Source organism: Muscardinus avellanarius (genome assembly GCF_963383645.1).
Source record: "Muscardinus avellanarius genome assembly, chromosome: 9".
Lineage (NCBI taxonomy): Eukaryota > Metazoa > Chordata > Mammalia > Rodentia > Gliridae > Muscardinus > Muscardinus avellanarius.
Window position 1 is genome coordinate 1,168,744 of NC_137795.1, and position 121,896 is coordinate 1,290,639.

At 41.6% G+C, this 121,896-nt stretch overlaps 1 protein-coding gene across 1 annotated transcript; it reads left to right on the top strand.

Moving 5' to 3' along the window:
* Nucleotides 1-63,281: 63,281 nt before the first annotated feature.
* TBX20 (T-box transcription factor 20) lies at nt 63,282-112,778 on the top strand (the record flags this gene model as incomplete). Its single annotated transcript, XM_080701984.1, has 8 exons — nt 63,282-63,408; nt 66,794-67,052; nt 67,829-67,993; nt 72,135-72,243; nt 74,894-75,052; nt 86,083-86,159; nt 111,162-111,274; nt 112,438-112,778. The coding sequence occupies 8 exons, from the start codon at nt 63,282-63,284 to the stop codon at nt 112,776-112,778; spliced, it is 1,350 nt and encodes a 449-aa protein (XP_080558110.1).
* Between the last annotated feature and the right edge of the window lie 9,118 nt (nt 112,779-121,896).

Genomic DNA, 121,896 nt, shown 5'->3' on the forward strand with positions numbered 1-121,896 from the left:
GGTGCAATACCAATGTGTTATATATTTAAATTTAATTATCAAGTGAATCATGCAAATAATGTATGACTTTGAAGGAACACAGAGACAGAAATGAATCTGAGACCATATGATCAAGGAAGGTTTTACCCAAACACACAAAACACAGCACTTTGGGGTTTCATAAAGTACTAACACTTTAAATAAAATGAGTCTACATTAATTTGACAGTTCTGAATTTTGTCAAATAATAATTCAAAAGAAAAAACCTTTAACTTACTTTTACTACTGTTTGCTAAAAAGAAAGTACATAACCCTCAACATGTGATTTTTAGAATAAGAGAGAGTTCAGTAAATTGACTAAATTAAACTTTGTGAAGAATTCATAATGTTTTTCTCATTTTTCCCCAGATTGAGGAAATTGCCCAGCCAAGGGTGGGACAGAAGGGTGGGAGGTGGGGAGTGGGGCTCCAGTCCTGGCTCTTCACCTGGCACCTGTGTGACCCTGGGGATGACACTCAGGTCTCTCTGTATGCATCTGTCCTTCTCCAAAGCTGCTTCCAACACAGTGGGGAAGATCAGATGTGACTATGTAAGAGATTGTTGGCCCACTGCTCTTTCAATGTGATGGATTATTGAGAAGTGGTTGACTCTTGCTGGGACTGAATGGGTAGCTCAGATTTGGACACTCAAAGGGCAGGCTGGAGTAGGTTCACCTAAACTTCCTGCATCTGAGGACACACTCCGCTGGGAGCAGAAACTCCAGGAGAAGGAAGTGACAACCAGAACCGGAAATCTTCAATGTGGCAGGATGTCAGGGGAAAGGCTTTGACCTTTATCCTAACAACAATAGGAACCATTAAATGAGGGGAACATTGAGGAAAGGAAAATGACAAAAGCAGCTTTCATGTCAATATAATGTCTTTTTAAATGAATAAAGAGACACTTGGATTTTTTTATGATGATTACTTGGGACTTGGTTCACATAATCTCACAGTTGACTGAACACTCCCCTTTGACCTCTCCCTCTTCTGGGACCAACTCAGGTTTAATTGAAGCTTTTGTCTCTATCTCTACCTTTGACAGCTAGGAGATTAGCAAGGGTTTGGCTAATTAGCGTTTAACTGTCCCACTAATGTTCCTGTGGGTTTGTCGATCACAATCTAGCTTAAAATGGATTTAAAGCTTTCCAAATCTGAAAAAAAGGATGCTGTGTCAGAGCTGATTCAATTTCTGGAAAGGAGTTAGCAAGAATAAAATCTGCCTTTAAGATTTCTATAGTCACATTCCACAACAAAACGATATTTTGAATTGGAAACATGCCACAGTCTTCTTTAGATGCAGAAGCTATGGAATGAGAGAAGTGAACTGAAGGGTTTCCCTGGAGACCTGAGTTCAACACAGATCTCTGTTTAAAGTAGCCCACCAGTGACAGCTTCCCATACACATCCCAGGTGGCATAAGAGGCCAATAGGAGATAAGTCTCAATATGTCACAGTGAATTCTTGAAGTTTACTAAAAGGTATATTCAACTTGATTGCCTACTTTTATTCATTTAGGCAGCTGGTCATTATATATATATGTAAAGTATATATGTACACAGAATATACATATACATACACACACACACACACACACACACACACACACACACACACACACATATATATATATATATATATATATATTCAGGAATCTTTGAAAAGGACATGGCATACGTCTGCTGGATGCTGAAGGATGAATAAAAGTTTCCCAGTAGAAATTCCCAGAAGGTAAGAGGATTCTAGACAGAGGAAGCAGCATTTTCAAAATGTAAAATGAAATTACAAGACTTGACAGAGGCAATAGCTAGGTCATGGGTATTTTATGTGCCATGTTTAGGAACATTGATTTTCATTCTACTAGAGCAATATGTGTTAAAGTTGATACTTAAGTAATCTTACCTAATCTTAAATATCTGAACTTTCTGAAGCTTAGGTACCAATCCTAAACAGGTCCAATCAAATGTCAAAGTGCTAGTGCAGTGTCTCACATAGAGGAGCTGCTTGCATCCTATTGCATACACATGTATCTTAAACTAAATAGGTGTTTCTATTTCTTCCACATAAAAAAGTCCAGACACAAGTACAGGGCTGAGGTTCTGATTCAGCCTTCAGGGACACAGTCTCTACTATTCCAGAATACTGATTCAATTTCAGGATATCCTCGTGTCCAAGGTAGTTGTTAAGTCTATTCATGTTCTCAGCAGCAAGAAGAAGGACAGAAGAGAGGACCTCCCAGTGAGATCACCTCTAACCTCTAAGCAGCATGCTAGAGGCACACGGCCCTTCCACTTTTGTTCTACCAGCTCTCACATGGCCATGATTTCCTTAGAAAGTCTGGAATATGGAATCTTCCAGAGGGCCACATTTCTGTACCAAAACAAACCAGGGCTTCCTACTAAGAAAGGAGAAGATGGACATAGGGTGGCCATTTAAAGTCACTGCCGCAGCGCTCAACCAATGTTGGCTTTATTTCATCTTTTAAGAGATCAGTAGAATTTGGAAAGGAAAAATGACTTTTGAAGTCCAAACACACGTAAGCTCACCCCCCAGATCTGTTATTCACTACTACATAAACCTGGGCAAGTCACTTTAAATTCCCTGAGCTTCAGGCTCACCATCTATACAGTGAAGACAATGACGATCTCTCATGGTCTAGAATATCCCACACATGAAAGGAGCTCAATACCCTGAAGTCTTCCCACCCTTTTCCAACCAGGAGAAGCTCTGGGCATCTGATACAAATCCAGCTTGTCAGTGAGCTGTGCTCTGTTGCCCTTGAGAGAGAACACAAGTCAGGATCTTAAGAGGAAGCCAAACCGAAGTCAGAGGGGCAGTGTGAGCTGGGAGTGTAGGTCAAAGGTAGAACACACCCCTGGACTCAACCCAAAGGGGGAGGGGGAGACAGGAGAGAGAATGAAAATGAATTGCAAGTGCCTCAGGTTAAGAATCAGGGATGCAATGTCCTCCAGTGTGAGGGGACACTGAACTTAAAATATACTAAAAGGGAACTGGTAAGTGCCAGATTATATTAAGTGAAGCTCAGACCCTCTGTGAAATGGTCTTGATATTAGATAAAACTGTTAGGTAAGTGAGCTGCCCAGCATAAGCTTTCTGGAAGAGGGCTGAGGGACCCCCACACAAGCATCTCACCACCATTGTCCTGATCCCAATCACCTGCCTCAGTTGGGCCTGTCTAGGATTGGTACCCAAGTTTCAGAAAGTTCCGGTATTTAATTTAAGATTAGATATGATTAGTTAAGTATCAACTTTAACACATATTACTCTAATAGAATGAAAATCAGTGTTCCTAAACATGGCACATAAAATATCCATGACCTAGCTATTGCCTCTGTCAAGTCTTGTAATTTCATTTTACATTTTGAAAATGCTGCTTCCTCTGTCTAGAATCCTCTGACCTCCTGGGAATTTCTTTTGGGAAACTTTCATTCATCCTTCAGCATTGACCACCCCACCACCACTACTACCATTTCCTCTACTCCTAATGCTATCTAGGGCCTGCTGAATCTTGAAGAAGTCTGCAAATGACATGGAAAATAAGATCATTTCAGAAACATACTGTCCCTATTATTTCACTGCAAGGAACACACACACACTGAATTGAATTTAAAGGGAAGTTTATGGAAGAAATATCCAGGATCAGAACAGACTTTCAGGGGCCTTCGTGACTGTGAGGCTGGACCATGTCAGGTGGGGCCAGTGCAGTGCCCCTTCTCGTCTCTGCTTCTCTGCCACCCACTCCATTTCCTGCCTCTCAGGTTCGCTGACCTTCCTACTCACTCCTGACCTGTGAGCTTTTCCTTAACCCCAAGTCCATTCAGTATTTCATTGCCATGGTGATGACTCAGGCTCTGACTCCACAAGACTTTCAAATTCAAATGGTCACCTCTTAAAAGTATGATTTCCAAACCTCTTATTTAAATTCTAGAGGCTTAAAATCTTCTTAGCTTAAGAATTGGCTTGCCTGCGACAAATGTCAACTCCTCATCTAATCTACTGGGCAGAGCAGAGCAGGGTCACACAGCTACTCTTTACTCCTAAACTCTTTATATGGATAAAGAAAAGCAAGCTCAAGACTTAAAGTTATAGTAGCATATCTAGGATGTGTTCACCACCAGCACACCCAATCACAATCACCAGGAATATTACCATCACCAACATTGCAGCCACTGCTGCCACCATGACTTTCCTCATGACTAAAACTACCACACCATGACTGCTACTACAGCAACCAATACTCCATCACCTCCATCACCACCTTCATCATCATAACAACACCAGCAGTAATCACAATTGCTCTCACTTCTCTGCACCACAATTGCCCTGACCCCAATCACCTGCCACCTATGACCATCACACTACCACTACTACCACTCTCTCCACCCCTAAAACCACCCATATTCTCACCACCATTACCATCACCACTATTATCAGCAACATCTCTATCATCATCCTAACTATCAGTATTATCATGACCATCTCTACCACCACCACTTCTGTCACCATCACTGTCTCTATTATTATTACACCATCACAGCTCCTCCATGATTACCACCACTATCCCAAATACCAACAACACCCCCATCAGTACTGCCACTGCCACCATGATCACCTCCACTATATCACCTCACCTCCACCTAATTATTACCACTCTCATCACGACAGCCACCTCCTTCAGCACCACCATCCCCATTATTACCATCACCACCTCTATCATTACTATCACCAGCCTCCTCCATAATTACTACCACTATCACCACTACTACAACCACCAATATCAACTACCTCTATCAATATCATCACCACCACCAAAATCATCCCCAGTATTTGAGCTCATTCCCTCGACAATTTTCACCAATTTCACCATTATTACCACCACTATCATCATCACTGTTTCCACCATTACCTCCATCACCACTATCACCATCACCCTATCACAATTTGCACAGTTACAAATACTATTACTTCTACTACCTGTAAAAATATAAGCTGAAAAGCAAGATTTCTACTGTGGACAAACTCATCTTGAAGACAGAAGAGGCAGAAGTAGAATGAGTGCCTATGAATTTTTCAGCGTCATTGTCACTCCTTCATATTCAATCAGTCTTTAAGTGCTACCAATTCTTATTTCTAATTTTTCTACCTCTCCTCCTACTTTTTCATTCCTATTTCCATCCTCTTCATTTCACAAATGGATGGTTATGACTATTTCCTCACTGGCCCTTTGCCTCCAGTCTATCATCCTTTCAAAGCATTTTCATGTCTTGCCAAATGAATCTTTCTACAATATTGATTTCACTGCTCTTTTTTTGTTGTTCTGCTCAAAATCCCCTAGCCAAACTTCCACCAATCTCCCCAACCCCCAGAACTAAAAGCCCTAGATCCTAATTCTTTCCTAAGCTTTATTTCCTATGACTTTCCTTCTGGAACTTGGGAATCCTGCTAAGCTGGATTGAGCATGATCACACCTTGCTTCACTGTGACCCAAACACATCCTTCATCTGCTCTGTATTCTATAATCATCTATGTCTACACAAATTCTACTTATTTTTCACACTGGGCTTAAAACAAGTATCATTTATAGAATTGAAAGGATCCCTTTTAAGCACATCAGGAGACTTGGCTTCATGATGATGGACAAAGTCACAATGTTTGAATCTCCATCTCTGTGATCATAATGCAATGCAGACATAAACCTATAACAGCCAAGAAAAATAGGAGGCTCACTGTAACAGTCTGGATTTAGAATGTCCCCCTAGCCTTCATGGAAACAAAGTAGCAATGCTGGAAGCAAGGCTTGGTTGCTAAGGAGGGATCCCTGAGGACGTGGCCTGGGAGATTATATATGATCTCTCCTGTCCTTGCTATCTCTATGTTTCCAGGGTCTGTGATGAAAGAGCAGAGCCTATACTCTTTCTTTTTCTGTCTCCCACACTCTCTCCCTCTATCTCTCTTTCCTTCCTGCTACCATGGCCTGAGCTCCATAGACTCAGTCGCACATGGACTGAACTCTGAGATCTCCAAAAAGTGTGAGCAAGTAAATCTTTCTTCCTCTAAATTATGCGTCAGTCATTTTGGATTACAGTGCAGACAGCACTGACCGAGACAGAAATTGGTATCAGAGGAGTGGGATCACTGCTATTTCTGACCGTGTGTTTTATGAGTCTTTGGAACTCATTTGTGAGAGAAAGTTGGAATGGCCAGAATGTAGCTAGAAAGGCAGACAGTAGAAATCGCGTTCAAGAGGTTTCAGAGGACAAGGAGGACTCCATTGGAAAATGGTGGACAGACCAAATGTGGTACATTCTGGCAGAGAATATATTATCATTGTGCCCATGTCCTAAAACTTTGTGTGAGGCTGAATTTAAACAGGATAGACCAATCAAACGAGTGGAGCAAACCTCAAAACAGCAAAATACACAAATTGGGTTGTGGATAATGATGTCTGCATTCAGAAAATTGTACACTGAATTTTAGGAGCAGAAGCTAGAACAGAAAGACTTCATAGATTTTCAGTTTGGCCAGAAAGGCATGTACAAAATTGTGGCCCAGAGAGATTATGTTCTTGAACAAATAAGGTGGATGAGAGAAAAAAGAAAGTGACAGCCATTATGGAGGTAAAGCCAGCAATGGCCACATAGAGACAGTGTTAGCAGTGGCCTGGATAGAGGTGGGCTCAGTGATGAACCAGAGGGAGGTAGGTCCAGCAGCCATAATGGAAGTGAGCCCAGCAGCAGTGACTGAAGAATGCATAACTACCTTTCTTGCTATCAGTCAATCTTGGTGCTCATGTAATGGTGGCTTTGCTAGATCAATGGGGTGATGAATTCTTCCCCCTAGATTTTAAATGAAGGCCTAGAAATCCAGGCAATGTGTATCAGAATTAGCATCTCTGCAAGCAGGCACAAGTGGGGCAATTTATGAAACTGTGATGGGAAAACCAAAATTTCAATGAAACCCCCTAAGATTTAGGGGTGCCAGAGACATGGAAAGACTACAAGTTTCAAGGCATAGAGACAAACTAGAAGAGCTAATAAGCCACCCATTGCAATCAACCAGGCCATACAGGTGAGGTCACCAAGGACCCTTGGAAGGTTCCAGGAAGGTGGCAACCAAGGGAAGCAGCACATATCAGTTCTGCTGACACTCAGTCTCTATTGCCCTGAAAACAGCTTTCTGACAAAAGAAGGAAAACAGCATAAATTTCAAAAGAGCACAACAAGTAAAAGGTGGCAGAAAAAAAGCTAGAAGGATATCAGAGAGCAGAAAAGGCCCCCGCCCGCCTCCAATGGCTGTGGCTGTGGGCACTGCAGTGGCACCATCTTGCCTCACTGCACCGGACCGCCAGACACAAGAGAAAAAAACCAATGACTAGAAACAAAGTAAGTGGATCATCAGAATTGTAAGCCATCAGTTCCTCCTGTGCAAACACCAGATATGACTTGCAGCAGTGGTGACAAGCTCACCGTGACTCCAGAGATCCAGAGCGGTGGTCAACAACATCGTAAGTGAACCTGTCATTCCCAGGAAGGAATGCACAGTATGGTACCTGCAGGGACTCACAAAGCTGCATTAAACTAGTTTGGTCTGATACTTGGTGGGTCAACCCGGTGAAGGTGAGAGTGGAGTCTGCTGTTGGACAAGGGAGAAACCCTGGCTTAGCATTGGGGAAAAACGTGGAGGGAGACGTACACTTAACATGAGATCCAGCCCCACTGATACCAGCCATCTGCATAGACCAAGGGAGACTCAGAGAACCAGGCATGCAACAGGAAAGGTACCAGTGGCACTAGGAGTCTGCACAGAAAGAGTCTGCAGAGGACTAGTCTGCTGAATATCTGTATATTTGTAAGGTTGAATTATTTTGTTTTTTTTATGTGCATGTGTGTATATGCTTGTTTGCTTGCTCTCTTCTCCACCCCTTTTACAAGCCTCTTCCCTTGTACATACCTACTCTCTTCTTTCCATTTCTTTGCTTTCTTTTCTTTTCTCTTCTTTGTCTTGTATTAAATCCACTTCATATCAATCTCCTAAATACTAAATACACTGGTTACTAGAATCCTATTACATATTTACTATCTCTAATCTCTACTATACACTATCTTGCCAAACTCATACTCTCATTCCATGCAATCCTATCTGTGGCTTTACCCTATTCTTGCATTTATGACCTCACTTTTCTTCTTACTCAACCTTCACCTTTAAATACAACAAAAGTTGTCCTTGGATATACTAGCTGACACAGACTGAGAGAAATCTACCAAAAGCAACAGATACAAACTTCTGAAATCATGAGAAGGAGGAATAACAAGGAAGTAATGAGCTCCCACAACCCCACAATAACAAAACCTGACAACACAGAATTGCAGAGATCACTAGAAAGATAAGTCAGAAATTTGACAGTATAAATAATACAGGATTTCTGAAAATAATTTAGATTGAGCCTGAAAGAAATAAAGGATACAATTATTGTAGTGAAGGCATCAATATAAATTAGAAACAATAGATTAGACCACATGGAAGATGACCACTCCAAAAATGAACATATAGTATATAATTTTAAAAAATTTGTTAGCATAAATTGGATATCAAGGAGATATGGGCCCATCTTAAAATAGCTAAGCTAAGAATAATAGGCATAGAAGAGGGAGTAGAAGGTGAAACCAAAGGGATCAACAATATTTTCAAAGAAGTACTATCAGAAAATTTAAAACATAGTGAAAGAGATTGATACACAAGTCAGAAAACTTATAGAACCCCCTTTAGACACAATCAGAGAAAAGGTTCACCATGCCACATAATAGTCAAACTGACCAATTTAAGAGAGAATCGTAAAGGCAACAAAAACAAAAGACAAAGTGATATTCAGAGGCAAACCCATTAGAGTCACTCCAGACTTTCCAAACCAAATCATGAAAGTCAGAAGTGCCTGGAGTAACATATCCAAACTCTGAAAGAAAACAACTTGCAGCTCCAAATTTCCTACCTAGCAAAACTATTTCTCGAATTTGATGGGGAAATAAAACTCTTTCATGACAAGCAGAAACGGAAAGAATTTATGTCTTCCAAACCAGCATTAGAGAAAATGCTCAAAGAGATTAACTGCAAAGAAGAAATAAGCAATACATGCCAGAACTAGAGAAAGAATAATTTTCATCAAGCAAATAACAAAGCAAAGAAGAATACTACCTCAAACAGAAGTTTAAACTAAAAATGTTAGGATTTAAAAATCATTGCTCAGTAATCACGCTGAACCAAAATGGCCTCAACTCCCCAATAAAAAAGATATCAGGTGGCAAAATTGGTTGAGAACTAGGAACTACCTGTCTGCAACTGCAAGAAACACGCCTTACAGGTAAAGATAGTCACAAACTATCTTTACTGAAAAATAAAGGTAACAGGTTGAAGCAAGGTAATCCATGCCAACATAACTTGAAGACAAGCAGAAGTAGCAACTATGATATCAGACAAGTTAGACTTCAAGCCCAAGCTTATTAGAAGAGACAAACCAGGTCATTTTTTTTTACTGGTAAAAGTAACAATCCAGTAAAAGGAAATAGCAATACTCAACATTGATTCTCCAAACATAGGTGCAGCTACTTTCATAAAACAAACTGTGATGTTAAGTCACACATATATCCCAATACAATAATATGGGGAGGCTTCAATACCTCTCTCACACAGACCAATCTCCTAGACCAATCTTCTAGAGAATAGATTAGCAAAGATACCTCAGACCTAAAGAACACAATGAACCAAATGGACCTATTAGACACATGTAGAATATTCCATCCAACTACAGCAGAGTTTACATTTTTCTCAGCTGCTCATGGAACTTTCTCCAAAATAGATCGCATCCTGGGCCACAAAGCATTAGAAAATTTAAAAAATGTGACATACTCTATGTCTTTTCAGACCACAGTTGAATAAAACTAGAAATCAACCATAAGAAGACTCAGAAAAAAAACACATACAAACCTGTGGAGGCTAAACACCACGCTACTAAATGAATAATGGATCATAGAAGAAGAAGGGGTTAAATCAAGAGATTCCTAGACACAAATAAAAAGAGAGATACATGGGAGAAAATGTTTGTCAACTCTTCCTCCAATAAAGGACTAAGATTTAGAATATATAGAGAACTCAAGAAACTCAGCACTAAAAAATTATTCGATAAAAATGGTCAAATGAACCAAATAGAAACTTCATAAAACTAGAAAACACAGAGGATACCAGTGGGACTCCAGATAATGGAGGGGAAATATCAGGAAAGTTTGAATGGAAAGATAGGAGAGGAGGAAGGCTGATCTTGATTAATGAGGGTCTACATTTGAATATGTGTAAAATTATGAATATGACATGGTTAACCTGGACAACCATTGGTGGGAGGGGGGAAGGGAAAACAGGGGCAGGGGGGGAAAGGGCACCAAATACAGTTTAAATGTATACCATTTATGTTCAATAAAAAATTTATTTTAAAAAAAACTTCATAAAAGAAGAAATTTAAATGACCAGTAAATGTATGAAAAATGCTCAACATCATTAGCATCAGAGAAATGCAAATAAAAATCAAACTACCCTGAGATTTCACCTAACTCCTACTAGAATGGCAATCATTCAAAATACAAAGAACAACAAATGCTGGTGAGGATGTGGAGAAGTGGGAACTCTAATACATTGTTGGTGAGATTGAGTTAGTGTAATCACTTTGGAAAACAGTGTGGAGGATCCTCAGAATAATGAGAATGAACCTAACATATAATCCAGCTATACCACTTCTGGGTATCTACCTAAAAGAAATGAAACCAAACCACCAAACTAAAGCATGTGCATCTATCTATGTTCATAGTCATACAATTCACAATTGCCAAACTATGGAACCAGCCAAAATATCCATCAACAGATGAATGGCTTACAAAACTATAGGATATGTACACGATGAAATTTTACTCAGCCATAAATAAGAACATAATTACATCATTTACAGGGAAATGGATGGGACTGGAGAACATTATACCAAGTGAGATTAGTTAGTCACAAAAAGTAAGAAGAAATTGGATGCTCTCCCTAATATGTGGAAGCTGGGGAGAAAATGGGTCATAGGAGGAGCTCTAGACAAAGAAGGAGAATGTATAGATGAGCGATTCAGGTGACCTAGCTGAGGGGGATGGGAGGGGAAGAGGGAAATTCCCTAATGTACATGATGTACATTCACAAACATGTCGATGTAAATCACTGTCAAACATGAGAAGAAGAGAAGGGGGAGAGAATGGGAAGAGAATTGGGGAAGGGCTAAATGAGTGATGTGTGCATGTATGCCTCTACCATTTTGTGTCCCATTAAGATGTATAACTACAATGTACCAATAAGCAAAAAGTTTTTAAGACCCTTTGGAGATCACATCTTACCACCATGTTCCTCAGATACCAGAAGTAGAGCTGCAGGATCAAACGTTTGCCCTGTTATATTCCAGTATTATTTTGGCTCCATGTCTTCTTTGTATGGTTCTATTCTTTTCTTCTAGAATGAAAATGTTTACTCAGTTCCATTGTACATTAGATATATATATATAATCTTTGCTTTATGTTTTTGCAGGGGCTCATAGCCAAGAGTTTAGCTTGAGTTTCAGAGAAGACTTTGGACTTTGGGACTTTGAGTGATGCTGAGATTGTTAAGATTATGGAAACTCTTGGAGATGGACAAAAAAAAAATTGGATGCTCTCCCTAATTTGTGGAAGCAGGGAGAAAAGTGAAGTGGTAATGAGATATGAGGGTCCAGGGGTAGATTATAATGATTTGTATTTAGAATGTTCCCCTAGCTTTCACGGAAATAAGGTTGCAAGGTTGGATGTGAGGCTTGGTTGCTAAGGAGGTTTCACTGGAGGTGTAGCCTTGGGTATTATATATGACTTCTCCTCCCCCTGACACCTCTCTCTCTCTCTCTCTCTCTCTCTCTCTCTCTCTCTCTCTCTCTCTCTCTCTCTCTCTCTCTCTCCTCGCCCCCTCTTTCCTGCTTCCATGTCCTGAGCTCTGTCACATGGACTGTGTCACATGAACCTGTGTCACATGGACTGAAATCTGAGATTTCCAAAAACAGTGAGCAAAAAAATCTTCCTTATTTTAAGTAGTATGGTCGTTTATTTTTTATTATAGCAGCAAGAATTCTGTCCAAGACAAGAGATTTCAACAATTTTCCAGACAACAGAACATAAATGTAGGAACATAAATGTAGAAGCATCCATGGTTTAGAGCAGACTACGTCTACTCTTGCACACACCCATGGGGCAAGAGTTTTTCCCTAGTAAAAACACAGGGCATTTCTTTTTTCTTTTGAACCTAGGGGCATTTTATCTCTGAGGTACATGCTCAGCCTTAAAACTCCACTGGAGAGCAGTTTCCAGTCTCCTGCAACACCCCATTGGAGCACCTCCCGAGCACTGGAATTCAAAGCTCTGGCACCACTAGTCCACAGCCCCAGACCTGAAGGGAAGGCTAAATCTCCCCTGGTCCTGGGAATGTAATTACCATTAAGGTTGAAAAACGAGGGCGATGAACAGTAGTGGCAGATTTCTTCCAAGTTTATGTAAACAGTGGCTGCAGGGAGACGCTGGAACTTGGAAATCAAAGCATCCCTGTCACATCAGGGCTTTAAATCGCTAAGCAACTCCTTGAAGATCATCGGCCTCTGTGAACACAAGCAGCTGATAAAAGGCCCCTATAAGCTCTCTTCTTATCTGCTCTCACAAGCACAGGCTGTACCAGAGCTGCATCGTAGGGAACCCAGCCACCCCATGGTATTTGGGCAGTGCCTTAAGCCACAAACTGGGACTGGTGTCTAGTGTCTTTCGGCAGGTGTGCTGGGCTCAGGAAGGACCTGGCTGTGGGCTTCTCCCAGGAGGAATCATCTTCCTTCCTTTCATTCCCTCTCGGGCCACATTTATTACATCTGACCCAATGTACTCCCGGGGATGCCAAAAAGAAACAAGAGAACTGAGAGCCACTTGTACAGAGTGAAGACAAAGAGAGGGACCAGGTCCGGTCCTCCAGAATAGGAGAACAAAGCAACCGCTTGGGCCAAAAGGTCTTCCTAGAGTTGGGCTGGAGCAGCCAGTTGACAGCAGATGGAGTGTTTTGTTTAAATAGTAAATAGGGAAGAAGTGAGTCCATTAGGGGCCGGACACCTGATTTGGTGACTTAGTTCTCTGGCATTGCTATTGACTATTAATGTTAAGCCATGAAGACACACAGGAAAAGGATAAATAGTTCCTTATCTCCAGCCAGCAAGCACCCTGTGACCATTTATCATGTAGATAGTTCAACCGAGTGATTTTAGTCCATTAATCCAATTTTCTCTTAATGAGAGGCCTTTTAAGACAGTAACCACCAGTGTAAAGTGCCTAGCACAGTGACAAGCCATCACACTCCAGTGAGAAGTGCTGGTTTCTGCTTAGCACCTGTCCTGGGTTCCTTTGGTGTGGATGGATGAGGACTCCTGATTCACCAGGGCTCAAAGGAAGGCAGCCCAACAAGTACCAGGGTCAGATGAAGGGTTCCACTGCAGCTACTGGGTAGGTTGTAACGTTGAAATTGAGTTGGGGGTCACAAAGGAGGCAAAATTCAGCAAAGGAGTGTGATAACAGCCCCCTTTTATTAAATTGTCTGTCACTCCTAGTCAAGGTCTATAGACAGATATTGGGGTGGGGGGTGCTATCGGTCAGCAGAATCTAGCCACAGAGAAGACGTGAGGGTATTTATGTAGCCAGGGTCTTGGGGTGGGGCTAGTAAGGTGGGAGAATAATGGTCCTCTTGTGACATCTGGAGCCTGCACCCCCATCTCTGGTTTTGACTTCCGGGCTTCCACCTTCTTTTGCAGCTGCAGGGTCCCACGGGGGAAGGGAGGGACCTGACCTATCATAGGAATTATTAGAGCAGTTACTAAAGTTAATCTTTATTTTTATAGTAGCACTGGGAATTAAACCCAGGAGTGTTCTACCTACAAGCTACACTCCCAGACCTTTTTATTATTTATTTATTTTTTAATTTTGAAACAGAATATTGCTAGGTTGCTGAGAATCTCACTAAGTTGCTGAGACTGGTCTTGAACCTGTGATCCTCCTGTCTCAGCCACCCAAGCACTAGAAGTTCAGACATATACCACAATTCCTGACTTTAATCTTGGACATTCCTAAAAATAAGAAAAAGCAAAAGTCATAAACAATGTCTTCACAATGGTATGCTATCTTTAATTCCCAATGGAAAAAAATTTAAAGTTCTGATTGAGCCACTAGAGCAGAACACGTATACAACATTAGGTCTGGTCATGAGTGTGAGATTATAACTTAATAGATTTGTTCCATTTTTGCACAGTAATATCCATCCTTGACCTTGAGGTATTTAAAATCAAGTGAAGTATCTCAGCTGGGTCTTCTTCCTCAATTTTTAAGCATTACATAAAAACATACCAATTATGTAGATTATAAATATCCTTAAGCAAAGCAATTATTCTAATTTAACCTGACAAATTACATAAAAGTGATGATGATTATAAAAACAGTTTGACAAATCAGTGAGACCCTGTTTCAAAATAAAGAATAAAAAAAAAATAGGACTGGGATGTAGCTTGGAGTTAGAATGCCCTTGGGTTCAATCCCCAGTAGTGTAAAAAAAAAAAAAAAAACAGTTTGGACCGTTTTGTTTGTTTGTCGGGTTTTTTTTTTATTGTACTGGAGATGGAACCCAGGGGCATTCTACCCTTGAACTACACTCCCAGCCCTTTTTATTTTTTTTATTTTGAAACAGGGGCTGGCCAAATTGTTGAGACTAGCCTTGAACCTGTGACCCTCCCGTCCCAACTTCCCAACCAAGTACTGAGATTACAGGGGTACCACATACCCCCACGCCCAGCATGTTTTGTGCATTCATATCAGCCAGACACAGACTCCTTTGTTCATCCACTGGTTTATTCCCCCTTTGTTCCAGGAACTGTTCCAGATCTTGGATGCAGAGGTAAGACTCCAGTCTTAATCCCTTGCCCCCCACATCACACATGCAAGTCTGTGGGCGCATCCACATGTAAGATCCAGTAGTAAAAAGGCAGAAATTCATATAAAAACGGAACCACACTACCATTCTGATAAATAGCTTAGCAGAGATCTGTGCAGGTGTTCTGAGATCACAGGGGAGGGAATGTCAACCCACTCAGTCAAGGAAGCTTTACAGCAGAGGCACCCTTTCCGCTGGCCCTGAAAACAGCCGATCTCTTTATGTGTCTGACATCCACCCAGGTTTCCAACCAAACGGGCAGGGTCCAGAGGAAAGCTCACTTCTTACTGGCATGAGAATATAAACACAAAAAGAGAAAGAAAATGAGAAGAAAGGAAATCAGAGAAAATATATCGTCATTTAAAAATGTCTGCTAAAGTACCCTAATATTTTCAGCTTCCTTGGGAGTACATTAAAAAGACAAGGAAATTGGATGGAGGGAATGGAGATATATGAGATAAAGCAAATAATTTAAGTGTGTTGTAGACTCTGAGTGAGTATGTGGATGTTTGCTGAACAATTCTGTCAACTTTTCTGTAGGTTTATTTATTTTTACATAATATTATACTGGGGAAAAAATCATCAGGTAGTTTCCCAAATGATATGTGTAGCTTTTTAAAATTTTACTTAACCTTTTATTAGTTGTCCATTGTCATTTTAAAAAGTCTATGAAAAAAATATTTTTAAGGGCACTTATTCTGCTTTTTTTTCCCTAAAAGTCCTCTAGAAAGTAAACTGAGACTTATTTAGAAACATAGGTATTAATCCTTAAGGATCCATGGGCAATAAGAACTCCTGATATTAGAGACTTTACAAACTAAAAGATAATTAAATGATAAACTAGATACTGATTATAGATTTCATTTGATTTGCCTGCAGAACCTTACATGTAGATCAAAAAATAGGCGAAGACAAGCCGGACTTGGTGGCGCACGCTTGTAATCCCCCTGCTTGGGAGGATGAGACAGGAGGATCGCACAGGTTCAAAGCCAGCCTCAGCTACTTAGTGAGGCTCTCGGCAACTTAATGAGATTTGTTTCCAAACAAAATATAAAATGGGTCTGATAGTATAGCTTGGAGGTAGAAAGCCTCTGGGTTCCACCCCCAGTACCACCAAAAAAAAAAAAAAAAGGCGAAGATATCCAGTTTGATAAGCACATGCATTATTTGAAATGACACAAAGTATATAATATAAAAATAAATGTATAACAACCTGGGAAACAAGAAAAGATATCACTGATTGACTGCATATTTTGGGGAATTTCTGGATATTAAAAAACTAGCAAGATCAGATTGATAGAGAAATCAGAATAGAAGAAACTGCCATGCAAAACAGCAGGAGAGGAAAGGGCTGTTTCAGAGAAGAGAGCTCTTCTCGCCAAGAGTTCTTGAATCCCCAAAACTAAAGAATACAAACACAAGGCCTGAATAGACGCTGTTTATTAGACAGTCCTCATGAAAATAAAGTAGAGGATGGCTTGTAGAAGAGCTGGGTCTGCTGTCCCCACCCACCGGGACACATGGCTCCTGGTGTTTACTCTCAGGGCAAAGTCTAGAGAATATACTCCAAGGGCAAGTCCTTCTGCAGATGTGGGGGGTGGGGGACAGAAAAGTAGAACAGAGCTCCAGCACATCCTAGTTGTACACAAGAGACCATACGGGGATGGTTGGTAAGGACAAAAGGTGACTTGACTTTTCCAGGAATTAACTCACAGAAATGTTCTACAAGCAGAGCAAAGTCCTCCTTCCTCTGGCAACCTAAGTAGACTTGCCTCCCTCCTCTCTTCTACAGAGGAGCCTGCCTGTCAGCAGGCCAACCTACAGTCATCCTTCCATTCAGGGAAGAAACCTGTTAGGGAAACAGATATGAGATGTGCAGGGGGGATAAGGGAAATCAGTAGATTTATAAATTTAAACAGGCAAGTAAAGATCATCAGATGTGTGTGAAACACCAAGGCCAACAGAAAGCCAAAATTAACAAGGAAAATAATCTCAAAGGACTTGAGGAAAATGAAAGAGACGAAAAATGGAAGAGAAATTTTAAATTTACTAATTAGCATCCTCAAAACTTTTAGAACATTTCCTTCATAAAAAAATAGAGGACAAGGTACTATTTTTGTTAAATTACAACACAATTGAAGCCGGGTGTGGTGGGGCACGCTTATAATCCCAGCATTTGGGAGGCTGAGGCTGGAGGATCGTGGTTCTCGGACAGCCTCAGTTATTTAGTGACGCCCTTGCAACTCAGTGAGACCCTGTTTCAAAATAAAGAATACAAAATAGGGCAGGGGGTGGTCGAATGCCCTTGGGTTCCATCCCTAGACCCGCAAAAAATAAATAAATTACAAAACAATTGCTCAAAAGGAATACTGAGGTTTTAGTAATAAAATGGACTATTCAAAGGTCAAATTAGAGATCTGGAATATAAAGAAATTTCCCAGAAAGTAGGACATAAACAAATAAATAAGAAATATTTTACTTAGGGGTTGGTTATATTTAGAAGAGTCACTTAATGGAAATCCATTTATGTATCCACATAATAGAAAAGGAAGAAAGAAAAAACAGACTGAAGTAGGAGACACAATACAAGAAATAATAGAGGGTAACTTAATTGAGATGGCTTAAGGTTTGAGACTTCACTATTGACCCCAGAGCAAAAAATAGTAAACACAAATATTTACCTAAACTTATACTAGAGAAAAAGTTTTAACTTGTCTTGAAAATAAAGGAATAAATTATTTACAAAGGAACTAGCATTTGACCAATGTTCAACTTTAGCCTCACAACACAAAATGATAGAATATAATAAAATTATTATGTTCTGTATAAGGTAAAATGAATGCTATTTTGTCAAGGACTCAGAAAAGTTCATCATTTATGTGTCCTTTCTGAAACAAAATATACAAGAAAATTCTCTAGTCAAAATAAAGCAAAATAAACAAAGGAAGATTTGAAAGAAAACATTTGGTGATAAGAAAAGATAACAGCAAAAGAAAAATCATGGCTAAAGGGCTGTAACGTGGTTGTGATCCTGGTGCAATTGTCAGCACATACTGAGGAAATAGAAATAGTCTTGAACTAAAATTAGACATGGCTTTGACTGCACATGAAATTTATGGGGTCAGAGTATAGTAAGCTTAAATATATTATTCCATATATAGCATACTTACATTTCTATAGAAAACTTCATGTATAGTTACTTATGTACCAATAAATCTGAAAGCATAATATTTATTGGCAATTATCCCAACGGCCTGCCACTTTTTTCACTTTAATTTTTACTATTTAGACTTCCATATTAATGGAGTTTTAAAACAAATTTGTGCTGCTTTTATAATTTAAGAAAATAACAAACACATTTCCAAATAAAAATTTCTAAAATAAAAATTTTAAAGATAGTCACTAGAATAATGAAAAACGGTACTCACCAAAGAAGATGTACATATGGCAAATAAGCACATGAACAACAACAAAAAACAAAGTCACATGCAATCTCAGTACTTGGGAAGGTGGGCGGGAGGATGATGGGTTCAAGGCCAGCTTCAGCAACTCAGCAAGTTCCTATTTCAGAATAAAAAAGGGCTGGGACTGGGGATACAGTTTGAGGTAGAACACCTCTGGGTTCTAGTACCAGAGATTGAGAGAAAGAGAGAGAGAGGGAGATATGCACATCATATGTCATTAGGGAAATGCAATGTAAAACAACATTCAGTACCCCCACATACCTATTAGAATGGACAAAACCCAGAACATGGGCAACATCCATTGCTAGTAAGGATGTAGAGCAGCAGAAACTCTTATTACTGGTGAGAGAGCAGAGCGGTACAGCCACTTTTGAATATGGTTTGAGAGTTCCTTACAAAACTAAATATGCTTTTACCATCCAATATATAAATTGTCTTCCTTGGAATTTACCCAAATGAGCTGAAAGCTTATGTTCACACAAAAAACTTGCACATGGATATTTATAGCAGCTTTATTCATAATTGTCAAAACTTGGAAGCCATAAATGGATAAATTAGCCATAGTACATCCAAATAGTGGTATATTATTCAATGCTAAAAAGAAGTGAACTATTAATCTGTTGGGAAAAAAAAAGCTTGTAGGACACTTAAATGCATATTACTAAGTGAAAGAAGTTAATTTGAAAAGGCTACATACTATACTATTCCAACTATGTGATGTTCTGGAAAATACAAAACTTATGAATACAATAAAAAGATAATTAATTGTCAAGGTCTAAGGAGCAGGGAGGAACATATAGGTAGGTCACATAAGATTTGTAGGGCAATGGAATTATTCAGTATGGCAGTACAGTAGTGGATACATATAATTCTATATTTGCAAAAACCCATAGAATGCATAATACCAAGAGTGGACCCTAAAATGAACTATAGACTTCAGGTGACAATTATGCAATAATATTTGCTCATTAATTGTAATGAATGCAAAAATCCTCAACAAAATATTAACAAATCTAGCAATATAAAAATAATAATGCAGAACAACTAAGTGGAGTTCTCCCGAGGAATGCAAGGGTGATTCAGCATGAGAAAACTAATCAATGTGATTCACTATATTAGCAGGCTAAATAAAGAAAACCATGTGACCAGACCAACAGATACAAATAACACACTGAAGAAATTCAACAATTCTTTAAAAAATTTCTCAGCAAAACTGATATATAGAAAAATGTCCTTAACTTGATGCTCTTTAGAGCATCTAAAAATGTCCTACGACTGACATACTTAATGATGAAATGCTGAATACTTTTCCCCAAAAACCAGAAACAAAGAAACAATAACAACTGTTTTTCAGTTCTTGTATAAGATGAATAGTCAGATGTGCCCACAAGAGGAGATGGGGGACAGATTCAGGAAAACAGATTCAGGTTTTACTATATTCTCAGGTCCTAGAGATAGGAGGAATGGTGAGCTAGGCAGAGTCACATGGGGAAGACACCAGGGTGGTCAAGAGGCAGAAGACAAGTGGGAGAGAGAAGGTTGGTTAGGCCAGAACTTTTATTGAGGTTTCTGAGAGGAAGTCAAGGCAAGCAGAACAGTTTAGAGTCGGATAGATACAGTTTGGCTTAAAACCATACAGGTGGCCCTAGTTGCCTGTCACCTGGCCCTAAGATGAGAAAGACAGAAGAATAGTGCCCCCTGATGTGTATGGGCCAGATGAAAGAGGACTGGACTGAACTGACTAGCCTACACGTCAAAGTCATTGTCTGGCTGGGCCCTTTGCTGCGTCTAAGAATTGATTAACAGAAGGGGCAGTAAACCACAAAGGTGTTTGTTTGTCTGTTTGTTTTTGTTTTATAGAAGCTTAAAACATTATAATATACAAAAACATTTTAAATATTTATAATACATCCATTTTCACCATTTTTATTTGTTATAATACTGGAAGTCCTAGCCAGCACAATAAGGCAAGAGAAAGAAATAAAAGGTACACAGATTTTTTAATTTGTCAGGAAGAAATACATATCATTTCCAACTTATGGTGCTTTATTTTACAACTTTTCAACTTTATCATAGTGTAAAAGCATTACACATTCAGTAGAAACTGTATTTTGACTTAGATCTTTCCCAAGCTAGTGATATACCGTACCATATTCATAATGCTGAGCAGTGTCAGTGAGCCACAGCTCCCAGGCAGCCACACATGACTGAGGGTAAACAACCCATCCTGCACAGTGTACGGTATTTAACAGTTTACATTAGAAAGTCTATGTCTCATTATAAAATAATGTTCATGTTAGAGTATTTTACTCAACTGTAGGATAATGTGTTTTTAGGATGTTTATGATAGGTGAAGCTAAGCTATAGTGTTTAGTATGTTAGGTGTATTAAGTGTGTGTGTGTGTGTGTGTGTGTGTGTGTGTGTGTGTGTGTGTGTTGCTAAAGATTGAATGCGGGTTTCATGTATGTTAGGCAAGCATTCTGTAACTGAGCTACATCCCAGCCCTTTTTTTATTATTACTTTTAATTTTGAAACAAAGTCTTGCTAAGTTGCCCAGGCTGTCTTTGAACTTAAAATTCTCCAACCTCAGCTTTCTAAGTAGCTAAGATTACAGGCATACACCACCAGACTCAGCTTAAGTGCATTTTTAAAATTTTTTATTGATGCATTATATTTATATATCATATTAGGGTAAAAATCTTGTGTGCACATATATGTACATGTCACCCATTTAACCCCTACCCAATTCCCACCCCATTCCCTCCCCCTCCCTCCTTCCCCTGCTTGGCCTAGTGATTGACTTCGATATGTTTAAGTACATTGTGTGTTTTAGAGATTTTCCTTCTTCCCCCCTCCTTTCTCCTCCTTTAAGTTGTCTTGTTTGCTCCTCCATAGGATTTCCTTTTTCATCTAGAGTTCCTCCTATGACCCATTTCTCCTTAACTTTCACATATTAGGGAAAGCATCTGATTTCTTATTTTTTGTTACTGACTAATCTTGCTTAGCATAATGTCCTCAAGATCCATCCATTTCCCTGAAAATACCGCAATTTGTATTTTTTTTAATGGCTGAGTAAAATTCCATTGTGTACATATCCCACAGTTTTGTAATCCATTCATCTGTTGATGGACATCATGGCTGGTTCCATAGTTTGGCTATGGTGAATTGTTCAGCTATGAACATAGATACACACGCATTAGTTTGGTAGTTTGGTTTCCTTTCTTTTGGGTAGATACCCAGAAGTGGTATTGCTGGATCAAATGGTAGATTTGTTCCCAAATGGTAGATTTGTTCCCATTCTTCTGAGGATTCTCCATACTGTTTTCCAAAGTGGTTGCAATCCCACCAACAATGTCTTAGAGTTCCCACTTCTCCACATCCTCGCCAGCATTTGTTGTTGTTTGTGTTTTGAATGATGGCCATTCTAGTTGGAGTTAGGTGAAATCTCAGGGTAGTTTTGATTTGCATCTCTCTGATTGCTAAATGCATTTTTTAACTTCTGATAGTTTAAATTTATGATGGATTTATCAGAAAATGATTTCATTGTAAGTCAAGAAGTCCCTATGTAAACCAAGTGTGGTGGCACATGCTTGTAATCTCAGCATTCGGGAAGCTGAGACGGGAGGATCATGGTTCATGGCCAGCCTCAACTACTTGGTGAGGCTTTTTGCAACTCAGTAAGATCCTGTTTCAAAATAAAGAACACAGAATAGGGCTAGAGGAGTAGCTCAGAGGTAGAATGCCCTGAGTTCCATCCCTAATACCGCAAAAAAAAAAAAAAAAGACTAAAAAAAATAGGGATGGGGATGTAGCTCAGAGGTATATTGCTTCTGGGTTCCATCCCCAGTACCACAAAAATAAGTCCCTATGTGTAAATAAAATGATTGCCTATATAGAAAAATCCCAAGGATTCTCTGGCAAAAAGTCCTAGAATTAATAAGTGAGTTCATCAAAATTACAGATATCAAGATCCACGGACAAAAATGAACCACATCTCTATAGAAGTATATATGTGAAATCTAAAATTTAAAAACATAATATTATTTATAAATCACCCCAAAATTAAATTATTAATATAAATCTAACAAAATACATATACTATCTATATGCTGACTATTGCAAAGAGCAGATACAAGAAATCAAATACCTAAATAAATAGACATACCATTTTCATGGATTAAAAGACTCAATATAAAAAGATGTCACTTCTCTCCAGATTGAGCCATAGGTTTAATGTAATTTCTATCAAAATTTCAAATTTCTTATTGTAAAGCAATAAGATAAACTTATAAAAAGTATATGGAAAGGCAAAGGAACTAAAATAATTTTGAGAACAAAAAAATAGAGAGAAATTCTCTTTATAGACTTACTATATAGCTACAGTAATCAACAGTCTCACTCTGAGCATTGTTTTTTAAGGTTATAAAAGATAATATACATTAAGAACTTAGATAAGTGCCTTATACATAGTAAATTCTTACCATGTGTTAGCTATTAATCAATGATTGTACAGCTGTGTAAGTGACATTTGATGCATATAAAATAAAATGTTTACGGTCATACATATAATCAGATTTAGAGACAAAATTTGAGCTAAAGTCCCCACTGATTCTAAATCTAAGGCCATTTACCACCTACTATAAAAATTACCAAAAAGAAATTACCATTCTGAAGGACGCTCCAACCTTCCCACTCACTGAACCGTATTCATCCATGGATAACAGAACTCCAAGATCTCTTCAGAATATCCCAAATTTACAAATATTGGAGTCAATTTTTTTTATCCCAATTGGCCTGACTATACAAGCTTTTTATTTTTATTAGTGTTTTTCCTTGCCAAGAAGTCAATCTAATAGTTATCCTTGACTCTTTCAATAATGGGCCTCTGATATGTATTTAAAAATACAAAAATTTCATTCTGCAAAACATAAAATGTCTTGTCCCTTCCCAGACATGATTCATCACAAGTATTATTATCCCAACAAGCCCATGATCGATAGGAACATCTTCATTTGTGTGTAGATGACGCCCGTCTTCCCGGGCTAGTGCTTTCTCTCACTCCTACACCTGCAGAGACTAAAAGAGATTAAATGGACCTGCTCAATACATCCCATGAAATATTGATTAAAGGTCTAGTTGAAATAAGTGTATTAATGTAGACTTAAAGCACTCAAGTGAGGAAGAACACCCCAAGGGGAAATGTTTCTACCAAGCAAGTGAGACAAAAATTGGATACTTTGAGAATGGTGAGAATGTTCCTGGGTGCACATATCCTTTTTGCAATCTCACGTGGCAAAGCAAGACTTTTAGCAAATGATCCCAGTGATAAAAGCCTGGCCCGTGGAGGGAGGGCCAAGGTGGGAGAGGGGAGACGTTAAAAACGAAATGTACGGAAGGCAAGCAAAGACATTATAAATTATTTCTCATCAAACTCATTCAAAATCATGGCACATTTTTACTCTTCCCTTTTATTTGATCACCTTCCCATTTCTACCCAATACAGATAGAAATGAGCCACTGTTTCCTGAGGGAAAAAAATCAGAAGGGAAAATATTCTCCACAGCTTTGGAGGGGCCACAAGGACTTAAACTCACTACCTATATTGGTTTCTTGGCTCATCATCTCATACTTTGCTTTTCCCTGTGTTTGGGAAATAAATTTAATCCCTTTTTGGAATCTGGGGCAGGGGGGGCATTCATATTTTTTAGAAAATTGCAATAGTTTAGATCCTGAATGTCCCCTCCTAAAGTCTTGGCTCCCAGCCCCTGGTGCTACTGGGAGGTGGTGGAACCTTCAGCCAGTGGGAATTAGTGGTGGTGAGTTAGGTCATGAGGGGGCTGTCCTTGAGGGGGACATTGGGACCCTAGCCCCTTCCTCTTTCTTTTTCCTGTCACCGTGAGGTCAACAGGCCTTCTCCACCATGTACTATCACCATGAGGTACTGTGCTGCCAAAGGCCTATAGGAACAGGGCCAACCAACCACAGACAGAAACCTCTGAAACCACAAGCCAAATTAATCCTCCCTCCTGGTAAATGATAATTTCAGGTATTTTGTCATAGCTCTGTTGCTAGTAATCTGACTATCACAAAAAGTATACATCAAATGGGTGTAAGAGCTGGAAGAAATAGAATGTTTTCAATCCTTTTAATTTAAGATCTACATAGATAAAAAAGATTTTGTATCTAGAGACTGACAGTGTGCTACTAGCAAAGCCCAATCTAGAGCCAAGCTCTTGAACATCTACCAGTGACCCTAGGGAGTGGACAGTATTCTCTCTCCAGTGAGGATTTAGAATGTGTGAGGGCATGTTTGATGGTTACACAATGACCGAGGGATGCTACTGAACTGATGGTCCAGGGCCCTCTTCCCAAGAAGTGTCCTCCCAATGATGCCAACATGGTTTCTATAGAGACCATGCTGGTTTTCTGGGACCATTTTCTCTTGTTACATCCATGAACACAAGGGGCACAGCTATTATGGGCATCTTTATCATCCTGGGGGTTTACAAAGCTCTTCTAATATCTTATTGCCCAAGATCAATTCCCTTTTCTTCTACTTACTGAAGAATGAATTCCCTTCCTCTATGTGCCAGACACAGACTACTTGCAAAGCAGCACCTGTGGCTCAAAATGCAGGGGAGTGAGGCCCGGTGAGCATGGCCCTGGCTTCGTTGGGTGTGTGGTAGTTTTTGTCCTGCCTCTTTTGTTTTCACTTAGAACACATTAGTGCAATTTTATTTTTTATTTCAACCATGACCATGTGACTGTAACATTGAAATTGAGTTGGGGGTCACAACGGAGGCAAAAACCAGCCAAGTTTTTGTGTGAGACCAAGCCTCTTTAATGAGGACCTTTGGGTGAGGTCTGCTAAGCATGGGGGAAGAGACCAATGATCGGGCAGCAGAGTTTTCATCAGCAGAGTCACGCAGCAGAGAGAAAGTGAGGGCATTTATGTAGCCGGGGTCTAGGGGTGGGCTAGCAGCGTGGGAATGCCAGTCCTCTCATGGCATCTGGAGTCGGCCTGGCGATGTCTGGAGTCTTACAACATCTCCGCTTCGGCTTCAGGGGTTCCACCTCCTATCCCCGCTTAGGGGGGAATGGGAGAGACCAAACCTACCAGTGACATTGGCATGGATCCTACATCTTTCAGCAACCCACTAACTCAAAACTTAGAATGAGTTATTTTAGGTACCCAAAACACAGAACACATCCCAAATGAGCAACAGTAATCTCACCATTCCCTCAGAGACCAATAGGTAGGAAGAACACTTTTTTCCATTTGGTTGTTAGTAGTCCTCCCTCCTTTGTCAATGCCCATCTTCATCAGGGTAGAGTCCTTGGGGGACACTGAGTGTTTTGGTTGAGGGAGCATCCGTCCCACTTTATAATTCATGTTCACTTTATCATTCATGTTAAAAGCAATGTCTGAGCCGGGCATGGTGGCACACACTTGCAATCCCAGTATTTGGGAGGCTAAGACAGGAGGATCGCAGGTTCAAAGCCAGCCTCGGCAGCTTAGTGAGGCTAGCAGTAACCTAGTGAGACCCTGTTTCCAAATAAAATATAAAAATAGGTCTGAAGGTGTAGGTCAGAGGGAGAAGGTCCCTGGGTCTCATCCCTGGTAGCACAAAATTTTTTTTAAAAATTAAAAATATAAAATCAATGTCTGCCCATTGTGGGGCAGCTTGCAGTGTTATATAGTCAATACTATAATCTTGCATTCAATAGCTTAGATCTTAGATAGTTATCTTCTACTTGGCATAGGGTGTGGGTCCTATGGAACACTTCTGCTGAAACCTGACTGATATGAAAATGGCTAGATTCTAACAGATGCAAACCAGGCAGATGCCGGTTAAGTAATTATCACCCCCAAAACTCTCTGGAAAGCAAAAAAAAAAAAAAAAACCCAAGAGTGGCTGGGGGAAATTCAATGAAAAGTAAGGATTTGGATGACAAATTAGGGACAAGAATAAGGTATTATTTTAAACTTGAAGTTATAAATAATTGTGTTATTTGTGTCTTACCTCTTAAGAGCAATAAACTCTCAAAGGAAAGGTTTTTAACTAGGCAGAAAAGAAACTCTTTTCTGATATCACTTGAGTTTCTCTAACTCTTCCAAACTCTCCAATAAAGTATCTGTTATACAGCGTATTCAATTTTCATGTCTTTCTCACTTTTTGGAATTCCCACCGCATGCCAGGATACAAAAGAGATCAAATAACAGGAGGTACTCTTATCCATGAAGAGGAAACAACAAGGTACAAGGTGATACAAGCCATATACTGAGGGTACAAAGGGTGCCTTATCAGCTCTAAACATCAACAGGCTATAGAGCCACTGGAATTATGTCACCAGCTTTTCCAATCTGGGGTAGAGGAGAAAAAGTGCTGTCATTCTTCAGAAGGAAATTCTGCTTAGATAACTATCAAAAGGAGAAATAACCCCCTCCCACATCACAGCCCCAACTCAGCAAAGAAGTCTGAGTGTGCATGGCCCAGCCACGGGTCACAGGGACTGCAGAGAAACAGAACACCCCTCAGGGCACCCTGGACAGGAGGGCATCCTGGCCTGGCATTTGTCCTGTTGGGGGAGCAGGTGGATGGAGCTGACCTGGCTGCTCCAGCAGGTCTCCTCTGCCTCCAGCCTCACGAGCTGCGTGTAGATGATACAACTCGCTCAGGAGCCAAAAAGAGAGCTTCAGAGGATCCCATCTGTCTTCTCACTTAGTTTGGTACCACCCAGAGACGCAGCAGGTTCCTACATAGTAGCCCAAACAAACCTTACTCTTTTTTTTCCCCCAGTACTGGATATTGAACCCAGGGGCATTCTACCTCCAAGCTACACCTCCTCAGCCCTATTTTTTTATTCTTTATTTTGAAACAGGGTCTCACTAAGTTACAGAGGGCCTCACTAAGTAGCTGAGGCTGTCTTGAGAAAGGTTTTTTTTTTTTTTTCTTTTGGTGGTACTGGGGTTAGTGGAGGCCCTTCTACCTCCGGGCTACACTCCCAGACCTATTTTTGCATTTTTATTTGGAAACAGGGTCTCCTAAGCCAGCGCGCGCGGCTAGCTTCGAACCTGCGCGATCCTCCTGTCTCAGCCTCCCAAGTACTGGGATTACAAGCGTGCGCCACCACGCCCGGCTCTATTCTTTCTAACAAACATCAAGAATGTAAAATATATTAACAATATACCTTTCCAACGGCATATATAGAACTTCAGAAAATCCACTTTTTTAAGCACAAATGAAATCTTTACAAAAGAAAGGAACATGTACTAAGTCATAGTGTTAGCACATTTCAAATGACTGAAATTATATAAAAAATTGGAAAATACCCATATGTTTGAATATTAAGAAATACAAGCATAAGGCCCAAAGGAAGTAGAGGCCAGTGGTGAAGACAGAACCCTGCTCAGCCTCAGGTGGGTGTATAGTTGGGACACAGCACACACGTGCATTCCACGCTGGCGTGGGCGTGCAACATTTTATAGTGATGGGTTTGTAAAATAAACGGTTGTTCTCCAGACAGCTACTTCTTGAGCTTTTTCTCGCTGGGGAGCTCACCCTTGAAACTCCCCTGCCACCACAGCTGGCCCCTGACCAGGCCTCTGAAAACAATCCTCAATAATCTGTGGACAAGGAAAAAAATCATAAGAAATTAGAAAATAAGTATGCTCAGGTGTGATGGCATACACCTATAATTCCAACTACTTGGGAGGCTAAGGCAAGAGAATCCCAAGTTTGAGGCAACTTAGTAAGACCCTATCTCAAAGTAAAGAAAAATATAAATCGCCAGGCGTGGTGGCACAGGCTTGTAATCCAAATAAATATATAAAATAGGTCTGGGAGTGTAGCCCGGAGGTAGAATGGTTCCATCTCCAGTAACACCAAAAAAAAAAAAAAAAAAAAAGTTAAGGGCTGGGGATGTAGGTTAATAGAGTGCAGAGAGAGAGAGAGAGAGAGAGAGAGAGAGAGAGAGAGAGAGAGAGAGGAATGAAGTATGAATGAAACGCTAACAACAACCCCCCAATTACTTTTAATGCATATGGACTTCGGCCAAAGGAATTTTTAGGAGGGAAAATATTTAGCCCTAAATGAATATAATAGAAAGTAAGAGATAACACTCTTGTTTCTCTTGATCAGTTGATTTTTTTTTTTTTTTTTTTTGGTGGTACTGGGGTTCCTGGAAGCTCCAGGCTACATTCCCAGACCTATTTTTAGATTTTTATTTGAAAACAGGGTCTCCTAAGCCCGCACGCGCGGCTGGCTTCGAACCTGCTCGATCCTCCTGTCTCTGCCTCCCAAGCGCGGGGATTACAAGCGTGCACCACTACGCCCGGCTTGATCAGTTGATTTTTAATCAACTTTATTAGTCTTTTTAAGTACAAACTTTTGGTTCTGTCTAGCCTCTTTATTATGTTTTCTAATTTATTGATTTCTATTATTATCTTTATAAATTTTTCTCTACTTATTTGGGTTTGTTTGTTGTTCTTTTTCTAATTTTTAAATAGATTTGGGATTAGGTAAAGCTACTTCCTTGTCACCCCAAAACTATTCTGTGGTCTCTGAGGAAACCAATTCCAATTCATCCTTTTGGGTACTGAAGGACATGCCAATTGGTTCAACTCAAGTTGAAAGCATTCATGGAGATTTTTACTCTTTCCAAACAGTTTCATTTTTCAAAGAAAATAATATAAAATAAGTGACATGAGAAGACTAAAAGTAGACCATTCTTCATCCCAGGCTGAAAGCATTGTTAATCAGAGAGAAACAACACAGGAAATATCACTAAAATGCCAGATATTCACAACTAAGAAATAGAATTCACCCTTTTCAGCACAGTGAGGCACAGCAATGAGACCAGGACAGTGGGTAGAAGAAGAAACATTCTCTCCATTTTTTCCTGAACATGAATATGAGATGATAGTTGGGCTCACCCATGAATTTATGAAGACAGGCCAGCCAGAGCTTAATATGAGCTCAAAACTCACTCAATAGGCCTGAGTGTTGCGTGGAATATTCTCCTCCTACAAGCTTCTTTATCATTTTCCAAGCTAATGATAAACTATAAAAGAAATTACTTAAAACCCATGAGACTATTTTCCCCAAGCCCACTGAATCACTTCCTTTGACTCCTGAGAAATTTCCAGAGGTGCCTAAACATTGCTAAGCTCTTCCAGGTCTTCTAAGCAATTAAAAATATTTATTTTACATTGGGTAATTGGCCAACTACCCATCAGTTGTACATGAAAGAGTACAACTACTGTGAAGGAAACAACTTGTGAGAATGACAACTCTGTCATTTTGGCTTGGCAACAGAGAAACTTCCCCGAAAGACTTTCAATAAGAGAAACAGTCCTGGGGGATCTGTAACAATAGATAATTTTGCGTAAAGAAACAAATGTCATTTAGATCAAGGACGTATCCTTGAAGACCTTATTTCAGCCCTATCGTTACTAAATCACGTAACCAGCAGTGTGTTAGTCAGGATAGTCTCACTAATGGCTGTAACAAGCAGCCCCTAAACATGATAAAGAAATATTCTATTCTCATGTCCTGCCTTCCATGTGCTCTTTCAAGGAATGCTAGGATTTTTAAAATCTTTTTTGTTTATTTTACTTAAGTTACCACATGCTGGCCTCAAACCTGAGATCTTCCTGTCTCAGCCTCCCTTGTCCTGGGATTATAAGCGTGTGCCACCACACCTGGCTTTCATCTTTTTTACTGCTATCTTCCAGGATTTTCTGAAGTTTCCCACAGATCATCTGACTCAAATGAGTCAGAGTAGAGACTTTCCAGCCAGAGCATGGCCCATGTCATTTTTTCTCGTATCCCAAGGTAGTCCCATAGCTCTAATCTCACCGCAAGTTTAGAAAATGCAGTCTCGTTGGAACCAAGCTCAAAGAAACAAGTCAGAGGATCCCCTAGATAGTCTAGTAGCCAGGAAGTGTGCCACTTAAGCCCTCTGGCACTCAGTTTTACTATATAAAATGAGCTAGTGGAACAAAGGCCTCTCTAAGTTCACACCCAGTTCTCATATTCTGTGATTTCTAGAGAAAAACAGTTGGTTTCAGACTTACCATGGACTGGGAATTTTTTCAATTTTAGTATGAAGCCCTGTCACTTCAGATTCTGAATTTGGATTTTCTCCTGTGCATGATTATGCAGTCTGATCTCTCCCTCAGTGCTGGGAAGCAGCAGAGAACCACAGCTCTGGTCAGACAGGAGATCAGGAGGAGGGACAAGTGACACCCTACAGTGTGCCCCAGGCCTAGAGCTGAGTGTTCTGCCTAGCTAGGTGGATTCGATGAATCGTCAGCTTGCCATATTTTCATCCTACGATGGGTTTATCAGAACACAAAACATCATAATTCAAGGACCATCTGTATCCCTAGATTGGGTTCATACAGCTCTTCTGTATAGTTTAAATATACGTATATTAAAATATATATTATTCTGCTATTATCTGAGACTTATCCTTAATTTCTTGATATGGCATTTGTCTTCACTGCTTTTACTGAGGTTCAAAAATATGAGAGGATACTGCTGATGAAGCCAGCTGAGCTGTCCACAATACATCAGGGGCCTTCCCAGCCCCAACACTCCATGATCCATTTCGTCAAGCTCCTTATTTGACAGAGGAGTGGCCTGAGTCCAGGGATTAAAACTCATGCAGGTGTTTCCACGGACTCAGTAGCAGTAACTGTATATTGAGCTCCACAGTTATCCCTGTGGTTGCAAGAGAAAGTAAAAGGTTAATGATGTTGCTGGACTGTGTGTGTGTGTGTGTGTGTGTGTGTGTGTGTGTGCGTGTGCGTGTTTCTAAAGATCTCCAAAGCTTAATTATCTGTGTGGCTAAGAAACATCACTGAAATGAGCATAAATTAATAATCTGTCACTGATGTATATCGGAATATTACTATCAAGATATGAATGCACATTTAAATCAATAATAAATGAGAAATAAACAGGTTAGCTACCAAATAAATCAGCCCAATGCAATTTCCCCTGATGTCTTACTTTCTTTGTTTTACATTATTAAGATAAGAGATATAGAATATCAGCCCTAATGCTTTTTTCCACTTTATCATCATAATTAACCCAGCTCTATTGTTTACATTTTCTAAAAGTAAATCTGAGAAAAGGTTTGGATAAGATGCCATATTTTTAGTTAGCAAAGTGTGAAAAGAAACAGATGGCTGAGCTTGTTAGTAGATATTAGGTGTGGTGTCTCACAGCTGCATCTGTAACAGTATATCAGAGAAATAATTTGTATACATCTATTTGGTTGAGAGTGGGATTAAGAAAGGAGAATTTGCAAAAATATAACTACTAACATACCTTTCAAAAAACTTTTCATTGACTCATTTTGTAATTTAACCTTAAAATTGCAACTGGTTCCATAATATTTGTTATTGCCACAACTAACATGTATTAACTGAGATTCTTATGACAGAGTTGTTCTTAAAAGTCTCTCTAGAGCGAGCCCTTTTGTGTTAAATTCTATGCATGCATTAGTGAATATTAAAATAGATTAATAATTGACTGACATCACCTCACCTTGAACCAGAGCTGGGCAGTTTGATTACCTAATGGGAACTAAAACATTCTGATAGAATTTGGTGAAAATTCTCATTAGCACAATCAGTTTTAAGTGTTTTCATAAGATATACATCTGATTATAAATCAGCTGAAAGTCGGTAATTATATTAGCTTGAAATGATGAAGATAATTAATGTATCACATTATATCATGACCATGGTAGTGTCCTAAGAGTATGAGGGTCATTTTTATTAATTAATACATTTTATTAAGTTAATAATTAAAAATATAAAATAATATGATTACTCCCACAGAAGCCAAAAAAGGATTCTGTTAAAAATCAGCAACCATTCCTGTTTAAAAACTGTTAAAAACTAAAACTAAAAATTTATTTCTTAGTATATTAAAGGACAGTTTTCTCAGAGCAATACCTAACATCAAATTAGAGGTGAAATTCTCAAGTACATTAAAGCCAAAATCAAGCCAAAGATCTCACTATCATCACTATTATTCAACATTGGCTGATTCATTTTTGCTAAAGAAATAGGTTAAGAAAACAAAAACTCCATTTAAACATTATAAATGCAAAAAGCAAATTCTCAAACAGGATAACATAGACCCAACCAATGCCGTCTTCTTTCCTTTTGTCCCTGGTGATAGAACAACCTTACTGGATCAGTGGTTTAATTTACAAATCTAATCCCTAGTCTCTGAATATTTTTATTTTTAGTTATTTTCTATTTTTAGTTATTCTGAATATTTTCTATTTTTAGTTATTATCATTATCATTGTTATTACTGCAGTACCTGGGATTGAGCCCAGGGCATTACGTATGCCAGGTAAGTGCTCTACCACTAAACTACACCCCAGCCCTTCTTATTTTATTTTGAGGCAGGGTCCTGCTAAGTTGCCCAAGTTCTCCAGGGACTGGCCATCCTCCTGCCTTAGCCTCCAAAGCAGCTGTTATTACAGGTATGTGCCACCACATCTGGCTTTGTGTTTTAAGTCACTTGTTATTTGGCTTGGAAAATAAGAGATAGAGGAGGATGGGTGTGAGTCTCCCAACACAGGTTTTTTAGAACATGAGTCGTGAGTGTGCTGTGAAAACCAAGTCTTGCAGCCAAACAAAGTGAGTTCTACATAAAATGGGGCTTTGTGTTTCCCCTGCAAGACTTCTTAGAACTTAAAATGTACAACCCTGACTTCTAAATATCCAAGAAAGAGTCCAGTGTTCAGTGTTCCCAAATATATCTGGCCAAAGATACCCCTCTGACTCCCCCCCCTTTTTTGGGGGAAGTGTCTCAAAGGGTAGTGGTTTATGAAACGTGTTTTGGGAAAGGCACCTCTGGGCCTATTGCTCATTTCACATATGAGAAAACTCAGGCTGGGAGAAGTGACTTGGCGGAGACCCTTGGGGGAATCAGCGTGACAGGAGGGGGTGCACAGGCTGTCGCTCCCCTGTCCTGTGCTGACTGCTATAGCACCTGCCTCTGTTCAGAGTTCTCCCTGGCGGCTTCCTCTCCACCCACGCCCAGAGGTCAGCGCAGGCTGAAAGAGCAAGGTGCAGCCAAAGCAATAGGCTTACTTTCTCCCAGTCCCAGTGGCTGAAAGCCCAAGAGCAAGGTGCCGTGGGTTGGAGTCTCCTCCTGGGCTCACAGATGGCCACTTTTTGTGGCCCCATGACCACCCCCTGTGTACACCGCTGGCCATGTTCCAGTCTCTTCTTCCATAAGATGCCAGCCATTTTGGAATGAGACCCATCCCTATGACCTCACTTCACCTCAGTTGCCTCTTTGAAGGCTCTACCTCAGATCGTCACACTCTGAGGTACTGGGGGTCAGGGCTTCACATACAAGTGGTGGGGGCAAACGCACCCCATAAGAGGGGCCATTTCTCAGTGTCCTCGGCGCCCTGTGCTGCTTCTCTCTGACACAGCGCACCTCTCGCTGAGTATATGCGATTAGGATATCTATTGTATTAGCTTTTCATCACTGGCCCCCACGTACCTGACATGAATAACTTAAAGACAGAATCTTTTATCTTTGCTCACAGTTTCAGAGGTTCCATTCATTATATCTGGTTCTATTTCTTTGTGCCTAAAGTGGGGCAGAACAGCATGGCAGAAGGTGGGGGGCGGGGGGACTGCTCAACTCCTGGTGGCTGGGAGGGAGGGGGAGAAGAAGAAAGAGAAGAGGGGGAGGAAGGAGCTGAGGACAGCATAAACCCTTCCAGGGCTTGCCCCATAACCTACTTCCTCCAACTAGGTCCCACCTCCCAGTAATCCATCCAGCTACCAATGGATTGAGCCTCCAGATAGATTAATCACTAATGAGTCAGAGCCCTCAAGGTCAAGCCATTGCCTAAAAGCCCCTCTCTGAACCTTGCTGCACTGGAGACTATGCTTTCAACACAGAATTTTGGGGAGACGCTCTGGATCCAAAACGTAGCATCTTCCTACCAAGTGTCCACGAGCACCGTGAGAGCAGGAACTGTGTTGGTACGACTATCAAATAGTTCCGTTCCTAGAATTTGCGAGGTGCTTCATGAACGTTTGTTCAGTGCATGGATTTCGGAGTCAGGTATTCTGACTCCGACATCTATCAAGTCTGTGCTCTATCAGAGCAGCGCGATCCCTGAGGCAAAGAGGCATCATAAGTACCTCCCATGGTTTTGGTGAGAACTCAATAAAATATGTCCTTGGCAAAATGCCTAGCACATAAACAGAGCCATAAATGTTAATTGAATCTGAGGTTGTATACACGTCCAAGATATCTATGAAAAACTAATTAATAATCATGATTTCAAATGCTTAGTAATTAAATTGCATCTTAAAAACAGTAACAATGAGGTATGCTAATCCAAACCATGCAGATGCATAAAGGATTTGCCATCAACGACAATATTCCATAAGTCCATATCTCATGGGTTGAAGCCAATTTGAAGCCAATTTCAAATCTAGTTAATTGGAAGCCTCTTGGCCAAGGATTTGGCTTCCTCCCGGCCAGCCATCCGGGCCCTATGTGATCGCTTCCTAAGCTAAATGATGACTCGTTTACACACTCTTTTGCCTTCTAGGGGACTGCACTGTTGTATCTGCTTGGTCAGAACATCACAAGCTTAGCTGCTGTCGATGACTAAAAGAATTTTTTTAAACTTTGATATTATCCAAGGAAAAGATCCTTCTCTAGTTTTTATCAAAGAAGGGTGAAAAGGGGGCTAAGCTCAGACCACAACAAAAATTTCTCTTTGCCTTAAATGGCAGTTTCCTACTGCCCTAATAATGCTGCACGACAAACACTGGCACTGCTCAGATCTCCTGCTTGAGGAAAAATGGCCCCAGTTGCTACCTTTCTGGATTCATCCCCAAGTTAGAGTGCAGCCATCCTGTGAATGAGCACAGCCAATGTACTAACTCAGTGTGTGTGTGTGTGTGTGTGTGTGTGTGTGTGTGTGTGTGTGTGTGTAATGGAACCCAGGGCCCTGAACTATATCCTCAGCCCCACAGCCAATGTACCAATGCAGACCCACTTCTGTGATACACAGGGCTCCTCGAACAGTGATCTTGGCTCGACCCATCAAGCTGGCTATGACTTCCCTAGAACTGTGCTGCAGTCTGACAGTCTGAGACTCTTCTGCCCAGTCCTCTCTTCCCTCATTCCTTGTTGGAAGTCAGACTCACATCTCAGTCTGACGGTTCTCCCCATCTCTGCCTCCTTCCCTTTATCCAGCACCACTATGTCATCCAGTCCAACTATTGCATATCTAATTCCATCTTGACATCTGCTTCTCAGAGCATCTGAATTAACACACACCCCAGAGGTTAATCATTTAAGGCAATAAACGTTTTTATTCTTTCTGAAACTGTGGGTTGGCTAAGCTGTCCTTCCAATCCAGCCTTCCACTCTGAGTCAGGCTGGGTTGGTGCTGGCGGGGATCACTCAGGTGTCTTAGCAGAACGATGGGTGAACCAGGCACAGCACAATCTCGGGTGGCCTCAGCTGGGAAGCTCCAGCCACTTGTACATGACCTCCAGCTCCTGCACATGGCATTATCACAAGAGACAGCCTCAGAGGGCTCAGCTCCCAAGACCTGGATTTAGAACTGGCATGAAATCATTTCCGGCACATTCAGCCAGTCCACACAAGTCAGAACGCCAGCAGACTCAAAGGCAAGGACACTGATCTTGCCTCCTGATAGCCGAGGAGCTACAAAGCCACAGAACACAGGTGTGGCCACCGGGAGGGGAGCAGCTACGGCCATTCTTGCAACCAGCCTTCCACACCCCGTCTCAACTGAATTGTGGCTGCACACAGGGACTGTGTCTGCTGGGTTACCTTGGCCTTTGGAGAACTGTCCGAGTGGGCTTGTCTGATCATCTTCTCAGGTCTCCTACGCACTTCAATCTCCTCGGCAAAGCTTCCAGCTCATGTGAGCCATGGCGAGTGATAAACACGGCCCTTGGAAGCTGCTCCGGCCTTCATCATGGGGAACTTGAAAAGGTTTAGTCGCACTGCAATGAGTCTCTTTCCAGTCTGTTCCCTGTCACCCCGCATCAGTTTCAGCTCAGAACGCTAAGCGCAAACAGGCCATGTTAGCATTTGAACCCAACCTTGCTTTGCTGAGGAGCAAACTGACAATTAGGACCAGGACCTGCATCAAAAAAGAGCAACCCAGCATGAAGCCTGTCTAATTAGTCATATGAACAGAGTGCTCCCCTCCACTTCCTCAACAGCATACGCTTGTCAGATCTTATAAAGGGGGCTTTGCTCTCTGACATGCACAATTATTGAAAGAGAATTGGGAACAGGTAGCTGTATGTTACTACCATGAGTGTGCTTCTCTGGGCCACAAACTGTTCCTCTAAAAACCATGTTTTAATTCCTTTTTGGCCTCTTGAGTTGTGAAATTACATTTTTAGTTATAGACTTTTTAATTTTAGACTTTGTGAAATTAGCTTTTTAATTTTAGTGCAAACATGCATCTATAAAGAAAACCTAGCACAAGGACCCTTGTCCCAAACCCCAATGCTTTTAATACCTTGTCTCGTGTTAATGGGAAACTAAGCAAAATGAAAGATTCAAGATGAAGGCTGGACACGGGCTGCTGGTCTCGGGGACTGAATTGTTTAGGCTTCTGCACTTTATGATTTCTTTCCCCCTTACAAAGCTGAAGTGCCACTAAAGGTCACTAGGCCTGTCATCAGGAAAGTTTAAGGAAGATATCGGCAGGGCACCTTGAGGAGGCAGCTCTGGGAGAGGCAGAAACAGCCCTCCCCCTTTTGAGGCGTCATTGAGAACCACACCTCGAGGAAGACAAGCCCTGTAGGGCATGCTATCTGTGCTGCCCTGATTCTCACAGTGGGGTGGCCTGGCTTTCACTTATGCACCTGTTTGTTATTCCTGCTAAGGCCCAGCTTTGGGGGCAGGCCAGAGAAAGCTCTGCAGGCAGCTCCTGACCTAAGCACATTGTGACCGCATGATTATGAACATGATCTTAGTCACTGGTCCAACTTGGAGCACATGCCTGTCATGTGTAAAATGCTTCTCTTTACTGTAACAGCAAACACGCTTTTATTTTTCTCACTAAATCGGTAAGTAAAGATATATATGGTGTGTCCCCATCACATGGATAATGAGCGGAAGAACAAAAGCACTACTTCTTTTCTGACCTCCTCGTTTCTCTTTCCTTCTTTCTCTTTAAAGAAACTTGTTTTCATTTATTCTTACAGGCTTCATGGGATAGTTAACTGAGTTATAAACTTTTAACCACCCTTTAAAACCATCTTTGAGAAGCCCTCCTAGGCAACATTCCCACATCTCCCCTATCTCTCCAGCATATAGTATCTTGCTATGACCATTTCCTTTTATGCCCAACTTACCTGCTGGCCCTAGAAGACAGACCTCTGTTGTATCAGCTGTGCAGCTCAGGAAACGTACAGGCCCTCACTATATATTTATGAAAGGAAGAAAGAGAAAGAAATACCACTCCATATATGAGACTTAATTATGCTAAAAAGAACCAGAAATCATACACTCAAAAGCTGATCCATAGCAGTGCCCAATATTAAGTAAATGGTGAGCTACCATGGGCCTACCCAAAGTGGTCATGTGATTTAAGTGCTGAAAGAAAGACTCTCATCAAGTCTTGCAGCAGCAGGACCTTCAGAGCAGCATTAAAATGGAGTACTGAGCCAGGCACTGTGGCGCGCACTTGTAATCCCTGCGCTTGGGAGGCTGAGACAGGAGAATCACACAGGTTTGAAGCCAGTCTCAGCTACTTAGTGAGGCTCTCAGCAACTTAGTGAGACCTTGCTTCCAAATAAAATATAAAATAGGTCTGGGAGTATAGCCTGGAGATAGAAAGCCTCTCAGTTTCATCGCCAGTAACACACACACACACACACACACACACACACACACATACATACATAAAATAAAATAAAATAAAATGGAGCTCTGAGGTATCGGCATGGCTCTTTACATTCCAGCCCTGTGCCTCACCTGGTCTGTGATGGAACTTTTTAAAGATGAGGTTCACACTGCAGCTCCACTTGTTCCCCAGCCACTCAGCCTCTCCTGCATTCCCACAGCCTGGTTTCAGTCCTGGCTACTCTCACAGACTCTTCTCTCAAGGGCCACTAATTACCTCCCTGGTCTCTGCGTCAAAGGAGCCTCTGCTTTTGAAGCATCTTGTGGCCACTGGATACCATCAGCATTGTGAGCCCCTCTCATTCCATCCATGGGGACTTCTAGTTCTCTCCCTCCGAGGGTTCACCACGTCATCTGGCATCCAGATTTTGTTTCTTTGGAACTGCTACTTCTAGGCAGTAATTTACTTTCAAGTACTTTTATATGTGTGCATGTGTGAACTCTTATAATACTGTCATTTAAAGCTACATAGGAGACTTCCGAGGAGATGCCAACCGAGAAAAGCAGCGTTTACAAGTCCTGCTAACAATTGATTTCTATTGCCACAAAATCAGCGCTTTTCATATCCAGAAAACACCATCAGCAGAGAAATAAAAACTGCAAATGCAAGGGACAGAGAAAAAGAAGACTAGAAGAACAACCCGAGACTGGAAAAGAAACCAGCCCACATTGCGGCAGCGAAGCTGCGCCGGCACCATCTTGCCTCGCGGCACCAGGCTCCAGAGAAGAAAGGGACACAGAACAGAGCTCAAAACCAGAAAAGAAATATGCCAGACTCACGGCCGAGGGTGCGGCAGCAGCACTATATTGCCAGCAGCAGTGGCGATTTCACCACATCCACAGCAGCTCCAGATCAGCGCACTCAACAACCCCCCAGGCTCCAAAGAAGAAAGGTAAACAAGGAGCTGAAGTGAGCAGCTGTGGATCATTCCAGTGTAATTCAGCAGTTTTTCAGCACAAAGAACATCTAAAACTCCCAGTGGCCAAGCTCATCACGCCCTCCAGGGACTCAGAATTTGAACTCAAAACCAGAAAAGAAACACAACAACCTCAAGGCCGAGGGTGTGGCAGCAGTGCCATATTGCCAGCAGCGGCGACGAACTGCGCCTGCGACAGCTCCAGATAAGTGCACTCAATAACCATAAGTGTAATTACGGCCCCTAAAGGAGAAATCCCAGTACTACACCACCAGGGACTTGCGCAGCTTTGAAAATCTCCATGGGTATGAGATTTTGCAGTTCAACCCAGTGAAGGAGTAGCGGTGGCAGAGATAACACACCCTAGTCGTAGCTCCCCATGGGAAAGCGCCCAGCCTGGCATACCCACAGTTTCGCGCAGCCTCGATTAACTCCCTGGGTCTGAGACTTTGAGATACAAACCAGTAAAGGAGTAGCAGTGACTGAGATTACCACAGACTCAAGATCCAGAGCACCCTAAGTGAAGTCATAGTGACCCAGGGAAGAACCCAGAGAAGGGACAAACTTCTGAAATCATGGGAAAGAGTAATAATAATGGAGCAATGAACACACACAACATCAGAACCTGATAACACAGAAATTCAGAGATCTCTAGAAGATCAAATCAGTACTATAACTGTAGAAATAACACAGGACCTTTGAAAAGAATTCAGAGAGAGTTTAAAAGAAATAAAGGATGCAATCATTGAAGTAAAGGCCTCAATTCAAAGTATAAACAATCAATTAGACAACATGGAGAATAGAATCTTGCTCCTAGAAGATGATCACTCCAAAAATGAATACAGGGTTTAAAATTAAAAAAAAATCTGACAGCAGGAATCTGACATTGAAGAAATATGGGCCCATTTTAAGAGAGCTAACCTAGAAATAATTGGCATAGAGGAAGGAAAAGAAGGTGAAGCAAAAGGGATTAATAATCTCTTCAAGGAAGTAATAGCAGAAAAATTTTCAAACATAGAGCAAGAGGTTGATACACAGGTCCAGGAAACTTATAGAACTCCCTTTAGACAGGATCAGAGAAAAGGTTCCCCATGCCACATAATTGTCAAAATGACCAATGTGGAAGCCAATGAGAGAATCTTAAAGGCAACAAAAACAAAGGGCCAAGTGACATTCAGAGGCAAACCAATTAGAATCACTCCAGACTTCCCAAACCAAGTCATGAGAGCCAGAAGGGCTTGGAGTAACATATTCCAAACTCTGAAAGAAAACAATTTCAAGCCAAAACATTTCTACCCAGCAAAATTATCTATCAAATTAGATGGGGCAATAAGAAGCTTCCATGACAAACAGAAACTGAAGGAATTTATGTCTTCAAAACCAGTGCTAGAGAAAATACTCAAGGAGATTAACTACAAAGGAGAAATAGGTAATACAGGACAGAACCAACACAACTAGATTTCCATCTAGCAGACAACTAAACAAAGAAGAAGAAATAGTGTCTCAAACAGAAATAAAATCATAACATGTTAGGAATAAAAATTATCTCTCAATAATCACACTGATTGTAAATGGCCTCAATTCTCCAATAAAAAGACATAAAGTGGCAAAATGGATTAAAAACCAGAATCCATCCATCTGCTGCTTACAAGAAACACACCTGACAAGTAAAGATAGGAACAAACTCAAGGTAAAGGGCTGGAACAAAGTATTCCACGCTAACGGAACTCAAAGGCAAGCCGGAGTAGCAACTATGATATCAGACAAGTTAGACTTCAAACCCAAACTTATTAGAAGAGACAAAGAAGGTATAAGGAATAATCCAGCAAAAGGAAATGACAATAATCAACACCTATGCACCAAACATAAGTGCAGCTACTTTCATAAATCAGACTCTTGTGACAGGAAGTCACACATAAATCCCAACACAATAATACTGGGAGACTCAACACACCTCTCACAACATTAGACCAATCCTCCAGACAAAAGGTCAGCAAAGATGCCTCAGAACTAAAGAACACCATTAATCAAATGGAGCTGTTGGACACATATAGAATATTTCACCCAACTACAGTGGAGTTTACATTTTTCTCAGCTGCTCGTGGAACCTTCTCCAAAATAGATCACATCCTGGGACACAAAATAGCACTAGCAAATTCAAAAAACGTTGTATAGTTCCCTGTGTCATTTTAGACCATAATGGAATGAAACTAGAAATCAACTATAAGAAGACCAAAAGAAACAACATAAACATGTGGAGACTGAACACCACACACTTCTGAATGAAGAATGGGTCATAGAAGGTGTCAAAAATAACTTGACAATATAGGGAAGAATTTAGCTCTAGGCTTGTATTTAACTCCAGTGGTTTATATATCTGCCTTTAGAACAGTACTACACTGTTTCAATTATTGTAGCTTTATATGGTTTGAAATCAGAAAATATATATCTTCTAGCTTTGTTCTTTTTCAAGATCATTTTGGGTATCTAGAGTCCATATTCCATATTAGGATAGATTTTTTCTGAAAAATAAATATATAAATATATGATAGTTTCACCTAAAAAATAGAAAAAAAATATTCTCTGGTAAGAAAGAAAGCAAAAAGAAATATTGAAATGTTATCTTTAAGTCATCAAAAGCTTGGTATCAGACAAATGAAACTGTTATGTGAGATTATCATTTTTAATTTTGGATAAATTGCTATAATACTAGATGTCAACCACTAAGCCAAGCATGGGAAGGAGGTATGGGGAAAGAATGGGGTGGGGATCGGGTGGGGGCTGACTGGGTGATGTGTGCATGTATGTCTACAAAAGTTTGTATCCCACTATGATGTATGAATACAGCACACCAATAAAAAAAAATGAAAAAAAAGAATTTTCTAGAAACAAATGAAAATAAAGATACAATATATCAAACCCTCTGGGACACTCTGAAGGCAGTATTAAGAGGAACATTTAAGCCAGGCGTGGTGGCGCAGGCTTGTAATCCCAGCATTCAGGAGGCTGAGACCTGGAGGATCGCAGTTCGCGGACAGTCTCAGCTACTTAGTGAGGATCTCTGCAACTCAGTGAGACCTGGTTTCAAAATAAAGAATAAAAAATAGGGCAGGGGGTATAGCTCGGAGGTCAAATGCCCCTGGGTTCCATCCCCAGACCTGAAAAAAAAAAAGAGGAACATTTATAGAACTGAGTGCTCACATAAGAAAAACATAAAATCTTCAAATAAATAACATAACGACACACCTCAAAGCCCTTGAAGAGCAGAAACAATCAGACCCAAAAACCAGTAGAAGACAGGAAATTATTAAAATTAGAGCAGAAATTAATGAAATAGAAAATAAAAAAAATACAGAAAATCAACAAAACCAAAAGCCGGTTTCTTGAAAAAAAAAATAACAAGCTAGATAAACCACTAGCCAACCTAACTAAAAAAAGAGAGAGAATCAACCAAATTTATGAAGATAAGAGATGAAAAAGAAGACATTAGTACTGAAAGTGTAGAAATCCAGAGGATTATCAGAAACTACTTTGAAAAACTATACTCCAACAAAATGGAAAATCTGGAGGAAATTGACAATATTGTAGATAAATACAACCTTCCTAAACTGAGTCAAGAAGATATAGAACATTTAAACCAATCAATAACAATCAAAGAGATTGAAACAGTATTAAGGAGCTTACCATCAAAAAAAAAAAAGACCAGGACCATATGGTTTCCCAAGTGAATTCTATTGAGCTAACCTCAATACTCCTCAAACTATTTTGTGAAATAGAAAAAAGTGGGACTCTCCCAAATACATTCTATGAAGCCAACATCACACTAATACCCAAACCGAATAAAGACAGTTCAAGGAAGGAAAACTACGGGCCTATATCTCTGATGAACTTGGATGCAAAACTATTAAACAAAATACTAGCAACACGCATTCAAAACCACATCAAGTAAATTAGACACCAGGTAGGGTTCATCCCAGGGATGCAAGGCTGGTTCAACATGTGAAGATCAATCCATGTAATTCATCATATAAACAGAATCAAAGACAAAAATAATCACATCATCATTTCAATAGATGCTGAAAAAGCATTTGATAAAATTCAACATCCATTTATGATAAAAACACTGCAGAGAATTGGAATAGAAGGAACATATCTCAACATTAATAGGGCAATCTACAATAAGCCCACCGCCAACATCATATTAAATGGGGAAAAACTTCAAGAATTCCCCCTAAAAACAGGAACAAGACAAGGATGTCCATTATCACCACGTCTCTTCAATATAGTACTAGAGACTCTAGCCAGAGCAATAAGGTAAGAAAAGGAAATCAAATGAGTACAAATAGGAAAAGAAGAACTCAAACTTTCACTATTTGTAGATGATATTATATTTAGAAAACCCAACAAGCTCAACCAAAGGCTTATAGAACTGATCAACAAATTCAGCAAAGTGTCTGTATAGAAAATCAATCTCAAAAAATCAGACACTTTTCTGTACACCAACCATAAATCCACTACAAAAGAAATTCAGAAAACACTTCCACTCAGGATCTCCCACAAAATAATAAAAATACTTAGGAATAAACTTAACCAAGGAGGTAAAAGATCTCTACAAAGAAAATTATAAAACACTGAAAAAAGAAATCGAAGAAGATCTTAGAAGAAGGAAAGACCTTCCATGTTCATGGATTGGCAGAATAAATATCATTAAAATGGCCATCCTTCCAAAAGTGATCTACAGATTCAATGCAATGCCCATTAAACTACCAAGATCAGTCCTCGCAGAAATAGAAAAATCAGTCCTTAAATTTATTTGTAATAACAAAAAGCCAAGAATAGCCAAAGTAGTTCTCAGCAACAAAAAGCAACTTGACAGACCCAGACTCCAATTTCTGATTAGAGAGGAAAGCAGTCCTATAATAGTTCCCAGACTGCAAAACCTTCTCCTTATCTTCCCCGAGAAAAACTATGGTCATGTAATTAAGTGATGATGCACTCAGAAGAATGGAAAACAGTTATACCAAAAGTGTTCAGAAGTTATAAGACATGGGCTTTGAGTTATGTTAATTTCTAGGAATCCAAAATTTCTCTTGGTCCCCTGGTCAAAGTGAAAGGCTTGTGAAAGTTTAAAGTGATAATTGGAGTTTGGGTCCTACTCAGTCTTAGAATAGTCCTAGTGGGGCTATGCCCCATCCATGCAGTTATTTTTCTAGTGATAGTATAATCAGAGAAGACATACTGCTAGAGAACTGGAAAAATATATTCACTGGCCCCTTGACCTAACATAAGGGCTTCTCTGGTAGGAAGGGCTGGGTCAAAGATCCTGGAACTATCCCTTTCGGCCAAATAGTGTACTGAAAATTGAACCACACACCTGGAGAAGTGCAGAGATGAATGCCAGCATCAAACACTCGAAAGAGCCAGGAATGGGGGTGCAGCCTATCATCTCAGTACTTGGGAGGCCCAGCTCCTGGTTTTTCCAGTCCCCAAAGCTTCTTTTATTATTAATGTGAGTTGCCTCCTTTTCTGTTTGGCTGTTGCGCTCCTTCAGTCTCCATGTTTGGTTCCCATATTAAATTCCCTCTACTGCGCTCTCTGCCATGCACTCTGCTTTCCTGCGTAGAGCCTGGCTAAGCCACGTTGCTCTCGGTGAATTCTCTCTCTCAATGGATGCAGTTACCCCAACTGTGTGCTATGATGATTCACAAGCAACATCAACATCAAAACACATCTCGAGATTCCATGACTCCATATGGACATTTTGCCTCTCAAATCCTCGTTGAGCTAAACTGCTGAGTAAAGAAATGTGTGCCCAGCAGGCTTTCTTGGTCAGGTTCTTTTTATTTCAAAGAATTTATCATCTATATATATTGGAGAAAAACAGCCTTTTTATGTTTTTTTTTTTTAATGAAGAACTGAACCCACTGTGATTTTTGTCTTCTACTGTATTTTTTGTCAATCGAGCCAGTTCTAGTTCAACATAAGAGACAAGGGCTTGCTGGGGATTTCACAGCTGGCTGCCACAGCACCTGTGACTGATTATTGAAAAAAGTCTCCAAACGTTTTTCACATTGTATATAATTTTGTATATCAAGAGAGCAGAGGCTAAGGGGAGAAAGGGAAATGGAGCGTCATTTGATGTTCTAATGAGCACACTGATGTGATAAAGCATCAGTCTTTTTCGACCTTCTAAAATAACTTTTGTTAGAATTTATCATTTTCAAAGGAGAAATTTTATATCCATTATTTTTTGTGTGACTCACGAAATACTGTGAATTTGATCACATTTATATCCTGAAGAAGTCTGGGCAGACATTTACAATGGCTAGGGCTCCCGGCCTGCTGCGTCCTCAGGAGGAGCCAGGAGGACTCCCAGCTTCTTCCGGGTCTCTGACTCCTCATCTGACAGTCTCTTTTTACTACACATGGCTACTTTATCTTTGAAATGTAAACAGATTCCAAATTCATTTGGTTTTTGTTTTAAAACAACATCCCTTGAAGGATCTTCGGTGGTTATTTTTACTGGTGTAAAATCACTAATGTAAAATAAGAATCCTCGTAATTGGCCTCATGGATTCTCTTTCCAAGACAATAGTTAAAGTGGTTATCTTCCTTTTAAGAGGGCCAGTCTGTGTACTTAGCAGATCCACATAATTTATTCTAAGAGGTCTAAGGGGATTTTCATTTTCAGGTTTCTTTTACTCTGCAGCCTTTTAAGCTAAGAGACTAATCATTCTGCATTACAGCGAGCATCAAGTCAAGAATGGGAGGCTTTCTGTACTCACCGCTCACAAACCCTTAGGTTAGTTGTGTGTGTGTGTGTGTGTGTGTGTGTGTGTGTGTGTGTGTATGTGTGTGTTCAGTTTTTTTGTTAGAATATCTTTTTGTCTATCACAATGAGTTGGTTAAATAAGAGTTTAACTATTTGAGGTCCTTCAAGTAGTTCTCTTTTTCAAAATAAAAACTACCATTATCAAGTTTCATCTGCTAGGGCTGGGGGTGTACTTCAGCGGCAGGAGTACTTGCCGAGCATGCATAAAGCCCTGGGTTCAATTCATAAAGAAACAAACAAGCAAGACATGGTGGTGCACGCTCGTAATCTCAGTACTTGGGAGGCTGAGACAGGAAGATCACAGGTTCAAGACTAGCCTCAGCAATTTAGCCAGACCCACAGCAACTTAGTGAGACCCTGTTTCAGAATAAACAATAAGAAAGGACTGCGGATAAAGCTCAGAGATAGAACACTCTTTGAGGGAAATTCCACATTCCCAGTACTACAAAAATAAATAAATAAATAACAAAATTTAAAAAATAGGGCTGAGTGTGTAGCTCAGAGGTAGGATGCTCTTGGGTTTAATCCCCAGTACCACAAAAAAATAAAAGGTGGGAGATGACTGGGAGTGGTGGCACACACCTTCAATCCTAGTACTTTGAAAAGAGAGAAGATCACAGGTTTGATAAATAAAATAGAGCTGGGTTGGGGGGAACGGGCATTAGGAGGCTGAAACAGGAGTATAGCAGGTTCAAGGCCAGCCTCAGCAATTTAGTGAGGCTGTCAACAACTTAGTGAGACTCTGTTTCAAGATAAAAAATAAAACAGGGTTGAAGGTGTAGGTCAGAGGTAGAATGCCCCTGAGTTCAATCCCTAGCAATACAACACTCAGCAATAAAAACAATAATTGATTAATTAATTTCATCTGCCTGATTATCTTTCTTAGGAAAATACGATTCTACTAAATAAAAATTAAAAGTCCACCAATGTCCAATTTGAAACAAGTAGCCTAGGTTAATAACAGAGCTTGTCCAGATGCCCAGCCTCCTGTGCACCTCTGCGTGGAAGGTGCCCCTCTGCTCACCCCTCCCCGCAGTGCATCACCCCTCCCAGTGCTGCAGGAAGCAGGCAGTACTGACAGTCCTGGCTTGCATGACCACGTGCCAAGCTGAATGGCCGGTGTCACACTTCACGTGTCACTCAACTCGAAGGTTCAAAGACTTACTTTGGCTCAAGGTTTCAGAGGCTCAGTCCATGGCTGGCCAGAGGCGAGGCCGAAGTCACCGCCAAGGGAAGGGAAGTGCTGGGCTCAGGGCAGTCAAGAAGCAGACAGAGAAAGAGAAAGGCAGGGGCCAAGAACAAGACGTCGTCCCCAAGGGCATGCTGCCAAGGACCCACTCCCTCCCTCCAACTGTGCTTTTCCACTCCTTCAAGTCATCCATTCAGAAATGAGCACTGCAGTGGATGAATCCTCCAATGAGGTCAGAACCCTCAGGGTCCACTCACTCTAAAACCCCTTACCTTGAGGCATTGCTGCCCTGGGGACCAACTCTTCACCATCTGAGATTTGAGAAAAATTCTACATCAAACCACAATGCTCCACAATGCACCCACTCAGTGAAGGACAAAAGGTTGGGCTTTTAAAGCTGCTCTGCTCCATCTTTCCAGGCTCCCAGGTTATCTGCTTCTGGCTAGAACCAGAACCAGAGTTGATTCACACCGTGTAACCCCCAAAGTCCATCTCTGGTTAAAAAAAAAAAAAAAATTCCATTTTCTTTTCTTGTTTTTTTTTTTTTTTTTTTTGGTTTGTTTCTTTGTTTTGTTTTTGGGGGAGATGCTGGGATCAAACCCAGAGCCTTGCCTGTACTTGGCAAGAAATTTAACCACTGAGCTATATTCACAGCTCTTCCTTTTCTTTTTTAGCTTTTATATTAACAGTGCATATTTTTGGAAAGTTAATTCTTTAGAAGTTTAATAAGGTTGGGGAGAAAAAAAAAAAAACTTCAAGATGGTTGACCATCTGGAAAAGGAAGGAATGGAAGGAGGTGAAATAAAGGATACAATAAAAGGGTTTAATAGAAAGCATTGATTTGCTACTATATAAGGAATAAAGATCCAGTTCTTGATCTTTAAACCTATGTGTACATTAACAGATCTGGCCAGTCATAAATGCACAAATGAACTGAGAAAATGGAGGCAGGGATAGCTTGCTAACAATCCATATGCCTGAATTACTATCTTTGTGTTAAATCCCTGGAGATTAACCAAACTAGAAATAATCCTTCCACCGTAATCATTAGATAGTTAATAGCTTTTTAAAAATATGCTTGTAAGTGGGTCTAGTGGTGCACACCCGGAATCCCAATACTTAGGAGACTGAGACAGGGCGATCCTGTGGTCGCCCTGAGACTGTGAGACTCTCCATCAACTTAGCGAGATTCTGTTTCAAAATAAAATAGGGACAAGGATATAGCTCAGAAGTAAAACACCCGAGCTCAAATCCCAGTACTGTAGTACACACACACATGCGTGCGCGCACGCGCGCGCACACACACACACACACACACACACACACACACACACTTCATGCTCTGCTGAACAAAAAGCCACTAAAATCCCCTCAGCACAAGAATCACCTAGTTGGCTGATACCCAGTCCTCAATTAGTTTGTCATTGAATGTTTGTTAAAGCATCTAGATCAATGGTTCGCAAAAATGGTTAGTTATGCAAATTTCCATCCTCCTGAAAAACTGAAGCTTTTTCAGCAAGTGGAGGTGAGGAGCAAGAGGGGTTATTTTAAAGCTTTTGATATGAGATATTCCTAGAATTAAAGAAAAAAAATCTTCAAATGCAGTCCACAGATCAATGACCCCAGCATCATGTTGAAACTTCCATACCCAGCTTTGCAGAATCATACTATTCTTTCTTCCTTTTTTTTTTTTTTTTTTTTTTTTCTGTGGTGCTGAGGAATGAGCCCAGGGGTATTCTATCTATTCACTATCTCTCCAGCCCTTTTTTTGTTTTGTTTTGTTTTGAAACAGGGTCTAGCTAGGTTACTAATAGTCTCCCTAAGTTACTGAGGTTGGTCTCAAACCTTGATCCTCCTGTTTCAGCCTCCTAAGTACTGGGATTGCAGGCCCGCTGCTACCATGCCTGGCTCATATTAACAGTATCTCCAGGTACTTTGCTTTGTATGCACAGTACCATTCTAGAGTGACAGTAAATTTCTTCTATAAAAGGCCGACTAGTAAATATTTTAGATTCTGTAGGCCATGTGGCCTCTGTCATGACTACTCAGTTCTGCCATAATAGTGCAAAAGCAGTCAATAAGACAGGGTCTGCAAAGTATGGTCTTTGGGCCAAATCGGGCCAATCACTGGTTTGTATTCAGGCTGTTAGTCCAGAATAGTGTTTGCATTCTTAAAGAGTTAAAAGAAATTGAAAAAATGTAAAGAGAAAAAGAGAAAGAGAATGAATAATACCTTATCATATTTGAAAATTAATTGCAATTCAAGTTTCGTTGTCCACAAATAAAATTTTATCAGAATACAGCCATGTTCGTTTGTTTATGTATTTTAAAGGCAGAGTGGCATAATTGTGACAGAAGCCATATGGCCTGCAAAACATAAACATTTACTATTTGGCCCTTTGCAGAAAAAATTTGCCAACCCCCACAATAAAATTTTATTTGTGGACCCTGAAACTTGATAATCATATAATCTTCACATCACAAAATATTATTCTACTTTTGATTTTTTTCAATCAATTGAAAAAAATGTAAAAAACACTTTTAGTCATAGGTTATACAAAAATAGTCAACATCTGAAGAAACCTTTGTTCAGCAGAACTGCACTTGGAAAACATAGCTCAAGTTTTCTGAAAAGAGAAAACATCATTTTAAAACAAGATTTCTTAATCACAAATCGTTATGTCTTCTTAGAACCTGAAATACTCCTAAAATAATAAGAGGTTTGACATGATTAAGATTGTGTGTGTGTGTGTGTGTGTGAGAGAGAGAGAGGGGGGGGGGAGCGCGCAAGCATTGAACCCAGGGGCATTCTACCTTTGACCTACATCCCCAGCCCTATTTTTTTAAACAGTGTCTCACTAGGTTGCTGAGTTTTTCTCTCATCATTTGCTAAGGCTGTGAACTTGGAATCCTTCTGTTTCAGCCTCATAAGTACTGGAATTATAAGCATGCACCACCAAACCCAGCTCTAAATTCCCTTTTGGCATTGATATTTTATATTCCTGTCACCCACCTACTCACCTTGTGCTTATCTCTTGGCATCCCAAAGATCCCTGTAACGAGCATAAGGACATTTAGATGGTTCCCAAGGTAAACAAGGCTTGGAAGGGACAGGATCTGCTGATGCCTAGTCTTACTGACCACCATTTATGTTTGCTGTGGGGAATTTTAAGAAGCACTGTGAACTGGATGCGGTGGCACATACCTGTAATCTGGAGCCTGAGACAGGAGGGATTGTAGGTTCGAGGACAGCCTCAGTAACTTAGTGAGACCCTCAACAACTTAGCAAGGCCATGTTTAAAAGTAAAAAGGGCTGAGTGTAGTTTGGAGATAGAATGCCCCAAGGTTCAATCTCCACTGCCAAAAAAAAAAAGAAAGAAAAAGAAAAGGAGAAAGAAAAAAAAAAAAAGGATTGTATTTGTTGCTCCAGTCTCCAATCTTTTCCAAAGCTAGAAAATAACTATATCGGTGGGTAAAAACAGTCCCTCCTGCCTTTTCCACCTCCTGGTGGGCCACTAGCAATGGCCTCCTTATGGCCATCGTCCCCTCTCTTATCCATAGTATCTCATTCCTCTTTCAGGAATTCCCCTAGCCTAGTCTCTGCCATAAGACTCCAGAGACTTCCTTAGTTTCAAATTCCAGGAGTGGGACATTGATTTGACTTTTCCCAAATCAAGGACAATAAAATGTAAAGAGGGATTTCCTGAACCTTCCCTGCGCAGGTGTACCAAATGAGAGTGATTTTCCTAATGGGTTCAAACCAGGAAGAATGTTAACATGAGACTTACTGAGGTCATCTCCTGACCCCCGAGGGAAGCCTAAGTAGCAACAGCAAGGAGCCTGGGGGTGGGGGACAGAGAGGATTCCCTTCAAGCCTTAGATCGCACTCCTCCTGACGCTCTCCCTACCACTTAAGTGATGAGCCATCAGTTCCTCGTATTGTTCCAACCAGATTTTAAAGACATTCCGTTATTTACAACACAGAATCCTAATTGATATGAACCTCATCCCAGCCTGACCCCTCCTTAAGAGTTTTGTTTCATATGGAGTACTTGCATTTTATCTGGTCATATGTAAATATTACCCTCTGCTTTCCCCCAAAAGAATGAAGCAGTGGTGCAGAGACCTGTCAACCCTAAAGTCCAGTGATGACGATTATCTGACCAAGATGACAAGGAGCACCTCCAAGAATTTAAATTCTCAAAGGCAAGCAAGGATAAGACTCCAAGTTTTCTTCCTAGCTCAAGGGAAAATGAAGCCTGTGGCGCAAAATTCAGTTGTGATTCTTGTAAGACCCAATATATGTGGGCTACAACACAGAAGAGGTGAGTTGCATAAATCAGGAAATCACACCAAGGTAATGAGAGGGCTTTCTACTCCCAAGGACAGCTTGTGTCAAGGGGTTCATGTCAAACACTGATTTAAAGTCGGACTTGGGCAAGTCACTCTCTGATTCAGGTTTCAATTTTTAAATTGCTCATCCGTAAGGTATAGGCTGGGGTGGGTTTTGGTGATCCCTCTGGCCTTTTTCACCATTTTGAAATGGTTTGATCCATTCTCCATGGTAATCCAAGCTCCAGTGGTCACCACCAGCAGTGTGCTCCGAGAAGTGGGGTCTGCGAGGTGATGGTTGGCGGATTTTATTTTCTCAAGTTGCGCAGAGCAGTCATGCTCTCCCAGCATCAACCCTTGAGAGAAAGGAACGTTATCAGAACCAGAAGCCACTCACAGGTTAAAGGTATGGTGGGGTTGCTGACGGTCTTACTAAGTTGCTGAGGCTGGCCTTGAATCCTAGTGAGATCCTGTTTCAAAATCAAAAGTCCTGGGAGTATAGCTCAGAGGTCGAATGCCCCTGGGCTCAATCCCCAGTAGCCCCTCAAATTAAATGTCATATAAGTATACCCATACAGACTCTGGCACACACTAGTTCTCCCCAAATATTAGTGACACAGTGTCACTAACGGGTCTACAATATAAGAAGTACGCAGTCATTTGACAAAAGGTAATAAGAATGAGTGATAAGCCATGTTGATTAGTAAAGGCCTCAGACTCCTGCCAGCTACCCAGCTACTGCAGACTATCGCCTGTAGGATCTCTCTCTCTCTCTAGCTCTTGCTCATCTTTTTGTACAGGGGTTTGGGGTTTTTTTGTTGTTGTTTTTTTGTTTTTGGTGGTACTGGGGTTCCTGGAAGCCCTTCTACCTCCGGGCTACACTCCCAGACCTATTTTCACATTTTTATTTGGAAACAGGGTCTCCTAAACCAGCACGCGTGGCTGGCTTCGAACCTGCGCGATCCTCCTGTCTCTGCCTCCCAAGCACGGGGATGACGAGCGTGCCCACCACGCCCGGCTTTGTACAGGGGTTTGAAGTCAGGGCATTCTATAACCAAGCTATGCCCCCTAACCTCTTTTTATTATCTTTTTATTTTGAAGCAGGGCCTCGCTGAGTAGCTGAGAGTCCTCAAACCTGTGATCCTCCTGTCTCAGCCTCTCAAGTACTGATGTCATAGGTGTGTGCCATCGGCCCTGGCTCCCCTTAGGTGTTAGACGCTTTCTGAGATTGTGGGTAACTTTTCCTCCTGACTCTGTGAATGGACATACATTTCAAAGTGATTTTTTTGTGTGTTTTGGTGGTACTGGGGGTGGAACCCAGAGGCTTTCTACCTCCCGGCTATACTCCCAGACCTATTTTATATTTTATTTGGAAACAGGGTCTCACTAAGTTGCTGAGAGCCTCACTAAGTAGCTGAGGCTGGTTTCGAACCTGCGCGATCCTCCTGTCTCAGCCTCCCAAGTGCGGGGATTACAAGCGTGCCCACCACGCCCGGCTCAAAGTGATTTTAAAGATACAGAAAAGTAGTGGCCAGTGGTGCTAGAGGACAGGGGTTTAAGGGTTTGGGGAGAAAGGCAGACATTGAGTCAAGCCAACACTCTGCCCTCTGTTAGCTGTGTGATGTATAGTAAGTAATCCAAACTCTGAGTCTTAGTTTCCTCGTCTGTAAAATGGGGGAAATCAAATCAGATTATATAGGCTGTTTCCTGGCATATGCAAGTACTTTATGCACATTGACCATTGCTATGAGCTATTTGTTTTGAGAGAGAGAGAGAGAGAGAGAGAGAGAGAGAAGATCAAAAGCCAGGCTAGGCTTTGGGGGAGCTAGAGAACTGGGGCCAGTCCTGGCTGAAGCTGAACCAAGAGTCTCAGCAGTCCAAAGGGCTGGGCTGTGTGCCCAGCACATCCCACTTAAGGACCATTCACAAACATTCGCTACTTAGAAGGTCACTTTAATAATTAGCCCTGCTTTGCTAATTACACTTTACTGATTAGAAATTATGCTGACAGGACGGAGTTGCTGTGATTGCTAATGCCTTTTTTAGCAGCCATCTGATAATAACGGTAACTGGTTTTGATGCTGGGCTTTTATCTTTAAATGGACGTCAATGGGGCATTGTGTTGGAAATGCAAAGAGGAAAGGGAAGGCCAGAGGAGGCTGGTGGGCGATCCGCATCCCCTTCTCCAGGCCCTTTCTCCCGACCACCCCAGCTCACATCTGCCCTTCAGGACCTGGAGTTTGCTGGGAAGTTCAAAACAAAACTCCAGGATTTGTGGTTTGTAGAAGCATTTTGCTAATAACAAGTAGTAAATGCCGTTTGCTTACAGAGTGTCTGTTCTGTGTCCGCATTCCACACTCACGGTTTCACTCTGAGAGTCTGATGGCGTTGTGTCAGTATTTCAGCCATTTTACAGCGAATGCGAACGAAAGAAGGACAGAACCGGGTTTGGCTGAAATCGCACACGTGGAAATATGAAGCAGAAACCAGAACCTGGTCAATCGGGGGGCCAGCACGTTAGAGCTTGCTGGTTTTTTTTTTTTTTTTTTTTTTTTTTGGCAACGTTTCGCCCTGACCCCTCTCTACCTTTCCCTTAAAAAAAAAAAGTGAGGAACTCCCAAAGAGCTAAACTCTAGTACCACCGTAGCCTTGACACCATTTAGACGCGCCGCGTCCTCCGCATAACGCCGAAGCCGTCTCGTGTTATTTAATCTTCATATCCTTGAGTTAAATAGCCAGACCCATTTTCCAGATGAGAACACTGAGTTTCCGGACAGTTGGATGACTTCCCCCCACTGCGCGGGCGGCCTTGGTAAAGAAAGAGCCAGGGGGTAAAACGATGTGCAAGCCGCCGCCCCCTCCCACACCCCGAGCGGCCCAGCCCCCAGCGGCCCCGGCTAATGGGGAAAGCCCGGCGGCGCCGTCGGCCAGCCCGGGCTGATAATAGCCCTGATTAAATGGCGGGGCCGCCGCCAGAGCCACGGTCAGCGCGGCCGGCAGGGCGGGGCGCCGGCGTCCAGCCCGGGGGGGGGGGGCGCAGCCTCCGCAGGCGGCGGGGAAGGGGCTGGTCCGCGCTGCCCGGTGCCCGGGCCCTGGCCATTCCTCGGTGGACGTCTGGACCAAAGGAGGATGCTGAGGATGGAGTGGGACGCGGGAAGCGCCGGCCTTCGGAGGGAAGCTGGCACCTGCCGGCCGGCGGCGTGGCCCTCGCCAGGCGCCCAGTGCGGGGCCGCAGGTCGCCCCCCCGGGGTGCTCGCAATCCGCACAGCCTTTCCCGAGCCCGGGCCACGGCCTCGCCGGACCCCTGCGTAGCTAGAGAAACCGAGGCGCACAGATGCACAGAGGGGCGAAGGCGACGCCGAGCTCGGCTCTGCAGCCGGGACTGCGGGGGCCAGCGCCGCCACTCACCGCACTGCGACCTCCACCCGCCGCCGCCACGGCCACCTGCAGATTTCAGAAAAGAAAACAATTTACAAAGGTGCCGGTCCACGTGCGGCAGCGAAGGACCTCTGCTTCTGCCCTGAGCGCCCAGAAGGTGGACGTTGAATGGACACACCACAGCTGCCCAGTGTCGGTCACTGTCCCTAGGGGCAGACAACCAAGGCCTGCATGTGCTTCTGGGCACAGAAACTGCCACTTAAAAACAGCCCCCCACATCCAGTCTCTTCGCGAAACCCAAATAGCGAACCTACCAAGTAAATGGTGGAAATAGATTTGAGATGGAGATGAGACTGAGACCTGGACGGATCTAGGTCACACTGACCAGTCGCACCCTGGTCCACCCTGAAGCTACCCGTGCCCTTGAGAGAGCCGCCTGCCTTATTAACGTTATATACTGCGTGGAAAGTCTGTAGTGCAAAGCACAGAACATACATACTAACTGCGAAAAAGATGCTCTCTGCAAAGCTGCCGTCCCAGGCTTAAAATGCATGCAAACGCCTTAAAGAAGGAGTAGAGCTAATGAAAAAAAAAAAAATCTAACAGTGGGCAGATTGTGGATCTCCACTGCATTCACGGCAAAGGGGCTGCCTGGTGCTGCCTCTGCCCCCTTCTGCTTAAAAACATGGGGGTCTTCCCCGCCAGAGCTCCTGACCCCCCACAGAAGCCAGGGAGAAGGCTGCGTGTCAACCCCGTTCACTGTAGGGCTGAGGTCACGCAGTAGAACACACCTCCCTGATGGGATTTAGCTCATATGGCCTCTAAACTGAAAAGGCTTTTCAGTAATATTTGTGAAATCCTTTCCTCTGGCACTGGCGTGGCTTCTGTAATCTTCACAATAAACTCCTCGATAGAGGTAGTTTTATCAGGGAACATGTTTTACAGGCGTGGAAATGACAACAGTACAGGATGTTGGTGCCAGACCTCAACATCTCCGGAGAGAACTTATAATGTTGTTTATTTGCCTTTAAGCCATATAACCCTATATCCTGAGTTCTTTTAGCAAAATGTTGAGGGAAATGTAATGTACATTTCCATACCAGTGCCCTTTTTGGGGGGAGGGGTACTGGATCTGACACCAGAGGCTATCTACACTGTGTGTGTGTGTGTGTGTATGTGTGTGTGTGTGTGTTTGTGTGTGTGCAAGCCTCCAAAGTCACTGGGATTACAAATGTGTGCCACCACACCTGTCTCCAGGTGCTTTACTTACACATCTCCAAGCTAGGCTTTGATACCTGGATGGGTAGGTAGTCTATGAAAATTATCACCCCCAGTCCCATGGCAAGAAGACAGTCCTAGAATGAAAGGATGCCACAAACGGGATGAGTGTTGTGAGTCTGTTCTTACTTCCTGCATCCTTGTGAACATTTCTGTATCTTGTATATCTGTTCACGTGTGTGTTATGTGTTTCTCACCAGACTGAATTGCACGAAGCAGGAATTTAATGTTCTGGCCCCTGTTCTATTCCCTGAGCCCAGCACAGTGTCCACTCCTAGAGTAAGGACTAGGTAATACTTTGCATTCTTTATCTTTTATTAGACACATTTATCTTTGTTCCCTTACCCAGTATGGGCTCCAAGTTGTCTGAAGCATGATGATATTTGGGAATTGTCATCCACGCCCTTAGTGGGTGGATCTTGCCCACTGCTGGGAGTCAGAGGCTGCAATCCTCAGCTTCTGGGGTGACTTGGGAGTAGGTGACAAGGACCTTCCTGCCAGATGTTTCTACTTTGAGCTCCTAAACCTTCAGTCAAAGACATGGATAGGCTGTCACCAAAGAGCTGGCTCAGAGTCCTCCATCCAACGTAGGAAGTGCGTGAGAAATGCTTGAAGAGGCTCCAGCTATCACGAGAAATGATCGTGTACCTGGTGGGAAGCTGAATTATCTTCTGAAACAACTAAAACTTATAGCACAACTGCTATAAGCTTAACAGAGTGACCCCCCCAAAAAAAAACTGGGTGGGGCTACTTTGCAAGAGGAAGGGCATTAGAAGACACCGTGGTTGCTCTTCTGTACAAATTGTCTCATTTAATTTGAGTTTATTTAAAATCTTTATTGATACAGTGTAATTATGCGTGGTAGTGGATGTGAAGTCATGGTTCATATATGCACACAACATCTTTTGGTGTCTTTCCCTCTGCGCCCCACCCCCCTCCTCCCTCCTGTACTTGCCAGGAGAATTGGTGATGGTACATTCACATACAAACATAACATCGTTGACTCTGTCTCCTTCCTGGAGCTTCTTTTTCCTCTCCCCTCCTCCTTCCCACAAACCCTTCCACTGTTCTACCGGTCTCTCCCCTAGTGTTCCCGAAGACCCCTTTCTTTTCTGTTTTCTCTCCAGCTTCCACAGGTGACAGAAGACACGTGGTCCCTGATTTTCGGAGTCTGGCTGATCTCCTTAGCTTGATGGTCTCTGAATTTGTTAAACATCTCACAAGCTGCAGTGTCTCCTGAAGGGCCCTCCTGCTGCCTGTCTGGCTCTTCACTCAGGGAGGGGCAGGGAATCTCCTCAGTAGGACCCTCCTCCTCTCAGAGCAGAGAACACTACCCAGACCCCTTTCCTCCCCGCCCTGGGCTTTCGGATTAAGAGTCCAGTGTGCACCATGATGGTTAGAGCGTCACTCTCAAAACAACGAATTTGCATCAGAGCCCTCAATTCATTGCTTATTATCAGCTTACTTTCAGTCAAATTAAGGCCTGGGACCAAGTGAGGGCCCCAAATTTAGGAGGGTGCCAAAATAACCCTCAATAATCAATAAAATATTTTAGTGTAAAATTTTTTAATCGAATTACTACAAAAAGTCACGATGTATAAAATCCTACATTTTAAATAGATTAGCCCTGGCCCGCAGCTGGGCGGTTGGGAGGGAAGGTGGTGATTCCCCTAGAGGAGGGGAGGGAGAGGAGAAGGGGGTGCCGGGATTGGGGAGAACTGATCTGGGTTCTAGTACCCACCAGATCGCAAAAGATTTCCTTCTTCACACTTTTTGGGTTCCGGGTACCAGTTTTGCACCGGTGCTCGCCCGGTTCTTCCCGACCTCGACCTCGAGGCAGGGGAGCCTAGGTCTAAAGCTCCTGGGAAGCGACAGGGTTGCGAGTGGTCACCCCTGGGTCGTGGCCCTGAGGGACGGATTTGGTGCAGACTGTGGGCGAGGTGGGGTCTGAGAGGCGGGAGTCGCCACGCTGGGGAAGCCCAAGGGCGCTGGGTCAGGCTCGCGGCCTTGGGGCCTCTGGCGATGGAGGCTGCGCGCCCGCATCGTGCAGCCAGGCTGGGAAAGGGCGCGGCGCTTTGGCTCCGGCCACAAGGACGCGAGGACGGCTCTGGCCACCCCGCACCCGCTTGCTGGGCGCCACGCGAGGGCGCGGTGCGGGGTCCAGGGCGCATCACCGGCCGCTCCGAGGACAAACTCGGGCCGCGCGGCTCTCGGCCTCGCCCTGGGGAAGGGACCGGGCGAGGCTGGGGCGGGGGCCGGCGCTCGCCTCCCGGGACCCCCGGGTTCTCGGGGAGCCGAGGAGGAAAGGCCGGGACCCGCCCGCCCGCCCGCCGCGCTGCGCCCCAGCCTGGGGCCGCGCCCCGCGGGCTCCGAGGGGCTGCGGTCGCTCTCCCCGAGGGCCCGCGGCGTCCTTCTTGCTCGATAGACAGAATTTATTCATCCCAAGGCACCGAGGCCATGGCTGCTGATTTTGTCATCTACCCGAAAGATCTGGAAGGAGACTGGGCGCGGCGTCCGGGGCCACGGAGAGCAGCTGCCCGGGTGCTGAGAAGCGGGTCTCTTCTCTCCAGCTGCCGGGGGCAGCCCGGGTTTGCAGAGACACCCGCCGCCCGGGCGCCGGCAGAGGGTCGGGGCGATCCCCCTGGGCCGGTCCCCGCAGCTCCCACGGCGGGGTCTGCTCGGCCTTCGTTAATCTTCGGGCTCTCGGTCAAAAGCCGGGAACATTTCTTCCAGCGCAGTTCTGGGGTGGACTGAACTTCTGAGTTCTGGAGGCTACCAAAGAGAATTTGAAAGCGTGGCTTGGATAAAGAGCCATCCTCCAGTCCTCTGTGAAACCGAACTCGGACATTTAACACGGTTTTTCCATCCCTAGGCTCTGAACTTCAAAGGATGTAAATATCAATGCGCCCCACTCCTATGCGCCTTTCAAAACGACACAGCTCTGCAATGACCACACACACGCACACACACACACGTACACAGAGGGAGGGAGGGAGGAGAGAGAGAGAGAGAGAGAGAGAGAGAGAGAGAGAGAGAGAGAGAGAGAGAGAGAGAGAGGGGTTTCTGAGATCAAAAACTTGAAGTTCAATTATAATTAAAGTTCCGTGTTACTTTCACTTATAGGAGGGTAACTTGGCGTGTTGCACATTAATGCGTTCATCTATGGACTTTGTCTCCTAGTCTTTGGTAGGAATGAATCACTGACTCTATTTTCATGTAGATGGTGAAACTTTTCGAGGTTTAGATAACCTACACCCTCTCGAGGCTGATGTGTGTTCAAGTTGGGATTAAAGCCTTCTCCAGAAAGCTGCGGCTTTCTGAGTCTGGTGGCTCAGGCTTGTAATCCCAGTACTTGGGAGGCTGAGACAGGAGGATCACAGGTTCCTGGCCAGCCTCAGCTACTTAGTGAGGCCCTCCACAACTTAGTGAGACTCTGTTACAAAATAAAGAATAAAAAATGGGGCTGAGAGTGGAGCTCAGATATAAAACCCCTGGGTTCAATAAAAACAAACAAAAACCAAACATCCTCCAATTCCCATGCATTTTCCAGTACCCCAAAGCAACCCTCAGCCTGTCCACAGCCTGGGAAGGGGCCAGCGGATGCGACACTGGCTGCTTTGCTCCAGCCCACTGGGTCCTGACCTGTTAACTGGTGCCAACAATGGGGTTTTGGAGGGACCCCGAATATAGTACTCTCATTTGGAAAAGGCTTTCAATCTCTTCTTCAACAGCACCTCTCTGCCAAGCTCTGGTTCCCCGTTTTTATAGCAACATATTGATTTTCAGAGGCAATAAATCTAAGAAGAGGGATGCCGTATCCCCGATAATAATGTCACAGCACATGCTTTACTGCCGAGGTTTCAACACCTCCAAGTTGCATAGTTCAGGGACACGGGAATGGCTCACCTACTGCACTGGACTTGTTTCAAGTGGCCTTTTCAATTTCTCTGGTTTGCCACCTGCCGCCTCAGCCTGCTCAGCCTTTCCAGCTTCCTACATCGCCTTTAATAGGATGAACAGTCAGGATTTTCTGCCCACAAGAGACCCATAACTGGGTTAATGCCACACTGGGAAAGGAGGTGGAGACTGATTTTCAGCCATTTGGTTGGTTTTCCCTGTGCTTGATAGGTTTTCCTGAAAATGCCCCTCCCATGATATCATTCAAATTTCAGTTTGAGCTATTAGGAAAATTATAACAACATGTTTCCTCAGTGTAAAACTCCAACGGGGAAGTTTTATATTTTTTAATCAAGGTATACTTCAAATGCAAAACTAAAAGTTTGTGACACCTTGTTAAAGTCTAAACTAGCAATTTTTATTGAACTCAGGGCTAGTCTAAAACTAGCCCTCCTGTCAACGAATCTCCCCTTGAGGAGAGTCCTCCTTTTTGACAGGCATTTGAAATAGGAAAGAAGCCACATATGTCCTTCAAAAGAAGGGCAATGCCGCCTTGAGACGTTGTGTTAGGGAAGGCCGGGGTGATGGGGTGATGGTTACCAAGTTTGGCTTGTCCCAAACCAAGAAAGCATTCAGTAATGAAAAGGGATGTTCAGAAATATCTGGTGCAGCGTCTATGTTGCTTTGGTCGAATCCCACAGCCTGCTGACTGCTGACACCCGGCTAGCTTGCTGTGCTGGCCCCGGGGAGCCCCTGGGCAGCCCGGCACAGCCCCAGGGCCAGGGTGTGCTGGGCAACTGGAGGGAGAGCTGCTTTGCAGCCTCTGGCTGGTGGGATGAACTGCTGGGGAATGCCTGTCAGCCACACGGGAAGCAGAGGTGGCTAGACACCTGCAGATACCTTCCAGCACCAGTTATATGGATTTCCCTGAACACACACACACACACACACACACACACACACACACACACACACACACTTGGCGCCTGTAATACAAATTTTAGTCACCATGCAGTACTTTGTTAGAAGTATTGACATAAGATGACCAAGATGACTTCAATCAGAACTCCCCCAGATGCCATTTTTTCAGATATCAAAATTTTGTGATGAGTTTTCTCCCCAGCGACTTCTGTCCTCCCCCACAACTGAGGAGGTAGGGTGTGAGTGCAGTGGGAAATGGAAGTTATTTTTCGACCTACCAAGAAGCTCCGAAGCCAGAACGACTGGCTGGAAAGGAGAACAAATATTTACATGTACAGCTTGAGTGTGTGCATGTCAGCCTGAGATTACATGGCTCCTACTGAAGCGGATTATCCTGCGAATTCAGAGAATTTGAGTTATTCCGACTGAACAGGCCAGCAGCCCCCCCCCCAACACACACACTGAGGCTGCGGGAAGTCCCGGCCAGAGGCCAGGGCTCCGTGTCCGCAGAGCCCGCGAGGCAGAGGTCACGCTCCCCCACCGCCGCGTGGTCCCCGCGCCCTTCGCGCCCCCGCAGCCGCCTCACTTGCCCGAGACCCTCTGGGCGGGAGCCTCGGGCTGGAGGCGCACCGGGGCCGCACAGCACCCTGCCACAGGCCCGCGCCTCTCGCTCCGAGCTTCTTTTCCAGGACGGGCACAGCCCGGTAGCAGGGCAGACTTGGGGGACCGCCGCTCGCGCTTGGAAGCTGCGCTCGAGGCGACCTGGCCAGCCAGGACCAGTGTCCCTCCGCACTGCTTAGCTCTCCCCGACTTTGTAAGCAAAAGAAAGGAAGGAACCAGAACTCTCCGAGGCTTCCCGCGGTCTGGGTTCTCCAACTGCGCCGCCGCCGGGCCCCCGGGTGCTGTGCGGAGATAACAGGGTCCTCTCCGGGCCGCGCGGAGCCCGGGCCGCGAGCCTGGGTGGGAGGGTGTCGGTGCTAGTTGCTGCAAGTGGTACCCCCTTACTCGGAGCTGGTGCCGGGTCCCTGCCGGCGACGGTCCACCGCGCCCTCCCGCCCATCCCGCACTGTCCACCGCGCCCTCCCTGCCTGGCCCGCACTGTCCACCGCGCCCTCCCGCCCATCCTCGCACTGTCCACCGCGCCCTCCCGCCCATCCTCGCACTGTCCACCGCGCCTCCCGCCCATCCCGGACTGTCCACCGCGCCTCCCGCCCATGCCCGCGCTGCCCACCGCGCCCTCCCGCCCATCCCGGACTGTCCACCGCGCCCTCCCGCCCATGCCCGCGCTGCCCACCGCGCCCTCCCGCCCATCCCGGACTGTCCACCGCGCCCTCCCTGCCGGGCCCGCGCTGCCCACCGCGCCCTCCCGCCCATCCCGGACTGTCCACCGCGCCCTCCCGCCCATGCCCGCGCTGCCCACCGCGCCCTCCCGCCCATCCCGGACTGTCCACCGCGCCCTCCCGCCCATGCCCGCGCTGCCCACCGCGCCCTCCCGCCCATCCCGGACTGTCCACCGCGCCCTCCCGCCCATGCCCGCGCTGCCCACCGCGCCCTCCCGCCCATCCCGCACTGTCCAGCGCGCCTCCCGCCCACGCCCGCGCTGCCCACCGCGCCCTCCCCCGCACTGTCCACCGGCCCCGCCCCCGAGGCCCCGCCCCCGGGCCGAGCGGGCCGCGGTGACGTGCGGCGGCGCTGACTGGCTGCGGGGCGGCGGGACAGCCGCCGGCAGCAGTTAAGGCGCGGGCCGCCGCCCCGGGCGCAGTGTCCCCGCGCCGCTCCGCACCCCGTCCGGCGCTCGCCCCGGCCGCTCCGCCGCCCCGCTCCCGGGCGGCCCCCCGGGCCCGCGGCCGGGCAGCGCCAGGCGGGCTCCGCCCCGGGCCCTCCCGGCCCCGCCGCCCAGCCAGGGTCCGGCTGACCGGCCAGACGGCCCGCGGACGCCGGGCGCCGTTTCGGGTCTTTGTCCGCCCGGGAGGCCGGAGCAGTTCGGTCGCTCGTCCCTGGCCAGCACCGTGCGCCGGGGACCATGGACTTCATGGCGTCGCCCAAGCCGCAGCTGTCCTCCCGGGCCAACGCTTTCTCCATCGCCGCGCTCATGTCCAGCGGCGGCTCCAAAGAGAAGGGGGCTGCGGAGAACACCATCAAACCCCTGGGTAAGTCGGCCGCCCGGCGGTCCGTCCGCGTGGACAGGGAGCCGGGGTCCTCGGTGACCTGCGAGGCTGGCGGCTGGGATCGCTGGGATCGCAGCCCCCGCCACCCAAACACACACACACACACACACACACACACACACACACACACACCCGGCTCGCAGCTCTTCTGAACCTTCATGCCCATACGTCTACCTCCAGAGCAAGTTTTTTTCTTCTTGGCCCAATTTTCTTCAAAGGCTTCACACTCTATTAAATACCCCGGGTTTAGCATCTCTTTGGGCCACTGCTCTCTTCAAACGGGGCAGATGGTGTGTGAGAGTGTAAGTTCGTTGGGTAAAAATATTCAAGGACAAGAAGTAAGGGAGCCTCTCTAAGACAACGCGGTTTGTGGGCGAATGTAACACCTGCTTGTGCGTTTGAAACCAAGTAGAAGGCTAAGTGACTTCACAGGGAACCCCTTGAATTGTGTTCCCCCTTGACTTGCATAGACTAGACAGCCCCAATCGCCACTGTGAAGTGCCACAGAACAAGCCAGTTCTCCTCGTGGAACCATTTTCTTTACAGAAGCTTCAGGCATATGAGTAAAACTCACTTGTATTCGAGGTCGGCAAAAACATTAACCAGTAACCATTTCCCAAATTGCTCGACTTTTAGTTAGACTGTTTACTTAACGGCGCTTGCCATTTATAGAAGGCACTAGGCTCAGGGTAAAAGCACAGTTAGGGATTATGTTCTCTGAGTGAATTGTGTGGGAAAGAAACGGCCTGCGATAAGCTTTAAACATCCTTTTACAATGGAGGGGGAAAGACGTTCTCATCACCCACTCTTGGGTCCTAGGTAATTAATTATCATTCACGCTGACCATCTCATATCCTTAAAGTAGCGAAAATAATCAAATTGCAAACTTGAGGTGATTTTTAATTCCTTCACGATTTTCCTTTCTTCTCCCTGACCACCTCAACTCTTTAAAATCGCATCCAGAATAGTCATCTTGTGAAAAAGGAAGTATTAGAGAAAATAAAAACCCCTGCAACAACTGGAACCAAGGGAAAGGAAAGATTAAAGGAAAAATTAGGAGTCTCTTCTCTGAGGTTTTCTCCCCTGTTCGCTGGTCCTTCCCACTTACCTTCCATCAAAACGAAAGCCTGCCAAGGACCTGGTAGCAACCAATCAAACCTCAATTATTTAGGGAAAAAAACTCTTAATTTTAAAGCTGTTTTTGTGTGACTTCTGGACATATCCACTTTTATTAGGGTATCCTGAATTCTTTATGAGCACCCCATCTTGTTTTGATATCTAGCAGGAAAAAGGATTTTAGGTTAAAATTCTGGACAGACATGTGGACAGCAGACAGAGAAGCTTGCCAGATCCAGCTGTACTGTCATTACTTTTTATGTATTTTCCTAAGAAAAATGACTTTTTATCTAAATGTTGAAAATGGATACTGTAAAGCCATTCCCAACTCTCCACAACCCCTCTCGTCACCCCACTCCATACAATCTGTAGAGTGAGCATTTTCTTAGCTTTTGAGAAGAACTAGGAGGCACTTGTGCCCCTAACACAGGAAAGCAACAGAGAACAATTAGTGACTACAAGCCAGGCATCCAGCAAGAGAAACACAGTTTCGCATAAGACACAACCTGTGTTGAAGCAAACCGTAGAGAGGGCATCCTGCGGGTCCACAAAAACACATTAAATCTTCTTAACCACCAGAACATTTCTATTTTATTTTTATCTTCTGTTTGCTAGTTCTGATGCACGGGTTAGTCTGGGGCTTCCAGAGCTTCCCTCTTTTAGTTGTTGGAAAGTAAGAAAAAATGTTAAGGTTACTTCTTAACTCCCTATAAAGACATCGGGTGATTGGGCATCTCAACATATTACAAGGAAACAAGGTTTCTCTGTATCCTTGTTCTCTTTCTTTGAATTTGAAGCAATTGGCATAAAAGGGACTTGGTTGTTCATTTAAAACATGCCCATGAGTTGGACTGTCATGGTGTGAGAAGAAGAGGCAGGCATCCTGTTTTCTGTGAGTCTCACATGAGGAATGGTGAGAAATAAGCAAACCTCTTATGGTGTAAACATGCCATGCACTCCCTGTACATCGGGTCCTGTACCTACGTTTAGGACTTGTTCTGTTTCTTGAGGGCATGTAGAATAGAGTTTGGAGATCGCTTCACATTGCAGATTGGAGTAGGTGCTTTTTTAAAGAATGGAAGATAATTAGGACAGTTACAAAAGCCCCCCCCCCATTCCATCAAAGTGACTCATGTGGTCCCAGACCCTTATCAGTGGGGCAGGAGAACGTTTGGTTCCTAGGCAGTGGTATTCTAGCTCTTCCCTGTTAGCCCAGGTTTGAGGTTGTTTTCCTTACTTTCAGGACTTTTTTTTTTCCCGGGTCTGGGGATGGAACCCAGGGGCATTCGACCTCCGAGCTACGCCCCCTGCCCTGTTTTTTATTCTTTATTTTGAAACCGGGTCTCACTAAGTTATGGACGGCCTCACTATATAGCTGAGGCTGTCCGCGAACGTCGATCCTCAGGTCTCAGCCTCCCGAATGAATGCTGGGATTACAAGCGTGCACCACCATGCCCGGCTACCAGGACTTTTTTCGGGAGAAAAAATATTTTTACACATTACCTTTCAAGTAATTATTGTAAGCCTATTCTAGAATGTGGGCCAGGCCAGAGAGCCTGGTTTTGTGATTTAGCCAGCTGGATCCATGCTGGTGCCTTTCCTGAGCTCTCAGGCAGGGAGGGACATAGGACTGTTCGAGTCCAACTCTCATCACAAAGCGTAGGAAGCTGAGAGCCAGGCACAGAAGTAAAAGCCCCCTCTTCAGTCCCACCTTTCTCCCAGTCCTTTGTCCTCCTTCCTGTTTTCTTTCTGGACAGGGGTCTCTCAGGAGGGACGGGGAAATTCCTTTCAATGTGGCAGAGGTACTGACTGATGGCTTCACTCCATTGGTCTCCGTAGAGAAAAGTGCCCGGTGGGTCAAAAACAGACGCAGAGATGGTGCCTGGCCCACAGCTGGAACGTCTGGAATTGGGGAAGAAGAGCCGCAGTGACATTAGCATTTTACCCTTCAGCATCACCACCTTTCTCTTTCTTCACCACTCACCTATTTATTCCCCAAAGCAGGTGTCAGTCGTGTTGGTAACAAGCTAGGGTTCCAGCGCTGTGGCTGTGCTCCTCCGGGGGGTGGAACCCAGCGACCTCCTGCGGTGCTGGGTCAAACTAACTGCGTCTTTCCAGAGTCAAATCCAGGCGCCCATTTTGGGTGCACAGTTCTCCTTCCCGAGACGTGTGTGTGTGTGTGTGTGTGTGTGTGTGTGTGTGTGTGTGTGTCTGACAGTTTCATCTCTCAATCTCCCTTCTCTGCCTCCAGAGCAGTTCGTGGAGAAGTCTTCCTGCGCCCAGCCCCTGGGCGAGCTGAGCAGCCTGGACGCCCCCGGGGAGTTCGGGGGCGGGGGCGGCAGCAGCAGCCCCTCCTCCTCGGCGTCTCTGTGCACCGAGCCGCTGATCCCCACCACCCCCATCATCCCCAGCGAGGAAATGGCCAAAATCGCCTGCAGCCTGGAAACCAAGGAGCTCTGGGACAAGTTTCACGAGCTGGGCACCGAGATGATCATCACCAAGTCGGGCAGGTGCGCAGTGGGGAGCCGCCGACTGCGGGAGGGGCGGGCGGCTGGCGGGGCAGGGAGGTGGCCGGCCGGCCCGCGTCTGCGGCCAGCGGCTGTGCTGAGGTCCGGGGACCGCTGTCCCGGCCTGGCTGTGGAAGCCTGCCAAGGCCATACTGCGAAGGGGCGGGCCGGGCCCCGCAGCCCCAGCCTGTTCTCCGGTCCTTGCACCTGGGGCGGGTTAGGGTGCTGGGTCAAGGGCTGGAGGTTGGCGGCGGGGGGCTTCGGCGAGCGGGTAACTGGCCTTCTTATTATCTTCAGTTTGCAGAAGCCTCCAGCTTCCATTACCCCTAAATCTGGGCGGGAGGGCGGGGCGGGGTGGTGAGTGAATCTTAAAGGAAGCCATTCCCCGCTGGCCAGGATGGGAAGGAGCTCGCTCGGCGGGCCCTGGGAGCCCAGGCTCGGAGGGAGGTCGGTGCACTGGTAGCTCCCGCTCTCCGGACCCTGGACGGATCCGATTCCGCAGGGTCTCTGAAGAAACTTATTTCACAACACACACACCCCCCTGTACAATTGCATCAAGTCTGGTAACTTGGGTTCCCTGGAGCCCAGGGTTTTCCCCAATCGCAGACCTTCGGTGGGGGGAGGGAGCACAGAACTGCCAGGTAAGGGCGAGGGTTGGCGTGCAGGTCCTCTGTTTGGAGAAAGGCCCCCTCTATTCCCAGCTCGGGCCCCTCCCTCCCAACTCGGGGGGATTCCCTAGGACGCGTGACCCGCGCGGGCCCACCGTCTCTGTTTGTCAGGAGGATGTTTCCTACCATCCGGGTGTCCTTTTCGGGCGTGGATGCCGAGGCCAAGTACATCGTTTTGATGGACATCGTTCCCGTGGACAACAAGAGGTACCGCTACGCCTACCACCGGTCCTCCTGGCTGGTGGCGGGCAAGGCCGACCCGCCGCTGCCAGCCAGGTTTGTGCCTTTAGATTTTACCCGCATCAAAACGTGTTCTGACCTCCTCTGGCAGAAGGTATCTGGCTTGTGCGAATCCTGGGCAGGTGCGGGCTCTGCAAAGGCGCGCACTCCAGAACGGAAAGCAAAATATATGGGTTAGTTTCTAAGAAAGGCAGCTTGTGGGCAGAGAACACATTGTTTTAAGTTTTATTTTTTATTATATCTCAAATTTCCCTTACATTTAAGTTTGAATGTTTATTAGAAACATGACCACTTTTTAGTAATATACGCTAATTGGCTAAGTAGAACCAGACTAAATATAATAATGGAATGATGGCCCTAAAATCTTTTTAGAACTATTTTGGTAAAGTGGTTGCTAACAGTAAATATTCGTTAACAATTTGTTAACAATTGGTAGTCTCTGCACAAAATAAGCAATTTTTGGTAAAATTTGGTTGTTTTGGATCAGTAAAAGGCTCAGAGGTTTTAAGAAAAGCAAACTCCTTTTTTCTTGCTCCCCATTTTAGTGGATGACTGTAATTCAGCAAGCTAATATTCTTTTATATGCATTTTACTCAGTTAATATATTAGAAATCATATATGTTTATTTCTTTTATAGTTGTTGCTAATGATGTCTAAGAATATCCTGTTTTAAAATTCTCATGTAAACCTTTATTGTGGCTGTTTACCCAAATGACCATTCTGGGGGAAAGAGAGCCTGTATTTGTGAATACTAATGGCGGAAGTTACTAAACTAGCTGCACACTTTAGAGTAAAACAAAGAATACTAGATGACTGTATATGTTGTGTCCCAAAGCCTCACAGCTTCTTTGTTGTTTCGTGACTGAATTTTTGTAATTGATTGAAAGTTTGCATCAAAGCTAAGAATTTATTTAACTGTACAGATATAGGAACATTAAAGTTATGACTGGATATTTGTAAGTATCAATCTGGAGTCATAGTCAAGGCACAAAATCACAATTTACACATATAGTTCAAATAGAGTATTCAGCTTACTTAATAGTTGATCAGATTATTGAGTGGACAGTATGCTAGCGCACTAGAGAAGAGATTACCAACATTCTGTCAGACAAGGAAGGTCGTCTTCTCAACCTTCTAAATCAGTATGTTAAAAACAGGACTAAAGACTAGCTTAAAAATTATAACTCATTTTTAATTGAGCAAGACACATCAGTTTATACTAGATATTTAAGTAGATATTGAACTTAACAGAATTAGTGGTGTCTACTATTTAATATTCAATTTGTTATTCTGGAACCTCTTTTCAAACCTTTCAATACTGTTTTGAGAGAGAGGGTGAGAGAGAATATTCTGGCAGATTCCTAACCATTTTTTTTTTAAATAAACAAACACTTATTTTTTGTTTTCCCCAGTCTTTTCTCTAAGAAGCTAATCAGTCTTACTTAACATACATTTTCTTCCTATCTGAAAGTATGGGGAAATGGTGCAGAGCAGTACTTTGGAAATATGACATGTCTTGTTTATGTTACTAATCTGTTCTGGTTAGAGAAAGAAAGCGCGTACCAATACACTATCTCAACTGAAGCTTGTTTAAGCTATTGCTGGAATTTTAAGTCCTGGTGCAAGGGGGCTTGAGAGAGGAGGGGCTTCCTGTATGTTTTTTAAATTTATCCTACTTCAGTTTATTTATATTGATATAAGATAAAAATGTGTAGTAGATTATGGAATAGAAACATTCTAGATAAGTAACTATTTTTCTTAATGCTATTAAAATAAATAGTTTGTTATGTTTTCTATATCCATAAAGGAAAGGGAAAGAATGTGGAAAAATAAGAATTTTTGTACTGATGGTATAATTGTTAATGGTTCTGGGTCTTTGAAACACTTTATATCAGTTTAAGTTTGTTGCCCAGTCTTTTTTTCCCCTTTTCTTTCTTTTTTTTCTTTTTTCTTTTTTTCCTTTTTTTTTTTTTTCATGTGTGTGTGGCACTGGGCATTGAACCCAGGGGCATTTTGCCTCCGAGTTACACCTCCAGCCTTTTTATTTTTTGTTTTTGAAATAGGGTCTTGCTACGTTGGTGATAGTCTTGCTAAGCTTCTGAGGCTTATCTGGAACCTGTGATTCTCCTGTCAGCCTCCCAAGTACTGGGATTCAAGCGTGCACCACCATGCTTGGCTTTGGTCAGTCATTTCTAACAAGAAGAAATAATGATTAGCGATATTGTTTGGTAGCAGTAATGAATATGGCATCATTTGTGATCTAAACTAATGTTACATTTTCATATAGTGCTCTTCCTTTTCTTTCATTGATATTTAAGGAAATAAATATTTTAATTAATGTGATTACATATAGTAAATGTAATATTTAATGAGGAAATATTTCATCGACTTATAGGACTTTTAATAATATTGAGTTTTGGGGGGTAACGGGATGAGTACTGTTCAATAAAACAACCATGCCTATAAAATTGCAGCTTGGGAGGGATGAAATCCGAAAAGCTATCGTGTTTGTGATATCAAAGGACACTCAGACTGAAAAGCAGCTATGAGCACCCCTCTTACAAGCACTGACACACAGGAGACACCCGAAGCCTCCTCTGCTTCAGGGCTGCGCTGCTGCAGCTCCTTGGTGCGCTCAGTGTCTTTTGCGCTGCTGTGGGTTTCAGCGTGGCTACAGGACTCTTTATAGTCCTCTTCTGTGGCAAACCATGGCACAGACTTCTGGTTCTTTACACGAATATTGCACGGAAAGGTTTCTGTTAATTTTTTCTCTTGCTATATCCAACCAAAATATTATGTTTAGTTATAAGGATCCTACGTGGAATTTTACTCAGAAGGAGCCTGTTATATGAATAAAGGCATCTGTAAAGGCTAGGGGCATCGCCCCGTGGTAGAGCACATGCTCAGCCTCCAGGAGGCTCTGGGTTCAATCCCCGGGAACTTTTTCTATTAGAATAAATATTTCACCTTCCCCCTCACTAGTTTGGTCATTTCCCTCAGATTTCAGAAAGGCTATGTCAAGAAAGTATCAGAAACCTGGCTGTGGTGGCACATACCTGTAATTCCAGTACTTAGCAAGATCCTGCTTAAAAATTAAAACATAAAAGGAGCTGGGTGTGTAGCTCAGAGGTCAAATGCCCCCTTAGAGTTGGCATGAGGAGAAGCTGCCAGGAGAGGAATTTTCAGAGTCATGTGTGGGTGATGGGCACAGGTAAAACAATGGCCTGCATTTTGCTGTGAGTAAAAGATAACGTTGCACATAAGAGCACTGATCACAAATGAAGGGGTTTTCCCCATCACACTTTTTGTCTTAAGCTATTTACAGATAAATCAGTTATATGGTCCCAAGTTTATCCAGTTTGTTTAAGGAGCAGGCAAACAGATAAAGCATGTATTAGAACACAGACAGTTCTGATAAGTGGACACCTGTGCATTCGACACGGCTTTATATAATGCCAGGATGCTCTGTTTTATAATCGTAAAGAATACAAACCTTAAACTGAGTCACTTTTAAGTTTAAATAATTGGAGTCTCTAAAATTGTTTCCTCTATTATATTTTTTGTTTTTATTACTTTTTGGTGATGCTTGTAATAGGAACTCCTACAATTAGTGTAACCTAGACTTCTGAAAATAACTACAATAAGACTTTACATTTGATAGATGTAGACCAGTAGCTGATTAGATAGATGCAAAAAACAACCTTTTTTTTTTTTTTTTGGTGGTACTGGGGTGGAACCCAGAGGCTTTCTACCTCCGGGCTATACTCTCAGACCTATTTTATACTTTATTTGGAAACAGGGTCTCACTAAGTTGCTGAGAGCCTCACTAAGTAGCTGAGGCTGGCTTTGAACCCGTGTGATCCTCCTGTCTCAGCCTCCCAAGCACGGGGATTACAAGCGTGTGCCACCACGCCCAGCTAAAACAACCCATTTTTAAAAAATCGTTTGCTCACCAGATAATAGAAAACTTACTAAGTATTACTCCATTTATATCATAGGTACACAAAGATTAGACATTTTAGAGTTACCTTAGTATTGCTCTATTAGTAAACTTGAGGCACATGGAGCAAATAAATGGCTCACTTAAACGTTTTGGGTTCCTTTACAATCAGAGCATTTTATAACCCACAGAGACAATTTTTAAGTTTCTCAGTAAAATTTCTCATTATTTTCTTAGGCTCTATGTGCACCCAGACTCCCCTTTTACTGGCGAGCAGCTGCTCAAGCAGATGGTGTCTTTTGAAAAGGTGAAACTCACCAACAACGAACTGGATCAACACGGCCATGTAAGTGCGGTGCCGGGGACTGCACAGCATCCCGGGATGGTGTGGACACAGGACAAGGCGCCCGCTCTCCCAGCCCCCTTCCCCTCTCTGCTTTCCACTTCTGAGTCATTCTGTGAGAACATCCCTGTGTTCTTCAGGCTCCTTGGCTGCTTTTGTCAAGAAGTCATTTACAGGGATGCTGTGTGCCCCTTCTGTGCAGAAGGGCAGGATCTCCTTCGGGCTTCTCCAACCTTCACCAGAGCCAACTACACATGTGTTCCCGCAGGCTCCCGCAGCCTCATCTTGGATTAAGCATGTGGTTTCTGTTCCCACTATATCAGATACTACAGCACAAAGGGAGTGGGATGGGACTTCCTGCGCGGCTTCCTCCAGTGTGCTCTGTAAATCACATTTATGTGAGACGCAGCAGCACAAAAGGGCTTTATCCCCAGATGAGTTAGCAGAAGTGTTGTTTACTCATTATGCATTTCCCTTTTAGGAGCACTTCAAAACTGCTAAAACAAAGAATACTGAAATTAAAGTGAAACTAATTTAATTTTTGTGTCAAAAGAGTTCATGAAAATGTGGAAAAGAGAGGAAATTATAACTGAGCTCTTTTCACAAGTTCATATAACAGGTAGTTATTGATGGAAGCCCTTGCACATTTGCCAAAATTTTCTTTTGAAGGCATTGTCTGTAATGTGATTTAATTAAATAAAATGATAAATAAAAATTTAAATTTAAATAAGTATTAATAACATTTATTATTATTATTTATATAAATAAAATAAATTTTTTTTGGTGGTACTGGGGGTGGAACCCAGAGGCTTCCTTCCTCCGGGATATACTCCCAGACCTTTTGTATATTTTATTTGGAAACAGAGTCTCACTAAGTTGCTGAGAGCCTCACTAAGTAGCTGAGGCTGGCTTCGAACCCGTGCGATCCTCCTGTCTCAGCCTCCCAAACGTGGGGATTACAAGCGTGCGCCACCACGCTCCGCAAATAAAATAAAAATTTACACACAAATTCTGTTTTAGATTTTATGCTAAGAAAACTTAAGGCAAATTTTAAAACATATTTTTGTTAAGAAAAATATTGTATGTTTTTTGCCTCATTGTCAAAAACGAACACAGATACTCTCATAGATTTTTTCCTTGGCTCAGATATTCTGGCATAATTATGCTATTATCTCTTTTACTAAGAAAGGCTCTTGTTGCTTAAAATTTTAGATTTTATTGGATCAGTGCAATATAGAGGAAATATTTCAAAATCTTTCTCAAAGAAGATGGCTTTAAGTAGATAAAATATTAGAGAGTTCTAGATACGGTTTCAAATGGTGGATCAAATCTAGAACTAAGCAAATCGCTCTAGGAGTTGCCAGCACATATTTCTCCATAGGAGAACCTGTTCATCACAATCAAATCAGGGTTCCAGGTTAAATGATGCTGTTGGGATATTTCAAGTAGATTAATAAGTTTCTGTTGTTCCAGGTTTGGGAAAAGGTAGTTGTTCTTTAAGGATATTGGCATAACTGTTTTTTTTTCTTTGTTTTTGATGCTTCCGCTCATGGATTTTTTTATGTTAAAATTCATGAAATGCCTGAATGATATTTTTATAGTCAGTGATCTTTCTTAACATTGTTCATTTCAAATTCCTGGGCTCCAACTGAAATCTTTGCAAGGAGAAAGGAAATTGTTTTAAGTTTTGGTATTTTCCATACGTGATAATTTCAGGAGAATTATTCGGGTCTCTTCAGAAAGGCTTGTGAATTCATTTTGAAATCAGCTGTACAAAATTCAAATGTTTTTCTTTTTAGCATCAGCTTCATGGGTAGGAATAGCACTGAGATGGATTGCTGGAGTCCTGGATTCTGGTCTGATCATGCTAAGATTAGACTGACCAATTGTTTAGTCTTAGATCATTGCTTATATCCATTTTAGCTTTGAAACTTTTTAATTTAACACAGCCCCTTTTTATCAGAATTAGTGGGTTGTGCAAACTATAAAAGATTTTTAGATCCTGCCTTGTTTAGCTAACTTTTGAATCACTTCTGAAGAAACCCTAATATAGACAACTTTTTAGTCTTATAAAAAATCCTGTTCCCAGGAATAGAAATGAATGAAGCAGAGTCCACATTTCTAAAGTTTTTGTTTGTTTGTTTGTTTGTTTGTTTTTTGCGGTACTGGGGATGGAACTCAGGGATTCTACCTCTGAGCTACACCCCCCGCCCTATTTTTTATTCTTTATTTTGAAACAGAGTTTCACTGAGTTGCAAAGGGCCTCACTAAGTAGCTGAGGCTGGCTTTGAACCTGTGCAGTCCTCCTGTCTCAGCCTCCCAAATGCTGGGATTACAAGGGTGTGCCACCACACCCAGCTGAAACTTGATTTTAAAAAATAAAGAAAATTTATGACCCCTTCCCCCCAATCACATGAGAAAAGACCCATGAAACGTCTGTGTTACTTGGCAGTTATTTTGGTAAAGTGTGATTCACAATGATGACGCTGCATCATGTGAAAATGATTTGCCTCAAGAACAGAAAGGGTAGATCCTAATCTTAAGATTGAATTTGAAATGTAGATTCGATGGCCCTTGCTTTGCGTCCCTGTACTTTGGCCTCTTTAGCAGGCTAAATATGTACAATTCCACACTTCCTGTCTCTCTGTCGTAGATCATTTTGAACTCAATGCATAAGTACCAGCCACGGGTGCACATCATTAAGAAAAAGGACCACACGGCCTCACTGCTCAATCTGAAGTCTGAAGAATTCAGGACGTTCATCTTTCCAGAAACAGTTTTTACAGCTGTCACAGCCTACCAGAATCAACTGGTAAGTGGACAGTTCACAGTTTCGTTTCTGCATAATACAAGAATTTAGGATGTTCTTCCAATTTTCTTGGAAAGAAGGGATACTCCCGTGCTCCGAATGGTGGTCCACTTTGGAGAGAGCTATTGAATATCATCCCTAGGGCCTCTAGAGCGTCTTGTGTGACCACGTATTACACTATCCATCTTATTTTCTAGAATCTTTATACTTTAGGTCAAGATTGTTCATTTCCCACTCCCCGTCCCCTGTCTGCCTTCTCACATTTTCTTCTCCAAGACAGGTGTTCTGTCTTGCTTTTTATTTGATTACTTGCAGATAACCAGGATCTTTGGGCTCCTCTTGTCATGATGTTGTGTTTTGGTTTCTGAGTGAATGATTGCTAAGTGCCACCCCGTAGAGAGCTCCACATATTTTTCTTGATAATTTTAATTTTGACAGGAATCATCACCAACAGAAGCCCTATGAGTACATTTTGTGATGAGAAAATTGAGGTTTTCAGTGGTTAAGAAAGACACTCACTTGAGGCCACAAACTTGGTAAACAGCAGACCCATTGTGGGGTTTTGATCTTCTAGGTCTTCATTTCTCCCTCTTGTTGTATTATAATAGATTGCAAGGCAAAGGAACTGACCACACTGGCAGTGTCAAAGTTTCAAAAACTGAATTTGAAAACATGGCTAAATTAAAATAAACTAAAAAGAGGGATGTGGTGGCACATACCTGTAATCCTAGTACTTGGGAGGCTAAGACAGGAGATCATAGGTTTGAGGCTAGCCTTAGCAACTTAGTGAGACGCAGAGGCAATGTGGCGGGTGTCTCAGGAAAAGAAAGGGAAGAGGAAAGCCCAGGTCGCTCTCTGTAAATGTTTAAATGGAAGCCCAAAGGAAGGATGTGGAGAAATGACCAGAGTGAATGTATATGTGTTAAACACTATAAGTTCATATGGCTTTGATTAGATTTCACTGCACCACCGTGTTAGTTAACTTTGAGGTAATGTGACCACAGTGCCTGACAAGAACAACTCGTAGGAGGAAAGGTTTGTCCCGTGGGTTCAGAGGTTCAGTCCACAGTCAGCAGGCACCAGTGTCAGGGCAGTGCGGCAGTCATGGCAGAGGAAAGCTGCTCCACTCTTGGCAGCCAGGAAGCAGGCAGAGAGAGAGGAGAGCAAGAACCAGCAAAAGAAAGAGTCTCCAAGGCCACCCCCCAGGGACCCACTTTGCCAGCCATGCTCCACCTGCCTGTAGTTTTCATCGCCTCCTTGTAAGTCCATTCAAACTATTGATCCAGCAAATGGATTGATCCCCTGATGAGGTTATAGCTGTCACCGTCCAACCATTGCCCAAAAGCTCCGTCTCTGAATCCTGCTGTATTGGGGACCTCGCTTTCAATACATAGGCCCTTGGGGGAGCATTCAAATCTAAACCATAACAACTACTATGACGGCCATTTTCCTTATCTACAAATTGGAGCTAAGAACTGAGGATTTTATAGAATTGCTGTGAAGATGGGACGTGATGGTAGGAGTAAATGTACCTTTGGAGACTGTAAGGCTGTACTATCACAGGCATGTCACAAGAGAATTTGTCCTCATTTGAATTTTAGCATTTAGTGGTGTGTTTTTAATGAGATAAATCAAATCATAGTTATCATCATGTGAATAAATCATTTTATTGTACAAGAAAACTATTGCCGATTTTGAATGATCTCCAAGATGACAACTCAATAGGGAAAACTCAGAGAATGTCCAAGCTAAATCTGTGGGTATAGACTATGGCCCACAAAAGCCTAAAACCTAAAACTAAAATTACAAGGGTGCATGGTGGCACACCCTTGTAATCTCAGGACTTGGAGGCTAAGACAGGAGGATCATATAGGTTCACGGCCAGCCTCAGCTGCTTACTGAGGCCTCCACAACTTAGGATACCTTGTTTCAAAATAAAGACTAAAAATTAGGGCTGAGGGTATAGCTCAGAGGTAGAATGCTCCTGGGTTAAATTCCTAGTATCACAACAACAATAAAAAAGCCTAAAACCATAATACGATTTCCCTGAAAAGTTTGAAATGGTGTAACAAACAATTCTATCTTTAATTTATTCAAAGGCACATGGAATGCATGTATTATAGGTTCAGAAAATATTCCTGAAACATTCAGTTTATTTTATGCTAACTGAATTTATAACTTATATGATAAATATATTAGACTTATAAAAATTTAAGGAACCCTGTCCATTTTGGGGGGTGCTGAGTATTATACTAAAGTGTATTCTATCCCTGAGTTATACCCTCAACCCTTTTTTTAAATTTTGAAACAGGGTCTTTTTAAGTTGCTGAGGGTTTCACTAATTTGCTGAGGCTAGCCTCAAGCCTGCAATCCTGTTTCAGCCTCCAAAGTACAAGTATCACAGGCATGCACCACTATACCAGCCTGATGTTGTGGAATGAAATAAAAACTTGTCAGTTGGAAATGTCAATACTTTTATCAGAATTTTCTGTAAAGAGAGCCAAGAATAAGTAAAATATCTAAGTGAAAATTATAGAGGCAAAACAAAAACTAAAGGAAGTTTCTAAATGCGATGCTTTAGATTTGGTGACAGCTATCCTGAAGAAATATAGGCAGAATCTCTCATATCACAGTACATTGACGAAGGCAGGCACTGTTATATAACACTCATCAATGTTTAGACACTGTGCACAAAGCAACATGCGAAGGGTGTAGCCTTATTTAAACTTCACAATAATATGACGAGATAGGAATAATAGTATTTTTATTCTTCATTGCTCAGCTGAGAAAATTAAGGTACCAGTTAATTAAGTCACTCAAAGTGACTTAACAAGACTCAGGAGTCAGTGGCCTTCACTGAGCTGGGGGGACTCTCAGCGTGTGACCCTGATGTCTTTAAAAGGAGTTCAACTCATGTTGTTGTTGTTGCTGCTGCTGCTCCTCCTCCTCTTCCTCCTCTTCCTCCTCCTCTTCTTCCTCCTCCTCCTCCTTCTCCTCTTTTTTTTTCTTTTTCTTTTTGGTGGTACTGGGGATCAAACACTTCTACCTCTGGGATACACTCCCAGACCTATTTGATATTTTATTTGGAAACAGGGTCTCTTAAGCCAGCAAGGCTGGATTCCAACCTGCGCGATCCTCCTGTCTCTGCCTCCCAAGCGCAGGGATTACAAGTGTGTACCACCATGCCCCCTTCCCCCTCCTCCTCTTCCTCCTTTTCTTTCTCTTCTCCTCCTCCTTCTTCTCTCTTTCACTCTCGATCTCTCTCTTTCAACAAATACTGCTCAGTTGCTGTGCATAGGCCCTGTTCACACTGCAGGAGATTGAGTGTAACACGAGGCTTGCTCACACTGCACGGGATTGAGTGTAACACGAGGCTTGCTCACACTGCATGGGATTGAGTGTAACAGGAGGCTCACCAACCTAAACTGGAAGTCAGAACATCTACTAACACTGGCTGCAGTTAATAGGAGCGACGTGCTTTAATGCCATTAGCTTGCTTAGTATTTTTCCACAAGACTTTTTACTTAGAAAAACTAAAAAGTACAAAAAAGTAATAGGTGCCCAATAAAACCTCCATTTAGATACAATTATCATTTTGCAAAATTCTCCTTCCCTCTGTAGGGATCTATAATACCTTCCCCTTCCCCTCAATCTTCTGAAACTAGGATACATGCCCTCTGACCACACTTCACTTCTAGAGACATCTACAGACATATTCTGACAAGGGCATCATTTTGTAACCATGATATCTTTATCGCTAAGAAAATTAATGAGTATGCTTTAATATAATCTAATATTCAGTTCATTTATAAATTTTAATATGGACCAATAATGTCTTTGGTAACCTTTTCCCTCCCCCTTATCTCTGAACTAGACCAAACTAAAGTTCATGGTGTGTACTTTCTATTTTTAATTTACAAAAATACTTCCATTTTCCTTCCTTCCTTCCTTCCTTCCTTCCTTCCTTCCTTCCTTCCTTCCTTCCTTCCTTCCTTCCTTCCTTTTCTTTCATTTCTTTTTTCTTCCTTCCTCTCTTTCTTTATTTTCCTTTTTGTGGTACTGGAAGTTGAACCCAGGGGCATTATACCTTCGAGCTACACTCCCAGCCCTAACTTGATTCTTTTTTAAACATGGTCTCACTAAGTAAGTAAGTAGCACAGGACCTAAGTTGCCGAGACTGGCCACAAATCTGCAGTCCTTCTGTCTCAGCCTCCCAAGTACTAGGATTACAGGCATAACTATCACACCAGGCTTCATACTTTTTCTTAATAATCTTACTGAATTCTAATATGAATTCCCAAAGGAAGCCCTTTGAGTGTCATTTTGTAGATGAGGAAGCTGAGGTTCTAAGTGATTAAGGCACTTACCCAAGGCCACATTTTGTGTGTGTGTTCTTCTGGGGATTGAACCCAGGGGCATTCTATCTCTGAGCTTATAACCGCAGCCCTATTTTTTAATTCTTTATTTTGAAACAGGGCCTCACTAAGTAGCTGAGCCTGGCGGTGAACCTGGATCCTCCTGTCTCAGCCTCTCGAGTACTGGAATTACAAGTGTGGGCCACCACACCTGGCTAGGCCACAAATCTGAGAGACGGCAGACGCTCCAGTTCTGGTCTGTACCCCTCCTTCTTGGTAGCAGTACCATAAATTGCAAGACAAAGGAACTAACAACTGGCAGTGTCAACGTTTCAAAAACTGAATTTGAAAATGTGGCTGAATTAAAATAGTTTCAAAAGCGAGGTGCAGAGGCCCATATCTGCAGTCCTAGTACTTGGGAGGCTAAGACAAAAGGATCATGGGTTTGAAATCAACCTGGGCAACTTAGCAATACCCTGTTTCAAAATAAAAACTAATAGAAAGGGTGACAGGTATAGCTCAGAGGTAGAATGCCTGTGGGTTCAAGCCCCAGGACCAAAGAAACATAACAAGAAACAGGTTAAACTACTAGTTAATGAAGATTCCAACACTATTTGCTCCTCTTGCTAAAGCTTTTTTTTTTTCTAGTTGCCATATAAATAGACTAAAAATATGACCACAAGAACCCTCTATCCCTTATTATGTCATAAAGCATAAAGATTATTATGATGAGTATCTCATTTCATTGTTGAATAACCCGCAATGGAAACAACCAAATTCAGAGTTAATTTTTTCAATGGACCCTTCTGTGTCTGAGTTCATTTCTGTACAGCCACCTTTAAAACCAAAGTCCTCAGCATAAAGCCATAAATAAATTGGAAATCCACACATAGTTGAAGGTTTCATTTAATATCTTAATAGGCCAGTGTACAAATGGTTTATAGATCTCACCAGATGAATCAAAATTCATATATTAGATGCTCAAAAACATAGTTGGAATGAATAAATTTATATAAATTACTAGTCTATATTATTGCCTGTGGTTATTCTTAACTTTTTTCTAGGCCTCCCATGTCAACTGCGTCTTCACCACTATACTAAGTTTGTGCACTGGTTTTCCTAGAGTAAACATATGGTAAAGTAATACGTATGATATAAGCAAAGTAAATATATACTATACATAGCACAAATATTGGAATTTTTCCATGCCTGAAGAACAAAGAGGGAAAAGAGGGGAGGATTTCAATTCATATTTAGAACCTCTTTCATATTTAGAATAATATTTTAAATCTCTTAAATTTTGGATAGACTGTTATTTTTATGTCTTTTATGGTGGTGCACCCTTGTAATCCCAGCATTCGGGAGGCCGAGACAGGAGGATTGTAGTTCAGCCTCAGCTACTTAGCGAGGCCCTCCGCAACTTAGTGAGACCCTGTTTCAAAATAAAGAATAAAAAATAGGGCTGGGGGTGTAGCTCAGTGGTTCAGTGTCCCAGTACCACATACGCACACACAAAAATTCCAAATCAAAGTTTCCAATATAATTTAGGAAAACAACTTTTTCATTTATTGTGGCTGGTGGTTTTATTTATAAGTAATAAAAATGGGACCTTTTTTTCTGTTTTTTTTCTGGTGTTTGCAAGGGAACAATTTCATTTCTTTACATTATTAGATAAGAGCTAAATACATTACACTTTCAACAAACCGTTTTATAATTTAAAATTTAAAGGTCACGCGTTGCTTTTGAGCGGGCCGATCATTGCTGTAGAGTTGAAGTGTAGGTCAGGTTTCGTTCTTAAATGCCTTTGGTCAGATCTTTTCCTGATAATTGGAGAAATGGTCTGTGAGGGCCAATTTCATCTTGTGGCTAGGAACCCCAGCTGGGTTCAGTCTAGTGACATCCCTGGTGATAGCCACACTGCCAGAGTTCCCTTCTCTCTGGCACCACTGGTGGTGTGGACGTCTGTATTTATTTTTTTTTATAAATAATAGAGATGTTAAAACTGAATGTCCTGATCACAAAGTCATTATGTTCAATATTGTTGCAATTATGTATGAAAAAACCAGGTTGTATTTTGGCCTGAATTAGTCAGTCATTTGGCTATGTGTTATGTGTTGACACCTGTTCAACTGGTGAATTTTTTGGGCACACACCATTATCCTCATGTTCTCTTCATCAATTCAGACCCATTGCTGCTTTTGAAAGTTTTTTTGAGTGACAAAGAAGCCATTCCTCTGGTTACCTTTGACAAGGGTAGCATTGTTCCACAGCATTGCAGAATATAGGCTTCCTGCATCCGAGCAAGAATGGAAGGATGCAAAACAGCAAGAACTGTCTGTCTCCGCTCAGCACCGCTCAGGAGTGCTACTTCTTAAAAAGTTATCGCAAATTTTATAAAGGATATAAAATCACACCTTCCGAAGTTAATTTCTTTCTACATAACTATAGGCTTTAGTATTTTTTTCCTTTTTTTTTTGTGGCATTGGGGATTGAACCCAGGGGCAGTCTACCTCTGAGCTATGCCCCCAGCCCTAATTTTTAATTTTTATTTTGAAACGGGGTCCCACTGGGTTTCTGAGCATCTTGCTGCTTGCTAAGGCTGTCCTCAAGCCTGCGATCCTCCTGTCTCAGTCTCCCAAGTACTGGACTTACAGGCATGCAGCACCACAGGTTTTTTTAATTGTTATCATTATTTTTTTTATTTATTATTATTATTATTTTTTTTTATTTTTGGTGGCACTGGGGTTCCTGGAAGCCCTTCTACCCCCGGGCTACATTTCCAGACCTATATTTTTTTTTTTTGGAAACAGGGTCTCCTAAGCCAGCGCGGCTGGCTTCGAACCTGTGCGATCCTCCTGTCTTCGCCTCCCAAGCGTGGGGATTACAAGCGTGCGCCACCACGCCTGGCACACAGGTTTTAATTTAACTATCAATACATAGAGCCTATATTTGTCGTTTTTGTTTTTGTACTGGGGATTGAACCCAGGGGCAATCTATCTTCTTTGAGTTACGCCTCCAGCCCTCTTTATTTTTTATTTTGAAACAGTGTCTTGCTAAGTTTCTGAGGCTGGCCTCGGAATCACCGACCTTTTAATATATGGGATTACCTAGAATGCTAAAATATTGGTATTTAAAAATCTTTTAGAAAACAAAATTCTTTTAAATAAACTCATAGTATCACCTAGTCCATAACTTGTATAAAAGATTAAATCATATTTCTGGCTGCTTGTTCTTGACGTAAAGCTTAATGAGTGTTTCTGGAGTTGCTACTGTGGACCTGCTAGTAGATTCAGAGTCTGCCCCTCCCGCAGTGCATATGGTGGGCACACAAGTCGACCTGTAGCTCCTGTGCTGCTCTGAGTACTCCATAAAAAATTTGGGAATATAGTGTTAACTAAAGGCCCCCTTACGATTTCAGTGATAAATAGATTCATTTCATTTTTTCCCCTATGTTGTACAAAAGCAATTATTTTCTATAGAATTAAATAAAATCATCTGTGGGGAGATTAAATACCTGATAATTATCTTAAAGTCTTTTTTCTAATTAATGCCCTAAAATTAAATCATTGCTCCACCTAATCGGTAAAATCCGATTGTATAGAACACCATATACTATTCTTGCAACTTTTATGAAGTTTGAAATTGTATCAAGATGTATAGAAAAAAGTTACCACTGATACTTCTGGGAATTATGAAAAATGGGTTAAAAAGATATTGGAAGTAGATAACTAATAAATTAAAATTCAAAGAAATATGAAACTCATGGGGTTTACTTCACTTTCATATTCAGAGTCGCAGCAGTCATACTAGAGAAGTTGATGTGGTTGAACAGCACATAGGGGCTGAGAGCACGTGTTTTCTGTGTGGTGGTGGGATGCCGACAGACTCGAGATTACCAGCACACTAGCCATTAATCTTTACCTTTCGGAAACATGAAGCAGAGCAAAACCAATTTGCAACATCCTTTCCAGAGATCAAATACTTAACAGTTACAACAGAGAGATAATTCTTTCAGCCCTTTTAGCTTATACAGGCCTAAACAAAGCTCGAGATGGTTCACATTTAAGAGAGATGGTTATAAAAGCCCTTGAGATTAATTTTCCTATCAGATGTTATCTGCTATTATCCTAAGAATATTTTAACCGCTGGCAAATCCATTCACTTTCAGTTTTAAATGTGCTTCTTAAAAGAAGACTCGCCTGTATTTTTCTGTCCCACTGTTTCAGTCTGAAAATTTCATCTGGATTCGAGTCACCACTAATGTCGTAACCCTGCAGGGAGGATAGCACCCCCTTGCAGTCCAGTTAGCAGAGCATCTCGGTCTGCTCCAGGAATCTTAGCCCCATCAGGGAGAGACTGTATATTCTTTTATCTTTGAATTATCCAACATTTAGCACAGCACACGGTGAGGTAATTAATCCTCATTAAACAGTTGTTGGTGAATTATATTTAACGTATTTTCATGCACTGGAAAGCACTTGAGAAATACAAAATATTTTAAATTGTAATCGAAAGAGACTTTTATCTCTTGCCCTTAAGGATTTAAAAATCGTGCCATATGGATAGCCTGGGTTTTAAGAGATGTCTATAACTTATTTCAAACAAATGTAACATTTCTCCTTGAAAATTGGTCTTCAAAAATTAAGTCCTAGGCTGAATGAGAGGCCAAAATGGACATCTCCTCAGGAAGTGGTAGCCATGGGAGAGAAGTTCTCCTGAACTCTGGATGGCACACAGTAGAAGCGACCTATGATGTCTGTATTTCTTTATGTGCATACTTTAAATAGCTGTTGTTCCCCTTTGCAAACATTTTTTGTTTGTCTCCTCTCCAGCTTATTTTCTTCCTTGTATACCAATTTCCATAAGTAAGCTGAAAAGGAAACTCATTTTCTTTGGCAGTGAATGTTCATGAAGGAAAGAAGCGCTTTCTGGACCCTGTAAAGATTCATATTGTCACAGAGCCTGGCTTTGGGTTTGCCAGAGCAGAGCAGTCCAGCCGTTGGGCACTGTGCAGGGGTTTCTTCTTAAGGGAAGGAAATAGTTCATTTGTAGCTTTGGGCGTTTAGCTCACATTAAGAAAACCTGAAAAAAAATTCTTTTGTAGTGAAAAAAGAAATTCCTTAGGTATTGATGGTTTAAAATGAACCCTGGGTATACTCTAATCAGAGGAAAAGTTGCTTTTCTGTAAAAGCAATAGTTCCAATCACACCCTATGTTCTGATTGTTTACTCCTTATTTTGAAAGATGGCTTGCCTTGTTCCCTAGCCTCTTCTCCTATTAATAATATTATATATCTGTCTCCCTGCAAAGATTAATGCGGGTTCTAATTTTGATGTAATGAGCTACAGTGACTTTCTTGAAAGGTTTCTTTGGGTCTAATTCAGTTATTGACCAGCTGTGTCTTGGCCCTTATGTTATTTGTGCCTCAGTGGGACCATCTGTCAGATGAGGGCATGGCTCACTTGTCTCTTGGGTTCCTTTGCAGCTCTAACAGGATTTCCCTTGTTGAGTATTTTTTTTCCTGTGTATAGTACTGGAGATTGAACCCACAGGTCTTCCATTGCTGAGCTACACCCAAACCCTATTCTACTGTATTTTTATTTTGAAACGGGAGGCTGAGATAGGAGAATCAAATTCAAGGCCAGCCTCAGCAACTTAGTAAGACCCTTAGTAACTCAGGGAGATCGCGTGTATGCCTGTACTGGGATTACAGGCATACACCACCATGCTTGTCTCTGTGTTGAGTATTTTTAGTCAGTGTTTCTTTATATTTCACTTCATTACTTAGGATATTTTTCTTTGGAGGCACAGTACATATGGCTTAATGGATCTTTCTATGTTAATATTAGTACTACATGAATTATTAGTATGCTGGCATAGACCCCTTAATACTTGTGATTTTTTTTTTAATACTGGGGATTAAGTCCAGGGACTTACAACCTTTGGGATACACCCTTAGTCCTTTCTATTTTTTGTTTTAAAACAAGGTCTTGCTAAATTGCTGTGCTGGCCTCCTGAGATTACTGAGATCATGGGCGTGTGCCACCACACCTAGTGAGACTGTGACTCCTAAAAGAAAATATAGATTTCTGTGTAAGCATAGAGTTCTGTAAATAGCACTATATGGAAGGATAGCAAAAGACAGACTAATTTATTCTAGTTTTAGACAAGTTTGAAAGGGGACTAGAGGTACATTTATATTTTGAAATCTTTGTATTTATATCATGGATATATAGTATTAAACATGAGGATGTTATCGCCCATCCAATCTTTTGTCTGTTATGGTATATGCATGCTCATAATATTAAAAAAAGGCATTGCCAAGTCAGAAGGAGATAATATTTCTGCTTTTATTCCTCATTCCCCAGCAGTTCTGGAGTTGCACGTGGACTCCCATTTAGGCAGCTCCAACTTCCCCAGCAGGCCTAGCCCTTCACTCCTCTCCTAAGTGCTCCACACCCAGCCCGTCTACCTTTGCCTGATAGCCCCTGAACCTCATTGTGTTGGTCTTGGCCATAGTCCATTCCTCCTGTAACCTCACCGAGCACTTAAAACCCTTCTCACGATGCTGACATTATGATAATTGTTGGGGGACTATGGGAAATGAACAAACTCTCTCTTTCTGACTTCCTTGACCTCTGAAATGAGATTGTTTTGTACCCATTCTTCTCTTTTCAGATAACCAAGCTGAAAATAGATAGCAATCCTTTTGCCAAAGGATTCCGGGATTCCTCTAGGCTCACTGACATTGAGAGGTAATGATAATTTTCTGTTTACTTTTTTGTTCGGATGAGATAAAGAGAGCGCGAGTTTGTAAGAACACATGCCTTTTGATGCCAACACGCCACGGCCTTACTGTAGTCTCCAGTCCCCTGCATCCTTTCCTTCCAGTTGTAAACCCTGCAGCTCTTCAGTCTTGACAGCTGCTGCAGGAGGATATACTGTAAGCTCTTCTGAGTGAAGGGGATCCTCTGGTCAGGACGTTTATTTCACTGTAAAAAAAGATAGCGCTTTGTTGTTACCAAAGATTTAGTTCCCGTGGTATTATTAAGCTTCATATCTATATGACTGGCAACTTGCAGGGAAATGGAAAATTGAAAGCCTTTTGCATTTCAAAGTGGATAAATTGGTTAACACCAGGAGTGTACGGATAATTTGGAATTTCACAGTGAGATGTAATTTGATTGTAATTTTATCTAGAGATTGCTTATCTTCTGTCGGAGAAATAGCTGGTTTTGGGATTTGGAAAAAGACAAGTGTGAGTCATAATGTGTAAATTACCCCAGTTTTTCCTCAAAATAATTTATATAATTTGAGACCATGTAGGTGATGGGTAATGCCTATATTAAGAGCTATAGCCTGTCTAATATGAATGTCAAATATGTGTTCTGAAGATATTTTCAACCAGATCTATCGTTTGTGTTTTTTAATCACACTAACTATACCAATCGTGGGTGTGGCCTGATATCTGTGTTTGCGGATAGAGTATCCCAGCCACCAGCCCTTTGGTTCACTGTATCTCCTCATCTTTGTGTGATTTTTCTATCAACTGCTGCACTTTTGTCTTGGCAACTCCAATTAAGGTATAATAAATACCACGTGTTAGAAACCTGTCTGCCTTTTCCTAAGCCTTCCAAGTGGAGAGCATGGGAAAGTGGTTTGGGGTAGGGGGCACAGATACAGAGGCTGGGTGGGGAGGCAGAGCAGCCAGCAGAACTGTCTGAATAGTAGACAGGAACTGAGGGATCTGAGTCAAAAAGAAACATTAATAAGTAAACTGGAGAGCTTGACAAGTGTTTGAAGGTGGTAAGATCAGGACACAAAATTGAGGCTTGAGGTTGAAAATGTATTGTAAAACTCTGTATTGATAAGGCAAGTGGGTGATTTTCCCATTAGGTGGGACATAAGTCAGAGAGAATGTGGTAACAGTAGTCTGGGTGACAAAGGCATCTACCTAAAAGTAATCCCGCATTGGGCATGGCTTTTCCATCTCCTCCTCCACAGTGCCAGGAACTTCCATGCAGATGGGTTTGCACAGCTCAGGATGATGTAACTTGAATATTTTCTTGGTTTGATTGAGGTGTCAAGCAAAAACTCAGAAGATGGCTCACAGGGGCATGAGTGACGTGTTTTCCTTGTGGGTGTCATGTAATTGGTCTCAGGCCAGGGCCTGCACATGATATATGAGGAGGGAAGAAAGAGTCAAGGGGTAGAGGTGCTGCTGCGCCTTTTTCTAAGTGATAGATTGTGTCTGTGTCCTCATCTAGAAAAGAGAAACAGTAACCCTGCTGGGTTCTGAGGTTTTGGAGAATAAAGTAAGATGACATTTGTGCCTTTGACACGGAGCACTTTATAAGTCTAAGATTGCAAGATAATGAAAAGTCCCTCCTACTGCTAGATGAGCAGCGTGTCTCAGTTTGTACCCACGGAAGCTTACTTTTAATGGTCTTAATGAACTCCTGTGTAAAAATAGCCTTGCAGTTGCACGCATGCTCATGAGATAGGAGGGCGCAGTCTGACTGCCCTTTAGAACGGCAGATTTGATAAAGCATGCGGCCGTCTTTCCACTTATTGAATAAGCATCCTGATGTGGGAGCACTGACGGGTACATGCAGCTGAGCAGCTTCAGTGGTCTGCGGGCCAAGAGAGCACTCTTAGGTGACTAGCGGAAAGTTTGCGAGATCACCTAAATGGTGTGAAATTGGCCAAGGTTCTGGATTTCATTTCCAGGTAGTTAAGTCTGAATTTTTCCTAAACAGCCTTTAGGGACAAATCAGATCAATTGATCTTTAGAGACCCAAAGAAATTAAATTAGTCTGGAGTCAGTTACTGCACTAAACCACCTGGTAATTGAATTGCTCCTTGTAACGGATTGAAAACAGCCCTATCTGTAACAATATTGGGAGCTTTTCTTCATAAGAGATCTGAGAGAAAAACACATCTTTTTATGACATGATGACAGATATTGCACTTTTCTAACCTAATTGAATATGATGTTATGAATATGTGACCCTAATGACTTCAAGTTTCCTGTTCCAGATTTATAACTTGCTGTGTGGGACAACCAAACAGAAATGCCTCTAGGGTTGGATCCGTCTATACCCCAGAACTCAGAAGCAGTGTTTCTTCTGCCACTGCATACACTCTGGAATACTTTTCAAGGCAATATAGTTTTCTTGCTCTAATTTTACTACTTTCTGTTCAGGTGGTGGAATGTAGTCACTGTGTGTGTAGTCTTACTTGTCAAGGACAGCATTCTCCTCATTTATAAAAGAAAGCTCCTCTCATTTTCAAAACCAGAAAGAGAGCCAGGCATGGAAGCACCTGCCTGTAATCCCAGTACTTGGGAGGCTGAGACAGGAGGATCACAGGTTCGAGGCCACCCTCTGCAACTTAGTGAGGCTCTGTTTCAAAATTTAAAAAAAGGTCTGGGGGCATAGCTCAGAGGTAGATAATCCTCATTATTTCATCCCCCCAACACTCTTTAGAAAGAAAGCCTACCATGGCTAGCTAAGAAGCCAATTAAAAACCTAAAGAGATATTTTAATATAATCTAATTTCTAGTTATTTCAATCAAAGAAAAATTATCTGATGGTTTCATATGGTAAATAACCTACAGACAGCCTAGCAGTGGCATTTTCTTTTTCTTTTTCTTTTGGGGAGGGGACATTTTATACAATACATAAAGGCACACTGTCACATCTGAGAAAGAAAGCAGCAACTGAAATGGCTTTTATGTTTTTTCCCCTCAAATTTAGTTTCTTTTATTAATTCTTTTTTACAAAAAAAAGTTTGTGTTCATTTGCAGAAAAACCAGAAAATATTAACAAGCATAACAATGTAATGAAGTCTCACTGAGGAATAATTCTGTTATGTTCCAGATCATTTTCTGTGCATATATGAAAGATTTATTTCCTTTAAAGTTCATCATATCACAAATACTATTTTTAATCATTTTTTCCTACATACTGAATAACATACGTCTGCACCAAACTCTGTGTGTGTGTGTGTGTGTGTGTGTGTGTGTGTGTGTGTGTGTGTTACTGAGGAATGAACCTGGAGCATTCTACCTCCATCTACACCCCTTACCATATTTTATTTTTCTTTTGAAACAGGGTCTCACAAAGTAGTGGAGGGCTTCATGAGGTTGCTGATGCCAGCTGTGGACCTGTGATCCTCCTGTATCAGCCTCCCAAGTACTAGGATTACTGGTATGTGCCACCATGCCCAGCTGTAATGTTAAAATTTTGAGAAAAGCTGGGTGTGGTACTACACTGTTGGAGATAGAACACACATGAGTTCAATCCCCAGTACCAAAAAAAAAAAAAGAAAAAAAAAAGTAAAAGACTCTAAATGTAACACAAATTTCACCATTTGAAAATTTCACTATTTTTTTTGTGGTTTTTTTTTTTTTTGGTGGTATTGGGGGTAGAACCCAGAGGCTTTCTACCTCCGGGCTATACTCCCAGACCTATTTTATATTTTATTTGGAAACAGGGTCTCACTGAATTGTTGAGAGCCTCACTAAGTAGCTGAGGCTGGCTTTGAACCTGTGCGATCCTCCTGTCTCAGCCTCCCAAGCGCGGGGATTACAAGCGTGCGCCACCACGCCCGGCAGAATTTCACTATTTTAAAGTGTGCAATTCAGTGTCATGAGGCACACACAGTGCCATTCCACCATCTCTTTATCCATTTGTGGAAAGTCTTCATCATCTCCAATAGATGAGCTGTGGCTGTTAGGATATTCTCCCCCAGCCCTTGGCCATCTCCATTCTACTCCCTGTCTAGTGCAGGTACCTCCCATAAGTGGAAAGACCATGTTTCAAGTTAGCTTGCACACACCCCAAGGTTCTTGCAAGAAAGACTATCTGTACCAGGTGCCCCTGCTTTGCACCCTTCTCACACATAATCACCACCTTTTCTTCTGTGCAGATGTGGTAGGTGAAAATCTGTGTTTTCTTTCGGAAAATGGCTAGAGCCTCGGCAATTTAGACCTGTTTCAACATAAAATAGGGATAGAATGTGGTGGCACACACCTGCAATCCCAGCGTTTGGGAGCTGACACAAGAGGATTACATGTTGGCGTCTAGCCTCTGCAATTTAAGCCCTCCGCAACTTTGAACCTTAGTGAGACTCCATTTCAAAATACAAAATAAAATAGGGCTGGGAATATAGATCAGAGGTAGAATGCTCCTTAGTGGAAGGAAGGAAGGAAGGAAGGAAGGGAGGAAGGAGAGAAGGAAGGAAGGAGAGAAAGAAGGAAGGGAGGAAGGAGAGAAGGAAGGAAGGAGAGAAGGAAAGGAGGAAGGAGAGAAGGAAGGAAGGGAGGAAGGAGAGAAGGAAGGAAGGAGAGAAGGAGTAACAGAGACATTACTCATAATCAGAGCTCTCCAATAGCTCACTTTTTCTTCAGTTAACTCAGAGGGCACTGTAGAACATGTTTCTCTCTCTGTCTCTCTCTGTCTCTGTCTCTGTCTCTCTCTCTCTCTCTCTCTCTCTCTCTCTCTCTCTCTCTCTCTCTCTCCTCTCTCTCTCCTTCTATTAGCCACATTGTCCTCCTGGCTTGCTTAAACATGCCCAGGCCCACCCTTTATCCCCACCCTCGGTACCTACCTCACCGTATGTCATCCTATCCCCACATTGGAATGGACGAAGCCTTTGGATTTTGTAATGTCTGATATATATATATATATATTAAGCTCTCAAATATTTGTTGAGTAAACAAATGATGTGTCTTTAAAAATACGATACAGAGTATCTATATATTTAAAAATCTTGTCTGAGCGTCTTTGTTTCTAATGGAAAAATTTTGACCTATCTCCAAGTATTGTGAGCGCTGATATGTTTGATGTTTTCTTTGAAGTGTTTCTGCTTTCTGTCTAATAGGGCTATTTGCTTTACCATTTAATTTCTAGTCTTGTTGAATTTATTGACATTTTATTAATAATAATGGCACACACTGTATTTGCCATGTGTCAGGCAATGAGCAACATACTTGACATATTTTATTTCAGTTATTCTATAGAACAAGCACATAAAGAAGAAAGTATTCTCATCCCTATTTTATGGATGAGATAACTAAAGCACAGAGAAATTAGTGCCTTATCCACATTCACATGACTTGTGACAACTGAGACTCATATCCAGGTCATTTTGTCAGAAACCAGAGTCCTTTCTTGAATGTTTATTATATTTCTTTTGAATAATTATTGCCTTCAAATTATTATTATTATTATTATTATTTATTATTATTATTAGTAGTAGTAGTAGTAGTAGTGGTGGTGGTGGTGGTGGTGGTGGTAGTGGGAATTGAACCCAGAGGCATTTTACCTCCAAGCCACAGCCCCAATTTGATATTTTTATTTCTTATTTGGAAACAGGGACTCACTAGGTTGCTGAGAGCTTTGCTAAGTTGCTAAAGCTGGCTCTGAGCCTGAGATCCTCTTGTCTCAGCTTCCCAATACTAGGATTACAAGCACGTTCCACCACACCCAGCTTGCTTTCAAATTCTACAAGAACATAATTGTAAAGGTGATATTTATTTGGTTTTTTTTTTAGCAATGAAACTATATATTTTATTGTCTTATAAAATACCAAGTACAGATTCTCCCTTATACAACTCCTTCTTTAACCAATAATTTTTGCCTAAATAATATAGAACTTAAATACAATCTCTTAACTATATTTTTACTGGTGCATTGTACTCTCACATCATCATATAGTTCAGAACGATAGTGACATACACACACAAAGCACTTGGTGAGCTTCCTCCTGGCTCCCTCCTCTCCCTCCCCATCCTCGTTCAGGATATTGAAATTAGTACTGGTAATTTCACTCCTGTACATGACGTCAATGGAAGTGTTCCCTTCATTAATTCTCCCTTCTCTATTCAACTCCAGTCCTCCCCTAGACCACCTTCCTTGCTCAACTGGAGTTTCTCCTCCATTAAATGGAGTCCCATTTGTATCCTGACCACTCCCTAGCATCTGCATAGGAGAGAAAACATCACCTTTCACTTCCTGTGACTGGCTAATTTCGCTTGACATAATGTTCTCCAGGTCCTTCCATTTTCCTAGAAATGACATAATTTTGTTCTTTATTGCTGAAAAGAATTCCATTGTGTAAATATCCTATACCTTTGTAATCCCGTCATCTGTTGATGGACATCTAGGTTGGTTTTATAATTTGGCTGTTGTGAATTGTACTATTATAAACATGGATATGCGTGTATCAATAGAATATTCTGATTTGAATCCCTTTGGAAAGACATTAGTGGTATAGCTGGATCATATGGTGTATTCGTTTCCAGTTTTCTGAGGAATCTCCACACTGACCTCCATAGTGGCTGCACTAATTTCAATCCCATCAACAGAGTATAAGGCTTACTATTTCCCCCTGTCCTCACCAGCATTTATTTATTTATTTATTTATTTATTTATTTATTTATTTATTTATTTTTTGTGGTATTGGGGATTGAACCCAGGCATTCTACCTCCAAGCTATACCCCCAGTCCTATTTTTGATTCTTTATTTTGAAGCAGGCACTCACTAAGTTGAGGAGGTCCTCACTAAGTAGCATTTATTGTTTTCTGACTTCTTGATAATTATTATTCTGAGTGAGGTTAGATGGAATTTCAGTGTAGTTTTGATTTGTATTTCCTTGATTGCTAATGTCAAACATTTTTTCGTATATTTATTGGCCATTTGTATTTCTTCTTTTGTGAAGTGTTTACTTGGTTCACTTGACCATTTATTGATGGGTTCATTGGTTTTCTTAGCGGTATGTTTTTATGTTCTCTGTGTATTCTAGATATTAGTCCTCGATCAGAAGAGTAACTGGCAAAGATCTCCCATTCTGTTGCCTTTCTATTGAGGTTCTTGATGGCTTCCTTTGCTGCACAGAAACTCTTTAATGCAATACTACTTATTAATCCTTGTTTTAATTTTTTGTGCCTTGGAAGTCTTATTAAGGAGGTTTCTACCTATGCCTACAGGTTGGAGAGTTGGTCCTATACTAATTTCAAAGTCTCAGATCTAATTTCCGGGTCTTTGATCCATCTTGAGTTGACTCTTGTTCAGGGTGAGTGGTAGGGACTTAATTTTATCTTTATACAAATGGATAACCTGTTTCCCCAACAGCATTTGTTGAAAGGGCTGTCTTTTTTTTCCAACATATATTTTGGGCAACTTGTTGAAAATCATTTGTATTTATATTTGTGTGCTATAAGTGTGTATATTTGTTTCTTTATCTTCTATTCTGTTTTATTGGTCTATATGTGTGTTTTTATACCAACACAATACTGTTTTTATTACTATAACTTCTCTGTAGTATCATTTGAAGTCAGGTATTATGATGCCTCCTACATGTTTCTTATTGCTGAGAATTGCATTTGGCTATTCTGGGTTTTTATTTTTTCATATGAAATTTATGACTGATTTTTCTAGCTCTGTGAAGAATGATGTTGGTATTTCAATAGGGATTGCACTGAATCTATAGATCACTTTGATAAAATGACCATTTTATTTTATTTATTTTATTTTTTATTTTTATTTTTTGTGGTACTGGGGTTCCTGGAAGCCCTTCTATCTCCAGGCTACACTCCCAGACCTATTTTATATTTTTATTTGGAAACAGGGTCTCTTAAGCCAGTGCACTGGCTTCGAACCTGCACGATCCTCCTGTCTCCACCTCCCAAGTGCGGGGATTAAAAGCGTGCGCCACCACGCCCGGCTAACATGACCATCTTAATAATATTTATTCTGCCTGTCCAAGAGCATATGTTACCGTTCCATCTTCTAAGATGTTCAATTTATTTCTTTAGCATTTTATAATTTTCATTGTAGAGGTATTTCAACTCCTTGGTTAGATTTATCCACTGGTATTGAGCCTAGGGTTTTTTTTTTTTTTTTGGTACTATAGATTGAACATAATCTAGAGTGTCTTCAAAGTTTTGTCTAAATGACCATGTGAGTATTCAGTCTCTAAGATATTCCAGCTCTTTTTATTTTTCATTTTGAAACAGGATCTCACTGAGTTGCTAAGGTTAGTCTTAAGCCTATGATCCTCCTTCTTAGCCTCCACGTACTGGGATTGCAAGTTTGTCTTTCTCAGTTTTTAAAAAAATGTTAACGTAAGGATTACAGCACATTAACCAAAATCGTTTTAAATTTAACTGCTTATATTTGTTTCGTTGTTTATTCTCATATTGTCTATACTCTCTTTAATTATTGGACTTGTTTTCTGACTTTATTCTCAGTTGCTGGTGAACATTGAGTTCTTTACCAGTTCTTTGCTAGTTCTTATGAATTTGAGAGCTTCTGCAGTCAATATGTATAAACTTGACTAAGGTCAGTCTTTTTCCTCAGGACTCTTTCACCCTTCTTAAGTTTGCCATCTGTTTTTTTTTTTTTTAATGTATTTTAGACTAGAAGGTAAAGCCAAACTCATTGTTTTTTCTTTGTAAAAAGTTTATTACTTCTCTGGCTGCATAAAATATTTCTAGAATGTTTATTTCTAGAAGGTTTTATCATTGAAATTAATAAATTGCGTCAATATCAAGCCGGGCGTGGTGGCACACGCTTGTAATCCCAGTACTCGGGAGGCTGAGACAGGAGAATCGCACAGGTTCAAAGCCAGCCTCAGCTACTTAGTGAGGCTCTCCCTGTTTCCAAATAAAATATAAAAGAGGTCTGGGAGTGTAGCCTGGAGGTAGAAGGCCCTGGATTTCATCCCCAGCACCACACACACACACACACACACACACACACACACACACAAAATTGCATCAATATCCAATATATCATATATATATATGTATGTATATATATATATATATATATATATATATATAGTTGCTTAAAATGATTTTAGCATTCACATTGACAATTTATTCTTAACTGAACTCAGGAAATACTTCCTCTGCATTTTTCCTTCCTCCTCCCTTTCCTTTTCTCCCTCCTCTATATATTCTGAATACTGTATTCAGAACTTCAAAAGATACTGTTATACGTGTGTTGCCCCTCCTGAATCTATTCCCCCTCTTTTCTCATATCTGTTTTTCACTTTAAATGTTGGGAGGATTTCTAGTTTCAGAACTTTTAATGTATTGATTCTGTTTTTTGCAGTATTCTGTTTTCTTCTTACTCTACTGTATTACTATAAAATGTGATCATTGCCATTCTGTCATTTTCAAATGTCATGTTTGTCATTTCCAAATGATATTTTGACATGTTCATGATATTTCACTTCATAACTCCTAGCCCCTGTTTCAGTCATTATAGTTTTCTTAAATTTCATTGAAAACCCAAGTTAGATTTTGAACTCTTTCTATTTCTTGCAACAAATCTGTTTTAAAAGAAGTCGTGTATTTGGCTTTGCTGTGTAACTTTTCTTCTTTGCCATTGCTGAATGTTTTGCGATGCCATTATTTTTGTCTTTCTCATCTATAGAATGCAATATCTGTTTGCTTAATAATAGAAGCAAAATTAATTCTGAGTAAACATGTTTGGTCTTTGTTGGACTTTCTAAATGCAGAATGAGGAAGGAGTAATAAGTTTATTTCCATTTTACTAACATTGAAATACAGTAGTTCCCTGTGGGTAGGGAGCTGTTGAGCAGAAGTAGCCTCTGAAAGGGAATGTTACATTTGCACTGATACAGTAACCCTCTCTGTCTGCCTTGGCAGCCAGAAATACGATTTTCTTGGTTACTCTTGATTTTTTTGGTCATGTCAGCAGAGCAGAAAATTAGGTACATAAGCTTATGGCACCCTGTTGATTTGGAATTTATACTAAGAGTCTCTTAAAAGTGATTTTTGGCCAGGCGTGGTGGCGCACCCTTGTAATCCCCATGCTTGGGAGGCGGAGACAGGAGGATCACGCAGGTTCTAAGCCAGCCTCACTGGCTTAAGAGACCCTGTTTCCAAATAAAAAAGTATAAAATGGGCCTGGGAGTGTAGCCCGGAGGTAGAAGGGTTTCCAGGAACCCCAGTACCACACACAAAAAAGTGATTTTTGAAATCCCTTTTCAATGAATAAAACTTTCAAACACTAGTTTGGACATTAGCCCAGTGGAACACAGAGTGTTTTGTTCAAAATTCAAGCACTCTGTTGGTTCAGATGAGGAAGGATACTGTGAAATCAAGTTGCCAATCTAATATTTTGAGATTTCCTAGTTTTAAATCAGGGCCAAACAGCAGCAAGCATTTTGGCCAATTTGCTGAAGAAGGTTGCAGCTTGTGGAACATTTCTGGGTCTTTTATGATGACTTACAGGGCCAGAAATAAAGGAGTTTGTGGATCTAGGCTGGTTTGCACCTTTGGATGCAGAAACTGTCCTTATAGTGCAGGGACAGTGGGGACCATATCTGATCAGGTGAACAGCCTTGAGCAGGGATTGGCACATGACAGCCTGCCAACTTTTTCATGTAGCACACAAGCTAAGAATAATTTTCCTATTCATAAATGGTTGATAAACTTTTCAAGTATTATGTCTTGATATGCAAAAATGATATGAAAGTAAACCTTACCCCTGTATTTTAGTTTTTTAATTTCCATATTGAATGTGGATGCTTTTCTGCTACAGTGAGTATGTGTGGTAGAGAAGATATGGTCTGCAAAGATTAACATATTTACTTATTTGCTGAGCTCTGGTTTAAACCCTTAAAGGGCTGTCAAATGTTGGCAGCAAGGAAACCAACCTTGAAATCTTATCTCCTCAGGGTGACTTTTGCTCTTCCTGGGTTAAAATGAATATAATCATGACCTGATTAGGAGGCCCACGTGGTGATGCTCATTGGCCCAGCTAGAGATGATGGTCTCTGCCCACGCCATCTCCCTGTCTTTATAGCGGTAGTTGCAATATGTTGTCAGAGTCATTTTAGCCCCTACAGTCAAGCCAGGAGGAAGATGAGGGGTGGGGTGAAGACTCAGCAACTTGAAGACGCATACTGTTAAAGATCCCTGTGGATCTCGGTGATCTTACTACTTTTGCCCATCTTCTAGTTTTTTGCTTCAGGATAATTGAAAGCCAGGCTGTGGGTTGGAAGTCACAGTTTGAGGCTTGGTATCCACTGGGCAGTGTTGGGAAGTGGTGTCTTCACAAGAGGTTTAGACCATCAGGGAGTGAGTTCGCACTCTAGAGGGACTGGCTCCTCCCCCAGTGGGTGATGAAGGGCGAGTTTGTCCTTCTCAGCTCACTCACTGGCTTCCACTTTCACCACGTAACCTCTCTCTTCTGCACACACCCTTGTTCCTCTCACACATGCCCTGTCACGTGACATCATGCACCATGCTATGACACAGCATGAAGCCCTTGCCAGATGGGGTCACCCAGTCATGGGCTTCCAGCCTCCAAACCTGTGAAACAACAAACCTTTTTTTCTGTGTGATATACCTAGTCTCAAGCATTTTGTTATAGCAGTATGGAATGGACTAAGACAAGTTATAATTATTTTTCTCTTTTGGAGTGCTGGGAACTTGTGGGGCCTATAGAAAATAAGTACTAAAGTAGGTATTAAAAGAACTCCTAAAACAATAATTTATTGTTAAATAATTGGAAAATTAATTATTTTTCCTATGCTGACCAAAAGGCTGATATTTTTTGGGGGGGAGGAAAATATCTGCACATTTTGCCTCCTTTTCTCCCCCCCCTGGATGATATGAAGTGACAGAAGGAGGGCGGCAGCAACCCCTCAAACACCGCCTGTTCTCTCTTTTGTGCTTCTGTAGAACTAGTGGTCCTTTGAGGACAACCAGATGCTCTCCCTACACTAAATTCCAGAGACCTTCCCCCATGGAATCCTTTTTATTCAAAAGTTTGTATTCAAAATTCTTTATCGTCCAAAGCTCTCCCAAAGTGTTTAGAGGTGGAGAGGAGGAAATTTGTGAGTGGAACTATGTGTGAGGATTGTGTCCGTTTCCCTTCCCTACATCATGGGTCCCATGCTGGCACTCGAGCCATTTTGGAGGACTCAGGGGAGAGTCAAATGGATGCTGTGCTCACTGTCCCTCTGCTACAGTAGAGCATTTCTTTGAAAATATTCCTCTACCTTGGAATTTTGAACGTATCGGTCATATTTTCTTCTGCAGTGCAGTTTTGTGCACTTAGTTTGCCTCTCTGTCTTCACCTTCCTCTGCTTAGGATGTCTGCTTGTATCTGGGCTTTTCCCAAGCACTCTATCAAGCTTTGCAAAAAGAAAACTTCACCAGTAGGACTCCTGAAGAAGTCATGCATGTCACGAACTAATAGTTGTTACCCAAGTAGCCAATAAAAGAAGTTCTTACATCACTCTTATAACCTTAAAAGAAAATTAAACTGGATTTGGGCCAAGGAGAAGATTGCTTATATATATTTTGGGGGGGATTATACTGGTTGAGGAAAGAACATTAATCTTAAGTCTAGGCCGGGCGTGGTGGCGCACGCTTGTAATCCCCGCGCTTGGGAGGCGGAGACAGGAGGATCGCGCAGGTTCAGGGCCAGCCGTGCTGGCGTAAGAGACCCTGTTTCAAAAATATAGAATGGGTCTGGGAGTGTAGCCTGGAGGAAGAAGGGCTTCCAGGAACCCCAGTACCACCAAAAAAAAAAAAAAAATCTTAAGTCTAGTGACTAGAAAAAAATTGTTATGGCTTATAAGTTAGTTTGCTAATTCCCTTCATCTTTCACAAATGCAACTATATTTGGGCATCTCGGAGACTTTGACAAAGTAGAATATCAAATTTCTGTAATAAAGTAAAAGTGAAATAGCCCTTTAATGAAGTCTACTAAAAGTAATAAACCAAGTAACTCTGAATATTAAGAGGAACTACTATGTGAAAAGCAAGCCACTCGAAAGTAGAAATACTAAAGATGAAAAATGGCAAATGTGAATCTAGTTGTCCCTGCCCCTGAATCTTCCTCCTGCTCCTATGGACCCACAGTGCTCTCCTGGGACCCACAGTGCTCTCCTGGGACCCACAGTGCTCTCCTGGGACCCACAGTGCTCTCCTGGGACCCACAGTGCTCTCCTGGGACCCACAGCCTAACAGGGTTCACAGAGAAGGCTGAGGCTTCCAGAGTAGAGAGAACACCTGCATCCCCTCTGCTTGGAGGGACAGCACCCAGGAGTAGTGTTGCTTGGCTGTGTCTTGGTCTTGGGCTGCCATGACAAAAGACCATAATAAGCTGGTGGCTTATAAGCAACATTTCTTTCTCACAGATTTGGAGGTTGAGAGTCCAAGATCCAAGGCACTGGTAGAGTAGTTGTCTGGTTCATAGATGGCACCTTTTTGGTGGAAGCAATAAGTTCCTCAGGTACTTGGGTAAGCGCGCTGACCAACCTTATGCACGAGGACGCCACCCTCCTGACCTGGTTCCTCCTGGAGCACCACCTCTTAATTGTCATCACATGGGGGATTACATTTTAGCATATGAATTTTGGAGGGACATAAACATTCAGACCATAGCAAATATCAAAACAAAGAGAGAAATCAAGAAGTTTAAAGTTGAATTTTATTTCTGGGACTACTGAGCAACATAATATTCTAATCTTGCAGAAATGAAACTAACTTTGTTCTTAATTATTGGTATGTAGCTTACTTTTTCAAATGCTGATTAAAAAGTAAGGAATTATCTTATGTGTTCTAAAGTGTGCCCTGGAATTTTGCTTTTAAAGTCCCAGAAGAAACTTAATAGGAGGTATTTATTTTGGAGTTAGAATGAAATGTGTGAGTTGAGTTGATCCCTGCCATCATACCAATGAGGCCGTCAGGGCTGAGAGAGCTCAAGTGGTTTGTTTACTCAAGGCCAATCACACAAATAGAAGAATAATAAAAGATTAGGACCCAGGATTCTTTGCAACTAACTCCTAGCTTTTCAAAATAGCTATTTTAAAATTTTTACTTTTGTAAATATATAGTCATGTGTTACTTAATGACAAGAATATGACCTAAGAATTTCATTTCTAGGCAATTGTGCAGTGTGTGAACATCATAGAGTACTTGTACAGACCTACAGCCTACTCAACTAGGCCACAGTGTGTTAGCCAGCCTTGTTATGTGGTCCGTCATTGACCAAAGCACTATTCTGTGCTCAAGGCCATATTTGTAGCCTCATAAACCATAAGAATTATAAAAAACACCCTTCGAGATAATTTAATCCACCCCCCCCCCAGTTCCCTTGTTCACACCCTCCTTTTTTAGAAGGAATCAAAGCCTAGATGCAGATAAGGAATCAGACTACAAAGCTTCTTGGGAAAGAAACAACATTAACAAAACAAAAACAAAAACAAAAACAAAAAAACAAAAAACAACTCCAGGGAAGAATATTAAAGTCTGCATGCATGAAATAAAAGCAACTTCACTTGGTACCTAGATTAAAATTTGCTTTTTAAGAAAACCCATTAAGTTAATAAAATTAGAACAATCTGTTAATAAAACAACAAATAAGAAGGTATGGCCTTTAACAGAACTAATTTCTTTTTTAAAATTATGGGAGTGACCACAGTTTCCCTCGACTGGCAAGACGTGTTTCTCCATTTAAGAGGTTACCCATTTATTCATAGCTTCTAAGAGGCAGCAGTCATTTTACAAAACTGCTTGAACTAAAATGCCAAACCAGGGAATCTGACGGTCGAAGTAGCTGTTATTCATAATTCATTCATAGCTGCAAGTTACTCAACTCTGTTCTTGCTCCTTGCTTTTCTGTATGTTTGCTTCTGGCCTCACAATTTACCCATGTTTATTTGTAGGCTGAGTAATCCGTAGTTTGTGTGAGACCTTCCTTCTAGCTGTCACAGACATAAGACTTAGCAGACTAAGCATAATAGTTTTTGCTTTTTTCCCCCCACTGGGACAGTTTATTTAAGTTGCTCATGATATTCAAAAAACTAGAAATGTAAATTGCTATAGAATGGAAAAATCAATAGGATTTAGTCAAATAAATAAAAATAAACTAAAGTCTAAAAGCTTTTACAAAGATTAATTTAGAGTTATTTTGTTTTTCTAAAATTGATTGATTGCATACTGTATTCCAGCTCTCAAATTAAAATTAATGATTTATAATACATTTCAAATTATATTATCTAAAAGTTTTTATTTATTAAGTATTTTGTGAAAGGCACACATATTGATGTATTGTAATTTACAATATGTCTGCATAAATCATTAACAAAATATTGTGACAAGGAGTTATTTTTAAAGATATGGTGAGGCATGATATCAACATAACAAATTGATGAGCAAGAATAATTTTAAGTATTTTATTTCCCCAAATTTTATTTGATTCTGATGGATTTGACATTTTCTTCCTGGACATAGTTTTTGTTGGGTCTATATTTAAAGAGAATGTTAGATTTTTTTTTTTTTTTTTTTTTTGCGGGTCTGGGGATGGAACCCAAAGGCATTTGACCTCTGAGCTACACCCCTAATTTTTATTCTTTATTTTGAAGCAGGGTCTCACTAAGTTGCAGAGGGCCTCACTAAGTAGCTTGAGGCTGTCCGTGAACTGCGATCCTCTGGTCTCAGCCTCCCAAATGCAGGGATTACAAGTGTGTGCCACCACGCCCAGCTAGAATGTTAGAATTTCAATTGAAATAAAATTTAGTTTTAATTTACCTTACTTTCTGACATATGGAATGAATGCCTGGAGCCAGGAGTGGTTATCTCTCACACTGTAATCTCAGTACTTGGTAGGTTGTACAGGAGGATCACAGGTTCGAGGACAGCCTCAGCTACTTAGTAAGGCAACCCAGAGTGACCCTGTTTCAAAATAAAAATAAAAGATGGCTAGGGCTGTAGCTTGGAGGTAGAATGCCCCTGGGTTAAACCCCCAGTACCACAGTGCCACAAAAAAAAAAAAAAAAAAAAAAGGAAGGAAGGAAGGAAGGAAGGAAGGAAGGAAGGAAGGAAAGGTGTAGGGACTGGAAGTGTCAGTTTCATCTAAAATGGTTATGATTATGCAGCCAGCTTCTGGAGAATCGCATAACAATACAAGATCATTTCATTTTGTTATTTGTAGACATTTCTGGAGCACTCACATGCCAGGTATCAACTAAGCTCTTTGTGTATGAATTCACTTAATCTGAATAATAACCTCAAGAGTGAGACCATATTAAATCCTCTTTTATGGATGAGAAAACAGCCATGGAAAAGTGAAATGATTTGCTCTCAGGCAAACAGCAGACCCGTGGCAGAGCTGGGATTCAGGTTAAGCAGTGTCACTGCTTCTGAGGATGGTGGCGGAGCAGGCACAGCCTCAGGCCAGGGCATCAGTGGTCAGTCTTCAGGCCACACCCCACAGACTGGAGCTGAGGCTCTGAGGTGGGGCTGGACCCTCAGTGTTTTGAGGAGCCGTCCATGTGACTCTGTGCACACTGACCTCTGAGAACCCTTGTCTAGAGAAAGGTAGCGTTGTTCTTTTTCTAATCTGAGGCCTCTAGTCAAATAGTGGAGACAGTCATGCAGGGACATAATTGCTATCAATCTAGTGAGGGCAGAGAAAGAGGAATTAGATTCAGAACAGTGGTGGTGCAAAGGAGAATTCAAGGGAAAGGGAAGGTTCTGCCTTCTGAGCACTGAGAAATTTGCCCTTAGTTTCAAAATAGATAGAGCAAAGGCAGCCAGTTTTTTTTTTTGGTGGTACTGGGGTTCCTGGAAACCCTTCTACCTCTGGGCTACACGCCCAGACACCTATTTTTTATATTTTTATTTGGAAACAGGGTCTCTTAAGCCAGCAAGGCTGGCTTCGAACCTGCACAATCTTCCTGTCTCTGCCTCCCCAGCGCGGGGATTACAAGCGTGCGCCACCACACCCGGCAAGGGTACACTATTTTTGCTTGTATAGAATTCAAAAAAGTAGTCCAAGTGGCTTTAAGTGGTTCTGAACATTTTGGTAACAGCAACAAGAATCGTCATCACTGTTCTCTATTCTCCCCCTGCCCCAATGGGCACCCTTGCAGCCATAATCTAGAGATCTGACCACGTAATTTAGAAGAAAGAAGGTTTGTTTTCTTACGATTTTGGCTCAGTCCATGTGAGTCTGGGGACCGTGGATCTCGGCGCATGCTGGGAGTGGGGTAGTGGGCGGGGGCACATGGGCTAAGGAGAGCAAAGGAGGAGGAATGTCTTGCATGATCCTACCGCTGCACCCCTAGGCCACCTCCTCCAGGCACACCCTGCTGCCTACCAGGTACCACCCAGGTAAATCCATGACAATGAATGCATCCACTTCTGGGGTTACAGCCCTCAGGACTCAGTTGTATCAACTCTGAATATTAATAAATGACCTCTTTGGGACATTTTGTATCTAACTTTAAAATCCCCACCCTCTGGCTATGATTGTACCTCTGACATGCATATTATCCCTGAAATTGATAGTTACAAAGCAGTCAGAAGAGAGCTTTAAAGATCATCAAAGGCAATGTTTTTTTTTCTTAAACAAATAATTGAACATTAGATGCTAGCAAGGCAAACTTCAATAATGGCGCCCATATTATTTACTTTTTAATCCAAAGACAAGTCTACTAAAGCTACAGTCTCTTGCACTGGGGTATAACAGAATTAAGCATTACAAGATACTGTCATAGCTTGAAACACCTAAATCACTTAACCCATTAGGTGAGTCATCCCTCATTTTTCAGGGTTCAGCATTTTAGAAATCTTTGCGATAGGCTCCCAGCTAAACAAATTCTTTGCACTTTTCATTCTCCTGCAAACAGGGATTAGATATCAAGTAAACAACATGGGCTGACTCCTCTCTGCAACATCTTCGAAGAGATGGCTCTGATATGCTCCCCTGTGTTCAATCACTTAAAAGGCAATAATTCAATTATGCCATCCTTTATATAAGAACTGCCATTGCTTTCAGGCCACTTCCAGACCTGACACAAGTAAATCACTTTGATAAAACCCCCCCTCCCAGAGACCGGCATAAGTAATGCTTCCACTGATCTAGCAAGGACGAAATGAATATAATGTATTTTTTTATAGAAAAGCAAAATATTCCACGAGGCAGTGATTCATTGTGTTATTTGGAAAATGAGTTTTCTTTTGTGTGCATATGAAAGATTTTAAAATGCTATTATATAAAGGCACTTTTTGGAGAGGCAAATACTACAATCCTGAATTCAAATGCTTGAATTTAGCATTTTATGTACAAATTATGGAAAGAGGATGATAGCTCAGAAATATATCATCTATAGGTTAGGGCCAATGATGGCCCTTTCTTTACAGCTATTTCAAAATAAAATATTTTCCAGGATACTGAAGCAAAATTTTTCCTTATTTTAAATCTGACCACCCAATTCTTTTCTAATTCCATTTTAAATATTAACAATGGTTCTGATGCTTAAATGTTATAATTGTCATTTATTATAGGTTGTTCAGGTCAGATGACCTTTTCTTTCTCCTCTATAACCCTTCTTTTTTTAAATGATACTGTGATTGACCCCAGGGGTACGCTACCTCTAAGCTACATTCCAGCCCTATTTTATATTTTGAAACTGGGTCTCACTAAGTTGCTGAGGCTGGCCTCAAACCTGCAATCCTCCTGTCTCAGCTTCCCAAGTACTGGGATTATGAGTACATGCTAACATGCCTAGCCCAGAAGACTTCTTCTTAATGACCCAGATTACTCCATTACTACAAAAGACACTCAAATTCTAATGTTATAGTAAATTAAATCCTTGAGTAAATGATATTAGCTCTTAAGGCTGTTAGGTTTAACATTACAGAGAGTGGGTAAATAATGATTAAAATATGTGGCAGTTAGCCAGGTATAGTGGTTCATACCTGTAATCCCAGTACTTGGGAGGCTGAAACAGAAAGATCACAGATTTGAGACCAGCCTCAGCAATGTTAGCAGGTTAATTAGGGTCCAGGTCATGCTAAATTATCCTTTCCATGAACATTTTTCTTTTTTGGTGGTACTGGGGTTCCTGGAAGCCCCTCTACTTTAGGGCTACACTCCCAGACCTATTTTATATTTTTATTTGGAAACAGGGTCTCTTAAACCAGCGAGGCTGGCTTTGAACCTGCGCGATCCTCCTGTCTCCGCCTCCCAAGGGCCAGGATTACAAGCGTGCGCCACCACGCCCAGCTCCACGAACATTTTTATTAACACGCATTAATTATACATATTAATGGGGTTCAATGTGATATTTAAGTAGTGTGCCGTCATCAAATTCAGCCTTTCTTTATCCTCCCAGCTGCCCACACTTCCCAACCTCTAGTGATAATTATTCTGTGTTCTGATTGACGTTTTAAAAATATTTTCCACATAAGAGAGATTATGTAGTACTTATCTTTCTATCTCTGACTAAGTTCACTTAACATAGTGTCCTCCAATTCCATCTATTTTGCGGCAAATGAAGGTTTTATTTTTCAGGACAGAATAATGTTCTTTTGTATATTTATACCACATTTCTTTAACCTAGGTTGACTCCATATCTCAGCTATTGTGAAGAGTGCTGCAGTAAGCAGCACTATATCGTGTATTTAGTGCTACAATAAACAGTACTCTTATTAAACATGAACATGCAGTTAGTCCCTTTGGCATGCAAATTTAATTTTCTTTAGATGTCCACCCAGAAGCAGGCTAGTTGGATCAAACATAGTAGATCTATGCACTTACTATAATCATCATGATAAAGTTTTTATTTCAACAAATCTGTTTAAGGGATGTTTAAATATATATTACATTTTAAACAATTGATACAGACTCACTAAGGTTTACCATTTTCTCATAAAAATGTTAATATGACAGCTAGTCTTGCACAACAGAATGTTAGAGGACATCCTTCAGATAAGGATTATACTAGACACCAGTCTGGATGTGTTCAAAGGAGTGAAGTGCAGCAGAAACAACTACATGGGTCTTTACAGAGAGTAGGTCAAACGTTTTCATGTTACTTAAATCTTTAAAAATATAATTCAGTATTTAAATAAGTATAACAATGTACAGAGGGATTATGTGAATTAAAATGTTTGACAAGGATGGCACAAAGGTTGGAAGGGAGAGGTGAAAATTTATTATTGGGAAGTGTTACTTTTTTGGGGTAATAGGGATTGGTAAAGTTTTTAAAGATATAATGTCACTTGAAAATAGATTATGACATTAAAGGTAGTTACTATAAATGTGAAGTTCTCCTCTAATATAACAGAAAAAAACTGCAACTAATAAACCAACAAAAGGGATAAAATAAAATCATAAATATTTAACTCAAAACTAGGCTTGGAGGTACACATCTGTGATCCCATTACTTGGGAGGCTGAGACAGGAGGATCATAGATTCAAGGACAGCTTCAGCAAGTAGTGAGACACTCAACACTCAGCAATCCCTTTTTTAAAATAAAAGTTAAGGCCGGGCGTGGTGGCGCACGCTTGTAATCCCCGCGCTTGGGAGGCGGAGACAGGAGGATCGCTCTGGTTCGGAGCCAGCCTCGCTGGCTTAAGAGACCCCGTTTCCAAATTAAAAAAATATAAAAATAGGTCTGGGAGTGTAGCCCGGAGGGAGAAGGGCTTCCAGGAACCCCAGAACCACTAAAAAAATAATAAATAAATAAATAAATAAATAAATAAATAAATAAATACAAAAGTTAAAAATAGGGCTGGGTGTGTAGCTCTGAAGTATGGTGCTCCTGGGTTCAACCCAGTACCACAATCAATCAATCAGTCAATCAATCAATAAGGTACAACAGAGGGAAAAGATACCAAAGAACAGATGGGACAATTAGGAAACAAATAGCAAGATCGTAGACTTAACCTAACTATATCAGTAATCATTTAGAATTTACATGCACTAAACCCTTCAATTGAAGAGCAGAGGTCTTGAGTTTGGATTAAAAAGTTTGGCCACAATATAAGCCACAAATTGAAAATGAAGCGTTAGAAGAGGGGCCTGACCTGCTAATGCAGATCAAAGGAACACGGAGTGGCTATGTTCATATCAAAGTAGATTTCAGAGCAAAGGCTGTTACTGGGGAAAAAGTAGATGATTCCATACTAATAAAAGTTTCCATTGATTGGGTGCGGGACATACAATCTATGTGTTTCTATGTGCTTAATAATAAATTGTCATGTCTGGCAGAATTATAAGGAAAAATGGGCAAATATACAATCATAATAGGGAATTTCAATCTCTCTCTCTCATAATAGACTGAGTGGAAATAAGACATAAGGATATTTGAACAACACCGTTAACCAACGTGGCCCAGTTTACATTTAGAAAACACTCCATCCAAAATGTACTGGACATACTTTCTTTGCGAGTATTCACAGAACATTGACTATGATAAACTATATTTTGATTCCCAAAACAAGTTGAAATGTATTTAAAACATGTCTCTTATACAATATGTTCTTTGTCCAAAATAGACAAAGTAATATATTATAAATCAGTAACAAGAGGAAATCTGGAAAATCCCCAAATATTTGGAAACTAAATAGCACATGCAAATCTTTCTTGGTGCAAGTAAGATATCTAGAATTGAATTAGAAAATACTTAGAGCTGAAATAAAATGATATTGTTACATATAGAACCTTCTGAGATGTTGCTAAAATAATATTTAGGGGAAATTTTAATGTAGTAGCCCTCCTTCAGAAATGAAGAAATATCTCAAATGGGTTATTTCACCTTATCAAGTAACTAGGGAAAAAAGGAAGAATGAGATCCAAATTAAGTTGAGGAAGGGAAATAATAAATATTGGGGTAGAAATCAATGGAATAGAGGACAACAGAAAAAAATTAATAGAACCAAATACAGAGACGATTATAAAATTGGCAGTCCTTCAGCCAAACTGTTGATGGTGATGATGATGATTAGAAGAGGTGGAGGAAAATGAAGGGAAGGGAATTCTTTAGACCAATCCTATGGGACCAACATTACCCTAATATTAAAACTGAAGAAAGACTATGAGCTACATAAGGATATTACAAAACAGGAAACTATAGCCCAGCATCTTTAATGATTATGCATAGAAAAATTTTAAATAGAATTCTAGGGAATTGAATTCAGCAAAAATGTAATTTAGCATGAATGACTAGGGGTTAGCTCAGGAATACAAGATTAGTTTAACATTCTGAAGTCCCATCAATGTAATTGACTATGTTAACAAACCCCCAAAGAAAAGCTATTTGATCATCTCAGATACAGAAAAATCATTTAACAAAACACAACATTTATCCGTGATTAAAAAAAAAAAACAACCCAAGCCAGGTGTGGTGTTGCAGGTTTGTAATCACAGTACTTAAGAGGCTGAGACAGGAGGATCACGGGTTTAGAACCAGCTTCCACAAATTACAAGGCTCTCAGCAACCTAGTGAGACCCTGTTTCCAGATAAATAAAACCCGGGCTTGGGGTGTAGGATGGGGATAGAATGCCTCTGGGTTCAATCCCCCAATAAACAAAAAAGCTCAGCAAACAAGGAACAGAAGGGACCCTTTTGTCTGATAAAGGGTATCTAAAAAACATTGAGGACTAGTATTATGCCTAGTGGTGAAAGACTAAGTCATTTCTTGAAAATAAAGAACAAGTCATAGATGCCTACACTTGCACTTCTAATTAAAACATATGCAGGTAAATTCTCACCATTGTAACAAGCCAAGAAAAAAATAAAATCCATCATGATTGAAAACAAAATTATCTCTGTTCACAGATACCACAATTATTTATATAGAAAATATAAATCTACAAAAAACTGAAATAAACAGGTGTATTTAGCAAGGTTATAGGATACAAGATCAATATACAAAAATAAAGTGTATTTAAATCTACTATAAATAAACAATTGGGAATTTAAATAAAAAGCAATATTTACTAAAACATGAAATATTATGATTTTCCATGAAGTATTTATCATGAAATATGGCAACAAATATATAAGACTGCTATATTTAAAACTATAAAAAGTGCTGAGAGGAACTAAATAAACTAAATAAATGAAAGACTATTTCATGGGCTGACTCAATATTAAGATATAAACTCTTGCTGGGTGTGGTGGCACACACCTGTAATCCCAATATTTGGGAGGCTGAAACAGGAGGATCACAGATTTGAAGCCAGCCTCAGCAACTGAACAAGGCTTTCAAAAACTTAGTGAGTCCCTGTTTCTAGATAAAATAACAAAATAGGGCTGGGGGTATAGCTTGGAGGTAGAATGTCTCTGGGTTCAGTCTCCAGCCTCCTCCACCCCACACACTAAATTCTCCACAAATGAACTTAGATTTAACAAAATCCTGACCAAAATCCTAAAAGGAATTTTTTTTGGGGTAGAAATTGATAAAGTAATATGTTTCATATTGAAATTCAGTGGAACTAAATCAGCTAGAACAACTTTGAAAAATACAAATGGAGTACTAATATAAGCTAATATCGGATGTTAATTCAGCTGCAAAACCAGGACAGTGTGGTGGTGATATCAAGATGACCAGATAGATCAAGGAAACAGAATAAAGAGCCCAGGCATAATGGCCCATCCCTATTATTTGTTGAGAAGATTACCGCTTTTATCTTTGAGGACATACAAACTTTCTAGAACACCAAATGCACTATGAGTTAAATGGCATGTTCCCCGAATGGAGGTAAAACATAGGTAGTACCCGATTTAAGTACGTCTATGTGAAATGATGTTACCTTCTGAAAAGTTATCATGTTATTTCACCAATATGAAATTTTGCGTTTGATTTGTCCTTCCTCATTCAACATAATTTTAAAAATATTTTTAATGGTGCACTGTAGTCATACATCTTAACGGGGTACAAGATGGCAGAGGAGTGCATGCACACCTCAGCCAATTAGCCCGTCCCCAGCTCCTACCCTATTCCTTCCCCTCCCTCCTCCTCGTGTTTGGCTTAGTGATTGACTTTGATATGCTGGTGGATATACATCGTGTACATTATGGAATTTCTCTCTTCCCCTTCCCATCACCCCAAGATAAAATCCTCTGTTTGTCCTTTGTTGGTTATTTTGATATTGAGCTTTAGGTCATGGCTATTCCTATTATATGTGCTATGCAAACTGTAGGTGGGCATTTGGGGCCAAGTACTTATTTGGCTAAATTCTTGATGGATTTTCTTTTTTAAAAAGAAGCATATAAAATTGTCTAGTAGCAAAAATAATTTTTTGTTTCTGAAGTTAACCTCATTCTTTGATTCAAAGATCATGACGTAAGAGGAGGACCATCTACAATGACATATGCCAATTTTTCTGAGGGCCATTTATGTGTCCTTCATAGCTTTTCTGTAATTTTCAGTCTTAAAGCATCACAGATCTCAAAGTGCTAAACGAATCTTGTATTCTCAAGTATATGATCCGGACGGTCATATACTCTAATCGTTAGCTTGTTGTGTTAGTGAATATTGAGTATTTTTATGACCAATAACTGGAGTTTTTGTCAACATTTCCTCAGATGCTGACTCAGTGCAGGTTGAAGCAGTTGAGTATTTTTTATCCAGTAGTTGAAGTCATTAGATGATTCACCGCAACCCCTCATGGCAAACCCATTCACCCCTTCTCCTGTGGTAAAATCTAGCCTTCCTGTGGCCAGGTTTCAGAGCTCTCTGTTCACCTCTTAATCCTTCCCTTTGTAGGGTTTGTGTACTTACCTCTGCGTGCCCTTAGGACCTTAGGTCATGTCTGAGGAGTCATTCTACAACAGAATAAGTGTACATGTTTTGAAGGTTGTCTTTCCCTGATGTGGTTTCCTTTGGGCTGTTAAGACCTCCTCCAACCTCTGAGTGCTTAACTCTGTCCTGAGCTCAGAATGCATCCCTCTGTAACCTAGGGAGAGTGTGGAGAGCCTCATCCAGAAGCATTCCTACGCCCGCTCACCCATCCGTACCTACGGAGGAGAAGAGGATGTCCTGGGAGAGGAAAGTCAGACGACCCAGAATCGAGGTAAGGCCCTGGGCTGAGAAGCCATGGGGAGCTGGAGCACCTGTCTGCAGAGGAATGGCACTGGTGGGTGAGCTGTCTAGTTTTCAGGGTGCATGCCAACAGAAAAGGATTTCAGGCCCTTTTCAGGAGGTGACAGCCCCTAACGCTGATCCTCACAGGTTTTGTTACTTTGCACGAGCCAGGCGTGATTATGTTGCCTCAAGTTATGGCTTTGTAGTAAAGGACAGTGAGCCTTTGAGTCAGGGCCAGGAGCTACATGTCTGCAATTTACTGCTAAAGAGCTTCGGAATTTGGGGGACCTTTTTAAAAAAGTCTTTCTGGACCTTGATTTTATACTCTGAAAATCAGATACTACATATGTTGTACCTACATTAGGAATATCATCTTACTAGGATCAAAGACCTAGTGAAGGGCGTCATGTAGAAGCAGTGGCCCTGGTGGTGAGAGTAAGAACTGATCAAAGTGTCCCTGTTGGCAAGGCTCAGGGAGGAGCCCCTCACCTGGGAGGGAAGTCCAGAGAAAAGAGGCCAGAGGTGCCCTGTCCTGGGAGATGGGAACTTTGTATGGGGAAAGAACCTCTGTCATTGTTTTATGTTAATAACATGGGATAATATAACCAGAACAAACAATGGCTATTCCTTGTAACTCTATCCAAGTAAGCCACTAGTAATTATACCGTTGGAAAATTTAGTGTCAACTCTTGATTAAACTTCTAGATGCTCTGATGAAAGACAATTCAATCTTGTAGGTTTTCACAGTGGCTTTGGAAACCAGGTAGCTCTTTTGAGACTTATACACCCAGCCTTCTTTATGGAGATGCTGCAAAAGTTAGAATACGTATCAGCTACCCGGAGCTCCTGTTAAGGAAATCAGGGCATTACCCGCAGGCAGGGTATCCGAGTTTAGCCACTGTGGGAATATGTCGGCTGTCTAATGAGTTAAGTGTTTTTCCATTTGGTAATGTTTTTCTTCCACACAGGGTGTAAATGATAGCTTCTTATCTAGACAGGTAGATTTGCCCTAGGACAAACCTCATGTATGTTTGTTTTCAAACTGCAGAATTATTAAATATTTTTTTAAATAGATAGGTCTTTACAGATAATTCTTGATGTGTACATTAAAATAGCATTTCTAATGAGTGTTTTTTTTTTTTTTTTAAACAGGGTCGGCTTTTACGACCTCTGACAATTTGTCCCTCAGCTCCTGGGTGTCATCCTCCTCCACTTTTCCTGGATTTCAGCACCCACAGTCCCTGACTGCTCTCGGTACCAGCACAGCATCCATCGCAACGCCCATTGCTCACCCTATCCAGGGGTCTCTGCCACCCTACAGCCGGCTGGGGATGCCTCTGACCCCAGCGGCCATTGCCGGCTCCATGCAAGGCAGTGGCCCCACCTTCCCGTCCTTCCACATGCCGCGGTACCATCACTACTTTCAGCAGGGGCCTTATGCTGCCATCCAAGGACTACGTCACTCCTCTGCTGTGATGACACCATTTGTATGACTCCTCTAAAAGGGGGGATCGAGATCCAGAATGTGCAAATGGGGATGGAAATACAGGACAGGGCTGGGGGGGTGGGATGTGGGGTATTGGAGCAGGGGCTCTCCAGGAAACGTGGCACCTATCGGAAAGGAGACCTGGACTCGCCGTTAAATCTACTGCTAAGGGAAAGCACCATGGACCAGGATTCGTCTGCATTCGAGAGAAACTAGGTTGGGAACTTCTGTTAGGAACAGGACAGAATCAGTGTAAAGTTCTTAGCAGCCGCAGTCCTGCGGCTAACAGAGTATCTCTTTACACAGAGGCTTAATGAAATGAGGCAGATGAGTTATGGTGCATTATTCCTGTTGGTTAAAAATGCTGTGTGCTACCATAATCTACAAAATCAATGTGTAAAGGTTTTCTTTCTGCTTTACAGGCTAAAGGAATCGCCAAAGGAGGCAATACTATCTAGCATACTGACTGACTGCATAACTACCTAAGCCAATTTCTCCCTGTAGAAAATGGGAGCCAGTAGAGAGATACTTGTAGTGCGTTAGCTCAAGCATGTTTTGTTTCTGTTTCTGTTGGTTTGCCTGGGAAGGAGCTGAGGTAAGGCTCGCGCGTCCTTTGTGTGAGCGAACGTGCGGTCTCACCTTCAGCAGGCTCTCTGCAGTATTGACAGCCAGTCCTCAACCAGCTCAGCCTTCAGCTTTCTCTTCTCTCTTCCTGGCAACTATTTGCCGGTTCTGTAGGAGGAAAAAAACCCTCTGTATACAATTTTGAAGGGAAATTGGGCCAAGGTGTGATTTTTCTGGACTGCATTCTAAATATGCTACTAGCTTATTCACCGTGGAACACTCCAGAGCTATGCATGTTGACATGTGAGGCTTGCTTTCACTTACAGCGGCAATAAAAAGATGACTGTCTTATTCTGGAAGGAACTTCTCTCCACAGGAGCCAAAGGCCCTTTCATTTTCACTTCAGCTTCAGGAGACCTTGTAGATATTAATATGCATTGGGCCAAATTCTCACTTTTTAAAATGTACTTTTACTGGCGAACTGTAGTTGCACATCATAATGTAGTTCAGAGTGACGGGGACATAGTGCTCTGGTACTGCTCCCACCGACGGGCAGGGATCTGAGCTGACCGTATCTAAGTGCTTACATAGCCACAATTTACTGTACACTTATGAGAAGTAGTGCGCTCATATATCTGATTTATCCTTTTCTCTAACTGTGTTACATTTAGAGACCCCTTAGCCATTTTATAAGCCCCTAATATGGAATTACATGTTAATTCAATGACTCTGGCTGAAACATTGGGAGTTCTTAGAAGTTTCACCCACCTTATTTTAAACTCTTGCTATCTTCCTAATTTTTCCTTTAATGTGTATAATAGTAATTAATTATATAGTAGTTCTCTATAACATATGCTATTTTTGAGCAACATCTATTTAGCATTTGTAGTCTGGATAAACCATATTTGGTATTTTATAACAGTTCGTTTCTCTAATAATAGAGATTTAATGAAGATAGTCTTTCAACTTCAGATATAATGCATTCCAGCTACAGGATGTAACCTGTCTTCTTAGCAAATTTCCCCAAAACTCTAATTTAATATTTGTATGTAATTCTCATCCTACTCTGTTCTTACTGCAAAAGTATTGAGTCTGTTAAAAGAGATGGGAAGTATTGCTACTGACAGTAGAAGTGAATTTGGGGGTAAATGCAATATCCTTATCACATCGGACTCCCTGGGGTTTCGTTTGGTTAATGTTAGCCTTCTTCGTGTAGAATGTCTCTGTTGGGCACGGCCAGCCCGTGAGCGGGGCACCGTGGCACGGCCTGGCTGTGGGATGCCACTGCTGGATTTTACACTTGCCGTTCTTCGCCGAATCCCAGAGTTTACTTGCAAAGATGCATGGACTGCGTTAACAAAGCCTTTCAAAGCCTTTGGCAGACGCTGTAATTTCTGATTTCTTGCATGTTATGCTATAGTATCCACAGGTAGTTTGTTTTCAAACAAAGTACAGACGTTGCATTTCTATAGAAAGGCAGCTATGAGTCATATTTAAATGAAATATCCACAGAGCTAGGACAGGGGCTTAATATTTAACAGCTGGCACTGCTCCCTTGAATACAGAGTGCTGCTGCTTAACGCAGGAATAACAAAAGATGCTATTTTATATGCTGCTACTCAACACCCTGATAAATGACTGGTCTGCTAAAATGGATCTGAACATTCTTTTCTAAGAAAATGAAAAGATTGTTTTAATACTCTTTTGACAGTTTTCCTGATCCGAGCGTCTCAGAGTAGGTTTGTATGTTTTTGTTAAATACAGTTTTGCACCAGATTTCCTGACTTTATAACTTTGTTTTGTAACTAAGCAATATGACACAAGTAGAATGCTCAGAGAAAAGCAAAGCCTGCCCTTGGGAAAATGAGACCTGAAACTCTAAACGGGATATATTTTTTAAGTAGTGGTATTACTCGAATTAGAAAGAAGAAGCACAAGAAAAATAAGCTCAGCCGAATCAAGTTGCTCCAGTCACAGGAACCAAGGGGTAGAAACGGGTCCCACCTGTGTCTTCCTGAGTGATTTTGATTGTCAAGTCTTATTAACCCCTTGGTTAAAAGCAGGATAAGAATTTATAATTCCAAAGTCTATTCTACCAAAGTGATTACAAAAACTAGATATTTAATGGGAAAACCTGTCAAATAATAACAACCATGAATTAAAGTATATTTGTAATATAGTACAAATATATTCAGGGTTTTCCCTCTAAATACATTACATCTTCAAAAAACATGGTAAATGGGCAGTACTGCTAAAAAGAAGTTCTGCCCAACCTGATTTATCAAACTAAGTAATTAACTTATAACTTTGTATGTTCTGCATTTGGGATTTGATTTTTAAGAACATACCAATAATTCTAAGTTCAGTTATTCTTTGATTTAGTAAATCTCCCCCCATTCAGCCCACCCTAACAGTACAAAAAACAAATTTGTCCAGCTTGCATCTGACATATCGCAAATTAATAGGTAACTAGATCTGGATTAAGAATTCTGTATTGCACTGCTGGTCTCTGAGTTTATTACAATGGTATCTGGTCTGGAAGGCCTGTCGCCATTGCTGGTAGGTGGGCACAGAGCAGGTGATGCTGCAAAGCTTTCTGATGCTGACTGGTCATCAGGCTATACTATAGGAACTAACAGACTTCTGGGGCATTCCAAGACCTCTGTCCCCCACCCTTATCCACAACTGTCATTTTGCTTCTTAAGCCACAATACTACCCCTCAAAACAAAAAAAGAAAAACTCCATAAAAGCCCAAGAAATATTCTGAGAAGTGACACATCCTCATTTCATACTGCTTAGGATTTTTCAGAAAGATGTTAAGGATACTTCTCTCACTTCTAAATTTTACATTGAAGTTTCAGATTGTCTTGCTTATATAAAGCTGAGTTATGTTGAGAACAAATGACCCTCAAAGTGGATGGAATGACTTTATATTCCATGAGATACAGACAAGGTTAGCAGTAACTCCAGTAACCAGAGCTCCAAAGTCTCAGTTATGTGATCTGCAGGGTAATATGTTGCAAGAAAACTAGCGCTTCTATCCTGTCTTCCATTGAGTAAATAAGGGAAACTGTTTTCATTATTCAGTGGGTAGGCAATTGATAATTATTACAAACAAGATCATAGTATGCTCTCAATCTACAAAAGCACTAGACAAACAGAAGATGTTAAGCTTGCTCCACTAGAGAGCCACGGCTGAGAGGATCGGTATTGTACAAATTTTTATATTATTTTAAAATAAAATAATTTTTGTAAGCAAGCAAAAGAAAGGTTACAAACTCTTAAAGCTGTAGAAAACCACAAAATTCTTTCTTTTTAACTTACTGATCCATGCCAGTTATAAAATATTCCAATTCTTTATTTAGCATGCTTAAATATAAAATATTTAATGGTCAAATAATCCATAAATATTTTCTAGCCTTCTTTTTGTCCCTCCCTCAAATAATTTCAATCTGCTTCTCTTTTAAAACAAAATATCCTGGTAATAATAAAAACATTTTTGTGACATGATACATCTGGACAAAAAATACAATTTGTTGTATTTTACTTCTGGTACATTCTAACACACTCTATTTAGTTGTACTTTAAAAAAAATTTCCCAAAACCTGAAAGAAGTTATTCTGTTTCTGAAAGGGTGGAAATCAAATGTAGCCTTTTTAGTAGACTCTACCACGGTTTCATTGTTTGCAGTGTCTTCATTTGCTTGATGGCTTGCGTGAGAAAAGTCACTGTAATGAAGTGTGTGTGCTGGGGGAGGGGGAAGGGCAGGGGACATGTTTTATGCAAAGAAAAATCAAAAGAAGTTACAAGCCTAATACTATGAAGTAACACCGAATGAAGTTCTTTTTAAGTGCAATATATTTATTTCTGCTAGAAATGTATTATCAACCTTATGTAATATTTGGAGCATTACATGTTATTTGTAAACAGCTTAAAATTATATATTACCCCAAATTGTACAGAAGTACAAATGTGTGGGAATCTGTTTCTTTCATTAAAAAATGGTGTGATTTTGGTATATGTGCACACATTATACCTCTCGTTATCTTACTGTGGCTTTTGGGGCTACTTCCTCACTTGAGTGGTTGTAGGACTGGCTACTCCCAGGCCAGACGCGACCACTGGATCACGACACAAGGTTTCATCTCTGCCTTTAATCTTGTTTGAAAACCATATACCACATGCCTATCCCCAGGACCTTTTAGCTACTATCCCACCTGGTGAGCCCTCAAAACCATGTGATCTCGTACCTCTTGTCCTGAATGAGCCTGAAGACTCCATAAAGCTTAAAAGCACTCACCTCTCTCCGGCCACAAGGTCTTGGATTTGCCATTATGATATGACACAAAGCAGACTAACATTAAATAAGATTAGCTACATTTAAAGTCTGAATCCTCCTTCCACATGGCAGCCCTTCAAACAGTGTGGTGTTATCATACCTTCTGCTTTGAAAGTCTGCTTTATTACCCTAAATGTTTTGCACATGCTGAATATCTACTTTAAAACATAATTTATTTGGAATTTCAATATTATAAAAAGTTACAAGGGTAGCGTAAAGAAAACCTGTTGAAGCCTGGCGTGGTGGCACATGCTTGTGATCCCAGTACTTGGGAGGTGAAGACAGAAGGATCACAGGTTTATAGCTAGCCTCAGCTACTTAGTGAGGCCCTGTTTCACAAATAAAGAATAAAAAATAGGGCTGGGAGTGTAGTTCATGGGTAGAATGCCCCTGGGTTCAATCCCCAGTACCAAAAAAAAAAAAAAAAAAAAGAAAAAGAAAGAAAGAAAGAAAGAAAGAAAAAAAAAAGAAAAGAAAACCTGTAGATTCTTAACCCAGATTTTCCAATTATTAACTTTTTGCCTGGTGTTCTGTGTCATATGTGCACTGAGCAGCACACATTCTGGTGAACATGTATGTAATATATACAAAGTGTCTATCTGAACCATTAGAGAGTAAGTTGAACGTGTGCCCCATTATTCCTAAATAATTTAAAGTATATTTTAAAAAAAGCAGAGTATGGTGGCTTACGCTTGTAATCCCAGCATTTAGGAGGCTGACAGGGGAGGATGGCAGTTTGTGGACAGCCTCAGTGAGGCCCTTAGTGAGGCCCTCTGCAACTCAGTGAGACCCTGTTTCAAAATAAAGAATAAAAATAGGGCTGGAGTAGAGCTCAGAGACAGAATGCCTCTGGATTCCATGTCCAGTTCCACAAAACAAAAACACATAGGTTCCATGGAATAAACACAACGGTATTAGAAACATTAGAAATTTAGTAGTGATACAATATCATAACCCATGCTCTCCCAGTTCAGTTTTATCAAATGACCCAACAGTGTCTTTTGTAACATATTTTCCCTTTAGTACAGGTCTAATTTAGGGCCTTGTATTGATTTAGTCACTATGTTTCACTAATCTCCTTTAATCTGGCCAAACTCCTTACGCTGTCTTGGGCTTTCACAACCAAGGATCCTATTTTTTTAATAGTTTATATTTTGTTACTATTTTTTATCTTAATGTTCAAGTTGTTACATATTTGATCACTGAGATCAAAGCTGATTGCTTTGTCCTTTTGACTTTTTTTATCACTTCTTTGATTTCTGGTTTAGCAAGATATTCTAAGCCCATCTTGTACCCTCCTTTCTAGACAGCCCCAGACTCCGCCATTTCCCCGTGCACCTGTGTTCCTCTCAGTGGGTGAGGCTGTCAGGAACCAAGGTCTGGGTGCTTGGAGTGCTCGCCGGGGCATGCTGCTTCCTAGGTTCTATCAGCCATCAGCATTAGAAATTCACATATATAACCTCCAATACATACACATGGATACCTGTATGTAAGTGAGTATGAAATGTATTAGAAGCCATGAGTTTATACCGCTATTGCTAATTCCACTGCACTCCTATAGGACACGGTTTGCTTGCTTTGCTCAATTTCACCTGTCCTGCCTTCTACAGTGAGCACCCTGGCTCCCAGCAAAAGCAACATCGTTATTTACTTAATTTAAGTATACACTTACACCATCTCCTGCTCTTCACCCCTATAACTATCATAAACAACCATATAAAATGGAGTCAGGAGTCAACTGTTAGTCAACAGCATATACAGTCAAAGAAATGTTAAGCACTTACTCGGGTGAATTCTGTCCTTACCCTCCTGTATGTGATTCACTTGTGGTACAACTACGCTCACTTCTAAGTTTGCCTTTTGTTGTCATGGGTTTTTCTTTTCTTTCTTATAGATTTAAAAAATATAAAAATTAATGACCTAATAATAAAAATTTCATATAACTAATAAGTGATTAGAGAAATGTTGTAGGTAAGGCTTCTATTTAAAAAGTCACTAGATAAGGTTTCTATTTACAGTCACTTGTTAATTGGATGCTCTCCCTAATATGTGCATGCTAGGGAAGAAAAGAGTCATAGAAGGAACTCTAGATGAAGAAGGAGAAGCCATAGCTGAGCAAAGAAGGAGACCTAACTGAGGGGATGGGAGGGGGAGAGGGAGACGCCCTACTGTACATGACGTACATTCACAGTCATATCAATCACCAAGCCAAACATGAGAAGGAGGGAGGGGAGGGGATGGGTGGGAACTGGGCAAGGGCTAAATGAGGGATGTGTGCATGTGTGCCTCCACCATCTTGTACCCCATTAAGATGTATGACTACAGTGCACCAATTTAAAAAATCATTTGCTTTCCTATATACCAGCAATGCATAATTGGAATTTGAAATAACATAATACCACCTATATCAGCACTAAAAACTTTAAAAGAGAAAAATTTAGACATAAATAAACAAAATATGAAACAAAAAATGAAGAAAAACTGGGCATGGTGGCACACAACAGGAGGATTGCAGGTTCCCAGCCAGCCAAACTTAGTGATACCCTCCATAACTTAGTAAGACTCTTTCAAAATAAAGAATAAAAATTAGGGCTGGGGTGCAGCTTGGAGAATGTCCCTGGGTTCAATCCTCAATACCACAAAAATGCTGAAGAAAGTAATCAAGATCTAAATAAATGGAAAGCTATTCCATGTTTATGATCAGGAAGACCCAATATTGTCAAGATGTCATTTCTTCCAAACTCGATTTATAGTTTCAGCACCATCACAATAAAATACCCACAAGTTATTTGTGGTAAAAAAACAAACATTCTAGAGTATATGTTGGAAAGGCCTTAACAGCCAACTTAATACTGAACAAAGAAGATTGGCGAGAGCCAATTTCAACACTTACTTCAAAGCTACAGTAATAAAAACAGGGTAGTATTGGTGAGAGAATAGACGAAGAGGTCAATGGAACAAAATAGGGAGCCCATTAAGAGAGCACAGGAATATAATTAACTGATCTCTGACAAAGGAGAAAAGGCAAGTCAGCAGAGAAACAGTCATCTTTTCAGCAAATGGTTCTGGAACAACTGAACATCCACATGCATAACAATACGTAGAGACGCAGATCTTAAATTTTTATCAAAAACTAACTCAAAGTGAACCACAGACCTAAATGTTAAATGCAAAATCATAAAAGTTTTACAAGGTAACATAAGAGAAAAATGTAAGTAACATTTTTTTAGATATAACACCCAAAGCATAATATATTCACAAGAATTAATATACTTGGACTATATTAAAATTTAAAACTTCCATTAACACTGTTAAGAGAAAGAAGACTAGCCACAGACTGGGAGAAAGTATTTTCAAAATATATATATCTGATAAAGAACTTCTATGTAGAATATAAAAGATTTTTTAAAATTCAATAAGAAAACAAAAAGCCTAATTAAAATAAGGGCAAAAGATCTATTTGAATAGACATCTCACTAATGAAAGCATACAAATGAAAAGAGGGATATGAAAAGATGCTCATCACATGTGATTAGGGAACAGAACGTTAAAACAGCATGAGATGCTACCACACGTCTAGTAAAATGCCAAATTCCCACCCTTGGCAACATCAGGACCGATGAGGAGCAGCTAATAGGGACTCGCTGATAGGAAACAGAATGGTCGAGCCAACTTTAAAAGACAAGTTTACCAGTTCCTTGAAAAGCCAACATACCATTATCATATGATCCAATAATTGTGCCCATAAATATTTAGGCAGATGAGTTGAAATTTTATGTTACACAAAAACCTGTACATGAACGTTTACGGAAGTGTTAGAATTGTCCAAACATGGAAGTGGCTGAATGACTCTTAAAAGGTGAATGGAGAACAGAGTTGGACATCCATCATCCATCCAATAGAACGTTATTCAATGATAAAAGAAAAAAAAGAAATCCAGAGGGCTGGGGTACAAACTCAGTGGTAGAGTGCTTGCCCAGCATTCATGGGTTTGATCCCCAGCAACACCTACACTGTTATGAAGCTGCTGAAAAGACTTGGAGGAATCTTAAATGCATATTGCTAAGAGGAAAACAAATCCATCCTGAAAGGACTACATACTGTATGATTCCAACTATAAGACACTCTAGAAAAAACAAAATTACTAAGACTATAGAAGCATCAGGGTTGAGGGTTCAGGATAAGAGAGACAGGAATGAATGGATTAGGGGATTTTAGATC